This window comes from Homo sapiens, chromosome 12 (assembly GCF_000001405.40).
Source record: "Homo sapiens chromosome 12, GRCh38.p14 Primary Assembly".
Taxonomy (NCBI): Eukaryota; Metazoa; Chordata; class Mammalia; order Primates; family Hominidae; genus Homo; species Homo sapiens.
The window spans coordinates 34140705-34284883 of NC_000012.12; the positions used below are offsets into that span (position 1 = coordinate 34140705).

The window sequence follows — 144179 nt, forward strand, 5'->3', positions numbered from 1 at the left end:
CACTTTGGGAGGCCAGTGTTTGAGGATCACTTCAGGCCAGGAGTTTAAGACTAGCCTGGGCAACATAGAAGACCCTGTCTCTACAATTTCTTTTTAAACTAGCCTGCTGTGGTGACATATGCCTGTAGTCCCAGCCACTAGGGAGGCTGAGGTGAGAGAATTGCTTGAGCTTAGGTGTTTGAATCTGTAGTGATCTATGATTGTACCACTGCACTCCAGCAAGAATGACAGAGCTAGATCCTGTGTACAAATATATACATATTGTATATATTGTCAATGACCAGTCACAGGTCTTACAATGCTGTTTATACAATACGGTAAAAATGGTGTTGACAAAGAAATTATCACAATAATATTAATAATAAAAGCCCAGTGTTATATTATGTAAGTTGTTCATAAATTTAAGTGAGGTAGAGAAATGAAGATCTGTAGACAAGTCATGTCATTTATTTTTAAAATCTCAACATAATTTTTTTTTTTTTTTTTTGAGACAAGAGTCTCACTCTTTCACCCAGGCTGGAGTGCAGTGGCTCGATCTCAGCTCACTGCAACCTCTACCACCCTGGTTCAAGCAATTCCCCTGCCTCAGCCTCCAGAGTAGCTGGGATTACATGTTTCTGCCACCACATCTGGCTAATTTTTGTATTTTTAGTAGAGACGGGGTTTCACCATCTTGGCCAGGCTGGTCTTAAACTCCTGACCTCGTGATCCACTGGCCTTAGGCTCCCAACGTGCTGGGATTACAGGCGTGAGCCACTGCACCCAGCCAACATTTCTTTTTTAAAGTGCGCAAGCTCTTTGGCCAATATGTCCCTGTGGATCACTGTAATAAGATACCCAGAGCAACTGTTTCCACCATGGAGTTGGGAGGAGATTAAGACACACTCTTTGTACTTTGGATGCTCTTATCAGGATCAGGGGAGGTCCCTGCACTCTGATTTTCTCTCTCCTAAATGCGCAAAGAACAGAGATTTTTATCATGAATAATTTTAAGAGAAAGTAAAAATTCCATAATGTTCAGGGACATGCAGGTTTTCTATTGATCATGTTTCTTCTTGATATTTTTAGGCCCTGGCCGGCCGCAAATGAGTAATCTCTATCATCATCATTGTGTTCCTTTGTGTTTTAACCTTTCCTGATTCCATTCTCTCTATCTTTCATTTTGAAGAATAGACACCAGAAAATCCTATCCCTACCAAATGCAAAAAAAAAAAAAAAATTATAAATAGTAACATTTACAAGTCACATTTTTGAATATATGTTTTAATTAGAAAATAACAATTCTAAACTTTCAGAGGAAATGATAGTAATATAAAACAGAGGACATTTTTATAATAAGGAACTCTTATATTCTTAATATTTTGCAAATTATTATTCTCTCATCACCAAATAGTGTTACTTAAAGTAATATATAACCAATACAATAAGTTTAGTTTTAAAAAACACAAAATTACAAAACAATTAATACAATATTTGAAATCATGATGCATATTGCCAGCCTCCCTTCAGGTAAAGTTCTATTAACTCTACAAAAACTTTATAAATGGCAGATGATACCTTTCCAGATAGTTTTGTGGTAATCAAAAAAGAATTGATTAGCAATTTTTATATCACATTGAGACAAAACATTATTTGTGATAAATATCATTATTGTTATGTATTTAAAACAGCTCATGTATTAAGAAATCATACTTTAGATGGGGCCAAGCTGGCCGATCAGAAGCATGGAGAGCAATGAAAACTGTGAGTGAATTCTACACCTTCAATTGAGGTATCCAGGTTCTTGCATTGTGACTGACTAGGCAGACAGCTCAACCCACAGAGAGTGAGGAAAAGCAAGTGGGGTGATGGCCCACCCAGGTGTGGCATGGAGCTAGGGGAGCCCCCACTCGCAGCCAAGTGAGGTGGTGAGTGATTGTGCGACTCTGTCCGGGAAACCATGCTTCTCCCACGGATCTTTGCAACCTGCAGATTAGGAGATCCCCTCGTGGGCCCAGCCACCACGGCCTTGGGTCTGAAGCACAGAGCTGTGTGGAGTCTCGGCGGAGTGCTCGCTGGCTCACTCGGGCATGCACCGAAACCCAGGAGTTTTGCATACTCTGCCCTGAGAATTCCAGCAAAGTGGGAGATACATGCATGCATTCCCCTAGGAAGGGGGCTGAATCCAGGGAGCCAAGTGGCATCATTCTGTGGGCCCCACTCCCACAGCACGTCACAAGTTAAGACCCATTGGCTTAGAATTCCAGCTGGCCAGCAGCAGCAGGCTGAAGACAGCCGGAGATGGACCGAGTTCCCTGAGGGAGGGGCAGCCGCTATATCTGTGGTTTGAGTTGGCCGCTCTAGCCCGTTGGCACCAAGGACCAGGAGGAGTTCCCCATAACACAGCACAGGTGCTGTGCCTGATTGTGGCTAGTCTGCTTCTTTAAGTGAGAACGCAGTCCATCCCTCCTCACTGGACAGGACCTCCCCATCAGAATTTTAGCAGCTCCAGCCAGAGTTCTATGGACATAACTCTGATTTCTCCCTGGGATGAAGTCCCCAGGGAGAGGGGTAGCTGCTGTCTCCCCGGTTCAGCTGACCTAGCCTTTCCAGCCTGCTGGCTCTAGAGACTCCCGGGGGTCAGCACAGCACACCTGTCTGCCAAGGGGCAGCCAGACTGCTTCTTTAAGCAGTCCCTGATCCTGTTCCTCCTGACTGGGTGAGACCTCCCAAAAAGGATCTCCAGACATCTCCTATAGGAGCATTCCAGCTGGCATCAAGTCAGTACCCCCTTGAAATGGTGCTCCCAGAGAAAGGATCAGGCTGCCATCTTTGCTGTTTTGCAGCCTTCACTGGTGATACCTCCAGGTTCAGGAGAGACTGAGGTGACTGAGGTCTAGAGTGGACCCCCAGAAAACCACAGCAGCCCTAGGGAAGAGTGGTCTGACTGTTAAAAACAGAAAGCAACAACATCAACAAAAAAGACCCCACAAAAACCCCATTCAAGAGTCAGCAACATCAAAGATCAAAGGTAGATAAGCCCACAAAGATGAGAAAGCATCAACACAAAAATACTAAAAACTCAAAAAGGCAGAATGCCTCTTCTCCTCTAAATGACAACACAACCTCCCCAGCAAGGGCACAGAACTGGCTGGAGGCTGAGATGGCTGAATTGACGAAAGTAGGCTTTAGAAGGTGGGTAATAACAAACTTCACTGAGCTAAAGGAACATATTCTAACTTAATGCAAAGAAGCTAAGAATCATTTAAAAAAATACATGAGCTGATAACTAGAATATTCAGTTTAGAGAGGAACATAACTGACCTGATGGAGCTGAAAAACACAACATGAGAACTTCACAATGCAACCACAAGTATCATTAGCAGAATAGGCCAAGTGGAGGAAAGAATCTCAGAGCTTGAAAACTATCTGTCTGATATAAGACAGGAATAGAAGAATAGAGAAAAAAGAACAAAAAAGAATGAACAAAACCTTCAAGAAATATGGGATTATGTAAAAAGACTAAACCTAAGACTGATAAGGATACATTGATCCACCATGATCAAGATGGCTTCATCCTTGGGATACGAGGTTGCTTCAACATAGGCAAATCTATAAATGTAATTCATCACATAAACAGAACTAAACACAAAAACAATGTGATTATCTCAATAGATGCAGAAAATGCCTTCAATAAAATTCAACATCCCTTCATGTTAAAAAAAAAACTCTCAATAAACTAGCTATTGAAGGATCATACCTCAAAATAATAAGAGCCATACATGACAAACCCACAGCCAATATCATACTGTATGGGCAAAATCTGAAAGTATTCTTGAAAACAGGCACAAGACAAGGATGGCCTCTCTCACCAGTCCTATTCCACATAGTATTGAAGTTTCTGGCCAGGGCAATCGGGCAGGAGAAAGAAATAAAGGTATTTAAATAGGAAGAAAGGAAGTCAAATTATCTTTGCAGATGACATGATCCTGTGTCTAGAAAACCCCATCATCTCAGCCCCAAAGCTTCTTAAGCTGATAAACCACTTCAGCAAAGTCTCAGGATACAAAATCAATGTGCAAAAGTTACTAGCATTCCAATACACCAACAACAGGCAAGCAAAGAGCCAAATCATGAATGAACTTCATTCACAATTGCTACAAAGAGAATAAAATACCTAGGAATATAGCTAACAAGAGAAATGAAGGACCTCTTCAAGGACTACAAACCACTGCTCAGAGAAATCAGAGAGGACACAAACAAATGGAGAAACATTCCATGCTTATGCATAGGAAGAATTAATTCATAAAAATGGTCATACTGCCCAAAGTAATTTGTAAAATAATTCAGTGCTATTCCCATTAAACTACCATTGACATTCTTCACAGAATTAGAAGAAACTATTTCAAAATTCTTATGGAACTAAAAAAGAGCCCAAATAGCCAAAACAATTCTAAGGAAAAAGAACAAAGCTGGAGGCATCACACTACCCAACTTCAAACTATACTATAAGGCTACAGTAACCAAAACAGCATGGTACTGGTACAAAAACAGGCATATAGACCAATGGAACAGAATAGAGAACTCAGAAATAAGACCATACACATACAATCATCTGATAACAAACCTGACAAACACAAGCAATGGGGAAAGGATCCCTTACTTAATAAATCACGTTGGGAAAACTGGCTAGCCATATGCAGGAAACTGAAACTGTACGTCTTCCTTACACCTTATACAAAAATTAACTGAACATGGATTAAAGATTTAAACATAAGACCTAAAACCATAAAGACTCTAGAAGAAAACCTAGGCAATATCATTTAGGACATAGGCATGGGCAAAGACTTCATGACTAAAACACCAAAAGCAATGGTAACAAAAGCCAAAATTGACAAATGGGATCTAATTAAACTAAAGAGCTTCTGCAAAGCAGAAGAAACTATCATCAGAGTGAACAGACAACCTACAGAACGGGAGAAAATTTTTGCAATCTATCCATCTGACAGAGGGCTAATATCCAGAATCTACAAAGAACTTAAACAAATTTACAAGAAAAAAACAACCCCATCAAAAAGTGGGCGAAGGAAACAAGCAGACACTTCTCAAAAGAAGACATTTATGTGGCCAACAAACATATGAAAAAAAAACTCATCACTGGTCATTAGAGAAATGCAAATCAAAACCACAATGAGATGCCATCTCACACCAGTTAGAATGGTGATTATTAAAAAGTTAGGAAACAACAGATGCTGGAGAGGGTGTGGAAAATAGAAACACTTTTACACTGTTAGTGGGAGTTTAAATTAGTTCAAAAATTGTGGAAGACAGTGTAGCACTTCCTAAAGGATCTAAAACCAGAAATACCATTTGACCCAGCAATCCCATTACTGAGTATATACCCAAAGGATTATAAATCATTTTTCTATAAAGACACATGCACACGTTTATTTCAGCACTGTTCACAATAGCAAAGACTTGAAACCAACCCAAATGCCCATCGATAATAGACTGGATAAAGAAAATGTGGCAAATATACACAGGGAATACTATGCAGCCATAAAACAGGATAAGTTTATATCCTTTCCAGGGACATGGATGAAGCTGGAAACCATCATGCTCAGCAAACTAACACAAGAAAAGAAAATCAGGCCGGGCACCCTGGCTCATGCTTGTAATCCCAGAACTTTGAGAGGCTGAAGTGGGCAGATCACCTGAGGTCGGGAGTTTGAGACCAGCCTGACCAACATGGAGAAACCAGGTCTCTACTAAAAATACAAAAAATTAGCCAGGTGTGGTGGCACATGCCTGTAATCCCATCTACCTGGTAGGCTGGGGCAGGAGGATAGCTTGAACCCAGGAGGCAGAGGTTGCAATGAACTGAGATTATGCCACTGCACCCCAGCCTGGGCAACAAGAGCAAAACTCCACCTCAAAAAAAAAAAAAAAAAAAGAAAGAAAACAAAAGAAAAAAGAAAAGAAAACCAAAAACCACATGTTCTCACTCATAAGTGGGAGTTGAACAATGAGAACACATGGACACAAGCAGGGGAACATCACACAATAGGGCCTGTCTGAGGGTGGGGAGCTGGGGGAGGAATAGCATCAGGAGAAATACCTAATGTAGATGACGGGTTGATGGGTGCAGCAAACCACCATGGCATGTCTATACCTAGGTAACTAACCTGCGCGCCCTGCCCATGTATCCCAGAACTTAAAGTATAATAAAAAAAACTTTACATAAATGCATAAAGTCTAGTATAGCTAATATATCACAATGAAATGTCAACTATAATCCCAGCTCAAAGAGAACACCATAAAATTATGAAGACCTTTCCATAAATCTCTAAATTTATGTCCTCATAAGATTATATTTCTATTTCTTCTTAATTTCCTTATTTTAGCTATGATTTAGTGATAGTAAGATGGTAATTATGAGGAGAAAATTCTAACACTCCATTGAGAATATTCTGCCTCATTTCACCACACACCTGAGTCTTAAGCAGCCACTTCCTTTTTTTTTTTTTTTTTTTTTGAGACAGAGTCTCGCTCTGTCACCCAGGCTGCAGTGCAGTGGCGAAATCTCTGCTCACTGCAAGCTCCACCTCCCGGGTTTATGCCATTCTCCTGCCTCAGCCTCCTGAGTAGCTGGGAGTATAGGCGCCCACCACCATGCCGGCTAATTTTTTGCATTTTTAGTAGAGATGGAGTTTCACTGTGTTAGCCAGGATGGTGTCAATCTCCTGACCTCGTGATCCGCTCGCCTCGACCTCCCAAAGTGCTGGGATTACAGGAGTGAGCCACCGCGCCCGACCTAAGCAGTCACTTCTAATGCAGCTAAATAATATATACTCACCCAGCTGAGTCTATGAATTGAATCCATGTATGTGAGATAAGGCCCCAAGGAGTGGTAATAAGCTGGGAATGCCATCAGCTCATCTTTCTTCAGGCCTGTATTTGTCATTGTCACTTGTAGAAGCAGGACAGCCCTGGCATTGGGATTGTTAGAAACAGAGAGTATCAAAGGGAAAACTGAACTCCCCTAATTTTTGGAAAACAGCAGATTGGAAAGAGATGGGCTCCAACGTTTTCCATGTATGAGGCCGTTGTACCAGGTAGCCTTGCTCAGGACCACATTTCTTGTCAGCAAAACAGAAGTCAAACAGTATTTCTACTTTCCAAGAGAATAGAACATAATGTCAGATTTTCTCATGGATTCCCACCAGTTCAAGAAAGTTTCATGGCTTTCATTTCTTTCTTTTTCAGTGGTCTCAGGGTCACCTAGAAATATAAGCTACTTTGTTGGAATTTGGAAGATACCTCATGACCCAAAATTACTTAAAAGATGTGTTTTTTCTCCCTGGGAACAGAGCCCCAAGTCAAGGCATCTGGCATGGGAAGCAGAATGTAGGCTGCTTTTCACCTCTCACATAGTAGGCCTGGTATATTTATCAAGGGCAGAAAAAAAACACCTCAATTGCAGGCAGCATTGGTGACTGAGATGCACATTGTCCTTCTTTATATACTTTATTTTGACATAAATTTCCAAGAACTTGTGTTTGCCATCCCATCAATTTTTTTTTTTTTTCTTTTTTTGAGATGACTCTCTCTCTGTCACCCAGGCTGGAGTGCAGTGGTGCAATCTCAGCTCACTGCAAGCTCCGCCTCCCGGGTGCACGCCATTCTCCTGCCTCAGCCTCCCGAGTAGCTGGGACTACAGGCGCCCGCCACCACGCCCGGCTAAATTTTTGTATTTTTTAGTAGAGACGGGGTTTCACTGTGTTAGCCAGCATGGTCTCGATCTCCTGACCTCGTGATCTGCCCGCCTCGGCCTCCCAGAGTGCTGGGATTACAGATGTGAGCCAGCACGCCCGGCCCATCCCATCCCTTTTTCTTATCTACTGTCTCTAGTCATGGGGATATTTTATTTCACAAACTAGAATGCCCACTTCTTGGCAACAGACACATTTTTTGCTTTGTGACACCTACCAACCAAACCTGAAATATAACTTCAAACTTAATCCTGATTATAACTGCCACATTTATGATTTTTTTAAATTAAAAAAACACGATGTTATAATGGTAGCTTTTCTTCCCATAAACCTATATATCTTAGCACAGAGCACCAGCTCAGCCTGTTTGGGTTTGGCATGGTATGTTCCCATGCGTTGTCTTTGATTCTATAACAAAAAAGTCTTCCAATTGGCCTCATTTAGGACACCATCACCCTCAGACTTCTACTCTCTGCAAATACAATTCTGCCTGAACTCTCTGACTGGATCCATTCTATCATTAGCTGCCATAACTACAACCTCAATACTCAATCTTTGTTGTTTCTTAGCTCTTTATTTGTTCATTTAATTGCCTTATTTGAAGTTTCTCTATTTCTTCTTTTTAAATGTTCCTTGGTCAGTGCTCACAGAAAAAAAAAATAAAACTGTCGACTAAGAATCCTACACCTAGCACATCTATGTATCAAAAATTGAGGATTGCTTGAGTTCAGGAGTTCAAGACAGACCTGGGCAACATAATGAGGCCTTATCTCTGCTAAAAATAAAAAATATATATATTAGCCAGGTGTGGTGGTGTGCACCTATAGTCTCTCAGCTACTTGGGAGGCTGAGGTGAGAGAATTGCTTGAGCTCAGGAGATCTAGGCTACAGCAAGCTATGATTGTGCCACTGAACTCCAGCCTGAATGAGAGTGAGGTCCTGTCTCAAACAAACAAAACACCACCACCACCACCACCAATACAGAACCTTAGGGAATCTAACAAAAATGTACTTTTGGTCAATTTTTGCTATTTTAAATTCCTGATTTTTCCTTACATTCTAATTCAAAGGGAAATGAAAGCACTGGTGAGACCCAGGCTGGAGGGGCCTTCCCTAGGCTTATGGTATGTTACCTCTGGGCAACCCCTACAAAATCTCCAGATACATCTGGGGTGAAGAATAAGCCAATGTCAGCATCTCAGAAAAGGTTTGCACTTTAGGTCTTCCTGAAGCAAGAGCCTAAGAGCGTTGAGATCTAGCAGGAGCATATTGTGTCCTCTTAGGCATTTCCCACCAAGTGACCTGGATACAAGGCTGTCTCTAGGATGTGGGTGCTTGGTTACCAGAGTTCTATGTTCTGTTGGGGTCTGTCACCAAGGAAGTAAGATCACTTTTTCAAAGTTTCATCCTCTGGACTCCTTGCTTTCTTCCATAAAACCCATCCAAAGGCCCTGCTGGGCTACTGACAGCTCACTATCCCTGCATGTCAACTCTTTACCTGTGAACAATTATGCAAGCACAGCCCTCCTCAGTTCCCTGAAGACCTGAATGAAGCCAGGGTCTCAGGTGTGAGGTCATAGATCGGAGTAAGAACCAACTTTTTCTTATTAGTTTTGTGACACTAGAAAAGTTATTGTGGGTTTTGGGGCCTTTCGACCTGTACAGTGGGTAACATGCCAGCATCTCCTTTTTTAGGGTATCTCCTTCCTCATCAGGTACGTATGAGATAAAACTTGTAAAACTCATGGTGTGGCATCCCATGTAGATAATGCACACACTTAGAGATAAAAGAATTATAAGAAGGAATGGGAGGTAGCATAGAATACAACTCAAACAGGCCTGTGTCCAGCAATGTGATATTGAAAAGTCGCTTCCCCTCTCAGCCTCATTTTTCATTCTGCACCAGTAAGAGTTTGAGGTGAAATGAAATTCAGATGCTGTCATTTTCTGACATTATTCCTTAGAGTGACTTCTCATTATATTCAGAATCAGACCCATGTCCTTCATTTTGGCCTATGTGGTGGGCAGACTACAGGAAGGCTCACAACACTCAGGGGTCTGTGGCTCACGTCTGACAAATGGAATGCAATAAACATGATGGGATAACACTTCTTAGGTCAGACTGTTATAGCAAAGATAGACTGAGCCACTTATCAACAACAGAATGTTCTTTCTCACAATTCTAGAGGACATAAGTTGAAGGTCAGAATGCCAGCATGGTTGAGCTCTGGTGAGAACTCTCTCTTCTGACTTTCAGACTGTAGACTTTACATTGCATTTTTACCTGACAGATAGTGGAGAAGGGAGCTCTCTGGGTTTTTTTGTTTTTTGTTTTAATAGAGCCAGTAATCCCGTTCCTGAGGGTTTCACCTTCAGGACCTAATTACCTCCCACTTCCTAGTACTGTTACAATGGGGGCTAGGATTTCAATGTACAGTTTTTGGTGGGGAAATGTTCAGTCTATTGCAACTCTCATTATGTCATTATCAAACAAGCTTTCATTTTCTCCTAGTCACTTTCTTCTGTGTTTCCTCCCTCAATCTCTCTCTCGATTTCTCTCTTCTCTACTTACTATGTCCAGTGTTTTCTCCCTCAGTTTCTGCCTATGTCTTTCTCTCTCTGTCAATATGTATCTCTCTTCCTGTCTTTCTACTGCATTCCTAAAGTTCAGAAAGCAAGCTCCAGTGTTATGAACTGCCCTATGCAGCAGCCTACACAACAGAGAATGAGGGAGTGCCCAGGCACTGGGAGACACTCAGACTCTCAGTCTACACTGAATCTGGCCAATACCCACAATGAGTGTGCTTGGAAGTCAATCCTCTCACAGCCCAGCTTCAGCTGAGAACACAGCCCCAGCCTCATGGAGCCCCATGTGCAGGGAGCCAGTGAAGCTGATTGCAGATTCAGGGCCACATAAACCATGAGATAGTAAGCATTTGTTGTTAAAGGTGCTAAGTTTGGGGACAATGTTGTCAGAGAGAAGCAGATCACTTTATTCTTCTTCCAGGCCCCAGAGTCCTCCTCCCATCTCCTTTTCTAGCTCCCTCTAGATCCACCAGCCTCTTTCTCACATCCTCTGCCAAAGTCACTTCTGCCTGCATGTCTCTGCACCAGGAGTGGCATCTCCCTGACACACTGTTCCCAGACTTGTGCAGGGCTGGCCCTCTGTTGTCACCCTGTTCAAGGCATAAATGTCACCTCAGTGAGGCATTTGGGTCCCTGGAATGCTATGGCCCTCTGCCCTCCTTCCCAACATCCTACTTTATTTTAATTACAGCATTTACTCTTCTTTTACATGTACTTGCTTTAGTGTTTTCATCCATATATCCTCAGACTGTTGTCTCCTTGAGTGGGGGAAAAGGCCACTCAATCATTTCTCAGCCTCATGCTGGGCCCACCAGGGCACTTGGCATAGGTTTAGTTCTGTGGCAGAGTTGCTGAGTGAATAAATGAGGAAATGTCTATCCTCCTTGTCTGCTTCTGATCACCTCATGATCTTTCTTTTAATAAACAATAATTATAGTTGATATTAAAACATAAATGGCAAAATAATTATAATTTCTGAAGTTTCCTATTTGTGATAGCTTTTATTATATAATCATCCCTATGAAGACTTTACATTTTATAACTTTTACATAATTTGATTTTTAATGAAAAACTGTTTAACTCTGAGTTCTGACAATAAATTTTATAGTCTATTTCCAAATTCTTCTATAGATTAATAATTTGTTTTTATGAATGATTTTGACCTTGATATTTATTTTGGAAAGAGGAATTCTACAAGTTTTCTACCAGGTCAGGCCAATCACATTTTGTCATCCAGGATTTAGTATTTGGTGTTCCAATTAACAGGTGTACAAGATGATATGTCAAGTAACTGTGGGCCATATGTGCCCTAAATAATTCTAAATTATTTGATGAATATTTGATTTTCTTTAGTTTTTAAAAATTGTTAATTATAACTTGTTAGTTCATGTACAACTCTGAACTCATGCAATAAATTTAAATTCTGCAGCTGCTTACATATCTGGCTCATGGTAAAGGTGGATCTTTAGATGAAACAAACAATTTGGGAATTTATGACAGTTGGGAAAATAATTTCAGAACAAGCAGCAAGAAGGAGAAGTCAATGGTGGGGCAAAAGAAGAGAGATCAGAATCATAAGGGGCCGGAGGGAGAGCTGCATGCCAGGAGGCAACCGAAGGACTAGGAGGGGAAGGATTTACTAAAAAATGTCTCTAGTTTTTGTTGCTTCTGATTGTAAATTTTTTCATCTTTAGCCTCTTTAGCCACATAATATTTTAGTGGAGAAATGTTTAATTCAGAATTATATGTAGAGTTTTCTGCCTACCAAGTAAAAATACTGCCCATTGGACCTGAGAAATTTTTGTTTTCCTAAAGTGCCTCTCAAAGGAACAATGTTTCTCCAGTCAACATTCATTAATGTGGCCATTAAAGGCTCAAATAATCCTTGATGAAGAATGCTATTCAGATAAATAAGTGTAAGAATTGTAATTAAAGTGTATAGAAGTACCAATAGTTTTATCCTAAAATGAAGAGTGTTTAGAGTACAGTTTGTGTATAATCCTGTGCACCTAATATCTCAGCCCTAATGCAATGGTTGGCCATATCATAAAGCAGAAAAAAGCCTATGACCCTAGTGGGTATAAAACCAGAGAAAACATGCTCTATGGATTAAAGATGTTTTTTAACATGAAAAAAGTGAAAGGAGAATGTAACCAGTTTCACAGTAACTGACAGCAACGTTTATCCAAATTGATGCTGATCGAGGGAAAACCACTAACTGTCCCCTCTGTGAGGTTGGCTGAAACAATAGGCACAAAAGTCCTATGCCTATGGTCTACCCTGCTTGTTCTTATAAAAATATAACTTTAGGCATTGTAACACATAACAATAACACAAGGATAGCACAATGGGATGAAGATGGCCTGATTCTACCAAGAATGTCAATGAAATGGGGTCTACAAAGTCTAGGTACCAAACTGAGAATAAATAGCTGCAGAACTCCATAGAAAGAGAACAGAGTTCAGCTCCTGTGCTGACTTACCTCATCATCATGCACTTGACAAGTCAGGAAAAGCAAGGTAAAGGCACCTTCATGGGTGGTGCACATAGTCAAGGCTGTCACCTATGGCAGTGAGTAGTGCAGAATATATTTCAGTGGAATCTTCATGTGACCATGAAAATTAGAAGACCACCTGAGGTAAGTGCCCTATTCAACTGTACCATTTTTAAATCTTTTATAACAATTTTACTGTGCCTTTTCTGTTTATGTACACAAATGCTGACCACTGTGTTACAATTGCCTGCAGTATTCAGCATGGTAACATGCAGTACTGGTTTGTAGTTTAGGAGCAATAGGCTGTACCATATAGTCTAGGTCTGTGATAGGCTATACCACCTAGGTTTGTGTGAGTACATTCTATGAAGTTCACACAACAATCATACTACACAATGGTGCATTTCTCAAGATATATCCCCATTATTAAAAATGCATGATTATTTAAAAAATATAATGGATGTTGAGAGAGTAAAATTGCTATCTACTTTTTCATACCATGTAACCCCAAAACTTTGTGGCATGAAATCACAATATTTATTACCTAATCGAGTTTCTGAAAATGAGAAATTCAAGAACAATTTATCATGGTGGTTGTGCCTCAGGACATCTCATGTGGTTACAGTCAGATTTCAATTGGGGCTGTCATCCAAGGCTTGACCAAAACTAGAAGATCCACTTTCAAGTTTGCTAACATTCACGGCCTGCAAATTGGTGGGATTTGTAATTGAAGGCCTTGGTTTTCTCCACATGGATATTTTTGTAGGGCTGCTTGACTGTTCTCACCAAATAGCGGCTGGTTTCTTCCAGAGTGAGTGGCTTAGGAAAAAGCAACGCATTAGTGGCAAAATCTTTTATGATCTAGACTCAGAAGTCACACGTGGTCACTTCCATTACATTCTATTCACCAGAAAGGATTTTTAAGCTTGACATACCTTCAAGAAGAAGAGAATTAGGGTCTATGAAAGGACTTCAGTAAGTTTGTGAAAAAATGAAAGTAAAACACAAAAATAAAATATATAAACTTTATTTCTCAACATAAGCTTCATCAAGTTCAAGACACTTTTATAAGCAATAATACCAGCCTTTAGTCTATCCCTACAAAAAGTAAGGTCCTGGGAATTTAACCATGTCAAGAAAGTCTTTTCTACATTATTAATAGAAGAAAAATGGGTATCCTTTAAAGTTTTTTAAAATCTGAAAAGAAAAAGAAGTTAGAAGGAGCCAAATCAGGGCTAAGAGGTGGATGCTTAATAATTTTCCATGGAAACTCAGGCAAAATTGTCTTTTTTTAAGTGAGAGGAATGATGAGGAACACTGTTGTGGTGAAGAATTCTCTGGTGAAATTTTCTGGAAATTTTTCTTCTAAAGCTTTGGCTAACTTTCTCAAAATACTCCATAATAGCATGCGTTATTGGGGTTTTTGTTGGTTTGTTTTGGCCCTCTAGAAAGCCAGCAGGAAAAACGCCTTGAGCATCCTAAGACACTGTTGCTATGAGCTTTGTTCTAGACCAGTCACCTTTTGCTGAGACTGGACCACTTTTACCTCTTGGTAGCCATTGCTTTAATTGTGTTTTGTCTTGAAAATTTCACTGGAACAGCTGTGTTTGACTTCCTCACACAATTATTTGAAGAAATGCTTCAGGATCCTGATTACACTTACGTACAATTTCAGTTGAAAGCTCTGCTCTTGTCTGCAGCTGATCTAGGAACAAGAGTTTAACAAATTGAGATGGCTGTTGTGTTGACTGTTGTTTATACTGTTGTCATTCCTAAAGCAGGGCATGAACAAGATTAATTTCTTTTCTGGTGAATTAACATGAAATGTCTGCCACTGCAGGCTTTATCTCCAACACCTTATCATCCCTTCTTAAAATGTGTTATTCATTTGTATGCTTGTGAATGTTGGGGGGCATTGTCCTCATAAGTTATTATAAAGAATCAGTGATTTTACCATTCTTTCACCCCAAATTGCGAAAAATTTGACTTTTATTCTTGCTTTAATTTTAGCAGAATTCATTTTGCTCTAATAGGATCTCTTTTCAAAGTGGTGTCTTAGTTTCCTTATTATAATTCCTCAAATTAGATCCTGTTCAGACATGTTATAACAAAGTTAGTACAAATTAATTGCAAAATATTTTTGAAATCTATGCATAGTTTCTTCATAATATGCATTTCCCATGAACTTTTTGAAGATCCTTCATACTTTTTGAAGAGTGTCAAGTAAATTTTGAAGACATTTTTAAACTATTACAAGAAAATTATCTATAGAACTGAATTTCAGATTTATCAAGTTTGTGACAGGTATAATAACCAATGGAAATACCAGATGGGCAGCTTAGCTATTGAAATAGAATTAAATGATTATAGAGGTGTTCAGTAAAGACTTGCAGGCATTGAAAAAAGAATTTAAAAATTTAGAAATAAAATAACAGGATTATATATACCATTTAAGAGGAGAGATATCAGGAAAAAAAGAACAGGGAGAAGGACCAATAATAGCACATGTTATGTAAAATTTAAGGATAGTGAAGCCATTGCTGTTCTAGCACTGACATTTCTTTGTCAATAGTATCACTGAAACTCCTGCTCCCATTTCCAAAATCCTGTCTTTGTGAAGCAGGCTTTTTTTTTTTTTTTTGCAGTGACAGCAATCAGAGCACGATTATGAAGTAGACTGGACATAAGCACCACATTTTGGGTGTCACTGTCTCCCATCACCCCCTAATGGAACTGTCTAGTTGCAGGAAAACAAGCTCAGCGCTCCCACTGATTCTACATTATGGTGAGTTGTATAATTATTTCATTATATATTACAATGCAATACAATAAAGTATGAAATAAATGTAATATACTTGAATCATTCTGAAATCATTCCCCTGCCCAGTCCATGGATAAGTTGTCTTCCATGAAACTAGTCCCTGGTGCTGAAAAGATTGGGGACTGTTGCAATACAGAAAGAAAAATATAAAGAGAAGAAAACACAAAATCTATAACACCTTTAATAATATATGCACCGATGCTGTACAGAATACACTAATTACATTCATTTAAGTATCAACAAATACCTACAAACCAATACAAATGCCTAGAATTGTTTTAGGAGAACAGTGAATGAAAGAGCAAGAGAGAAAGATAGCAAATTAAAAATACACATGTATGATTATTAAAGCAAGACCCCATCTCTATAAAAAAAATCTACACATGCATGTCAAGTTGTAATGAGTACTAAGAACAAAAATGAAGAATGAGAGAAAAAGAGAGAGATAAGTTAATTCATGTAGAATGATCAAGGAAGTTTTTCTGCAATTACAATGGTTACCATCGCAGGTTTTAGAGTCAGTCAGATGCCAGTTTTAATCCTGGCTTTGCGTCTTATAGCTGGGTGTCCCGTGGACAATTTATTCCATTTTTAAATCTCAGTTTTCTAATTTCTAATTTCTAAATGTTTATTATTAGAAATAAAAGCACATGAAGAAACAAACATACATGAAAAATCAAGCACAGAAAAATGATGAGACTGTATAATGAATCAAGAATAATGGTTATAAAAATGGAGACAATAAAACTGACAAACTTATTAGATGATTCTGAATGTTAGGAGATAAATGTACATAAAGAATTTAGCATGTCATGTGGCATATAGTTAGCTCATGGTAACTACAATTATTATCCTCATATTACTAAGGGAAAATATGTATCATACTTGGGCTATGAGACATACTTTTTCAAATTATGCAAACACATAATTAAAGATTCAATTTTATGTTAAATAGTTCTACCTTTAATATTTTTAAAAGAGATTCCTTGAAAACATATGTCAAAAATCTATGTAATGCTTTCTACTTCTTCACCAAAGTTTAGAGAAAATTAACAATCGAACTCTTAAAATGTAGTTATATTAAATAAACTATTTAAAGCAAGTATAAGCACAACAGCTTTAACTTCTTAAAAACTGCTTAAGCATTTCAACTAAAAAATCATTTGTCTTTCAAATACACAGGAATCTGTTTAGAAAATTTTTAACTAGAAAAAGTTGGAATTCTAAAGTAAAAAGTGCTTAAGGCCATAAAACTTTTTTACAACTTTTAACTTAGATGTCAAGTGGGGGAAAAAACCATTCTCTGAAGTTTGCTTTTATACCATTAAAGACTTATTTTTTATTACCAGCAATACAGAGTGACTCATTCAGGTTGAAGCTTGAAGGTAAACTTTAACTTAATTTTGAGTTTTCACTAATTTTTAAGGATTTCTCAGTCACCTACCATAATTTCATCTCAGAAACCAAGACCTCAATTTCATATAGACATTTGCAATATTAAAACAGAAGGTTAAATGCTTCAAAACAATATTCATGTAAAGGCTTGCATATGTGGACCAGGAATCTCCATGTATTACAAATTTATGAGAATATAACAAATGTTGATACACACATTTAATTCTGAAATAAAAATTTACAACAAATAAAATTGTAACAAATCAAGAGAATTCTGTAGGTTACACCTTTTATGTCTAAAAATATAGGTATTAAACACTCAGGGATGGATAAAAGAAGAAATCACAAGAGAAAACAGGAAATATCTAGAGACAAATGAAAAATATGAAATACCAAAAAAGAGATACATCAAAAAAGTACCATAAGAGAAAAATTTATAGCTACAAATGATTATAAAAAGATATCAAATCAACAACTTAACTTTATACCTAATGAACTAAAAACAGAGGTAAAAAGAGGGAACAACTAAAAGCTAGCAAAATAAAAAAATGATAAAGAGAGCAGTGGAAATAAGTGAAATAGAGAATAGAAAAACAATATCAAAAAATCAACAAAACCGAGTTTCTGCTCTGAAAAATTTCAACAAAACTTCCAAACCTTTAACTAGATTGCCTAAGAAAAAAAAAGAATACTCAAATTACAAAACTCAAAAATAAAATGGGTACATTACTACCAAATTTTTGGAGTAAAAAAAGAATGTAAGAGACTACCATAAGAAACTGTACACTTAAAAATTGAATAATCTAAATAAAATGAACAAATTCCTAGAAACAAAAAACCTACTAAGACTGAATCAGAAAAGTTGAATAAACCTATTCAGCAAGGAGATTCAGCAAGAAGATTGCATCGGTAATCAAAAACCCAGCAACAAAGAAAAGCCTGGACCAGATGGTTTCACTGTTGAATTCTACTCAACGTTTAAAGCACAATTAACACCAGTTTTTCTCAAACTTTTTCAAAACGTTGAAGAGGGGGTGACATTTTCTAACTTATTCTATGAGGCTACTTATTACCCTGACACCAAGCCAGACAAAGACAGCATAAGAAAACTACAAACAAACATTCCTTACAAATGCTGATAGAAAAATCCTCAACAAAATATCAGCAATTCAAATTTAGCAGTACATTAAAAGGATTGAATGAGTACACTATGAATGAGTATAATTGACTCCTGAAATAAAAGTGTGTTCCAAAACATGATAATCAGTGTAATATCACATTAACATAAAGAAGGAAAAAACCCTCATGTAATCATTTTAATCAAAGCATTTGTCAAAATTTAACCCACATTCGTAACATAGAATCTGGCAATAATTTCTTGGATATGACAGTGAAGGCACAGACAACAACCACCACAAAAATACGTAAAAAGAACTTCATCAAAGTGAAAAGCTTTTATGTATCTGAAGATACAATCAATAGATTGAAAACACAATTCATGGAGGGGGAGAAAATATTCACGTTATATATTTGATAAGTAATTAATATACAGGCTATATAAAGACCTCAGCAACAACAACAAAACACTCAAATTTAAACATGAGCAAAGGTTTTAAAATACACATTTTTTTAAAGAAGATATACAAATGACCAGTAAGCACAGTATAAGGTGCTCAGCATCACTATCATGAGAAAAATGTAAATCCAAACCACAATGCAATACCAACTGACACATGTAAGTATAGCTACCATCAAAAAAACCACCACCAGCAAACCAAAACAAACAACAAGACCCCAGAAAACAGCAAATGCTGGATGTGGAGAAGTCAGGACTCTTGCACACTGCTGGTGGGAAAGTAAGATGGCACAGCCACTGTGGAAAACAGTAATCACCATATGATCCAGTAAGTCCACATCTGGGTATATACCCAAAAAAACTGAAAGTGGGAATTTGCACACCCATGTTTATAGCAGCATTCACAATAGCCAAAGGGTAGAAGAAGCCCAAAAGTCCATCTACAGATGAATGGATAAGCAAATATGATGTATACACACAATGATATATTATTCAGCCTTAAAAACAAATTCTAATACATGCTACAACATAAACCTCGAAAAGGTTAAAAAAAAATTCATATACTCTATGCTTTCCACTTTTATAACGTACCTAGAGCTGTTAAATTCATAGACATAAAGTAGGATGTGGATCCAGGGGATGGCAGGAAGGGAAATGGGGAGCTATTGTTCCGTGGATACAGAGTTTCACTTTGGGATGATAAAACAGGTTTGGAATTGGATAGTGGTGATAGTTGCACAACAATGTATTTGTACTTAATATACTTAAATTTTCTGTTACACATATTTTACCACAGTAAAAAAATTAGCAAATATTTAAAAATCTATGTGTTTCTTTGAACTATTTACATCCCTTGTCCATTTGTGAATTTGGCTGCTCATCTTTTAATAATTTAGGAGATATATATATATATATATATATATCATTTATAATATAAATGATATATATATATCATTTATAATATAAATGATATATATATATATCATTTATTTATAATATAAATGATATATATATATATAAAACCCAAATTAGCTTTTTGTCTGTCATGTATGTTGCAGATCTATTTCCCCAATCTGTTGACTTTTGACTTTGAGACATTTTTCTCTCATAGAAAGTTTTAATTTTTATGGAGTCAAATTCATTAGTCTTCTATTCAAAGACTTCTTTGTGGGTATAGTGTTTCACTTTAGGATGATAAAGAAGTTGTAGATATGGATAAAGGAGATGATTTTACAAAACTGTGAATATACTGGATGCCACTGAACTGTACATTTAAACACGGTTAAAATGTTAAGTTTTATGTTATATATATTTTACCACCAAAAAAGGGCCAGGCTTAGATGTTTATAGGTTAGGGGTTTGGAGTACCTTTAAAATTTGTTTCCCTCCAGGGCTCTAATTTATAAAACACCCACACAAGAAAAATAGATACTGACTTCACAAATCTCCTTACAAGTCCCACAGCAGAGGCTGTCTGGGAAAGCAGAGGTGGAAAAAGTCACATAAACTTGAGGTCAGTGTGAGACCTCCCATTGCCTACTCTGAAATCAGATGGAGGAAGGCATGCATGCTGGCTGAGCTGGAGAGATGAGCTGGGGTGGGCAGAACAGTGCTCCCATGAGCCTAGACCTTAAGTGCTCTCACATGCTCTCAGGCATGTATCAAATCAAGAAAGCAGCTAGGAGGGCAACACATCTACCTGTATACAGGGAGCTATGAAATATCTGAGCTGAGTAAGTGATGCACAAGGAGACAGAAGCAGTGTGACCTTTACACAGTGACCTGACTCAAATAATTTCAGGTTCTCATTAACCAGGAGAGCTCCTCTTTCTCTCTGAGGTAGGTAAACTTGAGCGGGTAAAGTGGGAGTTGGGGATAATGGAAAAGAAATCCTGGTAGTATTTCCTCTAACTCTGTTATAAATAAAAACATAATTCCCTTTCTCAGGGCCCAAATGTTAGGTGAAAAAATGTCATCTCAGTCATGTGATGTGGACTTTAGCAGAGCAGTACACACATGGTCATTGATTCCTTTCCCTCTGCATGTTGTGTGTTTTTTCAGTTTTATAATGTACCTGATCCACTTGTCTCATCATACTAGCTGAAAACCAGGCCACTGAATGTCACACCAGGTGGCCAGCATGTCTGTGAAGGGCAGAAACTGGGGCAGCCAAACAGCTGGCAAAGGCCAGCTAGTAAGTACCCAATGCCCACTCCATAGAGGACTCCACACTTAAGATAAGCAAGTGTCAGGCTGCCTCACTAGTTATCCCTCCAAATAAAAAAAAGAAGTAACCCCTCCAGGGAACATGTGTGTGTACACACCAAAGTACATGCACACAGCTTCATGCAAAGGGGAAAGGCTGGGAAGGAACCAAACCCACCTCTGAACACCAGTTACTTGTGGTGAAGGGGCAGATGAAATCGACTGTCAGCATTACTCACCTTTTCAACTGATGAGCTATCATCAATTTTGGCAATTTCTCATTAAAAAAAGAGGCAATTTTCACGCCGTGGGTGATCACCCAGGTCCTGCAAAACTGAGCTACCAACAACCACCTGCACCACTTCCCATGAGGCCAAATAATGGCTTCCCTCAAAGCTCAGCCCTCCCACCCACCTCCCAGTCCTGTCCCATGCAGGGGGGTACTAGCCTCCTGGGGTAAAGGGATCCAGGCCAAATCCACCACAGAGATTGTTGGTGAAACCAGCATGTACCCAAGGGCCTTTCCCCAACCTGGGCCATGTGCCCACTGCATCGATATACCTGTGCTTGCTCCCCTAGGACAGAGACTCCCTTTTCTTACAGTTGGAATGAGGGATGAGGAGATTTATTGGTATCCTGTACAGGTTGGATGTTAACCTGATGTGGTGCTCTTGGAGAAGCTTGCCTGAGTTAGGCACTTTCTCAGCACGTGGTGTGTGTGCTGTCCCTTCAAGCTGCAGAAGTCCCAGAAGGTAAGTGCTTCTGCAACCCCCATTTACTGGTGAGCAGGGGTCAGGTGACCTGCATCTGGCCAAGCAGCTGCTAAGTGGCCAAGAGGCTAGACCTGCATCTCACTTGCAGAGGCCCTGCCTGGCTGCTCTGAGAATCATTCTGCCTCCTCCTCCTCCTCCTCCTCCTCCTCCTCTTCCCTCCACAGCTCTCCTGGCTTCTATCCACAGCTGTGCTCCAGGTGGGGAACACCTATGGATGCACCAGGGTGCAGCTACTCAGACTGCAGCATGCAGAAGGGCCCGGGCTCTATGCTATTTCCATATCCAAGCCCAAGCTCATCTAGAGCTTCCACAAATCCAAGCCTCCGTGAATTCCCTGCAAGACCGAACTGAGCCCTACAACCCCCAACTACACTGGTTAGCTGCCAGTCCCAGCCCCTGCTCCCTCCTGGGCCCTTGTCTGTACAGTTCTGAAGTCCTGCAAGAATGTTGAGATCCTAAGCTGACTCTCACCCAAAGAGGTAAACAACCAGGGGCCTCCAGGTGAAGAGAACATACCCAGACAGGTTCTGCTGCCTGTAGGCTGGATGTCCTTCCCCCACAACATGCCATACTTGCCAGGCTGGAAGGGGGGCTCCAGAAACTTTGGAAACCTGGGCCTGTAGCTGGCATATGGAAAAGAGGCCTGGAAAAGCACCACTCCTGTGCCCCAGATGGAACCAGGTAATTAGGAAATACATGGGTACCAAGCCTGACCCCCCCACTCAGACCCAGGTGGGAACTGCAGCCGTGACTTGCCCCCTCTGCCACTCTGGCTGTACCACTACAGGAGGGAGGAACATCTGACCCCACATGTGAGTGGAGACGCTAGGTGTGGGCAGGTTCCAGTGGTTGCTGCAGCTGAACCTTCCCAAACAGATCCATGGGAAGCCATCTCAGATGGGTGCACACCTGGAGTGGGCAAGGACACCCCTCAGAGGGTGAGAGCCATTGAGGAGGGCTATTACAGAGGCCCCTTTGCCTGCTCTGAGAACAGGCTGGGGGAGTATGGTGGACCTCTCCCTCCTCCCAGCTGCTTCCAGGAGCCACTTCTTTCGAGATGAGGCACTCTCCTGCCAGCCTGTTCCCATTTGGCTGCAATAGGCCATTGCCAACATTCAGAGAAAAGAAAGGAGCCTCACCTCTTTTCTCTGACACATGTTAGGCAGGTGTATGTCCGGGGGTCCTGGGGTAGAACCTGTTCATCTGCCCACCCCCAGGCTATGCTGGCTTCATCTTTTCTGTGTGATGGGGGTGGGGTGGGAATTACCAAGAGGTCATCACACAGGCTGTGAACAAGTTCTACAAGAGCCAGGTAAAACAGCACTGTCCTGGCATGCTGCCCAGCACCCAGCTGACACACACATCTCTTATTTGAAGCTTCCCCAAAGCAGGCTTTGAAGTCCAGGCTCCCTGAGAAGCCTGGGAAGGAGACTCTGCCAGGCTAAAGGGCCTATCCCCAAAGGTGCCAGCCTCACCAGTCTCATCCTGACAATCTTATCTTTGCCCTGAAGTTTTGGAGTGGGGGATAGGGAGAGAGCAGACACTGCACATTAGCCACCTTTCCAGAGAGCATCAGCCATCCAGACTGGGGCAGGTCAGACCTCCACTCAGACGTTTTTCTCACTGGTTGCCGGTTGGGGGAAGCAGCACTTGTGAGCACCTGCCTGTCTCCTCAGATCCTGTTCAGAAACCCCATCTGTGCCTTTGGAGAGACTGCCCCCAGCACACAGGCCCAGCAACTGCCATCTATGGCCCCCAGGACCTAATCCCCTTCTACATAGGGTTCGATTCCTACCCACTAGTCCCTGCCAGATATCCCATGCCTATCTCATTAAGAGAATGAGGCCACACAAACACACCCAGGCCTTCATGGTGATGGAGTGGCTGGGGTCCTACTTGCCCACCCCTCATTGCTGGTTCAGAACCAGCTGTCTGACCACATCCCTACCCTGAGGTGGGACTTTGGGGACATTGTCCACCAGGGTCACTGACCACTTTTAAAGTTCCAGGAACAGAGGGCCAGCTGTTCCCCTGGAAGTTTGGTACATGGGATAAGCCAAGGCTTGCCTTCAGGAACAGGTTTTCTGCCACATAGCTGCCCAAGACCTAGGGCATCCCCAAGTTCGTGTGAAGCCTGCCTGCCATGTCCACAGCCCATGCTGACCCCTCCTGGAGCCACTGGAATGCTTGTTCCTGGGCATGTGATAAGCCCAGACAGCTTCAGCCTTGCAGGACAACTATGCACATCTGGCAGCAGTAGCCACAGGGCCTATAGAAAGAAGTTGGAGGTGAAACCAGATGCTATGAGAATACTTTATTAGGCAAAACCGCATACTATAAAAGTGCTTCAAAATGCAGCAGGAGGAGATGGGAAGACAAAAATGAACAAGTGCATAGTGACATATGGCTGTCAGAACACGGTAAAGAATCCACACTGCTTCCCCCCTTTACCCAGGAAAGGAAAGTTCTAGGCCACCTCCTCCTCAGCATACTCCTCAAACTTCTCGTTAGCTGTGGCATCCTGATATTGCTGATATTCCGACACAAGGTCGTTCACATTGCTCTCGGCCTCCGTGAAATCTGTCTCGTATGTGCCCTCACCCGTTTACCAGTGGAGGAAGGCCGTGCACCTGAACATTGCTGTAAACTGCTCTGAGACACGCTTAAAGGGTTCTTGGATGGCTGTGTTGTTTCCAATGAAAGTGGACGATGTTTTTAGCCCCTGGGGTGGGATGTCACAGACGGCTGTTTTTGTTATCGGGGAGCCAGTCAAAGTAGCTGTTCTTATTTTGAATGTTGAACATTTGTTCATCCACCTCCCTCATGGAGATGTGACCCCTGAAAATGGCTGCTGCCATTAGGTAATGGCCATGGCGGGGGTCACAGGTGTCCATCATATTCTTAGCATCAAACATCTGCTGGGTAAGGTAAGCTCAGCCACGGGCAGGGCCCTGTACTGCTGGCTGCCCTGGCTGGTCAGTGGGGCAAAGCCAGTCATGAAGAAATGCAGCTGGGGAAATGGGACCAAGTTCACCACCAGCTTCCACAGGTCAGCATTCAGCTGGCCTGGAAAGCACAGGCATGTGGTGACCCCACTCATGGTAGCAGACGCCAGGTGGTTCAGGTCACCATAGGTGGGTGTGGGCAGTTTTAGGGTAGTGGAACATATGTTGTATAGAGCTTCGTTATCTATGCAAAAGGTCTCATGGGCATTTTCTATGAGCTGGTGGACTGAGAGCACTGTAGGGCTCTACAACGATGTCTGACACCTTGGGCAAGGGTAGGACGCTGAATTTGTTTATGATCCTGTCTGGATACTCCTCCCGGATCTTACTAATGAGAAGGGTACCCATCCCAGACCCAGTCCCCCAACCCAGGAAGTGGGTCAGCTGGAAACCCTACAGGCAGTCACAGCTCTCAGACTCCTTTCTGACAATGTCCATCACTGACTCCATCAGTTCCGCGCCTTCTGTGTAGTGCCCCCTAGCCCAGTTGTTTCTGGCCCCACACTGACCTGTAAGACAGTACAGTCAGTCACTCAATGGCCAGGTATATGGTCATCAGTGGTCACCACAATGCAAAATGCTCCAAGTGTCACGTGTGAGGTGAGAGCACCATTCACCCTGCAGGTGGAGCAAATGAAACCCCCTACCCCAGAGTTACAGGACAGCAGCCTCCCCTGTTAGAAATTAGATCAGGAGCCAAACCTGAGACAGGCTAACAGACCTCACTGCAGGTGGCTCCTGCCCATTTCCAGAGAAGGCAGTAGCCACGGCCCCAGCTCAGCTGCCTACAGGGAGTTTACATCAGTAGCTCCTCACCTTGAGGAGACACCTGGGGGTTCCTCCCAAAGCCCGTTTAGGAGAGGCAGATTGAGCTAGTGGGAGGATAGGAGGGTGTTCAGTGGCCCTGGCTCCACAGTTCCCACAACGATGACCTTGGGGCACTCCTAGATTTTGAGCTACCCTGGCTAAGGAGCTGCACCCCAGTCCTCACCCGCAGCTCACCAAAGATGAAGTTGTCTGGCCTGAAGATCTGCCCCAAGGGCCCCGAGCGCACAGAGTCCATAGTGCCTGGCTCCAGATCCATGAACACAGTGCGGGGCACGTACCTGCCACCTGAGTGGGACCGGAGAGCATTAGCGAGGGGAGGGTCGCCGTTCCCAGGAGAGTGGTTGGGGAAGGACTGGGGTCTCACCGCTGGCCTCATTGTAGTACACGTTGATACGCTCCAGCTGCAGGTCACTGATCCCGTGGTAGGTGCCTGCGGAGTCGATGGCATGTTCATCAGAGTTCACCTCCCAGAACTGCAAGAGATTGGAGGGGCCAGACGAGCCAGGGCTGAGTCAGGAGGCCAGGACGCCGGAGGCGCCCCAGTCCCTCTCCCACCCCCACCCGCACCCCCATCCCTAGGCCGCAGTGTCCCTGAGGTCCACACTGGCCGTCTCGCCAGCCGGCCAGTTCCACCGCGTCCCCAGCAGGGAGCCCAGGGGCCGCAAACGCAGGGGCGCCACCCCTGCCACTGCCACTACCAACATCTTCTCTGGCCACCCGGCAGGCCCGAGCTGGGCCCTCAGAGCCCCGGCTGCCAACCTTGGCGCCGATCTGGTTCCCGCACTGCCCAGTCTGCGTGAACGCTATCTCCCTCATGGCCAAGGCAGGATTAGGGCGGCAGGAGAAACGCGAGGAGGAGCAGACGCGCAGTGACCCAGCCCGCCCTCCGCCAACGCTGAAATAGCCCCACGCCCACCTCCCTCAACCTCGGATTGGGCTCCCAGAATAAGCAACAGCTTTACTTCCTCACAGGTGTACCCACCTCTGAATCCCTTGGAGTTGAACGTCTGTTGGAGAGCTCAGGTGGCCTTGCTGTTGTCCTTTCCACGTTGGGGAAAGCTGGTCAGCTGGAGAACTTCCTCCCATGTCTTTAGTAGGACTAAATCCCTAGCTGAGCTGAAACTGAATGTTCCTCCCATGGGGGAGGGGAAGACTCTTGTTTCCATATTCACAGAGTGCCTTTGCACCTGTCCTAGATTGGTGACATATTTTTGTAATTGATGAGTCTTTTCATCTATTAGGAGATCTGTGGTTAGGAAAGGCCTTCCATATGTTAACTCAACAGGACTTAATTATAAGTTTAACTTTGGAGCAGTTCAAACCCTCAGTAAGCTATGGGGGTCAGAGATAGTCAGGCCTTTGATTTAGCTAGTCTTCTTTACAGTAGGATTAGCCCTTTCACCTTTCCAGAGGACTGCAGTCTCCAGGCAGAGTGAAAGTAATATTGGATTCTTAAAGCTGAGGATAGGTATTGGGATATGCCTACTGTGAAAGATGGGCCATTGCCACTTTGCAGGCTTTTAGATTACCCAAACTGAGGAATTATTTCTTCTGGTAAACATTTTTCAGATGGGTGGCGAATGCCTCGATCTAACCAGTGAAGGTATCAGTAAGCATTAGCAAATATTTGAATCTCCTGCAGAAAGGCATCTGAGTAAATTAGAGTTGCCAGTTCTAACCTGGATAGGTTCCTCAGTGTTAGGTTTAACTGGAGAAGGAGAAAATTGTTGGCCATTTGGGTCATGTCAGCACAGAGCTCACAGGACTGAGTCACCTGTTTTAGTGTCTTGAAAAGATTTACCCCCATAAACAAATGAGACATTAACAGAAACAAAAAATCCCTTCTAGGGTGAAAAGAATCATAAAAGTGCTGAATTATTTTCCTATGATTGGTACTTGGCGTTAGTAATTTATTACCATCATTCAGCCAGCCACAGGGGTCCTGGACTGAACTGCAAACCCTGGCCCATTTTTGTTCTTCTTCAGAGTATTCTGGCCCAGTTCTATGTATGCTGACCAGCACGCCCATAAGCTTCTTTGGCCCTTTCAGTGCAGGGGCCTTGGCTGTGGTGTCTACAAGGGCATTTCCTTTTACATGGTCAGTCTATCTTTTGAGGTCCTCTGCAATTAATTATAGTCATTTTTGGCAGCAAAGCAGCATTCTAACAAGCTCAAAATCTGAATGATGTTGTATGGAAAAGCCCTTGGAGGTCAGGAGTTCCTATCCATTCCAAATTGCAGCGTAAACATGAAGCACTAAAAAAATCATACTTGGAATCAGTGTAAATGTTAACTTTTAAATCCTTTCCCAACTGCAGGGGCCTAGTAAGTTCAATTAACTCAGCTTTTTGAGCTGAGGTAGAGACCAGCAATACTTGTGCCTTGATTCTCTTGTGCTGACTAATAATAGTATATCTAGTCCTTCTGTTTTCCTGATGCATAAAACAACTTGCATCTGTTAACCACTCTTCCTTGGGATGGTCAAGGGGCTCATCTCTCTTAAGTCTGGCCTCCTAGAATAAATTTGTTTTATAACCCGTGACATACTTTGGCTGTGTCCCCAGTCAAATCTTATCTTGAATTGTAGCTCCCATAACTCCCATATATCATGGGAGGGACCCAGTGGGAGGTAATTGAATTGGGGGATGGGTCTTTCCCATGCTGTTCTCATGACAGTGAATAAGCCTCATGAGATCTGATGGTTTTCATTTATTTATTTATTTTTGAGACATAGTCTTTCTCTGTTGCCCAGGCTGGAGTGCAGTAGCATGATCTTGGCTCACTGCAACCTCTGACTCCTGGGTTCAAGTGATTCTCCTGTCTCAGCCTCCCGAGTAGCTGGGATTACAGGCACCCACCACCACGCCTGGCTAATTTTTGTACTTTTAGTATAGACGGGGTTTCACCATGTTGGCCAGGCTGGTCTCAAAATCCTGACTCAGGTGATCCACTGCCTTGGCCTCCCAAAGCGATGGGATTACAGCTGATGGTTTTATAAAGGGGAATTTCCCTACACAAGCTCTTTTGCCTGCTGTCATGTAAGAGATGTGACTTTGCTCCTCATTTGCCTTCTGCCATGAGTGTGAGGCCCCCCAATCATGTGGAACTGTGAGTCAATTAAACCTCTTTTCTTTATAAATTACCCAGCCTCAGATATGTCTTTATTAGCAGCATGAGAATAGACTAATACAACCTGTATGCCAGAAAGGCTGGGAGCACCTGTGGACTCTGGCAGATAAGTAGCTGGGTTTATGGTTTGTCAGGCTTTAAAGGTTATGTCTGGAGTGTCTAGCAATAAGGCCTGATACTTTCATAAATATTCTCCTATTATCCACTGGTGACTTTTATCTTCCAGGACCACCTTCCCTTGGTGTGAGGTCAAAAACCTGTAGGTGCTGTCCTAATGTTAGTTTATTAGCTTTGCCTACTAGAAAAGTTGTATCAGCAATAGCTCTAAGACATCAAGGCCATCCTGAGGCCACCTGGTCTATCTTCTTAGAAAATTAGGCTACTGGCCTTGGAATGTTCCCATTTTGGGACAAGATTACCCAAGGCCTGTGTCTTGCTTTTTGGCTACATAAAGCAAAAATGGTTCATCCAACTTGGGGACTCCCACAGCTGCAGCAAAGCCCAATTTCTCCTTGAGAGTATTGAAGGTTTGCTTGCAGTTCTAATTACATTCTAGGAGCTGTAAATCATTCCCTTTAGTGTATCATATAAAGGGTTGGCTACATGTCCCAATCTGGGCACCCATAAGCAGCAGTACCCAGACATCTCCTAAAAAAGCCCACAGTCATTTGTTGGACTGGGACCCTTGGATGACTAAAACAACTTTTTTATCTTCTAGGGATGTTGATCAGTTCCAGAGGTTAAGACAGATTCCAAATATTTAAGTCTTTTAGTCAAAATCTGAGCCCTGTATGGTGATACCCTATATCTGTAAGTTCCCAGGAAAGTTACCAGTTTAACAGTATTATTTGAGTCTTCTTTAGTTGGGCTAGCAATGAGCAAGTCACCTACATACTGAATAATTGTGTCCCTTTCCAATTGTAGATTTCTTAAGTCCTTAGCTAGAGCATTTTCTAATAAGTGGGGGCTATCCTAGAACCCTTCAGAGATGACAGTCCAGGTTAATTTTGCGGCTGAATGCGTATCTGGATCAGTCCATTCAAAGGCAAACATATTGTGAATCTGGATGCATTGAGATGCAGAAAAATGAGTCTTTCAGGTTTAAGAATGTAAACCAGCTTGCATCCCCTGGGACTTGGGTAAGTATTGGGGACAATGAGGTGTACGGAGACAACTGCATTTATTAATGCTCTAAGGTTTCTGACAAATCTATAATTGCCATTAGGCTTTTCATCTGGTAACATGCGAGTATTGTAAGGAGACTCTCATGGCCTTAATAACTCATATGGCAAGAATTTAGCAATAAGGGTTTGAGGCCGGGCATGGTGGCTCACTCCTGTAATCCCAGCACTTTGGGAGGCCGAGACAGGCAGATCACGAGGTCAGGTGATCAAGACCAACCTGGCTAACATGGTGAAACCCCGTCTCTACTAAAAATACAAAAAAAAAAAAAAATTAGCCTGGCATTGTGGTGGGCACCTGTAGTCTCAGCTACTCGGGAGGCTGAGGCAGGAGAATGGCGTGAACCCGGGAGGCGGAGCTTGCAGTGAGCCGAGATTGTGCCACTGCACTCCACCCTGGGTGACAGAGTGAGACTCCGTCTCAAAAAAAAAAAAAAAAAAAAAAAAAACACAAGGATTTGAATTTCCTCGCATGCTTCTTGCCTTAAAATGTATTGTCTCTTCTGAGGGCGAGGAGCACTAGGCTTAAGTTGGATTTGGATGAGGGAGGTGTTTAGTGCGTTTCCCAGAGCCTGTGTGGCCCAAACCTCAGGATTTACTTGAGACAACACCTCAGGTGGTAAATGTGACAGCTCATTCTTAACTTCTTTTTTCCCCTGAGGGGTCAGGAACAAAAGTAACACTTTCTCTGCTTTATGATCTGTGAAGGTGACCATGACTTGGTCTCCTGAGTCAATAAACCTCTCCCCAGTAAGAGGTCAGGCATTCAGAAAGTACTAAAAAGGCAGGTGAGAAACCCAGAGGCCCTGGAGGACAACTTAGAAGATAAGAAAGGCAGTGTTTTTGGGCTTGTCCATCATGAGAAGACAGGAGCCCTTGTATTGAATCAGAACAGTCATCTGCTCCCACACCTAATAAGAAGTTAATACTCCTACCTGCCACTTCAAGAGTCACCTGAGGCTCCTCCATCTCTGGATAGCTAATAGTCCAATGGGAGCGGAGGCAAGAAGTATCAGGCCCTACCACTTTGGGATCTGCTGGGCTCTGATGATGGCTCCCTTGGAAGCGCAGTGCATTTCCTTCCGCAGTGGCTGACCTTCTTAGAGAAGGCACATTGATTTATATCCAAGGCATAGTGGCCCAGAGGCACAGACTGGGGCTTTTACCTTTTCACTTCCTGTGTGAGGGCCAGGGGTTAAGGGGCTGCCTCTGAAGTGGTGGAGAGCACAAGGCTGCAGCTAGAAGCTGGGCCTCTTGTGAGATTTGCTTTATTTTATGTCTTCTCTGTCCTATTCCTGTGATGGAAAACTGCAAAAGCCAAGTCTAAAAGCTGATCCGTGGGAGTCTGGAAGCCTAAGACTGCTTTTGGCGGCTTCCTGCAGATATCAGAAGCAGCCTGGGCTATAAAATAAACTAGCAATGCTGCAATGCCTGTCCCTTCTTGGAGTCAGGGGCAGTGTTAGTGTATTTCCTCAAGGTCTAAATTATCCACCCTTGTAATAAGGCTAGGATTTCATCTTTTCCCTGAGTAATTTTCCAGACTTTATAAAAATTAAAAAGCTTTATCACACTTTTTTTTATTCCTTCAAGGAGTCAAATAATCATTATTTTTTCTCTATATATCCCACTTTCTTCCTAATTCATTTCTCTTTTCTAGATTCTAGTTGTCTTTTGGGTCCTTGTCAGGCACTGCTGTGCCTCCTACTTGATAGGTGCCATGTACCTGGTTGCAGGCTGCCACCCTATTAGCTCTAGCCACTCCCATAATACACTGCTTTTCTACCATGCAGCAGGTAAACATAAATATATGCAAATCTTGCCTGCTTAAATTTGTCTATGAATTTTCCTAGAACCTCTGAAAACTATTTTAGTCTTTCCTTGCATATGGCTAATTCAGACATAGTAAAGGGTACATATACCTATAGAGTGTCCCTATTATCACCTGTCACTTCCCAGAGAGGGCAAAAATTCAACTTTGTCAGCTGATAAGAGGGCCCACTGCAGGTTGTTCTTGTGAAGCTCGGGTGTTTCGAGAGCGGGGTATGTATGTAAGACACGACTCGAAGGGCAGGGAGAAGATGATGACTGGACACTAGATAACCCTGGAATACTAGAAGGAATTAATAACATGTTGCACACCTCAACAGAACTGGAAGGAGTCTGACTGTGTTCTTATTGGGTGCTTGGACTGGCAGGGGAGAGTTCAGCCCCAGCTAAGAAAAGCCTAATATTAAGAGGCACTTGCATTAAAAGGGTAATCAATTATGAGCCATCCCTATTTTGTCTTTTCCTCCATCGAACATATAGAAGCCCATTTTAATTTTTTATCCTGACCAAGCATTAGAGAAGCCTGTATATAATATATTTCCTCCCACTTAGTTTCTCTTCTGTAAAACTAATTAAGCTTCAAAAAAAGGAGTCAGACCAAACAGGGGAAATGAGAAGGCTGTAACTTGTGTATTGTAATGTATGAGTCCATTTTCGCACTGCCATGACAAAACTGACAAAAATCTTTCAGGGAAAAAGTGACATGCTGGGTGGGTTTAGAAAGTAGGGTCCAGCTGCGCTACACCAGCTCATCAAAGATGACCTTATGGTTAAGAAATGAGAGAAAACTGTTAAGAAAAAGTTTCATGTTCTCCATCTTGAGGCTAATCATTTGCAGAGGATTGTCATAAAAGAGGCTGTCACTAAACAGGCATATATGAACTTATCATGTAGGGCTGTTAAATATCACATTCCAACTTCTAGTCATAATGATGGAGAGGTTATTGCTGATTTTTTCTGATAATTAAGGTACAAAAATACTAGGTTCCAAGACATCTCTTTTTTTCAGTGTCACTTGGATCAGTGGCAAATTAAATAAGCAATCAGCTAAAAGTCAGAGGGTCATTGAGGAAAGTAAAAGCTAAACTGTTTGGGGCCTCTTTCCTGGGGCAGCCTATAGGCTACCACAAAACACAGGCAGTGAGCAGAAAGGTGACAAGATGCAGAGCACTCAGGTGAGGGACAGAGAGCACAAGGTGGACAGTCCAAAAAGAGAAAGTGGCAAACATCTTGTTTAGCCAAATCCATTCTTCTCAATATACCCCAGGGACTCTAACCTTGTAAGCTTGGCCTCTAATCTGAGTATGACACCCCCAACTCTCTAACTTTTTGGACTGAGTCTCTCACCTGAACATTATACCCTAGGGTCTCTCACTTAACGTAATGGTGGATAATCATTCTTGCCCACCTGAATGGCTTCACGACTCTAAAAGATGGCCCACTTGCCAGCTGATTGATTCTGTGTGGAATGTTTTCCTTGGAGTAGGGGTCTTGTCTTGGTGTCCCTTCATGGTGTTGCTGAAAAATGTTGCTGGAAGAGCGTCCTGATACAGAGCACAAAGTAGGATTCTTAGATCATGTGCAGGAAAAAATTTGAGGTGAGTCAGAGAGCACAGTGAAAGAAGCAAGTTTATTAGAAATGACTCCATTACAGAGTTGGACACCCTCAGAAAACAAGAGCAGGAATGTGTTGTCTTTTGTTAGTGTCTCTACTTATAAGTAACTATAAAGAGAAAGAATTCTAATTAAACTTGGAAGGTGCAGATGTACTCACTAAAGTCAGGGGCTATTGGTTTTAACAATGACCATTAACCTGTTGACCTAAGCTAGCTCATTTATATTATCTTTAAGAAAAAATGCTGCACTCCTAGGACATTTACACATTTTTCAGGCTTGGTGGAAGATGTCTTATATGGCCATAAATGTTCTGCAATTGTAATTTATGGCCAGCTAAAAAATGTGGCTATTTTCAGACCATAAGTATTAACCTTCTAGATGCCTTGTGAGTACCTAGGTACTCATATTAACATTGAATATTCTAGTCATGTTTATTAAACTAGAAGCTTGGTAACCATGAGTTCCTCTAACACAGCAAGTCTACTTCTCAAGGACAAAGTGTATTTCTCAGGAATTTTGTGCATTTTGTTTGTTGGAATTTGGTATGTTTACCAAAATGGCAGAAAAGGGTGAAATTAGTCCTCAAAGATTTCTCAGGATTGGATGTAAAGTAAACAAAGTGATTATAGTTAATATGCAAGTTGATACAGTTGATATTCAAAAGAAATTTTGTTTGAAACACAATGAGAGTTTAATTAATTAATTATTATTATTACTATTTTGTGACAGAGTCTTTCTCTGTTGCCCTGGCTGGAGTGCAGTGCACCATCTTGGCTCACTGAAACCTCTGCCTCCCAGGTTCAATCGATTCTCCTGCCTCAGCCTCCCAAGTAGCTGCGATTACAGGCATGCATCACCACACCCAGCTAATTTTTGTATCTTTAGAAGAGACGGGGTTTCACTCTGTTGGCCAGGTTGGTCTCAAACCCCTGACAAAAAGTGATCTGCCCACCTTGGCCTCCCAAATTGCTGGGATTACAGGCATGAGCCACCACTCCCAGCCACAATGAAGTTTTTAAATAATTCTAACTGATTTCCTGCTGTTGAGCAGGGAGCTGAGCAAATTCAACAGATCATGGGCCTAAAGTAGAAGACTGAGGAGAAACTCTGGAACACATGTGATTAAATTAATTACAATTGAAATCAAATCAAATTTAATAAGGTTGTACCTCTTAGTTTCAAGATGTTTCCCATCATTTTGAAATGTGGTGTCATTCAGTGGAAAAGAAAAATAGTGTTTATGTCCAGAGTAAAGAAAGGGGTTCCCTGCAGGGATTGATTGACTGAGAGCTATGGCTCAGGATTAAAAATTCTTCTTTTTTCCACTTATAAACTAAAAATTAATCTCTAAGCCCCTACTGACTAAATGGACCCCTCTTCTTGGATAAGGACATTTTAAAGTTAACCTGAAAACTAGTTCAAGCCATGGGTCACACATGCCTCATTATACTCTCGTCCTCTCTTTGGTTTTAATTTTAATTTTTAATTTATTTTTGTGGGTACATAGCCAGTGTATATATATATGGGGGTACATGGCATACTTTGATACAGGCATGCAATGAGTAATACATAATAAAAAATGGGGTATCCATCCCCTCAAGAATTTATAGCTTGTGTTATAAACAATCCAATTATACTCTTTTAGTTTTTATAAAATGTAAATATTATTTTTGACTATAATCACCCTGTTGTGCTATCAAATACTGTCTTATTCATTCTTTCTAACAATTTTTTGCACACATTTAGCATCCCCACTATTCCCCTCTACCCCCACTGCCCTTCCCAGCCTCTGGTAACCACCTTTATACTCTCTATCTCTATGACACCAATTGTTTTGAATTTTAGCACCCACAAATAAGTGAGAACATGTGACATTTGTCTTTCTGTACCTGACTTATTTAACTTAACACAAAGACTTTCAGTTCCATTTATGTTATTGCAAATGACAGACTCTCATTCTTTCTTATAGCTGAATAGTACTCCATTGTGTATATGTACCACATTTTCTCTATCCAGTCATCTGTTTATGGAAATTTAGGTTTCTTCCAAATCTTGGCTATTTCTAGCATTTGTTTTTGACTGACTTCTGGATAAAAGCCACCTTAACTGGGGTGAAATGATATCTCATTTTGGGTTTGATTTGCATTTCTATGATGATCAGTAATGTGGAGCACCTTTTCATTTGCCTGTTTACCATTTGTCTGTCTTGTTTCCATAAATGTCTACTTAAATTTTTTGTCCACTCTTTAATTAGATTACTACATTTTTTCTGTAGAATTTTTTGAACTCAATATATTGCAGTATATTAGTCTGTTTCTACACTGCTATAAAAAAACAGACACTGGGTTATTTATTTATCTATTTATTTATTGAGATGAAGACTTGCTCTGTCGCCTAGGCTAGAGTGCAGTGGTATGATCTTGGCTCACCGCAACCTCTGCCTCCCGGGTTCAAGCAATTCTGTGCCTCAGCCTCCTGAGTAGCTGGGATTACATTACAGGCACCGCCCACCATGCCCAGCTAGTTTTTGTACTTTTAGTAGAGACAGGGTTTCACCATCTTGGCCAGGCTGGTCTTGAACTCCTGACCTTATGATCCACCTGCCTCGGCCTCCCAAAGTGCTGGGATTATAGGTGTGAGCCACTGCACCTGGTGAAAAATTTTTAAGGAAATAGGTTTAATTGACTCATAGTTCCACATGGCTGGGGAGACCTCAGGAAACTTACAGTCACGGCAGGAGGGGAAGCAGGCACCTCTTATATGAAAGCAGGCGAGACAGCATGTATGTGAAGCAAAGGGGTAAGAGCCCCTTATAAAACCATCAGATCTCAGGAGAACTCACTAATTATCAGAAGAACAGCATGGGGGAAACTACTTCCATGATCCAATCATCTTCTACCAGGTCTCTCCCTCAACATCTGGAGATTACAATTCAATATGAGATTCGGATGGGGACGCAAAGCCTAATCATATCATGTAGCTATTAATTGCTTTTCAGATGGGTAATTTAAAAATATTTTCTCCCTTTCTGTGGATTTTCTCTTCACTTTGTTTATTGTTTCCTTCACTTTGAAAAAGCTTTCTGACTTGCTGTAACTCCATCTGTCCATGTTTGCTTTGGTTGTCTGTGCTTACGGGGCATTATTTAAGAATTTTTTTGCCCAAACCAATGCCCTAGAGAGTTTCTCCAATGTTTTCTTGTAGAAGTTTGATAGTATGAGGTGTTAGGTTTAAGTCTTTAATTCACTTTAATTTGATTTTTGTATGTGGCAAGAAATAGGGTTCTAGTTTCATTCTTCTGCCTATGGCTTGCCAGTTTTCCCAGCCCTATTTATTACAGAAACTGTCTTATTTTTTATTGTATGTTCTTGTTGAAAATAAGTTTAGTTTAGCTGTATGAGTTTGTTTTGTTGAAAATAAGTTTAGTTTAGCTGTATGAGTTTGTTTCTAAGTTTTCTATTTCATTCCATTTGTCTTTATGTCTGTTTTTATTCTAGTGTCATGCTGTTTTAATTACTATAGCTTGATAGTATAGCTTGATAGTATAATTACTATAGCTTGATAGTATAATTTAAAACCAGGTAATGGGATTCCTCCAGTTTTATTTTACGTACTCAGCATAGCTTTGACTATTATGGTGTTTTGTGGTTCCATATATATTTCAGAATTTTTTTTCTATTTCTGTGAGGAATGTCATTGTTATTTTGATAGAGATGGCATGAAATGTATAGGTTGCTATGGATTGTATGGACATTTTTAAAAATACTGATTCTTCCAATCTGTGAACAAAGAAATATCTTTCCATTTTTTTGTGTGTCCTCTTTCATTTCTTTTATCAGTGTTTTACAGTTTTAATTGTTGAGAACTTTTATTTCTTTGGTAAATTCCCATACATTATGTTTTATTTGTGGCTATTGCAAATAGGAATATTTTTTAAATTCTCTTTCAGCTTGTTGACTGTTGGCATATAGAAATCCTACTGATTTTTATATGTTGATTTTGTATTCTGCAAATTTACTCGTTATTTCTTCTAATAGTTTTTTGGTGGATATATTAGACCATTCTCACATTGCTACAAAAATAATTGGTGACTGGTTAATTTATAAAGAAAATAGGTTTAATTAGCTCATGTTCTACAGGCTGTACGGAAAGCATAGCACTGGCTTCTGCTTCTGGGGAAGCCTCTGACAACTGACAATCAAGGTGAAAAATAAATCTGGTGCTTGCACATCACATGGTAAGTGTGAGGGCAGGGGAAAAATGCTACACACACTTGTAGATGACCAGCTCTCCTGAAAACTTACTATTGTGGGAATGGTACCAAAGGAAATGATGCCAAACTATTCATGGAAATCCTGCCCTCATGATTCAATCACCTCCCCACTAGGCCCACTTCCAACATTGAGGATTACATTTCAATATAAGATTTTGGTGGGAACACATAACCAAACTATATCATTTTGCCACTGGCCATTCCAAATCTCATATCCTTCTCATATTTCAAAATACAATCATGACTTCTCAATAATCCCCAAAGTCTTAACTCATTTCAGCCTTAACTCAAAAGTCAAAAGTCTCACCTAAGACAAAGCTAGTTTCTTACTCCTATAAGCCTATAAAATAAAAAAAAAGTTAGGTACTTCCAAGATAAAAATGGGACATAGGCATTGGGTAAATACTCCTATTCTAAAAGGAAGAAATCAGCTAAAAGGAAGGGTCCACAGCACCCATGCAAGTCTGAAACCCAGAATGGGAGTTATTGAATTGTTAGGCTCCAAAATAATTATTTTTGACTCTATGTCCCATTTCCAGGGCACACTAATGTCTTGGGAAGTTTTGACCTTTTGGCTTTGCATGGTTCAGCCTGCACAGCTGCTCTCATGGGCTGGTATTGTGTGCCTCTGGCTGGTTTTGTGTTCCTCTGGCTTTTCCAGGTGCAAGGTGTAAGCTGTAGCTAGATCTACCATTCTGGGGTCTGGAGGACAGTGATCCTCTCCTCACAGAATCCTCTCCTCACTAGGCCATGCCCCAGTGGGGGACCTACATGGGGACTGTAACCCCACATTTCTTCTCTGCATTGTTTCAGTAGAAGTTCTCAATGAGGGCTCCACCCCTGCAGCATGCTTCTGCCTGCACACTCTGGCTTTTTCATACATCCTTTGAAATAAACGTGGAGGCTCCCAAATCTCAACTCTTGCATTTTGTACACCCTCAGGCCTAACATCACATGAAAGCTACCAAGGCTTATGGCTTGCACCCTCTGAAGCAGTGACTATAGTTGTAACTGGGCCAATTTGCACTACACCTGGAGCTGGAGCAGTGACCAGGATGCAGGGAGCCATGTTCCAAGGCTACCCAAGGCAGCAGGTCCTGGGCCTGGTCCCAGAAACTATTCTTTTCTTTTAGGCCCCAGGGCCTGTGATGGGGGGCTGCCTCTTAGGTAGATAAAATGCTTTCAATTCCTCTTTCCCATTGCCTTGGCCATCAACACTTGCTTTCTTTTTTTTTTTTTTAGGTTATACAAATATCTCTAATAAGTGGTTCTTCCACAGCCTGCTTGATTTCCTCTCTTATAAAAGCTTTTTATTTTTCTGCCACTTGACTAGGCTGCAAAGTTTTCAAGATTTTACACTATGCTTCCCTTGTAAGTATAAGTTACAACTTTTTTTTTTCTCCAACATCTGAGCATAGGTGGTTAGAAGCAGCCAGGCCACATCTTGAATGCTTTGCTGCTTAGACATTTTTCCAACAGAAACCCTAAATCATCACTTTCAAATTCAAACTTTTATATATCCCTAGGGCATGACAGAAATTCAGCCAACCAGTTTGCTAAGATGACATGCATGACCTTTGCTTTGGTCCTAATAAGTTTCTAATTTTCATCTGAGACCTCCTCAGCCCAGGCTTCACTGTCCAGATCACTATCAGCATTTTGGTCACAGCCATACAACCAGTCTCTAAGAAAATCTCAACTTTCTGTCATTTTTCTGTCTTCTTCTGGGTCCTACAAACTCTTCCAACCTCTGCCTGTTTACTCAATTACAAAGCTGATTCCACATTTTCAGTTATTCTTATAACAATTTTCCACTCCTTGGTGCGAATTTTCTGTATTAATCTATTTTTGCATCACTATAAATACCTGAGACTGTGTAATTTATCTTTTAAAAAGGAGGTTTAAGTGGCCCATGATTCTACAGGCTGTAGAGAAGATGTAGCACTGGTATACACTTCTGGGGAGGCCTCTGGGAGTTTACAGTCATGGCAGAAGTTGAAGCAGAATCTTGCACATCACAGGGCAAAAAGCAAGAACAAAAAACAGAGAGGCACGTTGTTACACACTTTTAAATAACCAGATCTTATGGGAACTCACTCACTATCATTGAAGGTGTGGCCTGCCCCTCCACACCTGTGGGTATTTCTAGTTGGGTGGGACAAGAGACTGAGAAAAGAAATAAGACACAGAGACAAAGTATAGAGAAACAACAGTGGGCCCAGGGGACCAGCACTCAGGACACCAAGGACCTGCACTGGCACTGGCCTCTGAGTTCCCTCAGTTTTTACTGATTATTGTTTTCATTATTTCAGCAAAAAGGAATGTAGTAGGAGAGCAGGGTGATAATAAGGAGAAGGTCAACAAAAAACATGTGAGCAAAAGAATTTATATCATAATTAAGTTCAAGGGAAGGTACTATGCCTGGACATGCACGTAGGCCAGATTTATGCTTCTGTCCACCCAAACATCTCAGCGGAGTAAAGAATAACAAGGCAGCATTACTGCAAACATGTCTCGCCTCCCACCACAGGGCAGCTTTTCTCCTATCTCAGAGGTGAACAAATGTACAATCGGGTTTTACACCGAGACATTCAGTTCCCAGGGGCAAGCAGGAGACAATGGCCTTCCTTCATCTCAACTGCAAGAGGCTTTCCTCTTTTACTAATCCACCTCAGCACAGACCCCTTACTGGTGTTGGGCTGGTGGACAGTCAGGTCTTTTTCATCCCATGAGGCCATATTTCAGACTATCATATGGGGAGAAACCTTGGACAATATCCCGCTTCCAAGGGCAGAGGTCCCTGCGGCTTTCCACAGTGCATTGTGCCCCTGGTTTATTGAGACTAGAGAATGGCAATGACTTTTACCAAGTATACTGCTTGTAAACATTTTGTTAACAAGGCACATCCTGCACAGCCCTGGATCCCTTAAACCTTGATTTTATACAACACATGTTTTTGTGAACTCCAGGTTGGGTCAAAGTGGCTGGGGCAAAGTGGCTGGGTCAAAGCTACAAATTAACAACATCTCAGCAAAGCAATTGTTTAAAGTACAGGTCTTTTTCAAAATGGAGTCTCTTATGTCTTCCCTTTCTACATAGACACAGTGACAGTCTGATCTCTCTTTCTTTTCCCTACAATCATGAGGATAGTACCAAATGGGATGGTGCTAAGCCATTTATGAGTATTCCACCCCGTTGGTTATATCACCTTTCACCAGGCCCACCTCCAACATTGAGAATTACATTTAAATATGAAATGTGGGAGGGGACACACATTCAAACCCTATCAGGGGAGTCTTTATGTTTTTTTTCAAATAGAAGATTGTATCATTGGCAAAAAAGATAATTTGACTTCTTTTCCAATTGGGATGGTTTTATTGCTTTCTCTTATCTGATTGCTCCAGATAGGACTTTCAGAATTATGTTGAATAACAGTGGTAAAAGTGGATATTCTTGTCATCTTCCAGATTTTAGAGAAAAGGATTTTAGTTTTTCCCCACTTAGTATGATACTAGCTATGGGTCTGCCATATATGACTTTTATTATGTTGAGGTATGTTCATTCCATACCCAGTTTTCAAAGGTTTTTATTATTAAAGAGTATTAAGTTTTATCAAATTTTTAGTATAATTGAAATGATTATATGGATTTTGTCCTTCATTCTGTTTTATTTATTATTTATTTATTTATTTATTTATTTTTTTGAGATGAAGTCTCCTTCTGTCACCCAGGCTGGAGTGCAATGGCATGATCTTGGCTCACTGTAACCTCCATCTCCAGGGTTCAAGTGATTCTCCTGTCTCAGCCTCCCAAGAAGCTGGTATTACATTTGCCCACCATAGCACCTGTCTAATTTTTGTATTTTTAGTAGAGATGGGGTTTCACCATGTTGGCCAGGACGGTTTTGAACTCCTGACCTCAGATGACCCGCCCACCTCAGCTTCCCAAAGCACTGGGATTGCAGGCATGAGCCACTGCACCCAACCCCTTCATTCTGTTTATATGATATATCACATTGATTGATTTGCATGTTGAACCATCCTTGCATCTCTGGGATAAATCCCACTTGGTCATTATGACTTACCTATTTATGTGTTGTTTAATGCAGTTTGCTAGGATTTTTGCAAATTTTTGCATCAATATTCTCAGATATGGGCCCGTAGTTTGCTTTTTTAATGTGCCTTTGTCTGGTTTTGATATCAGTGTATTACTAGCCTCAAAGAATGAGTTTGGAAATTTTCTTTCCTTATCTATTTTTCAGTCTGGTCCTACAGACTTTTTATTATGGGTTTAGTTTTGTTACTTGTTATGGGTCTGTTAGGGTTTTGGATTTTTTCCTAGTTCAATCTTGGTAAGTTGTGTGTGTCAAAGAAGTAATTTCCTCTAGGTTTTCTAATTTGTTGGCATACGATTGCTCATAGTAGCCACTAATGATCCTTTGATTTTTTGAAGCGTTACTTGCATTGTCTCCATTTTCACCTCTGATTTTATTAATTTGTATCTTCTCTGTCTAAATATTTGTCAATTGTTTTACTTTTCAAAAAAATCAACTTTTTGTTTCATTGATCGTTGGCATTGTTGTCTTCATTTTAACTTTATTTCTGCTCTAATCTCTATTATTTCTTTTCTTCTAATTTTGAGTTTGGTTTGGCCTTTTTATTCTAGTTAATTAAGGTGTATTGTTAGGTTATTTATTTGAGGCTTTTCTGTTTTTTATGTAGGCACTTACAGTTATAAATTTTCCTTTCATAATAGTAGCTCTTTTACTATATTCCATAGGTTTTACTATGCTATGTTTTAATTATTATTTGTTTCAAGAAATTTTTCTATTTTCTTTTTAACTTTTTTATTGACATACTGATTATTCAGGAACATATTATTTAATGTCCAAGTGTTTGTATAGTTTCTGAAATTCATTGTTTAATTTGTTTCTAGTTTTATTCCATTGTGTTCAGAGAAAATGCTTGATATTACTTCAATGTTTTTTGAATGTTTTTAGACTTGTTACTTAACATATGGTCTATCCTTGAGAATAACCCATGTGCTGAGGAGAAGAATGTGTATTCTGCAACTGTCAGATGAAATTTGCTGTAAATATATATTAGGTTCATTTGTTCTATAGGGCAGATTAAGTCTGATGTTTCTTTGTTGATTTTCTGTCTGGAAGGTCTATAAAATGACTAAAGTGGGGTGTTGATGTGACCAGCCATTATTGTATTGAGGTCTCTTTCTTTAGCTCTTATAATATTTGCTTCATTTATCTAAGTGCTTTAATGTTGGGTGTGTATATGTTTCCAGTTATTATGTCCTCTTGATGAACTGATCTCTTTATTATTATAGAATGACCTTCTTAATCTCTTCCTACAATCTTTTGTTGAAATCTATTTTTGTCTGCTATAAGTATAGCTATTTCTGCTCTTTTTTGGTTTCTATTGGATAGAATAACTTTTTCCAGCCTTTTATTTTCAGTCTAAATGTATCTTTACAGGTAAAGTATATTTTATTTTTTTGGGTCACAAATTGTTGTCTTGCTCCTCTATCCGTTCATCCACTATTTGTCTTTTGATTGGAGTATTTAGTTCATTTACATTCAATGTTATTATTGATAAGCACTTACTCCTGCCATTTTGTTATTTGTTTTCTGATTGATTTTTGTCCTCTTATCCTTCTTTTCTTTCTTCCTGTCTTCCTTTTATTGAAGGTTATTTCTCTTATAATATAATCTAATTTCTTGCTTTTTACTTTATGTACATCTGTGGCATGCTTTTTGATTTGAAATTATCATAAGGCTTGAAAATAATGTAACACATCATTTTAAACTGTGGACAATTTAACACTGATTGCATAAATGAAGAAACAAGAAAAGCAACTGATAAAAACTCTACACTTTAATTTCATTGTCATTCTTTTAAACTTTTTATTGTTTTTCTCATTCCCTGTTTTGCTGTCTATGTCTTGGAAATATGTTGTAGTTTTTTTTATTGATTTATTGTTTACTCTTTCTATTTGAGATTTTTGCACACCATAATTACCATGTTATAATATTCTGTGTTTTTCCGTGTGCTATGACTAGTGAGTTTTGTACCTTCAGATGATTTCTTATTGCTCACTCACTTTTTTTCTTTGAGATTAAGAACTCCCTTTAGCATTTCTTGTAGGACAGGTCTGGTGTTAATGAAATCCCTCAGTTTTTGTTCATCGGGGAAAGTTCTTATTTCTCCATCAAGTTTAAAGGACGTTTTTGCAAGATACATTATTCTAAAGTAAAAGTCTTTTTTTTTCTTCAGTTGTTTAAATATATCATGCCACTCTCTCAGCCTGTAAATTTTCCCCTGAAAAGTCTGCTGTCAAAGGTATTGGAGTTCCACTGAATTTTATTTGTTTCTCTTTTCTCACTGCTTTTAGAATCGTTTCTTTATCCTTAACCTTTGGGAGTTCAGTTAAGTACCTTGAAGTGGTCTTCTCTGGGTTAAATCTGCTTGATGTTCTGTAACTTTCTTGTACTCGAATGTTGATATTGAATGTTGGGGAATTGTTTAATATTATTTAACACTATTTCTTTAAATAAATGTTTAACTCTTACCTCTTTGTCTACCTCCTTTTTAAGGCCAATAACTCTTAGATTTGCTATTTTGAGGCTATTTTTTAAATTTTGTAGGCATGCCTTATATTTTATTCTTTTTTGTCTCCTCTGACTTTGTATTTTCAAATAATCTGACTTCAAGTTTACTAAATCTATCTTCTTCTTGATCAATGCTTTTAAGTAATTCTGATGCATTCTTCACTATGACAATTGCATTTTAACCTCAAAATTTCTGGTTTATTCTTTTTATTTCAATCTCATTGTTAAATTTATCTGATAGAATTTTGAATTTTTTCTCTGTATTATATTGCATTTCTTTGAATTACCTCAACCAGCTATTTTGGATATCCTGTATGAAAGGTCACATATCTCTGTTTTTCCAGGATTTGTCCCTGGTGCCTTATTTAGCTTGTTTGGTGAGGTCATGTTTTCCTGGATGGTCTTGATACTTGTAGATGTTCATCTATATCTGAGCATTGAAGACTTCAGTCTTTATTGTAGTCTTCAGAGTCTGGGCTTGTTTGTGCCCATTATTTTTGGGAACACTTTCCAGATATTCAAAGAGACTTGGGTCCCAACCCAATAACACAGTAGTTTATGCAAACACATAGAGGTACTGACTTGGTGGCCTTGGATTAACATGAAGACAAATTCTCTTGATTTATCAAGTAGAGACTCTTGTTCTCTTCCCTTAATTTCTCTCAAACCAGCAGAGTCTCTCTTCCTGTGCTGAGGCATGTGGAGCTGGAGTTGGGTAACATAAGCACCCCTGTGGCCACTACCACTGAGACTGTGCTGATTCACACCTGAAGTAGGCACAGAACTTGGTCTCACCCAAGGCCCACTGTAACCACTGCTTGGCTACTGTATAAGTTTACTCAAAGCCCTAGGACTCTATGATTAATAGATGGCAAAGCCAGCCAAGTTTGTGTCTCTGCCTATAAGGTGGCAAGTTCCCCTAGCCATGAGTGGGTCCATAGATGCTATCTGGGAGCCAGAGATTAAAGTATAGAATCTTCACAATTTACCTGCTCTTCTATTTTACTGTAGCTAACCTGGCACTTAAGGCATAAGACAAAGCATTTTCTAATCTTCTTTCCCCTGTCTGCAGGCAAAGGAGCCTCTTCTATGACTGCCAACACCACCAGCCCATGGGGGAGTTCTGACAAATCATCAATTTCTCACTTAAAGCCCAAGGACATTTTAGTTATCTTATGATAAATTCTGCAATGCCTGGGACTCGACCTTTGCCCAAGGGCAAGTGCAGAAATGCTAACCGAGACCCTAGGCCTGGACTCAGGGACTCTAAGAATCTGCTTGGTGCTCTATCTTGTGGCTGAGCTGGTATATGAGGTGCAAAACAGAGTTCCTTTTACTTCCCCCCCTGCTTTTCTCAAACAGAAGTCTTTCACCATAGCTACCATAGCTGGAAATGTGCTGGGTCACACCTGAAGTTAGCACTTCTCAGAGCCCAATACCCATGGTATATTACCTGGGTATCACTGTTTTTTTATTCTGGGTATAGGGGTTCTTTAGTCAGCAGCTGATGAATTCTGCCAGGTCTTTACTGACATGGCAGCACTGAGTTTATGTAAAGGTCTCCAGTAACTATGCTCTCCCTCTCCCAAATTCACAGGTTTCTCTGTGTTGTGTGGCTGCTGCTGGGTGGGGGGTGGGGGAGTGGGGTTGTGAGCACTCCCTTAGCTGCTCTGGCTGGTGTCTCAGTAGGCCACATTCTCCCCACCTTCCACATTCGACTGGCTCAGAGCTCAGCTCAGCAGTATGACTTGCCTAATAATTGAAGTCCTTGTGGCCTAGACTGCCCCTTAAGTTCTCTTAGGGTCCAATAGCACTTCAACTCATGATGGCAAGGCTTGTAAAGACTCAAACTCCCAACACTGAGATGGGAGATTTTCCTCTTGCTAGGGCCAATCCAAATGCTCCCTCTATTGGCAGATGTCAGCTGAGTATTATTTGGTTCTGCTTTTTACTGTGACATGGTAGTACTGAGTTTATTGCAAAGCCTCACAAGTTGTGCTCTCCCTCTCCCAAACATACAATCTCTGCACCTTGTGGCCACTACTGGTGGTTGAAAAAGAGGTGGCATCGGTGTTTCTAGACTGTCATTTTTTTATCTTCTCCAATGTCTTTTTCAGTGATATGAAGTTAATACCAGGTACTGTGAGTGCTCACCTAATTTTTGGTCCCTTTGACAGTGCTTCTTGAATGTAGTGAGTTGTGAAAATTTTGTGTTTTTGTATGGGGATGAGTGGTGTAGGCTTCTATTCTGCCTTGTTACTCGGTCTCTGCCTTAAAATTTTAGATTCAAGGAGTACATTTGCAGGTTTTCTACGTGGATATATTGTGTGATGCTGAGCTATGTGGGATATTATTGATCCCATCACCACAGTAGTGAGCATATATTGTGGGATATAATTGATCCCATCACCAAGGTAGTGAGCATAGCACCAATAGTTTCTCACCCTCTGCCCTCCTCCTTCCCTCCTTCATCTAGTAGTTCTCAGTGTCTTCTGTTGATATCTTTATATTCATGAGTACCCCATGTTTAGATCCCACTTATAGGCAAGAGCCCGTGGTATTTGGTTTTCTGTTCCTGTATTAATTTCCTTAGGATAATGGCCTCCAGATGCATCCATGTTGCTGCACAGAACATGATTGTATCCTTTTTAATGTGTGCATAGTATCTTACGGTGTTTATGTGGCACATATTTCTATCCATTTTATTGATTCACACATAAGTTAATTCCATGCCTTCTCTAATGTGAATAGCAATATGATGAATATACAAGGTTTTGTTTTGTAGAATTTGTAATTTCCTTTTGGGTATATACTCAGTAATGGAATTGCTGGTTGAATGGCCCTTCTGTTTTAAATTCTTTGAAAAATCTCCAACCTGCTTTTCACAGTGGCTGAACTAACTTACGTTCTCACCACAGAATATAAGCATTTTATTTTCTCTGAAGTCTAACCAGAACTTGTTATTTTTTTACTTTTTAATAGTAGCCATACTGAATAATGAGATGGTGTCTTACATTGATTTGCATTTCTCTGATAATTAGTGATGTTGAACATTAAGAAAACCATGCCATTAAAACATTGACAAGGGACATAAGCAGACACTTCTCAAAAGAAGACATACAAGTGGGATTCTTATTCTGTCACAATAAGCTGCCTTTCCTTTGAAAAAATACAAAATCAAACCATTTGAAAAGTCACTTTAATTTTAGTGATTGACAGTATGTTTCCCCTTCTCTATCTCCTTTTCTCATTTGTGAATGTTTTTCTGATCATTATGAATCCACTCAGCAGAGTAACCTCCATTCTTAATATGTGTGAATTGTGCTGATGAGCTAGTCAGCTCTCTTAAAATCACCAACAAAAGAGTTTAAATTTCCTAATTAGTAATATATTTTTAGCATGCCACAGGATGCTCTTAGAACAATGACTTCTGGTCCAGGCATTATGGATTATGATGATTTGTTCTCTGGATTTCTATAAGCTTTGAAATTAAGAGGGATAAATCTAAACTAAATTTGACTTCATACTCTTTACACATTTATTGGTTTTGTTAATTATTCCATAGGAAAACAGACAAAAGGCTTTTGTAGAATTCAATTCTGTTTTAACATATTTAGGGTTACTAGAAGGGAATTATATTGATGTAATTGAGAGACTGAATTAACCTCAGTCATCACATGTGATTTTTCTAGAGTTTTTTTTAATGGTACTGACATTCTTTTCAGTATGTTAATGCCTAGCTTGGGTTTCTGGGAGAGACATGAGTAGCTAGTACAACCCATCTAAAACATGATGTTCATTAGTTGGAATAATGGTGTGATATGATAGTCTTCAAGATGATGCCCTCAATTTCTTTCCTCCCTGCATGCACATGCTGCTCTTTACATTGACAGGTAGAGTCTACTCTCCCATTTCTTGAACCTGTGCTGGTCACAATGACTTGCTTTACCAATAGGATGCAGCAGAAGTCATATTCTAGAACCTCCAAGGGTAGGTCATAAGAAGCTTTATAGTATTTGCCTGTGTGTCTTGGGACTAACTACCACATTGTGAGGACTCCAGGTAATATAGAGAGGTCAGATAGGCATCACACACAGTAGCCAATATGCACTGCCAGTCATCTGAGTAACCCATCTAGGCTCTTTAGCTTAGTTGAGTTTTCAGGTGACTTCAGCAGCAGCCAACCAACTTCAACTGCAAGAAAGACTCCAAAAGAGAACTTTTGTAGCGCCCACAAAACCATGAGAAATAATGTTAGTTAAAATTACTAAACAAATAATAACAATAAACAATATTAAACAATAAATAATTCCTTAAGTTTTGGGATGGCTTACTATTCATCAAGAGATAGCTAGAATAAGTACTAAATGTTGCACAATACTAAATAAGTGTAAGTTTAGTTGTGTAATATACTTCTATATTTTAAAGCCATTGACATTTTTGGACAGAGTGTAAAAGTGAGCACTGATTAAATAGCTCCCAAGAGAAATTGCCTGTTGTATCTCAACACCATCATTTACCAATGGGTATTTTGCTATTGGAAAATATATCCTGTAATGTTCATTTTAAAAAATACACTAACAATTTTTTAGAAAGGCATATGCTATTTTGAAAAAAAAATTGAAAGAACCAGAAAAATGTAAATTTTAAGCCTCTAATCATATTTATATGCTATTTAACCAATAAATCCAAAGTCTGATGGCAAATATGTTTATGTTACACTGATATTTGGATAAATAAGTTAAACAAACAGTTTTCTTTTTAAATGATAGGCCTTATAATTGGTACGATGTTGAGATGGCTGCAGTGAATAAGCTTATCATCATAATATTTTCTCTTTAATACTTTTTTAGAACATTAAGTGACAACCAGAGTCTAAAACTGGGTTGCATAGCAGGAATAAAATCAGAGTGACACTTATTTTGCAGCAGCAGTATTGGAATTCTTGCTGTTGGGGTTGGTAGTAGCAAGCTCAATTATAGGTGGATTCTGTTTCATGCTTAGATGGTGTGTTGGAACATTTCCTGTTTAGAACTTTCTATTTTAACACTTCCTGACTAGAGCTGTTTAAAATAGAAACAAACCCCTCAGATTTTGAATTTAGCCAATTTATTGTTATAATTTGTTCATATGTTTCTACTTTTTAGACTGTGGCTTTCATGTAGACAGAAATTGTATCTTATACCTCTTTTTCTTCAGCAGCAGTGTGCCTGGCACCTAGCTGAATTGTCAGGTTTGTTGAATAATTAAAGTAAAATTATACCAGAAGTAAACTATTAAATTTATCAATTTTACTCAGAAAACTTATAACTAAGTAAGATGTATGAATCAATGCACTCACTTATTCAACAAACATTTATTAAGTGACTACAGTAAGCTAGGAATATGGCAGTAAACAAATCTCACCTTTTCTCAAACTTCAGTGGATCCAGGAGTTTCTAGGTTTAATTCTTGCTCAATCAGCAATTCCTTTTCACTGAAGACTTGACAAGGTTTGAGAAGAGTGTGTGAACTCAGCAGATGTTTGTGATGCACCTATTGTGTGCCAGAAACTGTAGTGTCACAGGATCGGCCTGTCTCCTAGGAAAGGTGAACACTAAAAACATTATTTTAAGCAAAAAAAAAAAAAAAAATGCCAAGTATGCCAAGTGTTGGAGAGGGAAGCACTGGGTCCCAACAGTACAATGGGCACTGAGCCTAGCATGGGGTCCAGGCGTCTCTGGCATGGTGCCCTCCTAGGTCATGGTTGTCCCTCCTTGTTGCTCCTGCTGTCTCCTTCAGTTACATCTGCTTCTCTGCATTTCCTCATTTTACAGTGTGTGGGATGCAGTTATCTCTGAACAGGAATAGGCAACTATAACACCTGTTATGCTGTGCTTGATGCTCTGCATTGATGTACACTGGGCCCAGGTTTCCCTGGTGGACTGCTTTGGCTATTCTTGTCATCTAGCTCTGAAGTCTTTGTTCACTGAAGTGTACTTGTCAGATGGGGAAGCCAGAGATCTGGAGTCCTCTGTTGGGGTCACTCTCGCCCTGCTTATCTTCCCTGACATACCTAACAGATGAAGCTCAGGTGAGCAGTGCACGTCAGGCCACACTGTGGACCATGTACAATTCTTCAAGCTCCAGCTTTAACTCTCTTTCTTATTGCTCTCTTAGGACAGTATATTTAGATGGAAGTAAATGAAAATAATGTTATTAGGGGATAAGATTAAAGTCGATCTCATTTGTAAAAAAGGAAGTACATTGCTTGCGAACTGTAATGCTTTATTTTTAGTGAGAAATCACCTTAAAACTTGGAACCTGGATACAAGATAATTACTTCATTCTGCAAATGTTTAGTAGCAAACTATATGGCAGGACTGTACTAGGTACTAGGGATACATGGTTGAATATATAGTATAAGATGCCTTGGAGTTTCATATAATGGCTCATGCAGTATATAGACAGTGTGGTAAAGAGAGACTTCTGAGATGCACAGAGCACAGACTATAAAGGGTCTTTGATTGGTGGATAAATGTGTTTGGACGTTTCGTTCAGGGATGTTGAAGTTTTCGAAGGTCAGTTGTTTCAGGGTTTTGGCATTTTCAGGCCCTGCTGATCATCAATTGGCTCTGTCTGATCTAGCAATCCCACGGCTGGGTATCTACACAAAGGAAAAGAAATCAATGTATCAGAAAGATACCTGTACTCATATGTTTGTTGCAATACTATTCACAGTATCACAGATATAAAACCAACCAAAATGTCTATCAACAGATGATTGGAGAAAGAAAATGTAGAAAATATACACAATGAAATAATATTCAAGCATAAAAAAGAATAAAATCATAACTATTGCAGACACATGGATGGAACTGGACGCCATTATTGTAAGTGAAACAAGCCAGACACAGAGTAAACATGTTTTATCACTCATAAGTGGGTGCTAAAAGATGTGTAGGTATTGATATAGAGAGTGGAATGATAATGGAGACTCAGCAGGGTGAGGGGATGGAAGGGGCGAATAGTGAGAAATTACTTAATAGGTACAATGTGCACTATCCAGGTGATGGATACCCTAAAAGCCCTGACTTCACCACTATGCAATCCACGCTTACAGCAAAATTGGACTTGTAACCTATAAATTTATACACGAAAAGTCTCAGAACTCTCTCTCTTCTCTCATAAGCGTCAGAGCTCAGTGATCCCCTTGGATCTCCTCGGCCTTCTAAGTTTTGACTTTCCTACCTAGGTGATTTTGAGCACAGATAAGGGAGTGTTTCAGGAAGATGCTCTCAGGCACACTGCTTCTGAAGAAACATTAGAGGCTCTTCTAGTGGCCTTTATCTAGTCACTGCTTTAAGCAAGGAATAAAACATCTGTGGCTAAAATTTTAAAAACTGTGTTTCCTACCCACCCTTCAAACCTGACAGAAGAGATTTTAGAATTTTAAGGGAACAGCTTTTTCCTGACCCAAAAGGGCATAGTAGTGCAAAGGCCAATGTCACGGAAGTACCTTTTCCCCACCTGTAACATAACTCTCAACTACTATTCCCACAGCTGCAATCAGTACAATGTTTTGACTGAGGTATTGGAAAAGCCTATGAGCTCATTATCATTTGAACATATGAGTAATGTAAAATTTAGACAGAATTTTATTTGAAAGGATTATTTATGCAATTTTTATTTAACTGATTTATAATGTGGTTATTTTGAACAATAAAAATCAGGTTGTTATGTTGTAAGCTAGAAATATTTACAACACCACATGGTCTTGATTATCTCACATGATGAATTGAAGATTAAAGCAAAATAATTTATCTTAGGGAACTTCGTGACAATTTCTCAACTTTGCCTAATAATGACTTATAACTGTTATGCATATATAGAGAACTCCTGACTAAAGGGAATTTTTTTGACTATAGTGCTATGTTTTTTATTGTAACTTTTTTTTCTTTCTTTCTTTCTTTCTTTATTTATTTTTATTATTATACTTTAAGTTTTAGGGTACATGTGCACATTGTGCAGGTTAGTTACATATGTATACATGTGCCATGCTGGTGCGCTGCACCCACTATCTTGTCATCTAGCATTAGGTATATCTCCCAATGCTATCCCTCCCCCCTCCCCCCACCCCACAACAGTCCCCAGAGTGTGATGTTCCCCTTCCTGTGTCCATGTGATCTCATTGTTCAATTCCCACCTATGAGTGAGAATATTGTAACTTTTTAAGATCTGGAGGAACATATATTTAGTCTCAGTTGGCCAACTAAATGTTATGGAGTCGGCTTCTGTGTTATATGCAGAGTATTGAAGGAACAGTGGAGACAAGCCTGCTGCCCTTGCAGAGTCTGGGGGAGAAAACCTGATGGAGTGCAGCAGGGAACATGCTGGGAGCATCCCGGGATGCCAAAAGTGCACACAGATGGAACAACTGTCTTAGAACGGTGGAGGTTCAAACAAGGAGAGGTGTCAGGAAAAACAAGGAAAGTTTAATCTGCAGGAATAGAAACACACTTAAGAAATCCATGGGGAATGAAAAGAGAATGGCTGAGCAGCAGCAGATTGTCAAGAAGGAAACCAAGAAGAAGCAGCCAAAGAGGTTGATGGAGAATGAGGAGAAAGAAGGTGATACTGAAGCCAAGGAAAGGAAAGTGTTTCAATATTTCTGGAAAAAAAATCACATGCTCTGTCTTAAACTTGCTGTTTTGTGAGTCACATAGCCACGTTCTAGGTTCTGAGAAGTCCAGCACTAAAGATGTTTCTTTCAGTTTGCTTAACCCAGCATTTGCCAGAATAATCTGGGCTCAGTGTGAGTGTGTGCATGTGTGTGTGTGTGTGCCTGTGTGTTTCACTAATATCTCACTGGGGCTAGTGTTCTACACAACATAACTTTTAAAATACTAGTTTTACCCATCCTATGTTGAGCTGCAGCAATACTTACAAAGGTAAACTTTGATCATGTGTCTTAGTTACTAAAGAAAAGAAAACAAACTAATGAATAAAGCCCACCCTGCAGTGGCTCCTCACTACCTGTAGAGTGGAGCCCGCCTGGCTTGGCCTAGGTGCCCTGTGCTGACCTGGCCATGTTGCCATCTGCCTGCTTCTTTGCCTCCCCCTTTCCGCCTGGAGAAGGTAGGGATGCTCTGAGCTTTGGCCAGCATGGAACATGTGTCCTTCTCCTAAAGCGGACCATGTTTTCCTGAGTCCACTTTAATCTTTTTTTAAGGGTATAGATCAAACAATTTATATTTTCTGGCCTCTCCTTGTCTCCCTTTCCAGTCTCCAAACAGAGATCTGACCTTTCCTTAAAGCTTTATGGTCAGGTCTCACTCTGCATGCAGTTTTCCTGCCACTTCTGCAATGTACATACTTTACTGGTACATTAATTATGCTATACCAGCCGAGGTTTTTCATTTATGTATCATTTTGTATCACCTTCTTTTTTTTTCTTAGAGCTTAGTACACTTATTTATTCAGTCTTTCCACGATATAATTGTATGTCATATAATTTTATATTTATTTTCATTGGTATTTATATATCTTTTCTGTAAAAATGGAGACTTTCTAAATAGATCTTCATTAATGTTGAAAGAACAAAGTTTTAAGTCTTGGTCTCAGCCAAAAGGAGTTCCCCACATATCCAGAAGGGAATGAAACACTTGCATTGTTGCATTAGATATTCTTACAGAGAAAGAGAACCATGTGTAATGGAAAATTGCTAACTTTGCCTCAGGGAGACCAGGTTGATTCACTGAGAAAGTTTGAATTGCTTTAGAAAGCATGGTTCTGAGTTTTCTAGGAGAAGGAGAAAAGTTAGAATAGGGCATAAGAAGTAATGCCCACATCAAAGTTAGAAAGATCTCAAATTGACAACCTAGCATCACAACTGAAAGAATTAGAAAAGCAAGAAGAAATCAACCACAAAGCTTGCAGAAGACAAGAAATAACTAAAATCAGAGCTGAACTGAAAGAACTTGAGCCTAAAAAACTGTTCAAAAGATCACTTAAGGTTTTTTGAAAAAAATTAATAAGATAGATAGGCACTAGCTAGACTAATAAAGAAGAAAAGAAAGAAGATTCAAATAAACACAATTAGAAATGATGAAGGGAATGTTACCACTGACCCCACAGAAATAAAAATAATAATCAGGAACTACTATGAACACCTCTACACACACAAACTAGAAACCCTAGAAGAGATGATTAAATTCCTGGACACATACACCCCTCAAGACTGAACCAGGAAGAAATTCAGTATCTTAACAGACCAATAATGAGCTCAAAAAATTGAATCAGTAATAAATAGCCTACCAAACAAAAAAAAAAAAAAAAAAAAGCCCAGGACCTGACAGATTAACAGTCAAATTTTAACAGATGTACAAAGAAGAGCCAGTACCATTCCTACTAAAACTATTTCAAGAAATAGAGGAGGAGGGACTCCTCCCAACTTGTTCTACGAGGCCAGCATCATCCTGATACCAAAGCCTGGCAGTGACACAACAAAAAAAGAAAGCTTCAGGCCAGTATCCTTGATGAACATTCATTCAATAATCCACAACAAAATCCTTGCAAACCAAATCCAGCAGCACATCAAAAGGGTAATTCGCCACAGCGAAGTAGGCTTCTTCCCTGGAATGGAAGATTGGTCCATCATGGACAAATCAATAAAATGTGATTCATAACATAAATAAAACTAAAGACAAGAACCACATGATTGACTCAGTAGATGCAGAAAAGGTTTTCAGTAAAATTCAACAATGCTTCATGTTAAAAACTCTCAATAAATGAGCTATTGAAGGAACATACCTCAAAATAATAAAAGCCATCTATGACAAACTCACAGCCAACATTATACTAAATGGGCAAAATCTGGAAGAATTCTCCTTGAAACCCACACAAGACAAGGATGCCCTCTCTCACCACTCCTACTCAACATAGTATTAGAAGTTCTTACTGGAGCAATCAGATAAGAGAAAGAAATAAAGGGTATTTAAATAGAAAGCGAAGTCCAACTGCCTCTGTTTGGAGACAACATAATTCTCTAGCTAAACCGTACAGTTGTGACCCAAAAGGCTCCTTAAGCTGATAAACAACTTCCACATGGTTTCAGTATACAAAATCAATGTACAAAATTTGCTAGCATCCCTATATACCAAGAAGAGCCAAACTGAGAGACAAATCAGAAAGGCAATTTTATTCACAATTTCCACAAAAAGAATAAAATACCTAGGAATACAGCTAACCAGGGAGGTGAAAGATCTCTACAATAAAAATTACAAAACACTGCTCAAACATGTGAGAGAAGACACAAACAAATGAAAAATCATTTCATGCTAATGGAGAGAAAGAACGAATATCATTTAAATGGCCATACTGCCCAAAGCTATTCCTATTAAACTACCAATGACTTGCTTCACGGAACTAGAAAAAGCTATTTAAAAATTCATATAGCACCAAGAAAAAACCTAACTAGCTAAGGCAATCCTAAGCAAAAGGAACAAAGCTTGAGGCATCACATTGCCCGACTTCAAACCATAGTACAGCACTACAGTAACCAAAACAGCATGGTATTTGTACGGAAAGACACACACACCAATGGAACAGAATAAAGATCCCAGAAATAAGACCACACACCTACAACTATATAATCTTTGACAAATCTGGCAAAAACAAGCAATGGGAAAAAGACTCCCTATTCAATAAATGGTGCTGGGATAACTGGCTAGCCATATGCAGAAGATCGAAGCTGGACTTCTTCCTTACACCGTATACAAAGATCAACTCAAGATGGATTAAAGACTTCAATGTAAAACCCAAAACTATAAAAGCCCTGGAAGACAACCTAGACAATACCATCCTAGACATAGAAACAGGCAAAGATTCCATGATAAAGACACCAAAAACAATTACAACCAATGCAAATATTGACAAGTGGGATCTAATTTAACTTAAAAGCTTCTGCTCAGCAAAAGAAATTATCGATAGAGTGAAGAGACAACCTACAAACTGAGAAAACATATTTACAAACTAGGTATCTGTCAATGGTCTAATATTCAACACAAGGAACTTAAATAAATTCACAAGAGAAAAAACAAAGAGCCCTATTAAAACGTGGCCAAAGAACTGTCTATTCATGTCCTTAGCCTACTTTTTGATGGGATTGTTTGTTTTTTTTTCTTGCTAATTTGTTTGAGCTCGTTGTAGATGCTGGGTATTAGTCCTTTGTCAGATATACAGATTGTGAAGATTTTCTCCCATTCTGTGGATTGTCTGTTTACTCTGCTGACTGCGCAGAGTAAAGAGTGAAAAAGCTTTTGCAGTGAAAAAGCTCTTTAGTTTAATTAAATCCCACCTATTAATCTTTGTTTTTCTTGCATTTGCTTTTGGGTTGTTGGTCATGAAATCCTTGCCTAAGCCAATGTCTAGAAGGGTTTTTTCGATGTCATCTTCTAGAATTTTTATAGTTTCAGGTCTTAGATTTAAGTCCTTGATCCATCTCGTGTTGATTTTTGTATAAGGTGAGAGATGAAGATCCAGTTTCATTCTCCTACATGTGGCTTGCCAATTATCCCAGCACCATTTGTTGAGTAGGGTGTTCTTTCCCCACTTTGTTTTTGTTTGCTTTGTCAAAGATCAGATGGCTGTAAATATTTGGGTTAATTTCTGAGTTCTCTATTATGTGCCATTTGTCTATGTGCCTATTTTTATACCAGAACCATGCTGTTTTGGTGACTATGGTCTTATGATATAGCTTGAAATCAGGTAATGTGATGCCTTCTGATTTGTTCTTTTTGCTTAGTATTGCTTTGGCTATGTGGGCAATGTTTTGGTTCCGTATGAATTTTAGAATTTTTTTTTCTAGTTCTGTGAAGAATGATGGTGGTATTTTGATGGCAATTGCATTGAATTTATAGATTGCTTTTGGCACCATGGTCACAGACAATCTTAGAAGATACACAAATGGCCAAAAAACATATGGAAAAATGCTCAACATCACTAATAATCAGAGAAATGCAAATTACAACCATGATGCGATACCATCTTACTCCCACAAGAATGGTTATAATCAAAAAATAAAAACATAATAGATGTTGGTGTGAATGTGGTGAAAAAGGAACACTTCTACACTGCTGGTGGGAATGTAAACTAATACAATCACTATTGACAACAGTGTGGAGATTCCTTAAAGAACTAAAAGTAGAAGTACCATTTGATCCCGCAATCCCACTACTGGCTATGTACACAGTGGGAAAAAAAAGTCATTATACAAAAAAGATACTTGCACACACATATTTATAGCAGCACAATTTGCAATTGTAAAAATGTAGAACCAATCCAAATGCCCATCAATCAATGAGTGGATAAAGAAACTGTGGTGTATATGTACGATGGAATACTACTCAGCCATAAAAATGAATGAATTAATATTCTCACTTATAAGCGGGGGCTAAGCTATAAGGATGCAAAGACACAATGGACTTCGGGGACTCAGGGGAAAGGGGTGAAGGGGGTGAGGGATACAATGCTACAAATTGGGTTCAGTGTATACTGATGAGGTGATGGATGTACCAAAATTTTACAAATCACCAATAAAGAACTTATTTATGTAACCAAACACCACCTGTGGCCCCAAAACCTATGGAAATAAAAAAAAAAAGTGAGCAAAAGACATGAACACTTTTCAAAAGAATACATACATGTGACCAACCACCATATAATACAAAGCTCAATATGACTGATCATTAGAGGAATGCAAATCAAAGGCACAGTGAGACACCATCTCATACCAGTCAGAATGGCTATTACTAAAAAGTCAAAAAATAACAGATGCTGGCAAGGTTGTGGAGAAAGACAACACATACACTGTTGCTGAGAGTGTACATTGGTCCCACTGTTGTGGAAAGCAGTATGGTAATTCCTCGAAAGGGCTAAAAGCAGAACCATCACTTGACCCAGCAATATCATTGCTGGGTATATACCCAGAGGTATATAAATTATTCTATCATAAAGACACAAGCACATAAATGTTTATTGCAGCACTATTCACAATAGTAAAGACATGGAATCAACCTAAATGCCCATCGATGACAGATGGGATAAAGGTAATGTGGCAAATTTTAGAGGAAAAGTTAAATATTAAATTTGAACGCAATTGAACATGGACACAAACAATGGTCACTAAGTCCCGGAACGAGTTGTGTGAGCCCCTGGAGGCATTCATTCAGCACTGTTTCAGAGAAATAGTTATTGAAAAACGACAATTGCAAAAACAAGTTGACCTTTTTGTGTTCCTTGAGCCCAGTCAAGAAGGGCCCTCATAACTGGGCCTCATGTCAAACAACATGTTACAAAAAGAGCTAGGTTCCCGGATGGCACCGAAGCTTCATGGGACCTCTCCTTGTCTGTGCATGGACTATTGGTCAACTCTGGAGCACAGGCTGTTGCTTCCCGGTCTGGTGATGAATCCTCCATCGTCTGGTGAGTGTAAATATATATGTATGTATATATGTATATGTATATATATTATATATATGTCTTTTCCCTTCTCCCCTTCCCATTACAATTTATTATATCATTTGCTTATTAGATAATTTGCTTATTATATCTGTATTGCCATATAATTCGGATAAAGTCTGTTTACCCTTAAAAGTATTGTGTGTTTCTTTCCTTCTCTCCTCACACATTTCTCTCGCAGAACACACATATGCACCATGGAATACTATGCAGCTACATGTTCTCACTTATAAGTGAGAGCTAAATAATGAGAACTTATGAACACAAAGAAGGAAATAACAGACACTGGGGTCTACTTGAAGGCGGAGGGTGGGAGGAGGGAGAGGAGCAGAAAAGATAACTATGGGGTACTGGGCTTAATACCTGGGTTACAAAATAATCTGTATAACAAGCCCCTGTGATATGAGTTTATCTAAGTAAGAAACCTTCACATGTACCCCTGAACCTAAAATAAAAAAATTTTTAAATACTTTATGAAAGCTATAAGATCTGCTCCTTGTGTGTTTGTATGTCTATATGTGTCACATGTATGTGATAATATTTTGTAAATAAAACTCGTTCTTAAATTGTTACTAAAATAAAAATGGCTTTATAATTATCCGTTAAATATAATTAGATACTTGCTGGATTTAGCTGTGAGCTTATGTCTTTTGTTGAGAATTTCTGGATTCAGGGGGTCTTGATAAGTGTCCATGATGAAGTCTGGAGACATGTTCTCAGTGTCTAGACCAGCAGCTACAAGCCAGAATCAAGCCCAATTGGCACCTTCTTTCTTTGCTTTTCCTATTTTGCCTCCTTGCTGTTTTAGGAGGGGTTGGATCCTACAGGTATAGACTTCACAGCTCTGTCTTTAGTCCTAATGGACTCAGGCAGGCCCTGATCTTCATAGTTTGCCTGGGTGCCATGTGGCTACTTGGGATCTAGAATTACTGAGGGAAGACATTAGGGATGCTACCTGTGTCATAGTTTCAAAATTCTGTTCAGTAATTTAAAACCTTAAAGTCATGTTAAATTAAGTAACAGGTAATTATAAAATGTCTTGAGTCATTTGTAAGCTAAAATAATGAAATATTCACCATAAAAAATTAGGTCTATATACCATGACATGTTACTTGTATATGGTATAGAAAACCTAAATATCTTTAGTTCTGTTAATAAAAAATAATTTGAAGAATTATATTTCTTAAAAATTATAAAATGGTTTTTTATCTAAAAACACAAATATAAGACAGTTGAAAATTACTCTTTAGGGTTTTCACTGAAATTGGGGTTACTAAGACTTAATTAATTAACAATTCTGCATACAGGGTGTATAAAAAGCAAGATATGCTTTTCTTCTTTTTTTCTTTCTTTTTTTTTTTTTTTTTTTTTTTTTTTTTTTTTTGAGATGGAGTCTCGCTCTGTCGCCCAGGCTGGAGTGCAGTGGTGCAATCTCGGCTCACGGCAAGCTGCGCCTCCTGGGTTCATGCCATTCTCCTGCCTCAGCCTCCCGAGTAGCTGGGACTACAGGCGCCCACCACCATGCCCGGCTAATTTTTTGTATTTTTAGTAGAGATAGGGTTTCACCGTGTTAGCCAGGATGGTCTTGATCTACTGACCTTGTGATCCTCCCACCTCGGCCTCCCAAAGTGCTGGGATTACAGGCGTGAGCCACCGCACCCGGCCTTTTTTTTTTTTTGACTGAGTCTTGTTCTGTTGCCCAGGCTGGCATGCAGTAGCATGATCTCAGCTCACTGCAACCTCCGCCTCCCAGGTTCAAGTGATTCACCTGCCTTAGCCCCCCAAGTAGCTGGGATAACAGGTGCTCACCACCACACCGGGCGTATTTTTGTATTTTTAGTAGAGACAGGGTTTCACCATGTTGGCGAGGCTTGTCTCGAACCCCTGACCTCAAGTGATGCACCTGCCTTGGCCTTCCAAAGTGCTGGGATTACTGGCTTGTGAAGATATGCTTTTAATGAGAAAACTTATAAAGGTATAAAAATGTGTTTTGCTGGGTGCAGTGGCTCACGCCTGTAATCCCAGCACTTTAGGAGGCCGAGGCGGGTGGATCACCAGGTCAGGAGATGGAGACCATCCTGGCTAACACGGTGAAACCCCGTCTCTACTAAAAATACAAAAAAATTAGCCAGGCTTAGTGGCGGGCTCCTGTAGTCCCAGCTACTGGGGAGGCTGAGACAGGAGAATGGCGTCAACCCAGGAGGCGGAGCTTGCAGTGAGCCGAGATCACCCCATTGCACTCCAGCGTGGGCAACAGAGCCAGACTCCGTCTCAAAAAAAATTGTTTTAATTTTTTTTGTTTGAAGTTACTTAAAGGTTTCAAATTGAAGAAGTAAAAAATAGATAAAACTAGATAAATATAGAAAGTTGGGGGAAAATGCAAGGCATAGATTCACAAAAATCTGGGATGAAAAGATGACACATTTGATACATTTATTTATGAAGTTTTATTAAATTAACTTCAGAGGCCAGTCGCAGTGGCTCACGCCTGTAAATAAAATTTTCTTGTCAATTGTGTCTAACTATGACAATTTAAAGTCATGTCCAGTGTAAATTGCTTAATTCTGAGTTAATTTCTAAAAATTTACAAGCTTGCAAAATCCTAGAATATTGTATCTTTAAGGAGTTTCATGAAAGGATGGAAAATGTCCTGAGAAGCACTCTTGAATACAGATTTTTGAGAACTTTAGAATCATTATCATTCGAACTAGGTAAGAATTCCCAGAACTTTAATGCAGAGACTGACTGTTTTATAAAACTGCTAACCCAAGCAGAATAAAAATCAATTGAATACCAAGAAAATACTTTGCCAGATTTTCCTGCCAAGTCAGCCAGCACTAAAATTGTCTAAAGTATTTGAATGAACTCCATAGTCCAAGTCAAATTATCTATGATAATCCCTGATTAGTCAGTGCTATGCACCTAAGTTGAAGAAACAGTCCAATGTTAAGCATGGAGAACCAGAATATCTTCCTGGTCCTTCCTGAGTTCTGAAAGCTTTTCTTATTAAAAGTTCTGCATTCTGATTCTTGGGTGTGAGGGTAAAGCAAGGTGGCAGAAAGAAGGCGCCAACAATCATCCATCCTGCAAGGGCACCAGATGAACAACTATTAATATCTACATAGAAAATACATTCATAAGAACCAAAAATCAGGTGAGTACTCAAAGTACCTGGTTTTAACTTCATATCACTGAAAGAGGCACTGAAGAGAGAGAAAAAAACAGTGCTGAATCACTGGTGCCAGAATTTCCTCACCCCTGGCAGTGATGGCGTGGTGTAGAGATCAACTCTGGGTTCTGCAGGAGGGAGAACACAGCAATTGTGAGGCAAAGAACCCAGTGCTGTCCTGTTAGAGCAGAAAGGAAAACCAGACCAAAAGCTGTTAATGCCCATCCACAGAGAGATCATTTAAAGCAGCACTAGCCAGAGGGGAATCAGACTCCAGTGGTTGGAACTTGAGTGTTTGGAAACCTGGCAACTGAGGGTTCCAGCACTCTTTGTATCTAAGAAACCTTGAAAGACAGCCTAGGCCATCAGGACTGCAACTCTCAGGTGAGGCCTAGGGCTGAACTAGGCCCAGGAACAGTGGGCTGGGGTGGAGAGGGCATGCAACATACTGAGACACCAGCTGGGGCAGCCAAAGGAGTTCTGGCATTATCACTCCCCTAATACCAGGCTGCACATCTCATGGCTCCAAAAGGGACCCCATCCTTCTGCTTGAGGAGAGGAAGGAAAAGAGTAGAGAGGACTGGATACCAGCTCAGCCACAGCAAGATAGCACACTAGTCAGAGTTCTGAGGCCTCCTTTCCAGGCTCTGGCTCCTGTCTAGACATTCCTAGACATACCCTGGCCAAAAAGAAACCTGCTGCCTTGAAGGAAAGAACCCAGTGCTGGCAGCATTTACCACCTGCAAACTTAACAACCTTTGGGCCCTGAATAACCAGGAGCCATAGCCAGATACTACATCAAGGGCTTTGGGTGAGCCTCATAGTCTTGCTAGATTTAGGTGAGACTCAGCACATTACAAGCTGTGATGGCTAAAGGGCAAAACTCCTTTTGCTTGGGAAAAGCAGAGGGAAAAAGTAAAGGGGACTTTGTCTTGCCACTTAGGTACCAGCAAGGCCAGAGGTGGGTAGAACACCAAGCAAGCTTTTGGAATCCCTGATTCTAGGACTTGATTCTTGGTTGGCATGTATGGACCTGCCCAGGGCCAGTGAGGAGCCCATTGCCCTGAAAACTGCAAGTCCCAGGCCAGGCAGCATTCATCACAAGCTGACAAGAGGCTTTGGGCCTTAAGGGAACATTGGTGGTAGCCTGGCAGTACTCCTTGTGTCCTGGAGTCCTGGTGGCTACTGTGCCTTTGGAAAAGGAAAGAAGGAATAGGAAGGACTGTGTCTTGTGATTTCAATGCCAACTCAGCTGCAATGCAATAGAATGTCTGGTTTACTTCTAAAATGTTTGACTCTACTCCCTGACTTCTGAATGGCACTTCTGGACCCAGCCAGGGACTGAGAGAACTCACTGCCCTGAAGGAAAGAACATAGACATGGCTGGCTAATTGTAGAGACCAAAGGCCTTGAGTGGTTAGTACTTGAATGGGAGGATCTCTGGGAATGCCGGGTGCTGTAGGCTTTTGCCTTCCCCCTCCCTCCCTCTTTCCCCCTTTTGTCGTGCTTCACAACCTTCCCCTGACTCTGCTCCCACTTTTCCCCTCGCCTGCGGCCCCACAGCAGCCTGGGACCTCCTCGTGGGGGTGCACCACTGCAGCACCGCCAGGCAACAGCATCCCACCTCTTCCGCCTTGCTGCAGCCCCACCAGGAGCCTGGCTCCAGCTGGGGCGGGGTGGTATATGTTCCCTGAGGTGCCTGGTGTCTTCACGCTCCCGGGATGCCCAGGCAATTCAGTTTACTCATCCGGCGCCACACAACAGTTCAAGCCCAGGACAAGTGGCGGCCAGGGGCAGAGGGTCCCACAAATGCCAGCCAAAACCTCTGCTCCAGGACCTATGGGCTTCTTTCCCCAGGGGAAGGACATTGCCATTGCCAGTCACGAGGAAATCCGTCCCTGTGCACCCGGATTCCCATTGCCACCGACTTCGAGTAAACTCCAGTCCCGAGGACACGAGAGACACCCAGGCCTCAGGCCCCATGGGCACGCTCCACGCCACGGCTCCTACCAGAGGGACAGATACACTCTACAAATCTCGGGGCCCACCACACCAAGAAGACACGGAGGAGCCAACAAAAGAAGGACCATACGAAATGCACCCCCAAAGCAACCAACCAATCCAAGAAAAAATACGTCTCAGGGTTCTGTTGGCCCTCTTGCATGGGCTGCCCTGCCCCCCTGTTCTGGCCTGGCTCAAGCACCTTACCCCAGCCTGCTCGAAAGAGCCCTGTCTACCAGAGCAGAGCACTGGCCTTTCTCAGGCTCTATTGCTCTGGCTCTCTAGCTCTCTCACCCCTGTATTTCTCTTCTTCCCCCTCCATCTCGTGCTCTTTCTGTCTCTGTCTCTGTCTCTCTCTCTATTGCTGTTTGTCTCTCTCCATCCCTCTTTCCCTTGCTCTCCTTCAAGCTGTCTGTATCTTTGTGTGTGTGGTGTCTGTGTGCCCGCACGCGTGCACCCATGTGTGTCTGTGGGGGTGGGGTGGTTTTGCACGTGGTAGTGGTGGGGTGTGTCTGGCTGACAGTCAGCCTCTCTCTCCTGGGATTAGGCTGCCGGTTCTAGTGGCAGGGCGGGGCAAAGCAACACCCCCCTGCCCCCCGCCCCACTCACTTGGCCACGGGCCATGTCCTTGTCGGGACAAGCTACCCTTTAGGGACATTGTGAGAGAAAAGGCCCGCAGGCGTAGGCCGGCTGTTCCCCCCTGGGCAGCCCTGGCAGCTCTGGGTGGGTGGGGCAAGAGGGGGCCTTGCAGGAGGGGCAGCTAGGAACCAAAACAATCCCTCCAAGGCCAGGAGGAGGACAGGAGGGGATCCCAGGACCATGGGCCCAGGACCCTCACGCCTGGGAGCACAACCCGTCCTGAGTGGGTCCGATGTGGTGGAGGCTTGGGAGCTCAGGAGACTGGGGAAGGACTGGAGCGTCGGAGGAAAGGGGGCCTCCCGGAAAGCTCAAAGTCTGAGCAGGGGATGGAAAACTCTGGCGTCCCCACTCAACAGCAGGGCGGTGCTGCGGCGATCCAGTGCACGCCCTTGCCGCCGGCGATGGCGGGAGGCTCTTGGAGGCCGGAAAGCGCAGCGCAGCGGCCCACAGTGCTCCGGCGTGGAGGGGGAGAGCAGCCCGGCAGGGGGCGAGTGGCTGAGGGGTCCCTGATCCGAGCCCCGCGGCCTCCGAGTGGGGATGAAGCCTGGAGTCAGGCAGGCGTGGCTGGGCCAGGCTCTTGTGTCATCCAGGCATCACTGCCGGTGTCTATGGCCATACCACCCTGAAGGCGCCTGATCTTCTCTGGTCTGTGAAACTAAGCAGGGTGGGGCCTGGTTAGTACTTGGAAGGGAGACTGACTGGGAATACCGGGTGCTGTAGGCTTTTGGCTTCCCGCTCCCTACCTCTTTCCCTTTTTTGTCGCCCTGCTTCCCAACCACCCCCTGACTCTGCTACCCCTTTTCCACCTGCCTGCGCCCCCACCACAGCTGGAGACTTCCTCCTGGGGCTCCGCCACTGCAGCACCGCCAGGCAGCAGCATCCTACCTCTTCTACCTCACTGCAGCTCCACCAGATCCCCCACTCTAGCCAGAGCAGGGCGGGCCAGGACCAGACCCAGAAGGCGCAGGCCCAGGTTCCCTGCCATCCTGGTTGCCTTCCTGCTCCACGAACGCCCAGGCAATTCAATTCACTCATCTGGTGCCACCACAAACATCCAAGCCTGGGGAAGGGGCGGGCAGGGGCAGAGGGTCCCACAGACACCAGCCAAGACCTCCTCCAGAATGCATGGGCTGCATTTTCCAGGGAAGGACATTGCCTTCACCAGCTGTGAGGAAAACGTCCCTGTGCACCCGGATTCCCATTGCCATGGACTTCATGTAAACTCCAATCCCGAGGACATGAGAGAGACCCAGGCCTCAGGCACCATTGGCACGCTTGGCGCCATGGCTCCCGCCAGAAGGACTGGTGCATTCTACAACTCTCGGGGCCCACTGCACCAAGAGGACAGAGAGGAGCCAACAAACGAGGACCCTACGAAAACACCCCCAAAGCAACCAACAAATCCAAGAAAAAACATGTCTCAGGGCTCCGTTGATCCTCCCACATGGGCGGCCTTGAACCCCTGTTCTGGCCCGGCCCAAGAAAACTCCACACTACCTTGGTCTGCCCAAAGGGGCCCTGTCTACCAGAGCAGAGCGCTCCCACTCAAAGGCTCTCTCGCTCTCTAGCTCCCTGACCAGCTCTCTCTTATTCTCCTTCCACCTTGTGCTCTTTCTGTTGCCTTCTCTCTCTCTCCCCTCCCTGCTCTCTATTGCTGTTTCTTTCTCTCCCTACGTTTCTATGTCTCCATCCCTCTCTCCTTTGCTCTCCTTCAAGATGTCTGTGTCTTTGTGTGTCTCTCTCTGTGTGTGTGTGTGTGCCTGCACCCGTCGGCCCATGTGTGTCTGTGTGTAGGGGGTGGGTTTGCTCGTGGTGATGGTGGGATGTGTCTGGATGTCCATCAGTCTATTTTTCCTGGGGTCAGGCTGCCCACTCTATTGCCAGAGAGTGGGTGTTGCAGTTGCCATGATAGCCTCCACATGCAGTTGTGTGGATCTCGTTAATTTTCATGTAGAAAATGAGAGCGAAGCCACACAGAAAACAAACTACCGTGCATCATGGCCTGACAATGGATTCTTTCCTGCAACATGGGGAGCCTCCAATCAGTATGGCCTGTTTGGAGACTGGAAAACACTGCATCTAGACGACACTGGTTTTCCATGCTTCCCTGGAAGTGTCTAAATCCCCACAGAGCTCAGGAAACAAAGAGTCAGCATGATGACGATTTCAGAGGCCAGAGAGAAGTGAGCAACAGACACATTTGCAGAGGGCAAAGAAATGTGTAATCCAAAAATCACACTTCAGTCTCCCTGTGACTCTGTGTGCATGGGGGCATCCACGTCCCACTCTGTTGCATGGCTCAATGTGGGGATATGTCATCTGTGAACCATGGGGTTGAATAACGGACTACCACCCGAGTCTCAGCTCATTGCTCTTTGGGTAAGTAGCTCATTCCTTGGAAGACGGAATTCCTCTGAATTGCTCCAGGATGAAGAAACCCAGGCTGGCTATCTGGAGGGCCTCACTGGCGGACGTGGCTGTGGTCCCAGCCATCAGCCCACAGTGGGCGCCAAACATATTCGCAAAGTGTGGGATCCTGTTGGTCCTGGAGGCAGAAGAACGCTTTTCTCTCTGCCTTCCTTTCTCTGTTTCTTGGTCCTTTTCTCCCTTTGTCCCTCCTTCCCTCTATCCATCCCTCCCTCCCTCTGTTCTTCCCACCCTCCCTCCAAGTTGCTCTGGTTCATCCGTTTTTTCCTCCGTCCATCCGTTCTATCTTCCTTCCGTCCATCCGTTCCATCTTCCCTCGGTCTCTCCCTCCCTCTCTGTCTCCCTTCCTTTCCCCATTCATGCCTGCCAACACTCCTGCCTGGAAAGAACAGCAACCTGGTTTGTGAAAGATCTCAGGGTCTACATTTAGTTGGAGTTGCCCAATGGTGAAGTCTAGGAGGCTGGTGGGGCAACGGTGGACGAAAGACGGTGGAGCCGGGAGGCAGAGGAGGCAAGACGCAGAAAAGAGAGCAGGTCTCGCCGCAGCCACGGCTGGTGTTTCATGGGTAGAAGGTCTCCACCCACACCACTAAAGAACGCCTGGACAAATAGGAATGTGACCTCTGCCTGGTCTAGTCCCAAAGCCTGGCCTGCGGACCCTCACATATGAAGGAGACCGCCCACCACCTGGTACCTGGGAGGACTCTGAAATCCTTGGAATACTCAGGAAAGAATGACACCCCTCATCTGTATGTAGTCTCTCGAGGAACCAAGAACTCAGGGATCCTAGACAAGCCAGCCTGAAAAGAAGACACGCCTCTCCATACCAAGCCAGATATTCACTGCGAAAGTGAGGACACCAACCTGACCCCAATCCACCCAAACCCCGGGTCATAAATGCCTCCAGCAGAGCCCGGCATACTTTCTCCATAAAAAGTGGCTCCAGCGACACGGGCTTTTCCAAGTCCTTCAACTCCCGCAGCGGCTCCGTTTCTAGCAAAGGTTGTGCCTTTTGTTGAAACTCTGGGGTCGACAGAAGCTCATCTAACAGGCTAGAGGTGACTGCAGACAAGCACTCCGGCTCCTGGAGCGGTTGGGAGGGCGCCTGGATGGCTTGCATCTGCTTCTGTGACGCGGAGGCTTCCGGAGGCGTGGGCTCTGGAGGTGGAGGTGCCCCAGCTTCAGGTTCCCACGTGGCCCTGGCGACATGGGGCCCCTGGCCCCAGCTCCACCACGGACTCGGGTAGGATGTGTGTGGCGCAAGCACACCTCACCCTTTGGACTCAGCTTGAGCAGGTTTAAGCTGTCCCACTGAGCAAGCACCCAGCAGGCCGCCGTTCTGTGGGTCCTGGTCCTCCTGGCATTTGTTGGGGTGCGAAGGCCACCGAGGAACCTGAGGGTTGGAGGGCGCCGCTTCTGGATGAGCCAGGGCAGCGTAGGCAAAATCCCAGAGTGCCAGGACCAGTTGGGAGATTCCTTCTGCCTGCGCAGCCTGGCTGGGCTGGAGCAGGGCAATGGTCCTTGCTGCCTGGCTCACGAGAGCACCCTGTGGGGGAGCCCCAGGAGCCCAGGACATGCGGGGTGCGGGAAGTGCTGTTGTCCAAGCCCCGGTGGGGGTGAAGGCGACCGACGAGGAAGGAGGGTGACACCCGCCTGGGGCCACGTTGCACAGGCCGCCAGTGTGCGTGGGTGCCCTGCCACCCTGGCCTGGATGCCTGGCCCTGATGCTAAAACCAAATCTGATTCCTGGACTCTGGGAGGCCTGTCTCTCTGGCCAGTTCTTCCTGGGTGGTGATGCCTGGAAAGCAATCTTTCTCAAAGTCTCGGAGGAGCAGGGTGGTCTGGGATCGGGTGACTGCGATCTGCTTTCACCTGCCTTCTTGCGGGCTGCGTTTCCTAGGCCAGGGCCAAGATTCCTGTCGGTGCTGCCTCAGCTGGTGTGATCTCTCATTCTGAAACCAAATCTGGCCCCTGGGCTCCGGAATGCCAATGGCTTGGGCCAGCTGTTCTCTGGTGGCGATGCCTGGGTACAGGTTCCACTAAAAGCACGCTCACAGGGCCTCCCTTTCACTCGGGGTCCAAACGAGTCTCCTTCGCCGTCCTCGTCCTCGGGCTTCCGCAGGGAGACAACTGTCGGAAGGTTTTGGGAGAGACATCGTGGTGAGACCTGGCCAGAATTTCCTGGACAGACACCAGCAGAGAGAGGCCGGCAGGCTCCCGTGCACCTCAGTCGGCCTCTGCACTGCATGCAGGTCCAGCCAAGAGGCCAGCCCTGCCAGCGGCTCTTATAAAGACTCACAGGCTGTTGCTCCCTCTCTCACAATGTGACACACTGGCTCCTCTTTGCCTTCTGTCATGAGTGGAAGCAGCCTGAGGCTTCTGTCCACAGCAGATGCTGGCACCATGCTTCTTGTACAGCCTGTAGAACTGTGAGTCAAATAAACCTCTTTTCTTTATAAGTTTAAAAAAAAAAAGACCCACAGGTTCCACCCCTTCATGAATGCGAGTGAGCTCCAGGGTAGCAGGAGCTTCGGGGTAGCAGCCCTTCCGAAGCTGGAAACCACAGGGACCAGGGCACTGTGGTGTGGGTGGGTGTGGGGCCAGAGCCGAGAAAGAAGTGGGACTTCGGGGGCTGGCTCTCTGGGGTTCTCCAGGAATTCTATGGAAACTGGAAGCCGCTCTCTGGGCTTGCATGTGTCTTCAGGGAGAAACATCCCTGGAAGGGTGGAGTGTGGAACAGAACCTCCACGACAGTCTTGAGTTTTTCAGGTCCTCTCTCTGTGAAGGGGGCAATGCCTGTGGGTGTCGCCGTTGCTGTGATACCCTCACAGATGCAGGTATGTGGATCTTGTTCATTTTCATGTAGAAAACGAGAGCGAAACCACAGAGAAAAGAAACGTCCCCAGCATGACGGCCCCACGAAGGATTCCTGTTTCCTGCAACATGGGGAGTCTCCAATATGGCCGTTTTGGAAACTGGAAAGCAGAGCACCAACACGATGCTGGTCTTCCACGCTTCTCTGGAAGTTTTTGTGTCCTCGCAGAGCTCGGGAAGCAAACAGACAACATGATCACGCTTTCGGGGGCCGGAGAAAGGTGAGCAACCGTCCCCCTTGCAGAGGGCAAAGAAACGTGGAATCCGAAATCACGCTTCAGTCGTCCTGAGTGACTCCTGTGTGGATGGGACTATCCTCCTCGTGCTCCGTTGCAGTACTCAGTGTGGGGATGTGTAGTCTGTAAAACATGTGGGTGAAAAACGGGCTGCTACCTGAGTCTTGGCTCTTTGGTCTTGGAAGAAATCGCCCATTCCTTGGGCGATGGAATTCATACGAATCGCTCCGCGATGAAGTAACCCAGTCTGGCGATCCGGAGAGCCAGTGAGTGCCCCGCCGGCCCAGCCCTTAACTCCCACTGGGCGCTTAACATTTTCCAGGAGCCCGGGGGTCCTGTTGCTCCTGGAGGCAGAAGACTGCTTTTTCTCTCTGCTTTCCTCCCTCTGTCCCTTGCTCCCTCCCTCTCTCTCAGTGTTCCTCCGTCTCCCTGTCTGTCCCTCACTTCCTGTCTCTGTCCCTCCCTACCACCCTAACAACGTCTATCACTCCGTCCCTGCGTGTCTCCATTCCTCTCTCCATCTCTGCCTGTCCTCCCCCGTGGGCGAGACATGCACCCTGGGTGCAAGCCAGGGACTCCACGACCCACCTGGGTCCGGGGCAGAGGCTGCTGGGAAGGCACTGTTCTCCGTGGGAATTTTTTCCCCTGATTGCCTCAACGTCCCCTTTGGAGTCTGGCGTCCTGTTCCCTTCCACTGGGGGACTTCTTGCCGCTTTGGGGTGTCCCCCATGGGCTAGACATGCACCCTGGGTGCAAGCCAGGGACTCCACGACACCCCCGGGCCCAGCGCAGGGGCTGCTGGAAGGCACTGTCCTCCATGGAAGGACCCCAGCCTCGCTGCTTTTATCCGGTGCTGCTCACCCCCCCAGTCTCGGCGCAGAGGCTGCCGGGAAGGCACTGTGGTCCGTGGGAGTACCCCGGCCCACCGCTTTTTCCCCTTGCAGCCTCAACGTCCCCTTTCAAGCCTGGCGTCATGTTTCCTTCCCCCGGAGGCCTTCTTGACGCTTTGGGGTGCCCCCCGTGGGCGTGACACGCACCCTGGGAGGAAGCCAGGGACTGCACGACACTCCCAGGCCCAGCGCAGGCGCTGCCGGGAAGGCACTGTCGTCCGTGGGAGGACTCCGGCCGGCCGCGTTTTGCCCCATGCCGCCTCAAGGTCTTCTTTCAAACCTGGCATCCTGTTCCCTTCTCACAAAGGCCTTCTTGCCGCTTTGGGGTGCCCCGCGTGGGCGCGACACGCACCCTGGGAGGAAGCCAGCGACTCCACGACCCTCTTGGGCCCGGCGGAGATGCTGCCGGGAAGGCACTGTCGTCTGTGGGAGGACTCCGGCCGGCCACGTTTTTCCCCGAGATCTCACCACTGCACTCCAGCCTGGGCAACAGAGGAAGACTGTCTCAAAAAAAAAAAAAAAAAAAAAAAAAAAAAAAAAAAAGTCAATCGCTTCCATCTTTAGATGTCTTTTACACTTTAGAAGGTATATAAGCTCTATAAACCTTTGTAATTTTGAGTCAGTCTGGCGACATTTTTAGGCCTTCTCTCTGTAAGTGATCACAGAAATAAAAACTGCCTCCTTTTTTAGTTCATCTGCATCTCGTTATCAGGCCGCGAGAATAAGCAGCCCGACCTTCAGTTTGGTCCGGGAACAATTACACTCCAGCCCGGGTGACAGAGGGAGACCTTGTCTCAGAAAAGAAACAAGAAAACAATAAAAAAGAAGGAAGATAATTAACCCGGTATTGTGCTGTGTTGTGGTTCACCCCCGTGCCTGTATGCCCAGCTACTCGGGAGGCTGAGGCAGAGGAAGATCGCTTTAAGCCCAGCAATTCAAGGTCGCAGTGAGCTATGATCCTATCACTCCACTCCAGCCTGGGTGACACAGGGAGAACCCCTCTCTAAAAAATACATGAATGAATGAATAAATGAATGTAAAAAAAATGTAAGAAGGTGGTGGAGCCTGGGAAGGCTCCACTCGTTCCTAAAGACTAGAGCAGAAAAACAGGACCATCCGTTTGAGATACAGGCTATTCCGAATAACAGTGAAGGCCCTGAGGATTTCAGAGCAAGGCCCTGCCATTATCTGCAGATAACCATTCTTCTTTGGAGCAATAGGCTCTCTCAGCTAGCCTCTGACTGTTAGTAGAAACCAAATGCCCAACTGTGGGGCCACGAAGTTACCGTGTGAGCTGAGCCGCTCATCACACACTGGATGTTAAGTGGGTGTGCACAGCAACACTCTAGCATGTCATGGAAGTGCTGTGGACCTGATTGGGTCCTAACAGATCGTGAAGCACAAGTAAGTTCCATGAGAAAGTGGCCCAAATGCCCATGGTCCCCAGTCAAGAAATGAGGTGAGTTAAGAAATTACATATAGCTGGGCGCAGTGGCTCATGCCTGTAATCTCAGCACTTTGGGAGGCTGAGACGGGTGGATCACTTGAGGTCAGGAGTTGGAGACCAGCCTGGCAACCATGGCGAAACCCTGTCTCTACTAAAAATACAAAAATTAGCCAGGTGCGGTGGCGTGTGCCAATAGTCTCAGCTATTCAGGAGGCTAAGGCAGGAAAATCGCTTGAACCTGGGAAGTGGAGGTTGCAGTGAGCTGTAAGCGCGCCACTGTGCTCCAGCCTGGTTGACACAGTGACAGTCTGTCTCAAAACATACAAAAATTAAATTAAAATTTAAAAAGTACACATAGATATGACACATAGCCAGGCACAGTGGCTCACGCCTGTAATCTCAGCACCTTGGGAGGCTGAGATGGGTGGATCACTTCGTAGCATCATTACTGCCTCAAAAGGACAGAGGCGTATGTTTATGTCACTGTGGGTTTTTTGATTCTCTTTTTCCTGGAAACTCATTTATTTGTATTATTATTATTTATTTATTTTTTTTTGGATACGGAGTTTTGCTCTTGTTGCCCAGGCTGGAGTGCAATGGTGCAATCTTGGCTCACCGCAACCTCTGTCTCCTGAGTTCGAATAATTCTCCTTCCTTGGTCTCCCGAGTAGCTGGGATTACAGGCAAGTGCCACCACACCCAGCTAACTTGGTATTTTTAGTAGAGACAGGGTTTCTCCATGTTGGTCAGGCTGGTCTCAAACTCCCAACCTCAGGTGATTCACCTGCATTGGCCTCCGTAAGTGCTAGGATTACAGGCTTACAGCCATGAGCCACGGCACCTGGCCTTTTTTTTTTTTTTTTTTTGAGACGGAGTCTCACTCTGTTGTCCAGGCTGGAGTGCAATGTCGCGATCTCAGCTCACTGCAACTTTCACCTCCCGGGTTCAAGCAATTCTCCTGCCTCAGCCTCCCGAGTAGCTGGACTTACAGGTGCATACCACCATGCCTGGCTAATTTTTTGTATTTTTATTAGAGATGAGTTTTCACCATACTGGCCAGGCTGGACTTGAACTCCTGACCTCATGATCCGCCCGCCTCTGCCTCCCAAAGTGCTGGGATTACAGGTGTAAACCATCGTGTCCGGCATATTTATTTTTTGTTTAAGTGATCAAAGAACAACCAGACCCAGTCATCAGGGTGGCAATTCCTCAGGCAACAAGGGAGGGAGGAACTTGGAGGTGTGGGCGGGTGGTGGGCGTGGTGGAGAAGACACAGTTGCCCTGGGCTGTGCGCAGGCACCATGAGCTTCCTTCCCCTTGAGGCCTCAGTTTTCAGAGTAACAGTTGCTGCTAGGTGATGCCCGATGTCTGCCAATGAGAGTGTCATCCCGGAATTAATTGGGATCACCTGGAGGGGGAGTGGGAAGGGGAAGGATAGTGGCCCCCAAATCACAGTGGGTGGCTGCACCCTCCCAGGTGGTCCCCACAACTAATTGACCATGGTCCCTGGAAGACACAGCCTAAGTCCTCACCCATCGGATCATCTGGAAATTCCATCCAGAGACCGACTGGAAATTCTCTCAGTCAAGCTCCAAACCTAAAAGAATCACTGGCACACCCACCAGGACTAAGATAACTTTTTAAAAAATCGTTTCTGTGTTTTGAGTGCATCTGTTTATTTCTGTACAACAAAATTATTTATTTTAAACGTTACGACTTTTTTACTTCTTACATATACAGTCCCGTGATAGACAGACCAGGGGACTCGTCAGCTCAGAGTCCATGAGGCCAGAAGTTGACACCTTCAATTTCTATTCAGAATGAATTTAAACAAGCCAGCCAAACACTCTGCCGTGAAACTCCTGGAAAGACAAGCGATTAAAAAATGAAGAAAAAAACAACACTGTCAGGAGCAGTGGCTCATGCCTGTCATCCTCGCACTTTGGGAGCCCGAGGATGGGTGGATCCCTCGATCCCAGGCAATTGAGACCAGGCTTGGCAACATGGTGAAACTTTGTCTCTACGAAAATACAAAAATTAGCTGATTTCATAATCTGGACTCAAAATTAATAAATAAGTAGATTGAAATTTAAAATTAAAAAAAAAATCTTAAATGCTGTATTCTGTTATTTTTGCTTCCTACCCTGAGAAGGACATAATATAGCTGTTGTCTGTCTGTCCATCTGTTTGTGACAGTGTCTCACTCTGTCTGTCACCCAGGCTGGAGTGCAGTGACACCATCACAGCTCACTGCAGCCTCAACCACCCCAGGGTTAGGTGATTCTCCCACTTCAGCCTCCTGAGTAGCTGAGACCACAGGCAAGCAACTCGGGTTTTGGCCATGTTGTCCAAGGCTGGTCTGAGCTCCTGGGCTCAAGCGATCCTACCACCTCAGCCTCCCTAAGGGTTGGGGTTGCAGGCATGAGCCATCGCACCCGGCCTGACCTAATACATCTGGTCTCACTAGGTCCTGACCACACGCCCTTGAAGAACTCGAGTCAAGAGAGAATTAGCAAGAGATTTTCAGCATTCTCTCCCGAAAGCAGTGAGGTGGATGGCAGCTGAGTGTCGTGCGCTCCAGTGGTTTTAGGTGGCCACACGTAGAGGATAGATTTCAAATGTTTCTGGAGAGGCGTGGGCCACAGTCATTCGGGGCATTCGAGCTCGGGATGGGGTTTCTGACAGCACCTTAATGGCCAGGAAGGGCCAGGATCTGCCAAGGCCCGTGTTCTCGAGTGGGGACAATAGAACCCAAGGTAGAGGGAGCCATCGATCCTCAGTGAGCTCCAGTCCTAGGCCCCACCATGCAGACCAAATCAGAAGGAACAGTCCCTCATCCTACATGCCACATCCCTCCACTGAACTTGGGAGCAGATCTGTTTTCCAAACATGAGGTGACTCTCGGTTTGAAATGAATCACAAGGGGCCCGGCTTTCCTGAGACGGCAGGATAAAGAAGACATTCTGTGGCATAGAATGAGGTGTGCCTCAAATCTAGAATCTCCAGTTAAAACCAATGACGGTGGCCTGGCGCGGTGGCTCACCACTGTCATCCCAGCACTTTGGGAGGCTGAGGCTGGTGGATCACGAAGTCAGGGGTTTGAGATCAGCCTGGCCGCCAACATGGTGAAGCCCTGTCTCTACTAATAAAACAAAAGTTAGCTGGGTAGGGTGGCACGCGCCTGTAATTTCAGCTACTCAGGAGGCTGAGGCAGGAGAATCGCTGGAACCAGAGAGGCGGAGATTGCAGCCAGCCAAGACCATGCCACAGCCTGGGAGACAGAACGAGACACCATTTACCCAGGGGGTAAAAGAACAACAGTTGCCCCACCAGGGTGGAAGTTCCCTAGGCAGTGAGGGAGAGACGGAGGGGCCTCCAGAAGGGAAGGAGAGAGAGCAGTTGCCCCAGGCTCTGTGAAGTTGGCCAGACCTCCCTCAGTGCCACCTCGACTTTCAATAACACTGGCCACTAGGTGATGTCCTATTTATTTTTTAAAAACTTATTTATTTTGAAAGATTGCAATTTAGGCTGGGCGCGGTGACTCACACCTGTTATCCCAGCACTTTGGGAGGCCGGGGGTGGAAGGGGCAGATCCCTGAAGGTCAGGAGTTCAAGACCAGCCTGGGCAACATGGTGAAACACTGTCTTTACTGAAAAAACAAAAGTTAGCTGAGTAGGGTGGCATGTGCCTGTAATCCCAGCTACTCGGGAGGCTGAGGCAGAAGAATCGCTGGAACGAGGGCGGCGGAGATTGCAGCCAGCTGATACCACCCCAAAGCCTGGGCTACAGAACGAGACTCTATTTAAAATAAATTAATTAATAAATAAGTGAATGAATGTATGTGAAAAGAAAAATGCAAGAAAATGGCAGAGCACGGGAAGGCTCCACTCATTCCTAAAGACCAGAGCAGAAAAACAGGACCTTCAACTTGAGACATAGGCCATTTTTAATCTGTTGTCACCATGCTCAATTGGCACCAAAGAAGGGCAGATTTCTGTGCCGCCTGTCTGTCATCACCGCTCTCGTCAAGTATAATTACAGGGTCACGACTACATAGAGATCTCTCAACCCACCAAATGTGTCCGTACTTTTATGAGCCCGGTTGGGAGAATAAACAGGGCATTTAGCAAAGTACTCATCGTATGTTCTTTGGTCTGCCATGTCTCTTGTGAAACCAATCAAATTCATGTTTCTGTTTTTTTTCCAGCCCTCGACTGTCCACAGAATACTGAAATAAAAGAAGAGTGAATACATTTTATGCAACAAGGAGGAAAAACAACAAAGCGAAAGTCTTAGAGGCTTGTGATACATACACAGGGGATACAGAATAAGGAGATTCTTCCAGAATCCACACAAAGACGGACAGACAGAGGGATGGGAGGAAACAAATTGAGAAAAGAGAGAGAGCAGAAAAGATCAAGAGAGACAGAGATGTAAAGGGAAGAAAGATGAAAAAGAAAATAGAAAGGCAGAGAAACAGAAGAAGAGAATGAGAAATGAGAAAAAAGGGAGGAAGAAAAAGAGAGAGAAGAAAAAGAAAAGAAAGAAAAGGAAAGAAAGTGAAAGAAAAAAAGAAAGATGAAGGAAATAAAAAACAAGGCAGCACAACATGGCTTATGCCTATACTCCCAACACTTTGGGAGGCTGAGGTGGAAGAATCGCTTGAGTCCAGCAGTTTGAGACCAGCCCTGGCAACACAGTGAGACCACGTCTCTACTTAAAAAAAAAAAAAAAAATTAAAAAGTTAGCTGGGTGTGATGGCAGGCGCCTGTAGCCCCAGTTCCTTTGGAGCCTGAGGTGGGAGCATCTCTTGGGCTCGGGAGGTGGAGGCTGCGGTGGGCCTTGGTCAGGCAAATGTACTGCAGCCTGTTGCCCAGGCTCGTCTCGAACTCCCGAACTCTAGCGAACTGCCTGCCTCAGCCTCCGAACTTGCACCTGCCATATCCAACGGCCCTGGGGGTATACAGTGACAGATTTTAGTAGACATGGCGTTTTGCCATATTGCCCAGGTTGGTCTCGAACTTGAATCCGGGAATTTGAGGCTACAGTCAGCCATGGTCGTGCCACTGCACTGCAGTCTGGGTGATGGAGCAAGACTCCATCTCTAAATAACTAAATAATAAAAACAATAACAATAATAACAAACAATAATACAAAGAAATACTAACAACAACAATAATAATAAACTAGTAGGAGTGAAAAATATAAAAATATAAAAGATAATTTAGATCACAATTAATAGCAATAATTTCAAGGAGTTATTTCTTTAACCTGTCTCTCTTACTTTCTGAAACAGGGTCTTTCTCTGTCACTCAGGCTTGAGGCCAATGGCGTGATCATGGCTCACTGCAGCTTCGACATCCCAGAATCAAGCAATTCCTGCAGTCTCAGCCACTTGGAAGGTTGAGATAGCAAGATCACCTGAGGGAGCCCAGGAAGGTCGAGGCTGCGGTGAGCCGAGATTACATTCTCATACTCCAACCTTTCTCAAAAAAGAAAAATAAAGGTAAAACAACAGCAGCTTCAGTGTGTAAAAAGAGGAATAAGAAACATAAAAGAAAAAAGAAAAACAAAATGAAGGACAACTGAAAGTACTGTGGAAACAATTGGAGAGGAAGAAACGACGTAGTGAGAGAACGACATCTAGTGGATGCAGGTGGTAGTGCTGCTGACCAGAGAGATCTGTTCTACCTTAGAAATCCCAAGTTAACCATCAAAGCCAGCGCTCGCCGCCGACATTTGGTGGACCCGGCGCTCGCGGACGGAAGCGATCAGACCCAGTTGGAACCTTATCACACCGAGCCTGCCCACCTTTGCGGCCATCTAACTCCGCCGACCTGCCCGCCGTTCCGCCACCGTCGGCTGGTTGACCCGGGCTGCGGAGAGAGGAGGAAAGACAGAAAGGCAGTGACTGGCTCCTGTCCCATTCCCGCGCGCCTGGGGCGGGTAGAGGGGCCGTGACCCCAGTGGCCACCACTGGGCATGCGTGAACACTACTCGGACAGGAACCACAGGGGCACACCCTCTGACACCCACGCCTCAGCCATTCTCACCAGGCCCGATAAATCCGATCCCAGCCCCTGAAGGAGGTCAAAGCGGGGTGCAGGAAGGAGGCGGAATTGGAGAGGGAACGACGAGCATGGGCGACACCCCTACCTCGGCAAACCCCAGCACAGCACCTTGGAAAGCCCGCAGATGGGGACGGGCGCCTCCCGAAGACACAGCGGGCACCAGTGGTCTCTCGGGAGGGACACCTGCTGCGTGCTTCGGGGCTCCGGGTCCGGTGGGCATGAGCGGGCGAGGAAACTAGGTTCCGGGTATAACAGGAGAAAGGAAGGAAGGTAGACGTCAAGGGCTGAATTACACAGGACACGCCACATCACCAGGTCCCCCGCGCACGGGTGCAGGGAACCTTGTGTGGAGGTTTGACTTTCAATAGATCGCAGCGAGGGAGCTGCTCTGCTCCATAGAAAACCCTGACCCAGAAGCAGGATGTCTACAAATAGTTTAGCATCCGGTTCCCCAAAAACACGTTATGTGATGGGTCAGGGGGTGACCGCCCTTCTGGCAGCAGCCCATTTCCTACGATGAGGGGCTCTCTGCACCGGATCCTGGTTCCCGGCGCATGGCGGGACATGCCCCTCCTGAGGCAGAGCGGCCCGCCGGAGGGGACGGCAGAGGACCGCCTATCCAAGGCCAACAAAGCCAAGCACATACACAAAATGTCTGAACCTGCGGTTCCTCTCGTACTGAGCAGGATTACCATGGTAGCAACACATGGGCAACAACACAAGGGGAACGCAAACAGTAAAACTAACCTGTCTGACATGGATCTAACCATAATGCTTTTAGGGCATGCGCACCGCTGTTGGGTGAATCCATTCTAGTCCGCCTTGCCCTTCGCAAAGAAAAGAGAACTCTCCAGACGCGGTGGATCACGCCTGTAATCCCAGCACTTTGGGAGGCTGAGGAGGGAGGATCACCTGAGATCAGGAGTTCAAGATCAGCTTGGCCAACATGGTGAAATCCTGTCTCTACAAAAATACAAAAATTAGCCAGGCATGATGGCGGGTGCCTGTAATCCCAGCTACCCAGGAGGCTGAGGTGGGAGAATCGCTTGAATCCGAGAGGCGGAGGTTGCAGCCAGCCGAGATCGCGCCATTGCACTCCAGCCTGGACAACAAGAGTGAAAGTACCTCTCAAAAAAAAAAAAAAAAGATACAAATAATTATATGGGCTCTGTTGCCCAGGCTGGAGTGCAGTGGCTTGATATCAGCTCTCTGCGGCAGCCTCCATCTCCCGGGTTCAAGTGATTCTCCTGCTTCTGCCCCTCGAGTACCTGGGACTAAAGGCAAGCGTGCCACCAAGCCCAGCTAATTTTTGTATTTTTAGTAGAACTGGGGTTTCACCATGTTGGCCAGGCTGGTCTTGATCTCCTGACCTCAAGGGATCCACCCGCCTTAGCCTCCCAAAGTGCTGGGATTACAGGTGTGAGCCGCCACACCTGCGCTATGTGTTTTTTAAATCTCTCTTTCTAGGGTCATGAGAATTCTCATTAATTTCACTTAGAGCTCCTGGAGAGAAAAGCCTCTATTATTGTCATTGTAACAGTAAAAAAAAGAGAGATTTTTTTCTTTTGAGACAGAGTTTTGCTCTTGTTGCCTAGGCTGGAGTGCAATGGCCCAATCTCAGCTCACTGCAACCTCCACCTCCCAGGTTCAAGTGATTCTCCTGCCTGGGCCTCCCAAGTAGCTGGGATTACAGGCATGTGCCACCATGCCTGGCTAATTTTGTATTTTTACTAGAGACAGGGTTTCACCATGTTGGTCAGGCTGTTCTCGAACTCCTGACCTCAGGTGATCCACCTGCCTTGGCTTCCTAAAGTGCTGGGATCACAGACGTGAGCCAGTGTGTCCAGCCTTTTTTTCTTTTTTTTTTTTTTGAAACAGGGTCTCCTTCTATTGCCCAGGCTGGAACACAGTGGCACAATCATAGCTCACTGCAGCATCAAACTCCTGGAGCTCAAGCAACCCTCCAGGCTCAGCCTCCCAAGTAGCTAGGATTACAGGTGCACACCACTACGCCCAGGAAATTTTTTCTATTTTTACACAAAATGCCTCAACATGGATTTTTTTTCTTTTTTGGCAGAGATGATGTCTCACTATGTTGCCCAGGCTGGTCTCAAACTCCCCACCTCAAACCATCCTTCCACCTTAGCCTCCCAAAGTGCTAGGATTACAGGCGTGAGCCACTGCACCCAGCCCCAATAACTTTTTTTTTTTTTGGCAGTCTCGCTCTGTCAACCAGGCTGCTGGAGTGCAGTGGCGTGATCTCAGCTCACTGCAACCTCTGCCTCCCAGAGTCAAACAATCCTCCCGCCTCAGCCTCCTGAGTAACTAGAATTACAGGCTGATGGCAGCACGCCCTGCTAATTTTTGCATTTTTAGTAGAGACGGGGTTTCACCATGTTGGCCAGGCTGGTCTTGAACTCCTGACCTCAAGTGATCCACCTGCTGTGCATGGCCTCCCAAAGTGCTGGGATTATGGGCGTGAGCCACCCCACGTGGCTCCCAAGAACTCTTTAAATGAACCTAGTGTCACAAGAACAGATAGCTAAACTGTATCTGAAAAGGTGGCTCATACGGGGAAATTTTTGGTGGATTTGGGGAAGCTTAGGGCAAATTTTAAACATGAGGCCTTTTGTCAGATCACCTACATTCCTTGGATTCTACGTGGGTTTGTTGCAGATGCTTAATATGACAAATTACATGACTTCTATCACTTCATTTGATCAGCCTCCCATTGACTTTCAGCCAAGTCCTGCAGAATCGCTTCTCAGATTGTATGTTTCCTCAAGACTAAGATGTTTTCATAGTCTCTCTCTAACTTCCCCTTTTTGTGGCTATTTATTTATATTTATATGTTTTTCAACTCCTTATTTTTTTTTCTCTTTATAAAAGCTTTAACCTGTGCTATTCTTGAGGGAAATACTGATGCATATCTAAACTTTAAGGGTGTTTTTCATCCTGGCTACAGACACTCGGTGAATAATTTTTCAGGTTATGGGAAAACCCATCATTATGAGAATGTAGCAACTTTTATTTTGCAGTAACTGTTAAAATTGTAGCCATGGTGCTCAGTAAAAGGGGACCTTCCCCCTGTAGGTGTTTGGAGAGGAGTTTTTTGTTAGTAACCTGCTTATGGATGGGGCATTATCACCTAGAAAGGAAAGAGGTACCGTGGTATGCAGTTAAAGGGAGCTGGGGCAAGAGCAAGGCAAAGAAATTCCCTCATGTCTTCAATGCAGAGCCAGCATTTAGACTTCTACTCCAGGCAGGGCCCACAAATCTCTGGCAGCCATGAGCACCTGTTTTGCTTCTGCCTTCTTCCTGTTGGCAATTTTGGGTTTGGGGGGTTTTTTTTAGACAGAGTCTCACTCCATCACCGGGCTGGAGTGCAGTGGTGCAATCTCGGCTCACTGCAGCCTCTGCCTCACAGGTTCAAGTCATCCTCTTGTCTCAGCCTCCCAATTAGCTGGGACTACAGGTGCGCACCACCAAGCACAGCTAATTTTTGTATTTTCAGTAGAGATGGGGTTTCGCCATCTGCCCAGGCTGATCTCGAACTCCTGATCTCAAGTGATCCATCCACCTCAGCCTTTCAATGTGCTGGGATTACAGGTGTCATTCACCGTGCCTGGCCTGTTGACAATTTGAGGGGCATGTAAAATATCTGCAGCCCTTTCAGCCAGTAAAACACCGAAGAATGTGTTACGTGGCTTCTCCATTCTCCTTCTTTCTCTGCCCTACTAAATATTAAAGGGTTCTCCTTTTCCCAAGCCCAGTGGAAAAGCTTCAGGAAGCACGGAGGTATCAGAAGCATCCAAAGAGATCACACCAAGTAATTCCAAGTCACTCTCATTCACCCCATTGGAAGTTCCTGCCATCCTGTGTACCCTGGGGGCTCCTAATGCAGGCAGATAATATCCTTGGTGTGCTGTTAGGCTGGAAGACTCCCTCATCTTTGCTCTTCTGTTTGAGAAAAGAAATGGCTGGACACGGTGGCTCACCCCTGTAATCCCAACATTTTGGGAGGCAAAGGCAGGTGGATCACTTGAGGTCAAGAGTTCAAGACCAGCCTGGCCAACATGGTGAAATCCCATCTCTACTAAAAACACAAAGGTTAGCCGGGTGTGGTGGTGGATGACTGTAATCACAGCTACTCAAGGAGCTGAGGCAGAAGAATCGCTCGAACCCAGGAGGCGGAAGTTGCCGTGAGCCGAGATCACACCACTGCACTCCAGCCTAGGCAACAGAGCAAGACTCTGCCTAAAAAAAAAATATATATATATATATATATATATATAAAACATATACATTTATATATATATATATAACATATACATTTATATATATATATATTATATTTATATTTTAATAAATGAATAGAATTCATCACCTAACTTCTAAAGCTACTTCTCTAGATGAAATTCTGGGCACTTAGGAGTCAGCAGTGGTATACTGAGTGCATTGCTCTTGCTCACAGGTGCTTCTTTTCTGTCCCATGGCAGGCGGCACCAACATAAGGCTTCTGCAAAGCTGAGAGCTCCTTTTACCCATGGATCAGGAGCAAAGTTTGCAGCTACACTGTCAGGCTGTGTTTGGATGTTAGCAGTTAGTTTAGCTTTGCGTCTTCAGAGCAATTGTTCTTAGCTACTTAAGAAAAAAAAAAAACCCGATAAAGCATTTGCTGCTCCATAGGATGGGAGCACCCTCTGTTTTCAGGGCATTTGAGGCCCTCTGGCATGTGTTTTTGATGTTTATTATTGTCAGGGCTGTCCCTGTAATTTCCCAGAAATAGAACTCCTGAAAGCTGTTTCCCAGAAAGGACAGCAATAGAGATAATGGATGCCAGAGACAGAGAACACTCTGGTGCCAGATCCTTGGGCTGCTATGTCAGACATTTGCTTATTTATTATTATTATTATTGTTTTTTGAGATGGGGTCTCATTGTGTTGCCTAGGCAGTTCTTCAACTCCCGAGCTCAAGCAATCCTCCCACTTTGGTCTCCTAAAGTGCTGGAATTACAGGCATGAGCCACTGTGTCCAGCTGTTGTTGTTATTATTATTATTATTGTTATTATTATTTTGAGATGGAGTTTTGCTCTTGTTGCCTAGGCTGGAGTGCAATGGCACAACCTCAGCTCACTGCAACCTCCTCCTCCTAGGTTCAAGCAATTCTACTGCCTTAGCATCCCGAGTAGCTGGGATTACAGATGCCTGCCACGATGCCCAGCTAATTTTTGTATTTTTAGTAGAGACGGGGTTTTACCATGTTGGCCAGGCTGGTTTCGAACTTCTGACTTTAGGTGATCCACCCACTTTGGCCTCCTAAAGTGCTGGGATTACAAGCATGAGCCACTGTACCTGGCCTCAGCTGTTATTATTTTTAATTGATGCCTAATACTTGATACCTAATACATATTTAATTGATACCTAATACATATTTACAGGGTACATTTTGATATTTTGATACATGTTTACAATGTATAAGGATCAAATAAGGGTGATTAGTATATCCATCACCTCAAACATTTATTATTTCTTTGTGTTGGGAGGTTCAAAATCTGCTGTTCTAGCTATTTGAAAATATACAATAAATTATTGTTAATTACAGTCACCCTATAGTGCTTTAGAGCACTAGAACTTATTTTCCATATCTAGCTGTACTTTGGTATCCATTAAACAACCGTTAGACTGTGTGCAGCGGCTCATGTCTGTAATCCCAGCACTTTGGGAGGTCGAGGCAGGAGGATCACCTGAGATCAGGAATTCAAGACCAGCCTGGGCAACATGGCAAGATCCTTCTTGGAAAAAAAAAAGAGAGAAATAAAATAAAAGAAAAGGAAAGAAAATAAAATTTAAAATTTTCTTCATTGATTATTCAGGAGCATATTGTTTTATTTCCATGTATTTGTAAAATTTCAAAAGTTCACCTTGTTGTTCACTTCTAGTTTTATTCCATTTTGGTCAGGAAGGATACTCGATATAATTTCAATTATTTTAAATTTGTTGAGACTTCTTTTGTGGCCTAACATATGGTCTATTCTGGAGAATGTTTCTTGTGCTGAAGAAAGAAGGTGTTTTCTGCATCTGTTGGATGAAATGTTCTGTAAATGTCTCTTTGTTAGTCTAAAATGCAGTTGGTTTTTTGTTTTTTTGAGATAGAGTCTCACTCTGTTGCCCAGGCTGGAGTGCAGTAGCATGATCTTGACTCACTGCAACCTCCACCTCCCAGGTTTAAGCAATTCTCATGCCTCAGCCTCCCAAGTAGCTGGGATTACAGATGCCTGCCACCACACTCAGCTAATTTTTGTATTTTTAGTAGAAACAGGGTTTTACCATGTTGGCCAGGCTGGTCTCAAACTCCTGGCCTCAAGGGATCTGCCTGCCTCAGCCTCCCAAGGTACTGGGACTACAAGTGTGTGCCACTGCATCCAGCCTAAAGTGCAGTATAAATCTCGTGTTTTGTTGTTGATTTTCTATCTAGACAATCTCTTCAGTGCTGAGAATGGGGTGTTGAATTCCCCAGCTATTGTATTGGAGTCTATGTCTCCCTTTAGATCTAATAATATTTGGTTTATATTATATATCTCGGTGGTCCAGTGTTGGGTGCATAGATATTTAGAATTGTTACGTACTCTTGCTGAATTGATACCTTTATCATTATATAACCACCTTTGTCTCTTTTTAATCATTTCTGACTTAAAGTCTGTTTCATCTGATACGAGTATAGCTACCCTGCTTGCTTTTGGTTTCTGTTTGCATGGAATATCTTTTTCCACTCTTTCAGACTATGTGTGTCTTTACAGATCAAGTGAGTTTCTTGTAGGCAACCTATAGTTGGGCCATGTTTTTTAATCCATTCAACCAGTCTATATATTTTAAAGGGGGAAATTTAATCAGTTTACATTCAAGATTATTATCGATAGGTGAGGACTTGTCATGTTGTTAATTTTTTAAAAATATATCCTTTGTTCCTTTCTTCCCCTCTTATTGTTCATCCTTGTAATTTGGTGGTTTTCTATAGTGATAAAGTTTGATTCTTTTCTCTTTCTCCTTTGTGTATGTGCTCTACCAGTGAGTTTTATACTTTTTTGTGTTTTCATGAGAGTAATTATCATTTCACTTCCAGATGTGGGACTCCCTTTAGCATTTCTTGTAAGGCTGGTCTAGTGGTGATGAATTCTATCAGTCTTTGCTTGTCTGAGACATGTCAGGCATTTAGCTTCAGGACCTGATTCTAGTTCCCTGCCCTGTAGAAACAGTAGAAACAGATCCCTGGTACCCTGCTTAGGTACTAAGCCAGCTAGATGTGAGCAGATGAGAAAATCAAATCCTTCTATTTTGCCAGGGATTAATTCATTCCCAGGATTGTAAATATTACATTTCACTTTTCATGTCACAGAACTGTGAGATTAGAAGGTGAGATGGGCAGCCTGCCCAGCAAGACATTATGATGTATACAACACAGTGAACTACTAAGAAGGTGTCTTTAAAGGCATTTACAATGCATAGCTTTTTTTTCTCCTTTTAATTTTGCTGCTCTTTATTTGTAGTAGTAGATAAGGAATTAAGAAAGCAAAAATAGGTGCTTTGACTAGGTCTTTTGCCTTTGAAAGTAGCATTAGTAAAATCCCCTCTTCTTTTTTCTTGTAAACTTTACCCAATTCACTCTGCCCCCAGCCCATCTGTGTTCACTTGCTGTTCTTGCTGCTCTCAGTTTTTAAAAGCTTATTCTAAAATTACATGAAAGCAACGCCATTTTGACAAAATTAGAATTCTGGTAGGAATGGCTTACCATGAGGCCCTTGAGAGAGGCCCAGCAAGACTTTTGTACTTTTTATTTCAACCTCTCTTGGTTAAACCTACAATTTGGTAGATGATATAATTACCTCCCTTGGGCAGGTCAGTATCTCTGCCTTGGAGAAATAACAAAGTCCAAAGTAGTCTCTTCGTTCAAAGATGTTGGAAATGAAGGCTTTTTGATCTTTATGTATTAACATTTGGGTTTTAATCTTTCTGGGCCTCCTGACAGAAAATTCCTTTAAATTTATTATATAATTCTAAAATATTGGACATATTTGTTTCAAGTATCTGTCAATATCCTTACTCTTTTCATTCCACTCCCCATTGCCCTCATTAGTCATCAGGTCCTACTGATTTTTAACTCCTAAGTATTTCTCAAATCTGTCTCCTCAGCATGTACTGTTGGTTATATAACTCCCACTCCATTGTCACTGTGCTGCTTTAGACTATTTTTTCTTCTCTAGATCAGTGCCTGGCTTATATTATGAGCTTCATAAAGTTGGATCAATGAATGAATGAATGATTCATAATCTGGACAACTGCACTCTAACACTTAACTGAAAAAAAGTCTAAAGATCTGTATTCCATGTAAAAGCATCTATCTGAAATGCAAATCTTACTTTGATAATTTCCAGATTACTAAACCTCTTAGATGGCTCCCAGGCATCCCCAAAACCATCTCTCATTTCACTGATCAAAAAAGTAAAATTTAAAAATTTTAAAACTAAAAAAAAATTGAGCATTTCTTTGGTCAAAAAACAAAAACAAAAATGATCTCTGAGCATGCCTCACTGACACCCCGCTCTGCTGTGCACCCCTCTCCCACCCCCAGCCTACAGGGAACACCCAATAACCTCTTCTTTGCTGCATAACCCTTACCTTCCTTTTTCAAGACTCATACTTTCTCCTTAGAAACTTTTCGCCCCACTTCCTGGAAACAGTAGATTCTTTCTTGCTTATGGTTTTTGTAATGACATCAGCCATTTAGAACTCATGATGTGCCCAAGCCCCACTATCTGCCTCTCCACAGATCTCACTCAGACAATCCATCAGGAGTTAGTCACAGATCTAAAGTAAGGAGCTAGAAGAGAGCTTCAGGCTTGGTCTCTTTGGGTTGAAGCTAGAAAACCAATCTATGCTGAACACAAAAAAGAAGCTGAGTAATAGCCAACCTATACATCCTAGGAATAACTATTGCTTTTTTTGCCCTCAGCCAGTCTCTCTGTTGGGAGCAAGCCCCCCAAAATCTGGCCATAAACTGGCCCCAAAACTGGCCATAAAATCTCTGCAGCACTGTGACATGTTCATAATGGTCCTAACGCCCAAGCTGGAGGGTTGTGGGTTCACAGGAATGAGGGCAAAGAACACCTGGCCTGCCCAGGGTGGAAAACCACTTGAAGGCATTCTTAAGCCACAAACAATAGCATGAGCGATTTATGCCTTAAGGGCATGTTCCTGCTTCAGTTAACTAGCCCAACATATTTCTTTAATTTGGCCCATCCCTTCGTTTCCCATAAGGGATACTTTTAGTTAATTTAATATCTATAGGAACAGTGCTAATGACTGGTTTGCTGTTAATTAATATGTGGGTAAATCTCTGTTCAGGGATCTCAGCTCTGAAGGCTGTGAGACCCCTGATTTCCCACTTCAGACCTCTATATTTCTGTGTGTGTTTCTTTAATTCCTCTAGCGCCGCTGGGTTAGGGTCTCCCTGACTGAGCTGGTCTCGGCATCTCTCCACAGTTCCTCTCTCCTTCTTTACATTTCTTTTAAACACAGTATATTAACACAACACTGTGTGAGAACTGGGATTCAGAAAACCAAGATATAGGTCTCCAAGAGCTATGCTATGAGTCAGCCATGAAAACTGTCTGGGCCTCATTGACTGAGTCTGTAAAATCTGACTTGATGAGGATTATATTCATTGAACTCTGAGGTCCTGTCCATTTCTTACACCCTGATTCAAGGACCACACAGAACCTCTAACCCAGATGTTCTTAAATAGCCTTCTTGTATGTCTGGGAAGATGATGAAAGAACTTCAAGGGGATCATGAGCTCTTTAAATTCTATGTAAAATCCAAGGCCGGGCGCGGTGTCTCACGCCTGTAATGCTAGCACTTTGGGAGGCCAAGACAGGCAGATTGCCTGAGCTCAGGAGTTCGAGACCAGCCTGGGCAACATGGTAAAACCCCATCTCTATTAAAATACAAAATAATCAGCCTGGTGTGGTGGTGCGTGCCTGTAGTCCCAGCTACTCAGGAGGTTGAGACACAAGAATTGCTTGAACCCTGCAGGAAGAGGTTGCAGTGAGCTGAAATCATGCCACTGCACTCCAGCCTGGGAGACAAAGAGAAACTCTGTCCCAAAAAATAAATAAATAAATAAATAAATAAATAAATAAATAAATAAATAAATAAATAAAATTCTATGTAAAATCCTGTGTCAGCTGGCTGCATCACCTTGGCCCACATAGGGGGTTTTCTTATCTTTTTTCTCTTTCAAGGTAATGGCAGTCTATCGTTGCCCTACTATGTACTCTCTTTTTATTATTTTATTTATTGATTTTTTTAGAGACATGGTCTCACTCCTCAGGTCATCCCACCTCAGCCTCCTGAGTAGCTAGGATCACAGGCATGCCCCAGCATGCCTAAAAAAAATTTTGATGCTGGGCACAGTGGTTCACGCCTTGAATCCCAGAGCTTTGAGAGGCTAAGGCAGGAGGATTGATTAAGTCCAGGAGTTCAAGAACCTGAGAAATGTAGAGAGACCCCATTTCTATTACAAAAAAATAAAAAATAAAAACATTAGTTGGGCCCAGTGGCATTCACCTATAGTGCCAGCCACTTATGAGGCTGAGGCAGAGGATTGCTTGAACCCAGTTCAAGGCTGTATTGAGCTATGATTGTGCCTCTGCACTCAGCCTGGGTGACACAGCAAGACCCTATCAAAAAAAAAAAAAAAGTAAGGCTACAGGGAAGAAAGTATTTGGATAACAGTAAAAAAGTTAAACTCATGACGTTGGACTTTATGAAATGTGTTTACCCCAGAGCTGTTTACTGTATGATAAGTCCCTCCTAGATAGTATTCAAGGTTTAATGCAAAATCTCCAAGGACTTCTCTTGGTAGCAATGGTATTCTTTAGGAGGGCACGTTACTGAATCCTTCCTATAAAATGGCTCAAGATCCACTTCATGAGCTTCCAGAATAACTCCTGAAGCTACTCATGTTCCCCACTGGAAAACACATTACCACTACAAGACTGGCAAACATGAACCAGCATGGTAGAAACTTGGCAGGAAGAAAGCTCAAAATTTAGCACTTGGCCAGGCAATGTGTAATTTCTGTGAAAATTGCAGGCTAACAGTCAGTGAATTTGTCAGAAGGGGAGTTATTTGCTAGAGTTCTAGCCACCATTCTTGGAGAGCTGATGGTTCAATCTACCCTTCCTCCAGCCTGGGTCTGGACAGGGGTTGGCTCTTGTTCATTCCTGATGCATAGCCATCCTTAGTGGTCACTGCATTCTGAAGGGGTTTAGTGGGAATGTGGGCCTTGGGCAATGAACCCGAAGTTAACTCATGTGAGTTCCCAGAGCAGATTTGTGTTCAGTTCAGCTAACATTTATAGAGCACCTAATGACTGCTACATGCTGCCTGAGAGAGAGAGAGGATGGAACAGTGTCTGCCCTTGAGAAGTTCAGAGGGATGGGGAGAACCTAATGTGGTCAGAGCAGTTGTAGAGATAATGCCCATGGGACTGAAGGAGCATAGAGGCCAGGGTAGAACGAGGCTTCCAAAGAGAGTCCTGAGCTGTGAGAAGCTTCTCAGTGTCTGTGAGGAACTAGCCACAAGGAGAGTGAGAGTACCAAAGCACAGAATGCAGGAGTTGGGATGACTGTTAAGCCAAGAAGCAGATGGGCAGGGTGAGGACTAGGGTGCAAAATTTAAGGCAACACTCAGTCTCAGGGTCGTGCACATGCAGGGTCAGCAACTGAGAGTGTGTGTCTCCTTAATTTTGCATCCTAGGCACCTCATCTGCCCAGCCCTGCAGTTGGGTACAGTCGTGATTGGCTTTCTGGGCCATGATGAAGAGCTGGGATTTTTTTATTTTTTATTTTTGATGAAGTCTCGCTCTGTTGCCCAAGCTGGAGTACAGTGGGGCGATCTCGTGATCTCGGCTCACTGCAACCTCCCTCTCCCGGGTTCAAACTATTCTCCTGCCTCAGCCTCCTGAGTAGCTGGAATTACAGGCACATGCCACCATGCCTGGCTAATTTTTGTATTTTTAGTAGATTCAGGGTTTCACTATGTTGGCCAGGCTGGTCTTGAACTCCTGACCTCAGATGATCCACCCGCCTCGGCCTCCCAAAGTGCTTGGATTACAGATGTGAGCCACCGTCTCTGGCTGGAATTTTAACTTTAGATCATGGAGGGCCTTCAAGCATTTGAAGCTGGGGACTGACGTGGCAAGATTGGCATTTTAGAAATATTGCCCCAGATTGGGCGTGGTGGCTCACACCTGTAATCCCAGAACTTTGGGAGGTCGAGGCAGGCAGACTGCTTGAGCCCAGGAGTTCAAGGCCAGCCTGGGCAACATACCAAGACCTCATCTCTACAAAAAAAAAAAAAAAAAATTACCCAGGTGTGGTGGCCTGCACCTGTAGTCTCAGCTACTCTGGAGGAGTCTGAGGTGGGAGGATCCCTTGACCAGGGAGGTGGAGTTTATAGTGAACTTTGATCCAGCCTGGGTGACAGAGGGAGATCGTGTTTCAAAAACAAATATCACCCAAACAATTGTTGTGGTGAGACTTGAATGGAGACAGAGACCATTTTGGAAGCTGTTGTTGGAGCCAGGCACAATGGTGTGTACCTGTAGCCCAGCTACTCGGGAGACAGAGGCGGGAGGATCACTTTAATCTAGGAATTCAAGTCCAGTCTGGGCAACATAGTGAGACTCCATCTCTTTAAAAAAAAAAAGTAGGGGGGGTGGGGGGTTGCTATTTTAATAGTCCAAGCAAGAGATGAGACCCAAACTAAGGGTCAGGTGGAAGAAGGCAGTTTAATCATATTTAGGAGGTAAAAAACAGGGGGCCTGAACTGAATGCATTGATGAAGAAGCAGAAGGCTGTGCGATGACCCCGGGACTCTAGGGCAGCTGCTGGGCAGTAGAGATGGGGATGTTCAGCGAGTCGTGAGTAGGGGAGGAGGGGGAGTTGGCATGGGGCTGGGGGCTGGGAGAACTGTGGATTTGATCTTGAAATATTTGAGGTTAGGGTGCCTGTGGGGTGAACAGAGGAGATGTATACCCCACAGGCACCTTACATCTCCAGCAGTTGGACCCATGAATGTGACGTTAGAGAAATGAGAGCTGGGAGACATACTTCAGCGTGTACTTTGTAGATTAAGCCACATGGATTTTCCAGGGAGGAATTGTAGTTTCAGGAGAAAAGTGGTCTGAGGATTCAACCCTGGGAAACTGTAGTAACCAATTACCAACATTTAAGGTCCAAGAAGGGTCTACCTTAACGTGCCAAGGGAGATGGCCAGGGGTAGAAGGCAAAGAAAGAGAAGAGGTGTCTGGAAGTCTTGGAGTGACCAACAGTGTCAATACTCCAGGGAGGTCAAGTGGCAGGAGACCTGGGAACCTGCATGGGTGTGGTGGTTGTTGTCCTGAACCTGATGAAGTATTTAACAGAGTGGTCAAGGCAGAAGCCAGACTGTAACCGTTTGAGAAGACAAAAAGCGAGGAAAAACTCAGGGATATAGACCAATAACTGGTTCCTAACTATGCAGCTTTTTTGAATATGAAACCCTGCCAGGCACAGTGCCTTGCGCCTAGAATCCCAGTCCTTTGGGAATCTGAGTCAGAAGGATCTCTTGAGGCCGGGAGTTCAGGACACAGCAAGACCCCATGTCTACAAAAAATATATAAAATAAAAAATTAGCGGCCGGGTGCAGTGGCTCATGCCTATAATCCCAGCAATTTGGGAGGCCAAGGTGGGTGGATCACTTGAAGTCAGGAGTTCGAGACCAGCCTGGCCAAAACGGTGAAACCCTGTTTCTACTAAAAATAAAAAAAATAGCCGGCTGTAGTAGCACACGCCTCCCAGCTGCTCAGTAGGCTAAGGCAGGGTAATCCCTTGAACCTGGGAGGTGGAGGTTGCAGTGAGCCGAGATCGTATCACTGCACTCCAGCATAGGCAACAGAGCAAGACTCTGTATCAAAAATAAAATAAAATAAAATAAAATAGCCCGGCATGGTGGCTTGCACCTGTAGTGCCAGCTGCTCAGGAGGCTGAGGCAGCAGGATCTCTTGAGCCCAGAGAGTGAGGGGCTACAGTGAGCTATGATCATGCCACTGAACTCCAGCCTGGGTGATAGAGCAAGACCCTGTCTCTAAAAAAAATAATAAAAGTAAATAAAAAAGAACGCTGGGCTCCACCTGACAGATTCAAATTCATTTGCTTTAGCACAGGGCCATGGAATCTGTTCTAGCATCCTAAAAGCTGCCTCAGTGAGTTAACAAAACGGACTGGTATTGAAAGAGCTGTCAACAAGTTGTGGCAAAGAGAAGGCTCCTCTGTGAGGCAGGGAAGTAGGGTCAAATAAAAGGTGTTTTTTTGTTTTTTTTTTTTTGAGGAGAGGTGCTGATTTAGGATAAGTAAAATTGTTGTCAGACAGCACAAGAATCTAGGAAAGGCTTGAGACCTTGAAACTGTGGTGGCCTCAGCAGGTGCTTCTGTGAACTTTCTCCTCTCTCAGCAGGGTGGAGTCAGGAGCAGAGAAGGCAGATGGTGGGATGACCCCAAGTTAGGGTTTTATCAGAGAGGAAGAGCAGGAGGACAGGGTGTAAGGTAGATCAAGGAGTGTTACTAAGGGGCTCAGGTCCTAGACAGTGGGTCTTGCAGGTAGGCAATGAGGATTGTGAGGGACAGGAAAGATGCATGGCAAGGGGCCCTGAAAACCAGGGGAATATGGCAACACCAGTCCCAGGAGGGGAGCAGGTCTAACAGGAATGCCCTTGCGCATGTGCAGGAGAGCAGCAAGGCTAGGAGGCTGCAGACAGGCAGTGGGTAACTGAAAGGTGAACTTTCTACTAGACAGCAAATCCCCGGATGCCATCCCGATGGAGATCTAAGATGAAAAATACCGCGCCATAAAAATGCCTTACATGGTTCTAACCATGAAGCATAAAATTGCCTTTTCAACTGAAAACGATCTTCAGCTTCGTTTACCATTTTATGCTTTGGATGTCATGTAACATCCAGAAGCAATACCCTCCCCTGTTGAAAGTCAAAGTAAAATCAGAAAATGCTTAGTGCAAAGGAAAAAAAACAAACAACAACAACAACAACAACAACAAAAAAACAGAAGACAAAAAACCAGCAATAGAATAAAGCTGCAAACCCAAATCACCAGCACAGGAAAGAGAAAACAACCTGCAGCATAGACAAGTTTGATGTTGTGTTATCTGTGAAAATGTATGGAAACATTAATTTACCCAAAAATTCCCAAGGTGCTTTACTTGCCAACCACTGGAAGGAAGTAGAAATTCCCACTCAGGGTACTTTTAATTATCATCCTCTTTATGTTGTTTCCTAAAATAACAACAGGCATTCTAGAGATGATTTACCAAGATGGCCTAATGAGGTGTCAGATGAATACCTGTGCCCATGAGCCCCTTTACCTCAGGCCTCCTTATGCAAATTTGAATGACTCTTCTGAACCTGACTAGATAAAAAAACAGACATAATTCGAGCAGCTGGGCTGGAAGCACAGCTGGGCCATCCCCATAGAGACCAGACTCTAGCACCACCTGCTCTTCCTTGCCCCAGCGTTTCTCCCCACTCTTGCTTTTCAGAGCAGCAGCCCACCTGAACCTGGGTCTTCCTCAGATGATCTCCACATCAGTGCTTGTCAGCATTCATGTACACACAGATCAGCTGGGCAACTTGTGAAAATGCAGATTCAGACTCAGTTGTTGGGGTGGAGTCTCTGGATGTATGTATCTAACAAGCCCCCAGGTGATGCATGTGGTCATCAGATGGTCCTAGTTCCACACTTGGAAGAGCTATTTAGAGCCTCTAAAATAGCTACTCCCCTATGCAGTGTTTGAGTCCCAGACTTCTCGATTCTGCCAGCACCCGGATGCTTCTGGGACAGGATGCTTCCTGTTCATCTTGGATCAACACATCACAAAGGCCTTCCTGTATTGAGCTGAGATCTGTCTACCTAGGGCCTACCTTCACCTGATCTACTTCTGGGCCTTGGATCCTATGAAGCAGGTTTAAGGCCTTAGAAAGTGGCTGGCATGTCCCCCAAGTATTTTCTTCAGGCAAAACATGCCAGGTCCTCTGGCTATTATTTTTTAAGTTTTTTTAGACACAGGGTCTCACCATGTTGCCAGGCTGGTCTCAAACTCCTGGGCTTAAGTGAACCTCCTGCCTCAGGCTCCCAACATGCTGAGATTACAGGCGTAAGCCACAATATCTGGTCTTGGCTATTCTTCTTATGCTATGGTTTGGTCATTCTGGTCATTTCCTTCTTTTTTATTTTTATTTTTATTTTTTTTTTGAGACGGAGTTTCACTCTTGTCACTCAGGCTGGAGTGCAATGGTGTGATCTCGGCTTACTGCAACCTCCGCCTCCCAGGTTCAAGTAACTCCCCTGCCTCAGCCTCCCAAGTAGCTGGGATTACAGGTGCACACCACCACACCCAGATAATTTTTGTATTTTTGGTAGAGATGGGGATTCACCATGTTCATCAGGCTGGGCTCGAACTTTTGACTTCAGATGATCCACCTGCCTCAGCCTCCCAAAGTGCTGGGATTACAAGCATGAGCCACTGCACCCAGCCGTAGTCATTTCCTTCTGATCCTGCTCTGTGTGTCTTTAGGCCTCTCCTTTTGTGATACCCATGCTGCAAAAAGTAGCTTGGGACTGTCACCACCTCATTACAGAGAGCCTTTATGTGACTCGTGTTGAACTTGCTGTCAGCCATCATCCTTAAAGTCATTTTTACACATGCTGTGGATCAGCTACATTTCTTCCTAGTCAGTAATGATTATAATAATTATACTTAACAATTATGAGAATTAGTATAGCAAGATGGCTAAGAACATAGGCTCTGGAATGAGACTGCCTAGTGGGAAGCACTATGATTGGCACCATGTGTTATCTATCACCATCATCACCACCATCACCATCACCATCATCGCCATCGCTATCATCAACATCATCATCACCATCACTATCACCGCCATCATCACCATCGCTATCACCATCATCATCACTATCACCATCATCACTACAACCATTATTACCATCACCATCACTACCATCACTATCAACATCATACCACCATCACCATCATCACCATCACTATCACCACCATCATCACCATCACCAGTCATCACCATCACTATCACCACCATCATCACCATCACCATCACCACCATCATCATCACTATCATCATCACCATCATTACCATCACTGTCACCACATCATCATACCAACACCATCATCAACATAACCACCATCATCACCATCACCGTAATCATCAGCACCATCACCATCATCCATCACCATCACCACCATCACTATCACCACCACCACCATCATCACCATCACCATCATCATCATCATCACCATGTTAAGTAAGTACTTTGCCTACATTAACTGATTTATTTCTCACAACAACTTTATAATGTAGGGGCTATTATTATCCTAGTTTTACAAGTGAGGAAGTGGGACCTCACAAGATTATGTTTTGTGCTGAGGGTAACAGTGACAAGAGTCTAAACCTGTGGAGGGTCCTTTGGTTGGTTTTATTTGTTATGTTATTGACCAAAGTGCAAGACCATATCTGTTCCTGCTATTCATAAATTTCATCTTTTAGTCAGCACTTTACCCTTATTTTACACTATCTTTTGGATTCCTGATTCTGTCATCCCAAGTGTATCTGCCTCCTAGCTTCATGCCATCTGTCATATTGTGAGAAAAATATGTATCTTCACCTAGATCATATGCAAGGTCAGAGGCCATGTGGCAATTCCCTACAGATTCTGTTCACTGAAGCCTGATGGTGCATATCTCCTGAAGCTCCCCGAGCCTATAGTCTTGTAACCCACTCAGAGGAGCCTAGGGAGTGGTCAGACATGATTTGTATTTGAACATATTTGTATTTGGTTCCTGGGAAACGTGTTTCCTCCTTGCTTTCAGGTCTCCATTCCAGAATCTTTTCCAAGACTGACAGCTCCCTCCAAATTTATAGTTGCTGAAATCAATCCTCTGGGCAGGGCCAAATAGAAAGCAGGGTCTGCAGAACACACATCCCAGAGGTGATAATGACAGTTAATCCCTGCAGATAGTTAGATCTAGGAGACTGTCCCTGGGCTTCAGGGCTCCCTGCCTCTGAATCAGTGCATTTGCAGTGCAAATGCAAGCCTCTATGTTCCCCCTAAACTATAGGTGGCTGAGCAGCCATGGTGTTGCCAGCATTTCTATAAAGGAGGAGCTCAAGGCAGCAATCTCATCAGATGTGAGGCTGGGGCTGGCCTTGAATTTAGATTGTTTATTTGGGGCAGTTTGCAAGGAGGGGGTGCCATGATGAGATTATGTGAGCTAAATCCCCCACATAAAACCATTTTGTGCCACTGCTCCTGTGCCAACTGACCAGAAAGACTAGAGTGATTTCTTCCCTCTCTCCTTTCCTGGTTCTGTTCTCTGACCCTGGGTGATTAATGTAACCTAGCTATGTTCAATTACCCATCCTTTTCACGATGTTGGCATGTCTGCCACCTGTCCCTGGTGCTCTTCTTGGTTTCCTGTGAGCCGTGACAATGGGAGCCTTGCGACTTTTGGAGGAGAGCAGGAGGCCCTGGGTCTTCCATTAGTCTGGGCTCCCTAATCACACCATTGTCACTGGAGCCTGCACGAGCTGGGAAGTTGCAAAACAAGCCTGCAAAGAACATTCTTCCACTCCAATAAGTTCCCCTCATGAAATCAAGCAAACCCTGAATGTTTTCTCTTGGTGTGGTCAGGCAGAAGGGCTGTCTCTCTCATATTAGAGCAGTCAGTGATCATTGGCTAACTGAGACTAACGGCACATCTAGAAGAATTTGGAGAAGGCTGTCTTGGTTCTCTTAGAACAGCATGTGGCCCTAGCAGTGCACCTGTTTTTGGATAGCGGTGCCTCCGCAAGCCATGAAAGCTGATGGGGCAGGGAGGGGAGCTCCAGCCAGAAATGGGAAGTCTCTCAAACCTTAGTGAAGTGATCTTGAATCTCTGATTTACAGTGCTGATTTTGACACATTATTCTCAGCAAAACAGTGGTTTAGGGCACGGTCTCAAGCTCTATCTAGGTTGAAATTTTGTCAGGCATGTTGGCTCACATTTGTAATCCCAGCACTTTAGGAGGCCAAGGTGGGAGGATCACTCGAGCTCAGAAGTTTGAGACCAGTCTGAGCAACATAGCAAGACACAATCTCACAAAAAAAAAATCTAAAAATTAGCTGGGCATGGTGGCACACACCTGTAGTACCAGCTACTGAGGAGGCTGAGGCAGAAGGATCACTTGATCCCAGGAGGTTGAGGTTGTGATGAGCTGTGATCATGCCACTGCACTCCAGCCTGGGCAACAGAGCAAGACCCTACCAAAAAAAATCTTTACCAGCTCTGTGATCTGGGACAATTTATTTGAGTTTTGCAGGCCTCATCCAAAGATTATAATTGGACTTACCGTATTGGTTATGACAACTAAATAAAAAAAATACATGTAAAGTGCTTAGAACAGTTCCTGACATTTAGTAAGAACTTTGTAAGTATTAACTATTATTAGCATCATCATCTTCTTTATTGTCACTATTTTCTGAGTGTTTAATATGTACCAGGCATGTCTAAGCACATATATTACATGCATTATTAGCTCATTGAACTTCACTTTGGTTATTGGGGAAGTGTTTTTAGAGATGGAGTCTCACTGTGTCACCTGGACGGGAGTGCAGCAGTGCTGTCTTAGCTCACTGCAACCTCTGCCTCCCAGGTTCAAGCAATTCTCCTGCTTCAGCCTCCCAAGTAGCTGGGACTACAGGCATGCACCACCACACCCGGCTAATTTTTGTAATTTTAGTAGAGACAGGGTTTCACCATGTTGGCCAGGCTGGTCTTGAACTCCTGACCTCAAGTGATCCACCCACCTTGGCCTCCAAAAGCGCTGGGATTACGGGAAGGAGCCACTGCGCCTGGCTGAACTACACTTTGAAGTAAGGATTAACCCTGTGCTTCAGTTGAGGAAACTAAAAATGGGAGAGTTCAGTAACCTGCACAAAGTTAAACCGGCAAGTAATTGGTGAAGTCAAAATCTAGAATCAAGGGTTTTTTGTTGTTTATTTTTTGTTTTGGGGACAGGGCCTTGCCACATCGCCCAGGCTGGAGCGCAATGGTGCAATCACAGCTCACTTTAGCTTCAACCTCTTCGGCTCAAGCGATCCTCCCACCTCAGCCTCCTGAGTAGCTGGAACCACAGGCCTGCACCACCACACCTGGCTAATTTTTGTATTTTTTGTAGACACAGGGTTTCACTATGTTGTCCTAGCTGGTCTTGAACTCCTGGGTTCAAGTGATCCGCCTGCCTTGGCCTCCCAAAGTGCTGGGATTACAGGCGTGAGTCACCACGTCTGACCTGGAATCGAGTTTTCCTAACTCCGGAGTTATGCTGTTATTGCCCTCTGCTACTGTCAATAGTAACAGCCATATTACTGAGTACTTCCCCCTTGCTGAGTAGGGTGCTGAGCACTTTACATGCCCTATTTCATTTAATGTTCACAATAATCCTATGAGGTAGATTCTCTTGTTATTCCCATTTTACAGATGAGGTAACCAAGGTTCAGAGAAGCTAAGCAGCCTCAGCAAATTTATACAGCAAAGAAAGCCAGCACTTAAATCCAGGCCTGCCTCACTCTAAAGTCTGTTCTATTGAGTTTGACTGCCAAACAGGTGAGCAGGATGCTCCTAGGAGGTTGGTAACAGTGATTGGTGATCCATGACAACTGGGATCCACTGAAACTCAGGGATACACAGTTTGCCTAATCAGCCCTATTTTTTGAGCTATCATTAGGGACAATTTTTCACTTTCTCTGATGCTTCATTTCTCTGCAGCTTCTGAAAGCTGTTGATTTGCTCAGATTAAGACCAGCTTCTGTGCCTTTAGCTTCTCAGATTGTTGTGTACGTGCTCAAGAGTATGGAGAAATCATAAACAGTCCAGAAGGAAGCCCTGGCATACTATCCAAAGTTTTTGCCACATTGCTGTGGGAGGAGTCTGTGTTTCTTGACCAAACCCTTGAGGTTATGTGACTGCAAGATTTCAAATGTGCATTTCAACATCAGGTCATGATGGGGCAACTTGTTTTGTGATGAATAGCACTATAAGAAGAACATATTCTATAGACCAGGGATTCTCAGCCAGGGATGCATGGTGGGGCTTCAGAGGCTCTGGGAACATTCTGTATGTGTGTGTGCATTTTACTCAAGAGAGAGCTCCTAACTTCTATAATATTCTCAGGGAGTTCATGACTCAAAAAAATCATTTAAAAATCATTGTTCTCTGGCCAGGCGCGGTGGCTCATGCCTGTAATCCCAGCACTTTGGGAGGCCGAGATGGGTGGATCACCTGAAACCAGCCTGGCCAAAATGGTGAAACCCTGTCTCTACTAAAAATACAACAATTGGCTGAGTGTCATGGCACATTCCTGTAATCCCAGATACTCGGTGGACTGAGGCAGGAGAATAGCTGGAACCTGGGAGGAGGAGGCTGCAGTGAGCAGAGATCATGCCATTGCACTCCAGCCTGGGTGACCGAGCAAGACCCCATCTCAAAAAAAGAAAGAAAGAAAAAGAAAAAGAAAAAAATAACTATCTTCAGGGCTTCCACCTGCTTTTGCAGAATCAGAGAATGTGATCCATGTAAGGGTTGAGTGGAGGCACAGGGGACAGAAGTGGGAGGGCCAAAGTCTGGAGGGACAATAGCTCACTCTGGAATGTTTTCAAGTTTAGTGGGGACGATTCAGGAAACAAGCTGACTCTGGAAATGACACAGAATTCACAGTGTTATTGTTTCTTTGAAAGGTGGGCGGTTAGTGGTTTTTCCTTAACATTCATTCATATACTTCTAGTAAGTACCATTAAGTTTCATACAGTTTACATATACCTGGTTTCACTGCATCTGGAGAGATTCCGGATAGTTCTTGTTAATGAGAAGTCCTGGGGTGGAGCTACAATGCACCATCCATTGTGAACCCTGATAACTTGGGACAGGTCTCAGTGAATTTAGAAAATTTATTTGGCCAAGGTTGAGGACACACACCCATGACACAGCCTCAGGAGGTTCTGAGGACGTGTGCCTAAGGTCATCAGAGCACAGTTTGGTTTCATACATTCTAGGAACACCGGAGACATCAATCAATGTGTGCAAGATGAACATTGGTTCAGTCTGCAAAGGCGGGACAACTTGAAGCAAAGGCGGGAATTCTCAAAGCAAGGAGGGGACTTTCGGCTCATAGGTAGTTGAGAGACAAATGGGTGCATTCTTTTGAGTTTCTGATTAGCCTCTCCAAAGGAGAAAATTAAATATGCATTTATCTCGGTGAGCAGAGGAGTGACTTTGAATAGAATGGGAGGCAGAATGGCCCTAAGCAGTTCCCATCTTGAGTTTTCCCTTTAGCTTAGTGTTTTGGAAGCCCCAAAATTTATTTTTCTTTTACACAATTTTTAAAACCCAGGTAGAAGTGTCCATTCTTGTTAAAGAAACAAAGGAAGCAAGAAAAGCAAACAATAGGCTGGCTGCGGTGGCTCACGCCTGTAATCTCAGCACTTTGGGAGGCTGAGATGGGTGGATCACCAGAGGTCAGGAGTTTGAAAACAGCCTGGTCAACATGATGAAACCCCATCTCTATTACAAACACAAAATTAGGCAAGTGTGGTGGAGGGCGCCTGTAATCCCAGCTACTCTGGAGGATGAGGCAGGAGAATTACTGGAAGTCGTGAGGAGGAGGTTGCAGTGAGCTGAGATCGTGCCACTGAACTCCAGCCTGGGCAAAAAGAATGAAACTCTGTCTAAATAAATAAAGAGGTAAATAAATAAATACAACTATTTTAATCTGCTTGTTAAAGGTATCTGATAGAATTTTGAATTTCTTTTTGTTATTTTGAATTTCTTTGTTTCCCTAATACAGCTATTTAGAATTCTCTTTCAGAAAAATGACACGTTTCTGTTTCTCCAGGATTGGTCCCTGGTTCCTTTTTTGGTTCATTTGGTTAAGTATTTCTTTTAATGATTTGCTGATGCCAGTAGATCTTTGTGGGTGTCTCGCCATTGAAGATTTTGATATTTATTGTAGTCAACACTGCCTGGACTTGTTTGTAGCCATTGTTCCTGAGAAGGCTTTAGAGATATTTGAAAGGACTTGGGTGTTGTGATCTAAGCTCTTTCTACTTTAGGGGACATCTCAAGCCCAGTAACACTGTGGTTCTTGCAGGCTCACAGAGGTACTACCTTGATGGTCTTGGACAACATGGTCTTGGAGAATTTTCTGAATTATCTAGCAGAGACTCTTCTTTTCTTCTTTTACCTTCTCCCAAACAAATGGAGTCTGTGTGTGTGTGTGCATGTGTGTGTGTGTCCTGAGACACATGAAAATGAAGTGGAGTGACACAAACATCTCTGTGGCCATGACCACTATGACTGCACTGGGTCAGACCTGAATCCAACAGAGTGCTTGATCTCACCCAAGGCCTGACATCACAGCTTCCTGGTTATTGTCTATGTTCACTCAAGATGCTATGGATCTATAATCAGCAGGTGAAAAAGTCAGCCAGGCCTCAATTACTCATGTCAGTTTAGCAAGTTTCTTTAGGCCCTAGGTTGGTTCAGAGGTACTATTCAGGAGTCAGGGCTAAAATAAAAAACTTCACAAAGCTAAGGTTTTGGCAGTGAGAGTTTGGGTGAACAGTGTGGAACAGATCTTTAAAAAGGCAAAAGTTTCTAAATAAAGATTTAAACCTGATGGGAAAAACAATAGAGAAATATACAAAAAATAAATTATGTTTATGGTAATTTTACTTATTTATTTATTTATTTATTTTTTGATATAGGATCTTGCTCTATCACCCTGGCTGGAGCGCAGTGGCATGAGCTCAGCTCACTGCAAGCTCTGCCTCCCAGGTTCAAACGATTCTCCAACCACAGCCTCCCTAGTAGTTGGGACTACAGGTACGTGCCACTATGCCAGGCTAATTCTTTGTATTTTTAGTAGAGATGGGGTTTTGCCATGTTGGCCAGGCTGGTCTTGAACTCTTGACCTCAAGTGGTCCGCCCACCTCGGCCGGCCTCCCAAAGTGCTTGGATGACAGGCATGAGCCACCATGCCCGGACCAATCTTACTTGTTATTTAATTATACCAGCCCTCATTCTGAATAAAGACTAGATGCAGGGATTAATAACTAGTGCTTTGATTTTACCTGTAAAATGTATTTTATTTCTTTCTTGTGGACACCAGTAAATTAAACACTAATAAAAATAGAATACAAGCTGGGCGCGGTGGCTCACACTTTTAATCCCAGCACTTTGGGAGGCCAAGGCAGCTGGATCACAAGGTCATGTGTTTGAGACCAGCTTGGCCAACATACTGAAACTCCGTCTCCACTAAAAATACAAACAAAAATTAGCCAGACATGGTGGTGGGTGCTGGTAATCCCAGCTACTTGGGAGGCTGAGGCAGGAGAATCGCTTCAACCTGGGAGGCAGAGGTAGCAGTGAGCTGAGATCATGCCACTGCACTCCAGCCTGGGCCACAGTGCGAGACTCCTCTCGAAAAAAAAAAATTAATTTAAAAATATATATATACACATAAAATACATGTTGTCAGTCATGTAGTGTGTGTGTATTATCTTTATATATGCCATATATTATATGTATATTATTTATAATATATAGATAAAATATACATTGTATATAGAAACAGACAAAATATACATTACACACTCACACACACACTCACTCACACACGTGTTATGTGGTCTAAGGTGTATTCAACCAGTTCTTAGTGATCACTGAAGAGTAATGATTGAACTTATTTATAAATTTATTAAAATTGTATCAATTTATAAATAAATATAACATTTATTAAACACATAATTAGCAATTTCATTATTAGCTGAAACACCTAATTTGTGTAATAATTATATATTTGATAGACATAGAGTTACTAGGAGCTGAACACATGTTTCTTAAGGTAAATGTATATTCTATGTAAATCCCTCCCAAACGTTGATCCCCAAAGCATGTGCAACTTTTGTAAACACTTTTATGCGCTGCATTAAGTTAAAAATGGATGTCAAGTGTTGTGATAATCGAATACCTTTTTTCTGAATATCAACACCAGGTTTTTACCTGTTTTTCAAATGCACAATTGCCACCCTCTCTTTCCCTGGTATTTTTTAGACCACTGGCAAGGGGTTGCTCAGCTAGCCAAATTGATAGGATTAAATGACTGCTTTTGAGATTCCAGTTTACCACTTACCAGCCATGTGGCTTTGGTTATTTATTTATTCTTTCTAGGCAGCTGCTCACAATGAGACAACACTTTATCCTCCTGTGTAAAACTGGAATAATGAGTCCCTTGATCCTTGAGCTTTCCTAAAGATTAAGTCAACTCACACCTGTAAGCTTCTGCTTAGCACAGTGCTTGGCAGAGAATGTGCCCTTAAGTAGCTGCATGTATTTTCTTCTGTAGATAACAGATAGTAAAGTATTCCAAAGGCATAGCTCAGCTGGAACCTAATAACATTTATGGATACTTCAGACACAGCCTATAAGAAATCACAACTTGTTGAACTTTGTGGAGAGACAGAATAGTGCCAGTCACAGGAGAAATAGGTCAGTGAACTACAGTCCAATCTTTTTTCTCTGCTCCCCGCAGCCTGGTGACTCATACTGTCTGTCCCTTTTTATCATCAGATGAAGCTGAAGGAATTGACTTGCCTAATTCACAGAAGAAATCAGAGAATTTTTAAAAAGAGCCTTGGGGTTGTACTTAGTATCAATTACATATTTATTTCTGTAAATCTAAGAACATCTATTGCCACATAATGCTCATTAAATGTATATTTACAGAACTCTGCCAGGCGCGGTGGCTCACTCCTGTAATCCTAGAACTTTTGGAGGATGAGGAGGGAGATCATTTGTGCTCAGGAGTTCAAGACTAGCCAGGGCAGCATGGGGAAACCCCATCTCTACACAAAATAAAAAATTAGGCGAGTGTGGTGGTGCGCATCCGTAGTCACAGCTACTTCGGAAGATCACTTGATCCCAGGAGATGGAAGTTGCAATAAGCTAAGATGACACCACTGCCCTTCAACCTGGGTGTTAGTGAGATCCTATCTCAAAAATAAAATCAAATCTGTATTTACAGAACTCTTATTGTTATTATGTTCACCCTACAGTTTGTAATTTATGAGTCATGAAGCACATGTAGAATTTGCCCAAATTTTTTTCTCTACTCAGCTTCTTCTGTTTAAACACAGACCATTGTGTTAAGTATTTGTTTGAGGCAAGGGCTAAAGTAGGATGACACTATCCCCTAGGCAGGAGTATGAGGGCACGAGGGGCCAGAAGTGATTCACATGAAAAAGAGGATTTGAGTGGTTGGGAGAATTTTTCTCTCTTGGCTTGTTATACTAAGGTCTGTGATGCCTTACATTTCAAGAGTACCCAGGATTAAGAACTTTTTCCTTTCTACCACTTTGTAATCACTCTTAACCCTACATTTGTCAGCACTTCCAGCCACCCTTACACATGTATCTCCCCGTGCACCCTAGGAGACTACACTGAATAGTGAATTAGATACCTCTATCCAACAGAACTATAAAAGCTTGACTTCCCCCCTCCAAATCTCCAATCTTATGTAGTTTAATACTTAAAATTGCTGAAGTTGGCTATAGATGAAGGAAAAAATTTTGGAGTGCAGCGGGAGTGGGCACCTTCATGTGGGTAAAGAAGAGACTAACAAGACCCATTTAATGTAGCTTTCAGCAGCCTTTTGGCTACTCACAGTTCAACCACATGAACTTCTAGTGGTTTGGACTCACCCAAGCCTCAACATTAGCTTTAAGGACTCCTTGATCCTTTCAGCAGGAGAAAAATGAACATGTGAAGCACTCAGGCTCTTGGTTTTAATCCTCTCATGGATCAGCCTTGTTAGCAGACTGCAAGTGTAGAGCCCTTGTTTCACCACACTAACCACTTGGCTGAGAGAATTTGCTGTTGGTCCTAGGGGAAATTCACATATCCCTTGCAAGCTCTTCAAGTATTTGTATCTTTCCCCCTTTCAGAAAGTTGTGTTTATCGCAGCATCCCACTCTCATCACCAAAACTAAATCACTGTGAAGGATCTTAGATTTTATCCTATTTGTAAACTAACCTATTAATCTTCCAGTGTCATGGATGCTGGTAGAAGGCGTAAGACACCGAAGTATGACAAAAATACTTACGATTGACTGCAGAACTGGAGGCAAAAGCTTTATGTTTGTATTAGTTCTCCTTGTCCACACTACATTTTTTAGAGGGATTTCAAAAGGCTCAGATGGACATTGCACATGGGGAAGATCGGTGTCACAGCTGAGCAACTTCAAGATTAGGAAACCTCAGTCTTTTTAAAGTAGGCTACATGCAAACCTGTAGAGCATTTGCCTCACAGAGAAAAATTGTCTTTTTTATATTGGTTGAGTAATTTATCTGCCATTCATCTGAAGAGAAAAATTACTGCCCTTCCCCCAGGATATTTCTGTACAAAAATCTTTGAAAAATCCTTATGCAGAGTAGGGGGAGATGGAAGAACTAAGGGAGAGAAAATGGCAGCTTTGCCTCCTCCCTTGCCCAGTGCTAAGGTCCCCAGGGCAAGCAGCTTTTGCCTTCAACTTCAAGTTAACAGCATACAAAATATATTCATTTTTACTTCCCCCACTTTCTTATTAACGTTACAAATTATATCTCTCTATATTGTGTGTATTTTCACAGAGATTTAAGAATTTTATGCACCGTTATTATTACAATAGCAAATTTTATATCTGTGTATATATTTACATTTAACAGAGAGCTTTATATTTTCATACGGTTTTATGATGCTTTCCAGCATCATTTAATGTTTCAACATAGTTGACTCACTTTAGCATTTTTTTCTAATGTTATTCTAGTAGTAAACAACCTTAGATTTTTTATTTTAATCTTTGAAAGTCTTTATTTTTTCTAATTTTTGAAGTACGTTTTTTCCCAGATCAATTATTCTTGGTTGCTAGTATGTTTTGTTTCATCACTGAAGTGTGTAAAGTTCTCAGCATCCCCTCTTTTTCCCCCAAATAACATTTATGCCATTTTCTTCGTATATTCTTTTTATAAGACTCTTTCTCTGAATATATTGATCTACTTGATGGTGTCCAGTAAGTCTCATATTTTGCCCTTATTTTTCTCATTCTTTTCAAAAATTAGTTTCCAGGCCTAAATATTTGTGAATAATATATGCTTAATTTGCTGACTCTTTTTTTGCTCCATTGTTTGCTGTTGTGGCTCCATAGTGAATTTTTAAACCTCAATTATTGTATCCTTCAACTCCACAATTTCTGTTGGGTTTTTAGAAAAAGGTTTCATCTCTTTGTTGATATCACATTTTGGTCATTTATTATTTTAAATGTTATTCAATTGTCTATTTTTGTTTTATTTTTGTTCACTGAGAACGCTTAAGTTAATTATTTTGAATTCTTCATCAGATATGCAAAAATCTTCATTTCTTAAGATTCAACTTCTGGATATTTATTCTGTTTCTTCCAGTGAAGCATATTTTCCACCTTCTCCGTATGCCTTGTAATTTTTTTATAAGATCTGGAAATTTATACAACATCCATCAAATCTAGCATTTAAAGACTGGCACGGCTGGGCGCAGTAGCTCATGCCTGTAATTCCAGCATTTTGGGAGGCCAAGATGGGCAGATTACTGGAGGCCAGGTGTTTGAGACCAGCCTGGCTAACATGGCGAAACCCCGTCTCTACTGAAAATACAAAAAATTAGCCTGGCGTTGTGGTGCGCGCCTGTCGTCCCAGCCACTCAGGAGACTGAGGCGAGAGAATCGCTTGAACCCAGGAGATGGAGGTTGCAGTGAGCTGAGATTGTGCTACTGCACTCCAGCATGGGTGACAGAGCAAAACTCTGTCTCAAAACAAACAAACAAACAAACAAACAAACAAAAAAAAACAAAACCAAAAACTGGCTTAGTAAAGGGGGATACTGAAAGCAATCAGAAAGGCTATAGATTCTAGGTGCTTCACAGACCCATTCTCAGATATGTCTTCTCTGGATTTGTGTGTATTTCTAAGATAAAGAGATTTAGTTTCATTGTTTTTAGATTGATTACCTATTTTCTTCCTCAGTTGACTGTCTGTGGTGTTGCAGTTTCTCTAGTGCTGTAACTAGCATTCATCTTTTTTCTCATCAGACACAATTGTCATCCGTATGACCCCATCATGTCCTTCAGCACTCCATGTCAGGAGAGAGAGAATCTAGTCATAAGGCAATCTCTCAAAAAGACAAACATTCCAACACATACTCTACAGTTTTAATTCTTTCCTGAGGAAGATGCTGGGAGTTGGGCATTTTCTGGTGAGCCCAATTACTGTTGGGGGGAAGGAAAAAAAAACTGTGGTGGACAGTCTGTAGCAAAGACAAAATTCCTGGAGTGTGAAAAGAGGAGACAACTGCCATATACAAAGCAAAGTGAAAATAAATGAGCAGGTAACACATGGGAGAGGTCCAAAGTCACAGAGAAGGCCAGAGTTTAAATGTGGTTTGGTCATCTCTGCTCCAATGGAAATTGTTTTGGAAAAGACTAGTTTTATTTTTCTTGCTGTCACAGAGAAACATTTTCCTGTCCCATGCTTACTATGCTCTTCAATCTTCTACGGCTTCTTTTCTCCATCCCAGAATCTTCCAGTGCATTCACACTGAAAACCAAAGTCCTACCAGAATCTTTAAGAACGTACATGATCTGACTAGTTTTCATTACTTTTGGGAATATACTGAAATCTGTGCACATTTCTGGAGAACTCTGTGTTATGCCATTTCTATTTTTTTCTGTTTTTTTTTTTTTTTTTTTGAGATGGAGTCTCACACTGTCGCCCAGGCTGGAGTGCAGTGGCACGATGTCGGCTCACTGCAAGTTCTGCCTCCCGGGTTCACGCCATTCTCCTACCTCAGCCTCCCAAGTAGCTGGGACTACAGGCGCCCACCACCACCCCCGGCTAATTTCTTTTTTTGTATTTTTGGTAGAGACGGTGTTTCACTGAGTTAGCCAGGATGGTCTTGATCTCCTGACCTCGTGATCCACCCACCTCAGCCTCCCAAAGTGCTGGGATTACAGGGGTGAGCCACCGTGCCTGGCCTATTATGCCATTTTTAAAAATAAATCTACGGTGCTTCAAGTCAGAAGTGTGTGAGGGGAGTTGTGGAGGGATTGGGAGGCATTGGGATTTGGTTTAGAAATTCCAGGCAGAGTAGTGCAAAGGGCTTGTGAGCAAGGCACTCGGAGACGTCGCGGCAAGCCATCGTTGCTTCCGAACATCCTGCTCACCGGTACACCAGGGGTTGGAAAAACCACACTAGACAAAGAACCTGCATCAATATCAGGACTGGAATACATGAATGTGGGTGATTTATCTTGAGAAGAGAAATTGTATGATGGCTATGATGAAGAGTATGATTGCCCCATTTTAGAAGAAGACAGAGTAGTTGATGAGTTAGATAACAAACGGGAGAAGATGGAGTTATTGTTGATTACCACGGTTGTGATTTCTTCCCTAAATACTTTTTTCATATAGTTTTTATGCTGAGAACAGATACCACTGTATTGTACAAAAGACTTGAAACAAGGGGTTATAATTGGAAGACTCTAACAGACAATATTCAGCGTGAGATTTTTCAAGTTCTCTATGAAGAAGCCACAACATCCCACAAGGAAGAAATCGTGCATCAGCTGCCCAGCAATAAACCAGAAGAGCTAGAAAATAATGTAGATCAGACTGGCTGGGCGCGATGGCTCACGCCTGTAATCCCAGCACTTTGGGAGGCCGAGGCGGGTGGATCACCAGGTCAAGGGATCAAGACCATCCTGGCTAACACGGTGAAACCCCGTCTCTACTAAAAATACAAAAAACCAGGAGGCGGAGCTTGCAGTGAGCCGAGATCAAGCCACTGCACTCCAGCCTGGGCCACAGAGTGAGACTCCTTCTCAAAAAAAAAAAAAAAAAAAAAAAAAAAGAAAGAAAGAAAAGAATGTAGATCAGATCTTGAAATGGATTGAGCAGTGGATCAAAGATCATAACTCTTGACCTATAAGGCCAGCTACTTTATAATCACTCTTGTTGATATCACTCTGCCGACATCATAGAAATTGTTCAAGTATATCAGTAACACTTTATTAAAATCATGTTGCAGGACTAGCAGGTGGATAGTATATAGGTTTATGCCTGTGTTTCTTTTTCTCCATGAGAAACCTAAACATCTGAAATATAATGAATATAATATTATTAAGGATTGAGACAAAAACTGTAATTTTAATACTTAAATTGCTAAAGAATAAATAAATCTGACAAAATGGGTGGGTATCTTTTAAGTTTATTACAGAAAAAAATGCAGATGATCTCTTAAAATAAAACTAAAGACTAAAGAGAAAGCATCAGAGTATTCTTTTTTCTTTCTTTAAATTAGGAAATACGAGAAGTGTTGTACTCTATACAAAATTCAAAAGGTACAAAAGAGCATGTTGAAAAGTTAGATCTCCCTTCCATACCACCATATCCCCAGGCACTCCAGGATCCTTCACTTTAGGAAATAATGGAATTTGTTTCCCATATGTCTTTTCAGCGGTTTTATGCCTGGACAGTGTATATGTATGTGTGTACATTTTTTAAAGAATATAGTAGTATATTGCACACAATATTCTGTACCTTTCTTTTTTTACTTAATATATTTGGAGATTATATCATCTCAGTACAGACCTCCCTGTTCTTTTATTTTTTAGGTGAGATATACATACCACACAATAAAAGTTACAATTTTGAAGTGTATAGTCATCAGAACTGGGTATGGTGGCTTATGCCTGTAATCCCAGGAGCTGAGGAGACTGAGGTGGAGAATTGCTTGAGGCAGGAATTCAAGAACAGCCTGGGCAACATTGTGAGATCTTAGACTCTAAAAATAAACATAAATAAAATTTATAATCCATTGGTTTTTAGCTTATTAACAAGGTATGACTGTCACCACTGTGGGGGAAGCAGTGATGATAAAGGGAAATCCTATACCTTTTAGCAGTCACTCTTTATTCTTTCCTCCTCCTCCCTTTGCAGTCACTAGTCTACTTTCTGTCTCTATGGATTTGCATATTCTGGATATTTCATATAAATGGGATTATACAATAAAAAAGAAAAAAATTCCAGGAACACCAGAGACAGATGACACATGTTTTCTGCTTAATAATTTCACATCCTATGAAGGATAATTCTACAACATAATTCTACAAAAAAATTTGACTGAAAAACTTTATGCCTAATCTTAAACATTTAAACTCTATATGCCAACAGTCTCTACTGTAGGGTGATTTATTGTATGTACTCATTTTATGGATTCCTTAAAAAGCTTTTCCAATAAGGGAAATTAGAATATTGCTGAACATATATTGAATTCCCAATTATTAACTTATTTCTCAATTATTTTGTGATTCTGTCTTCTTTAACATGAAGATTACCATGACTGTGTTTTCATTTTCTGAATTGTCATATGTCTGTAATTTGTCTGTAATCTTAGTTTCAGAAGTTCTACAATAACATGCTCAAGGCCTGGCACGGTGGCTCACGCATGAAATCCCAGCACTTTGGGAGGCATAGGCGGGTGGACCACGAGGTCAGGAGTTTGAGACCAGCCTGGCCAACATAATGAAACCCCAACTCTACTAAAAGTAAAAAAAAAATTAGCCGGGCGTGGTGGCATGTGCCTGTAATCAGAGCTACTCGGGAGGCTGAGGAAAGAGAATTGCTTGAACCTGTGAGGCGGAGGTTGCAGTGAGCCAAGATCATGCCACTGCACACCAACCAGCCTGGGCAAAAGAGCAAGACTCCATCTCAAAATAAATAAATAAATAAATAAATAAATTAATTAATTAATTAAATAAAATAACATGCTCAAATGTATGTGTTATATATAAATTATATCATTTATTAAAATATTTGTTTTGTATGTTTCATCTACTTTAGGCACAATGTTATTATTAGCATTTCCTTCCAGTTTCCTCAACTTTTACCTGAATAATAGTACAACTTATAACCAATTTTATTTTATATATCAATGTTTTATACTGTATTTACAATATATATATAGTTATTGTATTTAGAAATGGAAGACTTTTCTTCTAAAGGCTAGATTACAGCCTTACCATTTTGTAAGAAAAGCAGCAATGGGCTGGGCATGAAGGCTCAAGCCTGTAATCCCAGCTCTTTGAGAGGCCGAGGTGGGCGCATCACCTGAGGTTGGAAGTCTGAGCCCAGCCTGACCAACATGAAGAAACCCTATCTCTACTAAAAATACAAAATTAGCTGGGCATGGTGGCTCATGCCTGTAATCCCAGCTACTCAGGAGGCTGAGACAGGAGAATAGCTTGAACCCAGGAGGCAGAAGTTGCGGTGAACCGAGATTGCACCATTGCACTCCAGCCTGGGCAACAAGAGTGAAACTCTGTCTGAAAAAAAAAATAGAAAAAAAAAAAAAGAAAGAAAAGAAAAAAAGAAAAGCAGAAATGTTTCAATGTATCAGTAGCATAATTTAAAAGTTTCTCTAGTATTACTGAAATGCTTTTTTTAAAAACTTTCTCATCAAAGCTGTTTATGAATAATTATAATGTGTTTTCTTTGAAATGTTGCCGTAATTGTATCCAAATGATTCAAAATTCATGCTTTTCGTGGATGCACAGTTACAGTTCAAAATTGTAGTTATCTAGAATTCTTTTCTATGTTTATTCAGGATTTTATGGGTTAAAGTTTCTCTTCCTTATGTTTTGTATTTTATATTTCTGTATTTTTTTAGAGTAGGCTGCCTCACATCAGTTGTGTTTCTAGTTTCTACCTATTTATTATGGTTTTGAATTACATTATTCAAATCAGAATTTTGGGAGTTAATGTTAATTTTAACTTTGCAATTTTGCATTTCTGTGTTTCATTATTTTAGGGTAGGCCACCTTACGTTAGTTTACTGTTTTTAGTTTTAATTTATATATTATAATTTTGTATGACAGTATTCAACTCTGTACACCTTAAGACAGTGTGGGGCAAAAGTCAACTGTGAATCAGCCCTACATCCTTTGTCAATATAATTATCTAAGTGTTTGTTTGCTTGTATAAATATTACCACTATTTTGTTTATTATTTGTATATTTTTCTTCTTGGTTCGAGGCCAGTAATTTATTCTGTCTAGGTGAGTAGTCATGGAAATTGTCCTGATTTCAACATCTTTATCTTATATTATCTTAGTGTGAAAGAAAGCATTTTGTGGTTTGAAGGTAATTTTTCAGAAAGTTTATAACTCTATCTCTGTTGGGTGTCTTATTTTATTATTATTATTTTTTAAGACAGAGTCTTGCTCTGTCGCCCAAAGGGCAGTGGCATAATCTCAACTCACTGCAACCTCCACCTCCCAGGTTAAAGCAATTCTCCTGCTTCAGCCTCCTGAGTAGCTGGGATTAAAGACATGTACCACCAGGCCTGGCTAATTTGTATGTTTTTAGTAGCGATGGGGCCAGGCTGGTCTTGAATTCTTAACCTCAAGTGATCTGCACGCCTCGGCCTCCCAGAGTACCGGGATTACAGGCCTGAGCCACTGCACCCTGCCCTCAGATGTCATTTTTAATTTTAATTGTGGTAAAAGTACATAACATAGAGTGAGAATCTTAAATATTTTTTCTTGTACAGTTTAGTCATGTTAAGTGTATTTACATTGTTATGCAACATATCTGTAAAACTTTTTTCTGTTGCAAAACTAAAACTCAGTACACATGAAATAAATTAATAATACCCATGTTTTATTGTGGCTAAGTTTACTTAGCATCATGTGCTCAGGGTTTATCTTTATTGTGGATGTTACAAGATTTTCTGCTTTTAAAAGCTGAGTAGTTTTCCACTACTTTAATATTACAAATTGTATTTATTCATTCATTCAGTGAGGAAAGTTGGTTTTGCTTTCAAATATTGGCCTTTGTGAATAATGCTTCAGTGAATATAGGTGTTCCAATAACTATTTGCCCATATGTGCAAGGTTTGCGTCTGTGCTACATTGTGTTTTATTGGAAAACTTGTCTGTCTTTATGCCAGAACCAAATGTTTTTATTACTGTGGCTTTGTAATGTGCTTTGAAATCAGAAAAGGTGAGGTCACTAACATTATTTCTTTTGTTAAACATTTTTTGGCTCTTTATTGCCCCTTGAGATTCCATATAATTTGTTGGTTGCTTTTTCTATTTCTAAAAAAAAAAAAAAAAAATTGTTAATTGAAAAGCGATTGCATTGAATCTGTAGCTCACTAGGAAGTATGAACATCTTCACAATATTAAGTCTTACAACCCTTGAACATGAGCATGCTCAAAAGTGTGTTGTTTAATTTCCATATATGTTGACATTTTTGTTTTCTTCTGTTATTGATTTCTAGTTTTATTCCATTTTGATCAGAAATAATAGTCTTTAAGATTTCTATTTTTAAAAAATTGTTAAGTCTTGTTTTGTGGCCTAATAGGTGGTGTATCTAGGAGAATGTTTTATGAGCTGTTGAGAAAATTGTGTGTTTTGCTGTTGCTGTGTATTCTGTATATTCCCATTAGGTCTAATTTTTCTCTAGTGTTTTCAAAACTTCTGTTTTCTTATTAACATTTAGGCTAGCTTTATTAATTATTATTAAAAGTTTGAATTAAAGTATTCTATTATTATTTGTCTGTCTATTGTAATAATTATTTCAATGTTTGCTTTATACATTTGGAAACACTGGTGTGAGAATTATATATATATATACACACACACACATATATAAAATAAAATTATATAAGTTCTCAGTGAATGAGCCCTTTTATTATTATGTAATATCCTTCTTTGTCTCCTGTGACAGTTTAGACCTAAAGTTTATTTTTATTTATTTATTTATTTATTTATTTATTTATTTATTTATTTATTTATTTTTTGAGAAGGAGTCTCACTCTGTCTCCCAGGCTGGAGTGCAGTGGCGCGATCTCGGCTCACAGCAAGCTCCACCTCCCGGGTTCACGCCATTCTCCTGCCTCAGCCTCCTGAGTAGCTGGGACTATAGGCGCCTGCCACCACGCCCGACTAACTTTTTGTATTTTTAGTAGAGACAGGGTTTCACCATGTTAGCCAGGATGTTCTCCATCTCCTGACCTCGTGATCCGCCTGACTCAGCCTCCCAAGTGCTGGGATTACAGGCGTAAGCCACCGTGCCCGGCAGACTTAAAGTTTATTTTATGAACCATGACTAAAATGTATTTTCCCTAACAAAGTTGTGACCAGCACTGCTCCATTCGATTTCCATTTACATCAAAAGTCTATTTTCGTCTTGCTACTTTCAGTCTATTTTTGACATTAGATCTAAAGTGAGTCACTTATGGAGAGGATAAAGTTGGGTTTTGTTTTATTAATCCCTGAATTCAATTTACATGTTTTGATTGAAAAGTTTAGTCCATACACATTAAAATATGTTTTTGAAAGTGAAGAGCTTACTTTTGTCATTGTTTTCTCTGATTTTTATAGCTATGTTTTCCCCTTTACCCACTCCTTTTACTCTTCCCTTTTGTCTTGAATTTTTTTTTTTTTTTTTTTTGTGAGACGGAGTCTTGCTCTGTCGCCCAGGCTGGAGTACAGTGGCGTGACCTTGGCTCACTGCAAGCTCCACCTCCCAGGTTCATGCCATTCTCCTGTCTCACCCTCCCGAGTAGCTGGGACTACGGGCACTCGCCACCATGCCCGGATAATTTTTTTGTATTTTTAGTAGAGACGAAGTTTCACCGTGTTAGCCAGGATGGTCTTGATCTCCTGACCTTGTGATCCACCCACCTCGGCCTCCCAAAGTGTTGGGATTACAGGCGTGAGCCACGGCGCCCGGCCTTGATTTTTGTAGTGACATACTTTAATGTATTTGTGTGTGTGTGTGTCTCTAAATATTTTCCTTGTGGTTACCATAGGGATTACATAAAACCTTTTTTTTTTTTTTTTTGAGACAGAGTCTGACATTGTCGCTCAGGCTGGAGTGCAGTGGTGCGATCTCAGCTCACTGCAACTTCTGCCTCCTGAGTTCAAATGATTCTTCTGCCTCAGCCTCCCCAGGAGCTGGGATTACAAGTGCCCACCACGCCCGTCTGATTTTTGGTATTTTTAGTAGAGATGGGCAAGGTGTTCACCATGTTGGCCAGGCTGGTCTCAAACTCCTGATGTCGTGATTCGCCCACCTCGGATTCCCAAAGTGCTGGAATTATAGGCGTGAGCCACCGCACCTGGCCCATAAAACCTCTTAAAGTTACAATATATTTTAAATTGGTAACAACTTAACTTTTTTTTTTTTTTAATCGGAGTCTCTGTTCCCAGGCTGAGTGCAATGGTGTGATCTCGGCTCACTGCAACCTCCGCCTCCCGGGTTCAAGTGATTCCCCTCTCTCAGTTTCCTGAGTAGCTGGGATTACAGTCACCTGCCACCACTCCCAGCTATTTTTTTGTATTTTTAATAGAGAAGGGGTTTCAATATGTTGGCCAGGTTGGTCTCAAACTCCTGACCTCAGGTGATCCACCTGCCTCCACCTCTCAAAGTGCTGTGATTACAGGTGTGAGCTACCATGCCCAGCCAGTAAAACTTCACTTTAGTTGCATACAAACATTCTTTCTCTTTCCATCTGCCTCAACTTTATATTATTGATGTCACTAATATCTTTTTATATTATATATCATTAACAAATGTTTTTGAATATTTTTCAGTTTTTGTTTTTTAATTATATAACATAATTACATGTTTTATGAACCATCATTTGAATTTATCAGAATTTTATTTTTGTGCCTGTATATGTCTTTTCCAGAGAGTTACATACTTTCATGTAATTTTGCGATACTGTTTAGCATCACTTTATTTTTCATGAAAAAAACTCTCTTTAGCATTTCTTGTAGTGCAGGCCTAGCGGTGATAAGCTATTGTAGTATGTGGTCATCATGAAAGAACTTTAGTTTTTCTTCCTCTTGATAAATAGTTTATCTGGATATAGTATTCTTGCTTAAAAGTTTCTGTTCTTTCAGCATATTGACTATATTACCCATGTCCCTTGTGGCCGGCAAGATTCCTGCAGCTAGATGCACTGGTTATCTCATAGAAGCACCCTTATAAATGATACATAGCTTTTCTTTTTTGGCTTTCAAGATTATCTACTAGTCGGTGACTTTCAAAACTTTGCTTATAATTTTTCTTATTATGAATCTTTTTCTGTTTATCCTGGTTAAAATTTGTTGAACATTTTAATTTTTATGGTTTTTTCTTAAGCTTCATAATTTCTCAGGCATTGTTTCTTTTTATATTCTTCAACTCCATAATTTGCTTTTCAATATTTTTTATCTTATTGTGTATGTTCTCATTTTCCTGATTTTATTTAGTTGTCTGTGCTCACATTTTGCTCATGGAGCACCATTTAGATAATGATTTTTAAAATTTTTAGGTAATTTATACATCTCTATTTCTTTAGGTTAGATTTCTGGATATTTATCTTGTTTTTCTTATTGGGCTACATTACCCTCATACTTTGTATATATTGTATTTTTTGGCTGATTATATTATATTACATTATATATGTCCATTAAACTTGAGCATTTAAAAAAATCACTGGTCACAGTTTTCACATAGTGGCTTTGTCCAGAGAGAGTCTGATGCAAACTGGTTGGCCTACAAATTCTGAATGTTTCTCAAACCTTTTCTCAGGATTCATTTTCTTTTATTACCTTTGGTATCAGCCAAACCAATCTGTCATTCAAAGTACACCACCATGTCTTTGAGCATTCTGAAGCCAGGAGTTGGGAGTCCTCTCCCAGATGCACCATGCTGTATTGGGAAGGAGAAAGAACTGTGGTGTGTAAATGTAACAAACATTCCTTTTTTTTTTTTTTTGAGATGCAGTTTCATTCTTGTTGCCCAGGCTGGAGTGCAATGGCGTGATCTCGGCTCACTGCAACCTCTGCTTCCAAGGTTCAAGCGATTCTCCTGCCTTGGCCTCCTGAGTAGCTGGGATTGCAGGCATGTGCCACCACGCCCAACTAATTTTGCATTTTTAGTAGAAACGGGGTTTCTCCGTGTTGTTCAGGCTGGGCTCAAACTCCCGACCTCAAGTGATCTGCCCGCCTTGGCCTCCCAAAATGCTGGGATGAGAAGCATGAGCTACTGCACCCGGCCACAAACATTCCTTCCTGTGAATGTGGAGGACATGCATGTCCCTGAAAAAAAAAGTTTTAGACTTAAAAAAAAATTCGATATGGGGTTGAGGGTAATCTAACCACTAATACCTACAAGAAATCCTCATGGAATTTTGTCATCTGTGAAGCAACAGCACCCGCCCATATTAGTAGCCTGTATAAAGTATATTTTCCCACTGAGTTCTCCAAAAAAGTCCTCAGTGTAGAGATGAGTAAACACAGGCTTCACAATTTCAAATGGCTGCTGAACAGCACGTGGGTCAGAACTAAGAAACTTTCACAGAGAGGGCTGCATGAAATTCCCTCTAAATTACCTGAAACACAGCGGCTTCTGACATTGAGTGCAAAAACCTGGAGAAGCCTTATTTCCTCTCCATTTTGGAGACAGTGAACAGGGCAAGACAGCTTAGAAGAACCCTTTTGAATTAAAGCAATATACTGTTTTTCTTTCTTTAATATTAAGGAAAGTCTTAAGAAACTGACACAACATTTTCAGACCTGGTAAGAAGACAAATGCTGGGAGACTCCAGGATTAATGACAGAGCCAAAGATCTAAGGAGGTAACTTGAGGAACAGAAAACCCAAATCCATATTTAAAATAACAACTAAAAAGTGACTCAAACATATCAGTTGGAAAACGGGAAATAAAAGGACCAGTGTGTTTTTATTGGCCCCACAGACATGAGATTGTCAAAAAATTAAAAGAATGTTAACATCCAGGAGAGGCTGGGTCTAGAGAAGCAGCTATATTCAGGGACTGTTCTTGCAACAGACCTTGTGGAAAGTCACCTGGCTGTAGCTATAAAAATTTTACATATGTATATCCTTTCACCCAGTAATCACTTTCCTGGCAATCTACATTAATGCATATTATGTTCTAAATTGTGTCACTTCTCTCAAATTTATATGTTGATATTCTAATATTTATATGTTGACATTCTAAGGCATATATAATGTAATCAGCCTCAAAGTGTGAGTGAGTGTTTGGACATATGGTTTTTAAAGAGGTGACTGTGATTAAGTAAGTTCAGTAAAGTGGACCCTAATCTAATATGACTGGAGTCCTTTTAAAAAGAGTAAAGACACAGAAGCTGTGAAAACAGAAATAGAAGGTGGTCAACTAATCTCAAGTAGTAAGAGGCATTAGAGAAACAGCTTCAGCCAATAGCTTGATGTTCAACTTCTAGCCTCCAGAATTATGAGAAACTCAGTTTCCATTGAGATCTTCAGTCCACAGAACTGGGTTACGGAAGCCCAAGCAAACTGTTACAGCCAATCATGACACACAGATAATGTTCTCTGCATTAGAGCTAAAATGAAAATAGAATGTTATCATGGCAGCATTGAAAGGCTCCACCAGCATTGAAAGGCTAAACCACTCTGGGAAATGATCTCCTTTTGTAGAACATTACAAAGACGTTTGAAGGCACAGCTTCTGCCCTGATGGGCTACAGGGATGAGTTCTCTGAGATGACGCATTGCAGACAAATGCAGGGAACAATGTAATCTTTTTTATGTAACCTCTTTCCTATTTTTGTGTAAAAACCTCCCTAGTAATAGTGGTGGCTTTTAAGTCTCAGAGAAGGTCTGGCAGTACAGTGAAGCTTCCTACTACAGAAGATATCTTGGGTAAATAGTTAAAACAATACAAACTGTAGCAACATGAATAAATACAGCCTACTGTAAAGTAAAAACAACACAAAGGCCTTCCCTGGTATTTCTACAGGTACGTAAACAGGGACTTTACACCTAACCAAGTTGCCATTGGGATTAATGAAGGCCAGATTTTTGGCGGCAGAACTTTGGGTCACTCAGAGACAAAGGCTCTAAGAGAGAGCCCAGAGAGAGTCCATATTTGGGTCTGGGTTTTGGGCCCATCCTGGCCTTGTCAGGCCCCTGTCTGCAGAGACTCACATGTGTCTGCTGTCACCATAGCTCACTGTGGGCCATGCTTGGTGGTATAGTTATCCTACCCCTTGTCCAAGGAGATGGGGAGTTGAACCCATCAAACAGCTGCTCATTGATTTTAATGCAGCTCTGTAAAGAGAATGCTCAGCACCCAAGCCAAGCCCCCCGCAAAAAAAAAATAGTTAATCGTCTCCCTTGTTTTCGCCACAAGGTGACATCCCCATTAGAAATTCTGCTCCCCAGATCAGACACGTAGGAGCATCTGCATAGACCCCCAGCCCGTGAGGAAAGCAGAGGACAGCCTTGGGATTTACATCTGAATAGACACACTTTGTCCCCAACACTCAACTTTTTATTCAACCAGCCATGACCTGGGTGTGAACATGACAGGCCCACCAGAGTTCCAGCACCTGACAACCTGCCCCTGTCAGGGATAGCCCCCTTCTTTCCTGCTCCCCCTGCAACAAATGGTTATGGTGGGCCAGGTGGGGTTTCCCAGATTAGATGACAAGAGAGACCTGGCATGGTCAGACCTGCCCTGGGCTACACTGTGTTACCTGTGGGTGCCTCTTGCCAAACGGACAGAGGCATCAGTGATGAGGGCTGAGCCAATGTCTATATTATTAGGCCACTTTGGACCTTTCTAAGGCAAAAGCTTAGGAATGTCACCATAAGAACATAGTGTTCTCTTAAGCATCTCCCATGAAATGAGCCAGGTACAAGGCTGTCTCTAGAATGTGGGTGTCTGGTTTTCAAAGCTCTAAATTTTGTCAGGTACTGTCACAAGAGAAGTGTGTTAATTCTTCAAGGTTCCATCATCCTCTGATCCCTTTTCTTCCATAAATGTATGCAAAGGCCCGGCACAGCTGCTGATTACTCATCCTCCTCTCCCATGTCAACTCTTCACCTGTAAACAATTATACAAACGCAAGCCCCTTGCCCCCTGAAAACATCTAAATGCAGCCAGGGCTCCAGGTTTGAGGGAACAGAGCTGGGTTAGAACATTCTTTTTCTTCTCATTTCTGTGATGATATAAAAGTCATTGTGTGTTTCAGGTCTCCCCAGCCCTGAAATATGCACAATGGGGATTATGCTAGCATTGACTTCCAAAAAAATTCTTTGAGTATATATGAGATAGAGTGAATAAAATTCAGTTAGGTGCAGTGGCTCATGCCTGTAATCCCAGCACATTAGGAGGCCAAGGTGGGTGGATTCACTTAAGGTCAGGAGTTCGAGACCAGCCATGGCCAACATGGCAAAAACTCAGGTGGCTGGGGGTGGTGAGTTGCTTGAACTTAGGAGGTGGAGGTTGCAGTGAGCTGAGATTGTGTCATGGCACTCCAGCCTAGGTGACAGAATGAGACCCTGTCTCAAAATAATAATAATGAAAATAATTAAAAGATTAGCTAGGCATGGTGGTGCATGCCAGTAGTCCCAGCTACTCGGGAGGCTGAGATAAGGAGATCACTTGAGGCCTGAATGGTTGAAGCTGCAGTCAGCCGTGACCCACTGTAACCTGGGCAATCCTGTGAGAAAGAAAGAAAAGAAAGAAAGAAAAAAGGAAGAAAGAAAGAGAGAGAAAAAAGAAAAGAAAGGAAAAGAAGAGAAAAGAAAAGAAGAGAACCAAAGGCGAGCAGATCACGAGGTCAGGAGATCAAGACCATCCTGGCCAACATGGTGAAACTCTGTCTTTACTAAAAATACAAAAATTAGCCAGGAGTGGTGGCTCATGCCTGTAATCCCAGCACTTTGGGAGGCTGAGGTGGGCAGATCACGAGGTCAGGAGTTCGAGACCAGCCTGGCCAACATAGTGAAACCCCGTCTCTACTAAAAATACAAAAATTACCCAGGTGTGGTGGCATGCGCCTGTAGTCCAAGCTAATAGAGAAGCTGAAGACGGAGAATCGCTTGAACCTGGGAGGTGGAGGTTGCGGTGAGCTGAGACTGTGCCATTTGCACTCCACCCTGGGTGACAGAGTGAGACTCTTAAAATAAATAAATAAATAAATAAATAAATAAATAAATAAATAAAAATACAAAAATTAGCTGGGCGTGGTGGCGAGTGCCTGTAATTTCATCTACTCGGGGGGCTGAGGCAGGAGAATCGCTTGAACCAGGCAGCCAAAGATTGCAGTGAGCTGGGATCCCGCCACAGCACTCCAGCCTGGCGACAGAGCTAAAAAGGAAAAGAAAAGAAAAGAAACTGCAATTCAAGCTTGGCCACCACCCATGTGCATCTCACACTGGATGTACCCATTTACCAACTCTGATATATATATTTTCCATCATTCTTTTTTCTTTTTTGAGACGCAGTCTCCCTCTGTCACCCAGGCTGGAGTGCAGTGGCCTGAACTCGGCTAAATGCAACCTCTGCCTCCCAGATTCAAGCAAATCTCCTGCCTCAGACACCCGAGCAGCTGGGACTATAGGAGTGCACCAACAAGCCTAGCTACTTTTTGTATTTTTGGAAGAGACAAGATTTCGCCATATTGCTCAGGGCAGTCTCGAACTCCTGACCTTGAGATCCACCTGCCTCAGCCTCTGAAAGTGCTAGGACTACAGGCGTGAGCCACCGTGCCCGGCCTCATCTTTCTTTTTTTGAGACGGGGTCTCACTCTGTCACCCAGGCTAGAGTGCCGTGGCTCCATTTAGGCTCGCTGCTACCTCCGCCTCCCAGACTCAAGTGATTCTCATGCCTCAGCTTCCATAAGTGTCCTTCACAGGTGCGTGCCACCACGCGTGGCTGATATTTGTTTGCATTTTTAGTAGAGACGAAGGGGGTTTTGCCATGTTGTCCAGGCTGGTCCACTCCTCCTTTTTTTTTTTTTTTTTTTTTTAAATAACAAATTCATTTTTTTTGGAGACGGAGTCTTGTTCTTTCGTCCAGGCTAGAGGGCAGTGTCATGATCTTGGCACACTGCAACCTCCACCTTCCTGGTTCAAGTGAGTCTCCTGCCTCAGCCTCTCCAGTAGCAGGGATTACAGGCTCCCACCTCTGTGCCTGGCTAATTTTTGTATTTTTAGTAGAGACTTGGTTTCACCATCTTGGCCAGGCTGGTCTTGAACTCTTGGCCTCAGGATCCACCGGCTTCAGCCTCCCAAAGTTCTGGGATTACAGGCGTGAGCCACCTCCCCCCGCCCCAGCCCCACTCATCTTTAACATGACAATTCTGTACGGTAATTTAAGAAAACAGGATGCGTTTACTGAATCTTACACACGTTCCTTCCTTGTTGGGTTTGTGTACTTTTAGTCACCAGTGAAGGAGATACACCTCCCCCCACCTTTTTCTTTCTTTTTTAATCCTCCGGCCTTGGCCTCCCAACGTGCTAGGATTACTGGGGTGAGCCACCATGCCCACCTGGCCTAAAGAGACATCCGTTGAAAGTAAGAAAAAGAGAGTTCTTTTCAGTGATTTGATTGATTGATTGATTGATTGATTGATTTAGAGACAGCATCTCACTCTGTCATCCTGGCTGGAGTGCAGCGATGCCATCATAGATCACTCACTGCAGCCTGGATACACCTTAGCTCAAGCGATCATTCCTCCTCAGCCTCCAGAGTAGAGTACCTGGGACCACAGGCACGTGCCACTGTGCCCAGATCATTTTTAAATTTTTTCTACAGACAGAGTCTCATCACTTCGTTCACACACCCAGGCCCCCAGTGGTCCTCTTTTCTCTCTGGGGGAATGGAAGTTCCAGACGATCCCACGGGCAGAAACGTAGGCTGTGTCCCCTGGGGGCTCTTGTCAACTAGTCGGGGGCATCACCTGAGAGGACTTCCTGGGCCCAGAAATGGCCCAGGTCTGAGAGGGATCCGGAAGAGGCCCCAACGCGGTGGGCCTCCGCCACCCCCCGTCCCCAAACTCCACCCCAACCCAGAGTGACGCAGGTCGTTTGCTTCTTTTCCTTGCTGACTGACACTTGCAAGCATCGGTTGTCTTCGGGCATCATCTGGCGGCCACTGTTATTGAAAGTCAAGGTGGCACGGAGGGAGGTCTGGCCGACTTCACCTAGCCTGGGGCAACTGGTTTCTCTCCTTCCCTTCTGGAGGTCCCTCCCTCTTTCCCTCGTTGCCTAGGGAACCTCTGCCCTGGCGGGGGGGCCCCCATTGTTTTTTTTTTTTTTATCAGCACTTTATTTTTCTTTTCTTCCTGTGTTAGTTTCTTTAATGCAAATAGGCTCTTCCACTTTGGCTTTATGAGGGGTCACTTTAATTTTTAAGTCATCCCTCGGCCCCCCATGCTCCTTTACCTTAATTTAGTGTTAGATGGGTTTCCCCCAACCACCCTGCCTCCCGGCACCCTGCTTGGAAAGTTCCGGAGCCACCCGGGTGTGCCTCCATCTTCTCTCCCCTTCACCCACCCCTCACCAGTGATCTCAGTCTCTCCAGGCTGACAATTGCATTGGTGGTCGTTAGGCCTCACTCATTGGCCACCGTTTTTGAAGTTGGAGGTGGCATGGTCCCACTTCCCCAGAGGCAGCTTGGGCCGATGGCCTAGACCTTGACCTGCCTAGGCAAGCGGGCAGGCTGGCCGGACTGCAGTTTGGGTCTTTTCCCCTTTCGCTCCTCAGGCCTCCCTCCCTAGGAAAGCATCATCCTGGCTGGGTCTCAATCACCTTTTATCAAGTTGTTTTATTTTCTTCTCCCACAGGCCAGGATATTTTCAAAATGGAAAGGGCGTCACAGCTCTACCCTGGGCCTTATTAGTATTTGCCCAAAATAGAAACGCTTTCTAAAAAGCGTTTTGCTCATTTAAGATTTTCAGAGACGATGCTTTGGCCCGTGTTTATTTGCTTGTTTTATTTTGCTTTGTTTGTGTCTTTCTTTTTTCTTATTTATGTATTTTCAGGAGAAGTAAAAATCACCAATTTTTAGGAAGACATATATTTTCCCCAGGACATGTTAGCTGCTGTTTTCTTCTGTTGTTAACTAGTGCTTTTGTGAATCCCTGAAAGTTTAGTGAGAACCGGTTGATTTACACCATAGCTGATAACATCTTATTTTCTAGAAATCCGTGAGTGCTGCTGCTGCCACTGTTGTTTTTGATGTTGTTGTTTTCAAAGCATACTCTGGCCACCATTTATGGCATCAAAGCATTATAAAATATGTGTAATTATTTTTTGAGTATCCCCTTCCTCTTCCTCTTCCTCTCTCTGTCTCTGTCTCTCTCTCTGTGTCTCTATCTCTCTCTGTCTCTCTCACTCTGTTTCTTTCTGTCAGGCCTCTGAGCCCATGCCAAGCCATCACATCCCCTGTGACTTGCATGTATATGCCCAGATGGCCTGAAGTAACTGAAGAATCACAAAAGTGAATATGCCCTGCCCCGCCTTAACTGATGACATTCCACCACAAAAGAAATGCAAATGGCTAGTCCTTGCCTTAACTGATGATATTCCACCACAAAAGAAGTGAAAATGGCCCGTCCTTGCTTTAAGTGATGACATTACCTTGTGAAAGTCCTTTTCCTGGCTCATCCTGGCTCAAAAATCTCCCCCACTGAGCACCTTGTGACCCCCACTCTGCCCGCCAGAGAACAACTCCCCTTTGACTGTAATTTTCCTTTACCTACCCAAATCTTATAAAATGGCCCCACCCCTATCTCCCTTCGCTGACTCTCTTTTTGGACTCAGCCCACCTGTACCCAGGTGAAATAAACAGCCATGTTGCTCACACAAAGCCTGTTTGGTGGTCTCGTCACATGGATGCACATGAAATTTGGTGCCTTGACTCGGATTGGGGGACCTCCCTTGGGAGATCAATCCCCTGTCCTCCTGCTCTTTGCTCCGTGAAAAGGATCCACCTATGACCTCTAGTCCTCAGACCCACCAGCCCAAGGAACATCTCACCAATTTCAAATCTGGTAAGCGGCCTCTTTTTACTCTCTTCTCCAACCTCCCTCACTATCCTTTAACCTCTTTCTCCTTTCAATCTTGGCGCCACACTTCAATCTCTCCCTTCTCTTAATTTCAATTCCTTTCATTTTCTGGTAGAGACAAAGGAGACACATCTTATCCATGGACCCCAAACTCCGGCGCCAGTCACTGATTAGGGAAGCAGCCTTCCCTTGGTGTTTAATCATTGCAGGGATGCCTCTCTGATTATTCACCCAGGTTTCAGAGGTGTCAGACCACGCAGGGACATCTGCCTTGGTCCTTCACCCTTAGCGGCAAGTCCCGCTTTTCTGGGAGAGGGGCAAGTACCCCAACCCCTTCTCTCCATGTCTCTACCCCTTCTCTGCTTTTCTGGGGCAGGGGCAAGAACCCTTCAACCCCTTCTCCTTCACCCTTAGCATCAAGTCCCGCTTTTCTAGGGGGGCAAGAACCTCCAATCCCTTATTTGCATGCCCTGACCTCTTATCTCTGCACCCTAATCCCTTATTTCCGTGCCCCAACCTCTTATCTCTGCACCCCAATCCCTTATTTCTGTGCCCCAACCTCTTATCTCTGCACCCCAACCCCTTATTTCTGTGCCCCGACCTCTTTCCCGCTTTTCTGGAGGGTAAGAACCCCCGAAACCCCTCCCTCTGTGTCTCTACTCTCTCTTTTCTCTGGGCTTGCTTCCTTCACTATGGACAACTTTCCACCCTCCATTCCTCCTTCTCCCTTAGCCTGTGTTCTCAAAAACTTAAAACCTCTTCAACTCACACCTGACCTAAAACCTAAATGCCTTATTTTCTTCTGCAATGCTGCTTAACCCCAATACAAACTCGACAGTAGTTCCAAAGAGCCAGAAAATGGGACTTTCAATTTTTCCATCCTGCAAGATCTAAATAATTCTTGTCGTAAAATAGGCAAACGGTCTGAGGTGTCTGACATCCAGGCATTCGTTTACATATCACTCCCTTCCTAGTCTCTGTGCCCAATGCAACTCATCCCAAATCTTCCTTCTTTCCCTCCCACCTGCCCTCTGAGTCCCAACCCCAAGCATTGCTGAGTCTTTCTAATCTTCCTTTTCTACAGACCCATCTGACCTCTCCCCTCCTCACCAGGCTGAGCTAGGTCCCAATTCTTCCTCAGCCTCCACTCCTCCACCCTATAATCCTTTTATCACCTCCCCTCCTCACACTCAGTCTGGCTTACAGTTTCATTCCGTGACTAGCCCTCCCCCACCTGCCCAGCAATTTCCTCTTAAAAAGTTGGCTGGAGCTAAAGACATAGTCAAGGTTAATGCTCCTTTTTCTTTATCTGACCTCTCCCAAATCAGTTAGCATTTAGACTCTTTTTCATCAAATACAAAAAACCCAGCCCAGTTCATGGCTCATTCGGCAGCAACCCTGAGACGCTTTACAGCCTTAGACCCTAAAAGGTCAAAAGGCCGTCTTATCCTCAATATACATTTTATTACCCAATCTGCTCCAAACATTAAATAAAACTCCAAAAATTAAATTCTGGCCCTCAAACCCCACAACAGGATTTAATTAACCTCACCTTCAAGGTGTACAATAATAGAAAAAAGTTGCAATTCATTGCCTCCACTGTGAGACAAACCCCAGACACATCTCCAGCACACAAGAACTTCGAAATGCCTCAACCTCAGGTGCCAGGGGTTCCTCCAGAACCTTCTCCCCCAGGAGCTTGCTACAAGTGCCAGAAATCTGGCCACTGGGCCAAGGAATGCCCACAGACCAGGATTCCTCCTAAGCTGTATCCCATCTCTGTGGGACCCCACTAAAAATCAGACTGTTCAACTCACCTGGCAGCCACTTCCAGAGCCCCTGGAACTCTAGCCCAAGGCTCTCTGACTGACCCCTTCTGAGATCTTCTTGGCTTAGCAGCTGAAGACTGACACTGCCAGATCGCCTCGGAAGCCTACAGGACCATCACAGATGCTCCAGGTAACTCTCACAGTGGAGGGTAAGTCTGTCCCCTTCTTAATCAATATGGAGGCTACCCACTGCACATTACCTTCTTTTCAAGGGCCTGTTTCCTTTGCCTCCATAACTGTTGTGGGTATTGACGGCCAGGCTTCTAAACCTCTTAAAACTCCCCAACTCTAGTACCAACTTAGACAATACTCTTTTAAGCACTCCTTTTTAGTTATCCCCACTTGCCCAGTTCCCTTATGAGGCCGAGACACTTCAACTAAATTATCTGCTTCCCTGACTATTCCTGGACTACAGCTACATCTCATTGCTGCCCTTCTTCCCAATCCAAAGCCTCCTTTGCATCTTCTTGTATCCCCCAACCTTAACCCACAAGTATAAGATACCTCTATTCCCTCCTTGGTGACCAATCATGCACCCCTTACCATCTCATTAAAACCTAATCACTCTTACCCGGCTCAATGCCAAGATCCCATCCCACAGCATGCTTTAAAAGGATTAAAACCTGTTATCACTCGCCTGCTAGAGCATGGCCTTTTAAAGCCTATAAACTCTCCTTACAATTCCCCCATTTTACCTGTCCTAGAACCAGACAAGCCTTACAGGTTCAGGATCTGTGTCTTATCAATGAAATTGTTTTCCCTATCCACCCTGTGGTGCTGAACCCATATACTCTCCTATCCTCAATACCTCCCTCTACAACCCATTATTCTGTTCTAGATCTCAAACATGCTTTCTTTACTATCCCTTTACACCCTTCAACCCAGCCTCTCTTCGTTTTCACCTGGACTGACCCTGACACCCATCAGTCCCAGCAGCTTACCTGGGCTGTAATGCTGCAAGGTTTCAGGGGCAGCCCTTATTATTTCAGCCAAGCTCTTTCTCATGATTTACTTTCTTTCCACCCCTCCACTTCTCACCTTATTCAATATATTGGTGATGTTCTTCTTTGTAGCCCCTCCTTTGAATCTTCTCAACAAGACACACTTCTGCTCCTTCAGCATTTATTCTCCAAAGGATATCCCCCTCCAAAGCTCAAATTTCTTCTCCATCCGTTACCTACCTTGGCATAATTCTTCATAAAAACACACGTGCCCTCCCTGCTGATAGTGTCTGACTGATCTCTCAAACCCCAACCCCTTCTACAAAACAACAACTCTTTTCCATCCTAGGCATGGTTGGATACTTTCGTGTTAGGATACCTGGTTTTGCCATCCTAACAAAACCATTATATAAACTCACAAAAGGAAACCTAGTTGACCCCATAGATCCTAAATCGTTTCCCCACTCCTCTTTCCATTCCTTGAAGACAGCTTTAGAGACTGTCTCCACTCTAGCTCTCCCTGACTCATCCCAACACTTTTCATTACACACAGCTGAAGTGCAGGGCTGTGCAGTCAGAATTCTTACACAAGGACCGGGATCGCATCCTGTAGCCTTTTTGTCCAAACAACTTGACCTTACTGTTTTAGGCTGGCCATCATGTCTCCATGCAGCGTCTGCTGCCACCCTAATACTTTTAGAGGCCCTCAAAATCACAAACTATGCTCAACTTATTCTCTACAGCTCTCATAATTTCCAAAATCTATTTTCTTCCTCACACCTGACACATATACTTTCTGCTCCCCGGCTCCTTCAGATATACTCACTCCATTTATTCTCCCACAATTACCATTATTCCTGGCCTGGACTTCAATCCGGCCTCCCACATTATTCTGGATACCATACCTGACCCTCATGACTGCATCTCTCTGATCCACCTGACGTTCACCCCATTTCCCCACATTTCCTTCTGCCCTGTTTCTCACCCTGATCACACTTGGTTTATTGATGGCAGTTCCACCAGGCCTAATCGCCACTCACCAGCAAAGGCAGGATATGCTATGAACTAGTTGCCTTAATTCAAGCCCTCACTCTTGCAAAAGGACTACGTGTCAATATCTATACTGATTCTAAATATGCCTTTCATATTCTGCACCACCATGCGGTCATATGGGCTGAAAGAGGTTTCCTCACTACACAAGTGTCCTCCATCATTAATGCCTCTTTAAGAAAACTCTGCTCAAGGCTGCTTTACTTCCAAAGGAAGCTGGGGTCATTCACTGCAAGGGGCATCAAAAGACTTCAGATCCCATTGCTCTAGGCAATGCTTATGCTGATAAGGTGGCTAGACAAGCAGCTAGCTCTCCAACTTTTGTCCCTCATGGCCAGTTTTTCTCCTTCACATCCGTCACTCCCACCTACTCCACAGCTGAAACTTCCACCTATCAAGCTCTTCCCCCGCAAGGTAAATGGTTCTTAGACCAAGGAAAATATCTCCTTCCAGCCTCACAGGCCCATTCTATTCTGTCGTCATTTCATAACCTTTTCCATGTAGGTTACAAGCCACTAGCCTGTCTCTTAGGACCTCTCATTTCCTTTCCATCATGGAAATCTATCCTCAAGGAGATCACTTCTCAGTGTTCCATCTGCTATTCTGCTACCCCTCAGGGATTGTTCAGGCCTCCTCCCTTTCCTACACATAAAGCTTGGGGATTTGCCCCTGCCCAGGACTGGCAAATTGACTTTACTCACATGCCTCGGGTCAGAAAACTAAAATATCTCTTAGTCTGGGTAGACACTTTCACTGGGTGGGTAGAGGCCTTTCCCATAGAGTCTGAGAAGGCCACCGCGGTCATTTCTTCCCTTCTGTCAGACATAATTCCTTGGTTTGGCCTTCCCTTCTCTATACAGTCTGATAACGGACCAGCCTTTACTAGTTAAATCACCCAAGCAGTTTCTCAGGCTCTTGGTATTCAGTGGAACCTTCATATCCCTTAACATCCTCAATCTTCAGGAAAGGTAAAACCGACTAATGGTCTTTTAAAGACACACCTCACCAAGCTCAGCCTCCAACTTAAAAAGGATTGGACAGTACTTTTACCTCTCGCCCTTCTCAGAATTAGAACCTGTCCTCGAGATGCTACAGGGTACAGTCCATTTGAACTTTTATATGGACGCACTTTCTTGCTTGGTCCCAACCTCATCCCAGACACCAGCCCTCTAGGCGACTATCTTCCAGTCCTCCAACAGGCTAGGCAGGAAAGTCACCAGGCTGCTAATCTTCTCTTGCCTACTCCAGATCCCCAGCCATATGAAGACACTCTAGCTGGACGATCAGTTCTTGTTAAGAATCTGACCCCTCAAACTCTACAACCTCGATGGACTGGACCCTACTTAGTCATCTATAGTACCCTGACTGCCGTCCGCCTGCAGGATCCTCCCCACTGGGTTCACCATTCCAGAATAAAGCTGTGTCCATTGGACAGCCAGCCTAATCCCTCCTCTTCCTCCTGGAAGTCGCAATTACTCTCCCCTACTTCCCTTAAACTCACTCGTATTTCTGAAGAACAGTAATAACCCTTATGAGCCTAATACATCCCTTCATTCTATTAGGTCTGTTTGTCCTTGCCCTACTTTTTGCAACAGGGCTTTATGAACTCACCCCCACCACTTAGGCTGAGCCCAAAAAATCTTGTCATCCCTACTATTTTCTGTCCAGTCATACTCCTATTCTCTGCTCTCAACTACTTATAAATGCCGTACTCTTGTTTACACTGCTGGTTTACACTGTTTCTTCAAGCCATCACAGCTGATATCTCTTGGTGCTATCCCCAAACCGCCACTCTTAATTCCCTCTTAGAGTGGGTAGATGATCTTTGCTGGCAGGGCACCCTCCAATACTTCCACCCTGATGAAGTTCTATTCTTTACTTTTATACTCTCTCTTATTCTCATTCCCATTCTTATGCCACCTTTTGCCTCTCCCCAGCTATCTCCACCACACTATCAACCTTACCCATTCTCTCCTAGCTGCTTCTAATCCCTCCTTAGTGAACAACTGCTGGCTTTGCATTTCCCTTTCTTCCAGTGCCTACATAGCTGTCCCTGCCTTACAGACAGACTGGGCTACATCTCCTGTCTCCTTACACCTCTGAACTTCCTTTAACAGCCCTCACCTTTACCCTCCTAAGGAACTCATTTACTTTCTAGACAGGTCCAGCAAGACTTTCCCAGACATTTCACATCAGCAAGCTGCCGCCCTCCTCCGCACTTATTTAAAAAACCTTTCTCCTTATATTAACTCTACTCCCCCCATATTTGGACCTCTCACAACACAAACTATTATTCCTGTTGCTGCTCCTTTATGTATCTCTTGGCAAAGACCCACTGGAATTCCCCTAGGTAATATTTCACCTTCTTGATGTTCCTTTACTCTTTATCTCCAAAGCCCAACTACACACATCACTGAAACAATTGGAGCCTTCCAGCTCCATATTACAGACAAGCCCTCTGTCAATACTGACAAACTCAAAAACATTAGCAGTAATTGTTGCTTAGGAAGACACTTACCCTGTATTTCACTCCATCCTTGGCTACCTTCCCCTTGCTCATCAGACTCTCCTCCCAGGCCCTCTTCTTGTTTACTTATACCCAGCCCCCAAAATAACAGTGAAAGGTTGCTCATAGATAATCAACGTTTTCTCGTACATCATGAAAATTGAACATCCTCCTCTATGCAGTTACCCCATCAGTCCCCATTACAACCTCTGACAGCTGCCGCCCTAGCTGGATCCCTAGGAGTCTGGGTACAAGACACCCCTTTCAGCACTCCTTTTCACTTTTTTACTTTACATCTCCAGTTTTGCCTCACACAAGGTCTCTTCTTCCTCTGTGGATCCTCTACCTACATGTGTCTACCTGCTAATTGGACAGGCACATGCACACTAGTTTTCCTTACCCCCAAAATTCAATTTGCCAGTGGGACTGAAGAGCTCCCTGTTCCCCTCATGACACCGACATGACAAAAAAGGGTTATTCCACTAATTTCCTTGATGGTTGGTTTAGGACTTTCTGCCTCCACTGTTGCTCTCGGTACTGGAATAGCAGTCATTTCAACCTCTGTCACGACCTTCCGTAGCCTGTCTAATGACTTCTCTGCTAGCATCACAGATGTGCCACAAACTTTATCAGTCCTCCAGGCTAAAGTTGACTCTTTAGCTGCAGTTGTCCTCCAAAACCGCTGAGGCCTTGACTTACTCACTGCTGAAAAAGGAGGACTGTGTATATTCTTAAATGAAGACTGTTGTTTTTACCTAAAACAACCTGGCCTGGTGTATGACAACATAAAAAAACTCAAGGAAAGAGACCAAAAACTTGCCAACCAAGCAAGTAATTACGCTGAATCCCCTTGGGCACTCTCTAATTGCATGTCCTGGGTCCTCCCAATTCTTAGTCCTTTAATACCCATTTTTCTCCTTCTTTTATTCGGACCTTGTATCTTCCATTTAGTTTCTCAATTCATCCAAAACTGTATCCAGGCCATCACCAATCATTTTATACGACAAATGTTTCTTCTAACAACCCCACAATATCACCCCTTACCACAAGATCTCCCTTCAGCTTAATCTCTCCCACTCTAGGTTCCCATGCCACCCCTAATACCGCTTGAAGCAGCCCTGAGAAACATCACCCATTCTCTCTCTCCATACCACCCCCCAAAAATTTTCACTGCCCCAACACTTCAACACTATTTTATTTTTCTTATTAATATAAGAAGGCAGGAATGTCAGGCCTTTGAGCCCAAATCAAGCCATCGCATCCCCTGTGACTTGCATGTATACGCCCAGATGGCCTGAAGTAACTGAAGAATCACAAAAGAAGTGAATATGCCCTGCCCTGCCTTAAATGATGACATTCCACAACAAAAGAAGTGTAAATGGCCGGTCCTTGCCTTAACTGATGATATTCCACCACAAAAGAAGTGAAAATGGCCCGTCCTTGCCTTAAGTGATGACATCACCTTGTGAAAGTCCTTTTCCTGGCTCATTCTGGCTCAAAAACTCCCCCACTGAGCACCTTGTGACCCCCACTCTGCCCACCAGAGAACAACTCCACTTTGACTGTAATTTTCCTTTACCTACTCAAATCTTATAAAATGGCCCCACCCCTATCTCCCTTTGCTGACTCTCTTTTTGGACTCTGCCGGCCTGCACCCAGGTGAAATAAACAGGCATGTTGCTCACACAAAGCCTGTTTGGTGGTCTCTTCACACAGACGTCTATGAAACTTTCTTTGTCTATCTCTTTGTCCATCTGTCTATCTCTCTCTTTGTCTGTCTCTCTCCCTCTGTCTGTTTCTCTCTCTCTCTCTCTCTTCCTGTCTCTGTTTCTCTCAGTCTGTGTCTCACTGTCTTCTGTCATTCTCTCTCTCTTTATCCGTGTGTCTCTCTCTCTGTCTCTCTTTCTGTCTCTGTCTCTCTCTGTCAGTCTCTTTGTCTGTCCATCTGTCTCTCTGTCTCTTTATTTTTCTGTGTCTCTCTCTTTTTCTTTCTTTTTTGTGTCTTTGTCTCTCTCTGCCTGTCTCTCTCTGTATCTTTCTCTCTCTGTCTTATTCTCTCCCTCCCTGTCCTTTTTCTAAAATAGACTCAGGTAGATCTAATTTAACCTAATCTATTACCAAGGCTGAATTCTTAACTTTAGAAACCCCAGATTTGATTTCCATGCAGAATCCTGTACAGAACTGGTGTGTTATTTCTGGGCTCAGATACCTCATAGATATTGCATATTAATAAAGATCCAACCCTAAAATCTGGATTTGCTTCTCCATTGCCTCAGCTGTGACCTACACTTACTGTCTCGATAAATCGTACGTCTGTTCACCTATGATGCTAGGAGGGTTCTCTCTATCTGTAACTCCCCGTGTCCTAAATGACTCGTGACTGAGCCCTGTCCATTCTGTCTTAAATATGGATCTCCAAACACTTCTCTCCATTTCCAAAACTACCCACAGCCCCTTGAGGAACCACTGGCTCTTTGAAAAACCTCCTAGTAGTGGTTTCAGCTGTTCAGCTAGGAGGCTGAAGCCTGCTGAGAACTTTCCATCCCAGGATTCTGTGAGAACAAAAGTGCCTCTGCTGGGAACTGTGATCCTGGAGACAGTACTTGCTAGCTTCTTCTGAAGAACGCAAGGGACTCTACAAAGCTGACCACTCCCAACAAGGTCAAATGCATACCTCTGCATTGGCCTGCGGCCTCCACCGTACATCATTGTCACTGTCACCATCAGCATCCTTGTGAGCCTGCCCAAGGCACCCACTCCAGGGACACCCTTGGGAGGGTGGCCTTCCTCTGCTTAAGTCCAGCGCTATGACAACCTCCACCCCCATGGTCTCCACTGCACTGTGAAGATGTGGAGAGTAGGGCACATAGGAGAGCAGGAGCGGAGGACGTCCTGAAAGGTGATGATTTCCCTAGACTCTGAGCAACCCAACCACGTCCCCTGTCACCAGCACCCGCCGGACACCACCACTCTCTCCCCTCCTCTGTCCACAGTGCCCCCCACCAGCACACACGCTGGAGGTTACAAAACCACACTGTGTGAGTAGAGCCTGATGCTCTCTTTCTGCGAGCGTATGGAGCACATAGACTGGAGGTTTCTTTGATCTTGGCATCATCGTTCATCTGCGGCTGCATGCCAGGAAACAGATTATCGCATTTTCATTGAATGGAGCAGTGAGCCCATTTCACGACAGGTTCTGTAGAGAGCCTGATTCTCCTGCATGGGTGACATGGCTAGAAGTGAATATCGCTTCTTGAGCGGAGGGGATTCCTTAGGCCATCACGTTTGTGGGACTACTTCTTAAACCTTCCCTTAAGACCACAAAATAGTTTCCACCCCATCCCCCCAACATTTCCCCGGGTGCTGGATGTATCCTATCAAGAGATCCGAACATGACACTTTGAGTTAAACACCTTCGTTGGCTTTGTTTGTTTGTTTGTTTCTGAGACGGAGTCTCACTCTGTCCCCCAGGTTGGAGTTATAGTGGCTCCGCCTTTCAGGTTCAAGAGAATCTCCTGCCTCAGCCTCCTGAGTAGGTAGGATTACAGGCATGTACCACCACACCTGGCTAATTTTTGTATTTTTAGTAGAGATGGGGTTTCACCATGTTGGCCAGGATGGTCTCACAATCCTGACCTCGTGATCTGCCTGCCTCATCCTCACAAAGTACTGGGATGACAGGCATGAGCCACCACGCCCGGCCACCTTCATTAGTTTTAACTGGAGATTCTAGATTCAAGGCACACCTCATTCTATGCCACAGAATGACTTCTTCATCCTGCCCACTCAGGAAAGACCAGCCCCTTGTTATCCATTTCAAACCAATAGTCACCTCATGTTTGGAAAACGGATCCACTGTCAAGTTCAGTGGAGGAATGTGGCATGAAGGACGAGGGACTGTTCCTTCTAACTTGGTCTGAAGAGTGGGGCCTAGGGCTAGAACTCACTGAGGACTGATGGCCCCCTCTATGCTGGATTCCATCAACTCCACCCAGGAACACGGGCCTTGGCAGATCCTGGCCCTTCCTGGCCCTTGAGACATTATCAGAATCCCCATCCTTTGCTAGGATGCCCCGAATGACTGTGGCTTGCACCTCTACAGAAACATTTGAAATCTATCCTCTACACGTGGCCACCTAAAACCACAGGAGTACAGGACACTTGGCCACCATCCATCTCCCCACTTTCAGGAGAGAATGCTGAAAGTCTCTCCCTTGACTTGAGTTCTTCATGGGCACGTGGTCATGATGTAATGAGACCAGATGTATTAAGTCAGGCTGGGTGCAGTGGCTCACACCTGCAACTGCAACACTTAGGGAGGCTGAGGCTGTAGGAATGCTTGAGCCCAGGAGCTCGAGTCAAGTCTTGGACAACACAGCCAAAACCCGAGGTATATACCTGTGGTCCCAGCTACTCAGGAGGCCGAAGTGGGAGAATCACCTAACCATGGGGAGGTTGATGCTGCAGTCAGCCATAATGGTGTCAATGCACCATAGCCTGGTGACAGACAGGGTGAGACCCTGTCACAAACAGATGGTCAGACAGACAGACAGACAGACAGACAGACAACAGCTATATTATGTTCTTCTCAGGGTAGGAGGCGAAAATAACAGAAAACAGCATTTAAGATATTTATTTTAAATTTTAATTTATTTATTAATTTTGAGTCCAGGCCATGAAACCAGCTAATTTTTGTATTTTTGTAGAGAGGAGTTTTCACCATGTTGCCAAGGTTATTCTGGATTGCCTGGGATCAAGGTATCCACGTGCCCTCAGGCCTCCAAAGTGTGGGGATGACAGACATGAGCCACTGCCCCTGACAGCATTGTTTTATTTTGTTTGTTTTTTGTTTTTCCTTTTGCAATAGCTTGTCTTTATGAGAGTTTCACTGCAGGTGTTTGGCTGGCTTGTTTAAATTCAATCTAAATAGAAATTGAGGATGTCAGCTTCTGGCCTTATGGACTCTGAGCTGCCGAGTCCCCTGGTCTATCACAGAACCATACACGTAATGAGTAAAAAAAAAGTAACATTTACAATAAGTAATTTTGTTATACAGAAATACACAGATGCACCCAAAACACAGAAAGGATTCTTTTAAAAATTGTCTTACTTCTAGTGGGTGTGCCAGTGACTCTTTTAAGCTTGGACATTGACTGAGAGAATTTCCAGTCCGTCTCTCATCTCTGAATGGAAGTTCCAGATGATCTGATGGGTGGGGACTTAGGCTATGTTTTTCAGGGAGCCTGGTCGATTCGTTGTGGGGACCACCTGGGAGAGTACGGCTATTCACTGTGCTGTGGGGGCCTCCATCCTTCTCCTCCTCCCTCACTCTGGGTGATCTCAATTCACTCCAGGTTGACACTCTCATTGGCAGACATTGGGCATCACCTAGCGGACACTGCTACTCTGAAAATTGAGGCCTCAAGGAGCAAGGCAGCTCAGGCCACCTGCACACAGCCCAGAGCAACTGTGTCTTCTCCACTGCCACTGCCACAACCTCCAAGTTCCTCCCTCCCTTGTTGCCTAGAAAATTGCCACACTGATGACTGGGTCTGATTGTTCTTTGCTCATATATAAAAAATATAGGCCAGGGGCGGTGGTCCAGGCCTGTGATCCCAGCACTTTGGGAGGCTAATGTGAGTGGAACATGAGGTCAGGTGTTTGAGACCAGCCTGGCCAGTATGGAGAAACCCAGTTTCTACTAAAAATACAATAAATTACATGGGCATGGTGGCATGCACCTGTAATCCCAGCTACTTAGGAAGCTGAGGTAGGAGAATTGCTTGAATCTGGGCAGCGGAGGTTGCAGTGAGCCAAGATCACACCACTGCACTACAGCCTATGTGACACAGAGAGACTCCATTTCAGAAAAAAAAATCACAACTCACCAGGAAGGGAACAAAACTGGATGGAGAAGGAGTTTGATGAATTGACAGAAGTAGGCTTCAGAAGGTGGGTAATAACAAACTCCTTTGAGCTAAAAAAGCATATTCTAACCCAATGCAAGGAATCTAAGAACCATGAAAAAAGATTAGACAAATTGATAACTAGAATAACCAGTTTAGATAAGAACATAAATGACCTGATGGAGCTGGAAAATCAAAGCACAAGAATTTTGTGAAGCATACACAAGTATCAATAGCTGAATAAATCAAGTGGAAAAAAATCAGAGATTGAAAATCAACTTAATGAATAAAGCAAGAAGATAAGATTATAGCAAGAAGACTTAAAAGGAAAGAACAAAGCCACCAGGAAATATGGGACTATGTGAAAACACAAAATCTACATTTGATTGGTCACCTAAAAGTGACAGGGAGAATGGAACCAAGCTGGAAAACACTGTTCAATATATTACCCAGGAGAACTTCCCCAACCTAGGAAGACAGGCCAACCTTCAAATTCAGGAAATACAGAGAACACCACAGAGATACTCCTCGAGAAGAGCAATCCTGAGAAATATACATAATCGTCAGAGTCACCAAGGTTAAAATTAAGAAAAAAAATGTTAAAGACAGCCAGAGAGAAAAGTCGGGTCACCCACAAAGGGAAGCCCATCAGACTAATATGTGGGTATTTGGTTTTTCACTACAGGCCTCGATGGGTTCCGAAATGTCCCTTCATAGATTCTACAAAAAGAGTGTTTCCAAGCCACTGAATCAAAAGAAAGGTTTAACTCTGTGAGATGAATCCACACATAACAAAAACAAAGTGGTTTCACAGATCCTTTGTTTATATTTTTTATCATGGGAAATTCTGTTTTTCTCTATAGGCCTTAATGGGCTCTGAAATGTCCCTTTGTAGATTCTACAAAAATAATTTTTCCAACCTACTGAATCAAAGGAAAGGTTTACTTCTGTGACATGAATCCACACATCATTAGGTGGTCTCACAGATACCTTGTTTCTTGTTTTTATTGCGGGATACTGGGTTTTTCCCTATCAGCCTCAATGGGCTCCATAATGTCCCTTCGTGGATTCTACATAAATAGTGTTTCCAACCTGCTGAATCAAAAGAAAGGTTTACCTCTGTGAGATGAATGAACACACCACAAAGTGATTTCACAGATAGCTTGTTTCTAGTTACTGTCATGGAATATTCGGTTTTTCACTACAGGCCTCAATGGGTTCCAAAACGTCCGTTCGTAGATTTTAAAAAATCGGGTTTCTAAACTGCTGAATCAAAAAAAAAGTTCAACTCTGTGAAATGAATCCACATATCCCAAAGCGGCTTCATAGATAGTTTGTTACTGTTTTTTTTTTTTTTTTTTTTTAATCTCCAGATATTCGGTATTTCACAATAAGCTTTAATGGGCTCTGGAATGTCCCTTTGTATATTCTACAAAAAGAGTTTCTAACCTGCTAAATCAGAAGAAAGGTTTATCTCTGTGGATTCAATGTGTGAATCTACACATTGCAATGAGGTTTCACAGGTAGATTGTTTCTCATTATTATCGTGGGATATTCATTTTTTTTCCAATAGACTTCATGGGCTCTGAAATGTCCCTTCTTAGGCTCTACTAAAAGAGGTTTCCAACCTGCTGAATCAAAAGAAAGGTCCACCTCTGTGAGATGAATCCACACATCGCATAAAGGTTTCACAGACAGTTTGCTTCTAGATTTTTTTTTTTTTTTGAGATGGAGTTTTGCCCTTGTTGACCAGGTTGGAATGCAATGGTGCAATCTCTGCTCACCGAAAGCTCTGCCTCCTGGGTTTAAGCAATTCTCCTGCCTCAGCCTCCTGAATAGCTGGGATTAGAAACATGCACCACAATGCCCAGAGAAATTTGTATTTTTAGTAGAGATAGGGTTTCTCCATGTTGGTCAGGCTGGTCTCAAACTCCCGACCTCAGGTGATCGGCCTGCCTTATCCTTGTAAAGTGCTGGGATTACAGGTGTGAGCCACAGTGCCTGCCCTTGTTTCTAGTTTTTATTGTGGGATATTCAGTTTTTCAAAATAGGCCTCAATGGGCTTTGATATGTCCCTTCAGAGATTCTACTTAAAGAGTGTTTTCAACCTGCCAAATCAAAAAAGAGCTTTAACTCTGTGAAATAAATCCAAATATGACATAGTGGTTTCACAGATAGCTTGTTCTAGTTTGTATAGTGGGATATTCGGTTTTTCACTATAGGCCTCAATTGGCTCCGAAATGTCCCTTCACAGATTCTACAAAAAGAGTGTTTTGAACTGGCTGAATCAAAAAAAGGCTTAACTCTGTGAGATGAATCCACACATCACAAAGCGGTTTCACAGATAGCTGCTTACTAGTCCTTATTGCGGGATATTCAATTTTTCACTAAAGACTTCAATGGGCCCCAAAATGTCCCTTAGTGCTTTTTTTTTTTTTTTGAGATGGAGTCTCACTCTGTCACCCAGGTTGGAGTACAGTGGGTGATCTTGGCTCACTGCACATTCCGCCACCTGGGTTCATGCCATTCTCCTGCCTCAGCCTCCAGAGTAGCTGGAAGTACAGGGGCCTGCCACCAAGTCTGGCTATTTTTTTTTTTAATTTTTCATAAAGACGGTGTTTCACCATGTTAGCCAGGGTGGTCTCAATCTCCTGACCTCGTGAACTGCCCAACTCAGCTCCCAAAGTGCTGGAATTACAGGGGTGAACCACTGCACCCAGCCATCCCTTAGTAGATTCTAAAAAAAGAGGATTTCCAACCTGCTGAATCAAAGAAAGGTTTAACTCTGTTAGATGAGTGCACTCATTGCCAAGCGGTTTCCCAGAGAGCTTGTTTCTAGTTTTTATCATGTGATATTCTGTTTTTCACTATAGTTCTTGATGGGCTCAGAAATATCCTTTGTACATTCCACAAGAAGAGTGTTTGCAGAATCAAAAGAATTTTTTTAACTCTGTAAGGTAAATCCACACATAGCAAAGCAGTTTTACAGATATCTTGTTTCTAGTTTTTATCCTGGAATATTCAGTTTTTCACTATAGGCCTCAATGGGCTCCAAATACCCCACTGTAGATTCTAAAAAGAGAATGTTTCCAACCTATTGAATCAAAAGTAAGTTTTAACTCTGTTCAATAACTACACACATCATAAGACAATTCAATGGAAACTTTTTTCTAGTTTTTGTCACGGAATATTCGGTTTTTCACTATAGGCCTCACTGGGCCTTGTAATGTCCCTTCACTGATTCTGCAAAATGAGGGTTTCCAACCAGCTGAATTGAAAGACAGGTTTAACTCTATGAGCTGAATCCACACACCACATAGCAGTTTCACAGATAGCTTCTTTCTAGTTTTTATCGTGGGATATTCAGTTTTTCACTATAGGCCTCAGGGGACTCCAATGTATTCTTCCGCTGATCCTACAAAAAGAGTGTATCCACCCTGCTGAATCAAAAGAAAGGTTCAACTCTGTGAGCTAAATCCACACATGCAAAGCAGTTTCACAAATAGCTTCTTTATGGGTTTTATAATGGGATATTCCGTATTTCACTATAGGCCTCATAAAGCTCTGAAATGTCCATTTGTAAATTCTATACATAGAGTGGTTTCAATCTGCTGGAAAGAAAGAAATGTTTATCTCGATGAAACAAATCCGCACATCCCAAAGCGGTTTTACAGTTAGATTCTTTCTAGTTTTTTTCACAGGATATTCCATTTTTCACTATAGGCCTCAATGGGATCTGAACTGTCCCTTCATAGATTCTTCACAAAGAGGGTTTCCAACATGTTGAATCAAAGGAAAGGTTTAGCTCTTTAAGATGAATTCACACACTGCAAAGTGGTTTCTCAGATAGCTTCTTTCTAGTTTTTATCATGGGATATTCTGTATTTCGATATAGGCATCAGTGGGCTCTGAAATGTTCCTTCAGAGATTCTAGAAAAAGAGTGTTTTAAACATGCTGAATCAAAAGAAAAGTTCAACTTTTTGAATCCACACCTTGCAAAGTGGTTTAACAGATAACAACTTTCTAGTTTTCATTATGGCATATTCATTTTTTTAATATAGGCCTCAATGGGCTGCAAAATGGCTCCTCACAAACTACAAAAAGAGTGTTACTGAGCTGCTGAATCAAAAGCAAGGTTTCACTCTTGGAGATGAACTTATACATTGCAAAGCAGTTTCACAACTTCTTTCTAGTTTGTATTGTGGGGTATTCAGTTTTTCATTATAGGACTTACTGCTCCTTGAAATATCTCTTTGCAGATTCTACAGAAAGAGTGTTTACAAACTGCTGATTCAAAAGAAAGGTTTAACTCTCTGAACTGAAACCACACATTACAAAGCCATTTCACAGATAGCTTTTTTCTAGTTTTTATTGCATGATATTCAGTTTTTCACTATAAGTCTCAAGGCCTACCAAAATGTCCCTTTGCAGTTTGTACAAAAAGAGTGTTTCAAAACCGCTGAACTAAAAGTAAGGTTTAAGTCTGTGAGCAGAATACACACATCACAAAGCAGTGTCACAGATAGCTTCTTTCTAGGTTTTACGGTGGGATATTCGACATTTTACTATAGGCCTCAGTGAGGTGTGAAATGTCACTTCATGGATTCTACAAAAAAAGTGTTTCTAACCTGCTGAATCAAAAGATAGGTTTAACTTTGTCAGCTGAAGCCACACCTCACAAAGTGGATTAACAGATAGCACCTTTCCTGTTATTATGGCTGGACATTTGATATTTTACTGTAAGTCTCAGTGGAATGAAAAATGTCCCTTTGCAGATTCTACAAAAATAGTGTTTCCAACCTGCTGAATCAAAAGAAAGGTTTAATTCTGTGAGATGAATCCACAAATTACAAAGCCATTTCACATATAGCTTCTTTCTAGTTTTTGTGACGGAATATTCAGTTTTCCACTATAAGCCTCAGTGGGCTTCAAAATTTCCCTTCACAGATTCTACAAACCAAGTGTTTCCAACATGCTTAATAAAAAGTAAGTTTTAACTCTGAGCTGAATTGACTAATAGGAAAGCAGTTTGACAGAGAGCTTCTTTCTAGTTTTTATTGCTGGATATTTGGTTTTTCACTGTAAGCCTTACTGTGCTCAAAGTATCCCTTCACAGATTCTACAAAAAGAGTGTTTCCAAACTGCTGATTAAAAAGTAAAGTTTAACTCTGTGAGCTGTTTTCACATATCACAAAGCAGTTTTACAGATAGCTTCTTTCTAGTTTTTATCTAGGAATATTCAGTGTTTCAGTATAGGCCTTACTGTGCTAGGAAATATCTCTTCACAGACTCTACATAAAGAGTGTTTCCAAACTGGTTAATCAAAAGAAATGTTTAATCTGTGAGGTGAATCCACACATCACAAAGCAGTTTCAGATATACCTTATTTCCAGTTGGTATCAAGAAATATTCAGTTTTTCACTATAGGTCAAAATGACCTCCAAAATGTAGCTTCGTGGATCCTACAAAAAGAGTGTTTTCAAACTCCCAAATCAAAAGAAAAGTTTAACCCTGTGAGCTGAATGCACACATCACAAGGCAGTTTCACAGATGCTTCTTGCTAGTTTTTATCCAGGGATATTCAGATTTTCACTATGAGTCTCAATGACTTTTGAAATGTTGCTTTGCCAATTCTATAAAAAGAATGTTTCCAATCTTCTTAATCAAAAGAAAGGTTTCATTCCATGAGGTGAATTGACACATAACAAAGCAGTTTTACAGATACCTTTCTTCCAGTTTTTACTGTGGAATATTCGGGTTTTCCCTATAGGCCTCAGTGGGCTTTGTAATGCCCCTTTACAGATTTTACAAAAAGACTGTTTCCAACTTGTGGAATCAAAAGAAAGGTTCAACTCTGTGAGCTGAATGCAGCCAACACAAAGCAATTTCACAGATAGATTTTTCTAGTTTTTATCACGGGATATTCATTTTTTCACTATAGGCCTCACTACACTCCTAAATTTCCCTTTTCTGATTGTACAAAAAGAGTGTTTCCAAACTGCTTAATCAAAAGAAAAGTTTAATTGTGTGAGCTGACTGTACACATCATAAAGCAGTTTCTCAGATAGCTTTTTTCTAGTTTTTATCATGGGATATTCAGTTATTCACTAAAGGCCTCAGGGGGCTCTGAAATGTTTCTTCATAGATTCTACAAAAAGAGTGCTTTGAAACTACTGAATCAAATAAAAGGGTTAACTGTGTGAGGTGGATCCACAAATCACAAAGCAGTTTCACAGATAGCTTCTTTCTAAATTTTCTGGTGAGATATTTGATATTTTACTATAGGTCTCAGTGAGGTATGAAATGTCCCTTGGTTGATTCCACAAAAAATTGTTTCTAACCTGCTGAATCAAAGGTAGGTTTAACTTTCTCAGCTGAATTCACACCTCAAAAAGCAGATTCACAAATAGCATACTTTCTGTTTTTATGGCTTGATATTCAGTGT

General features: G+C 42.7%; 1 long non-coding RNA gene and 4 pseudogenes across 1 annotated transcript, besides 9 other annotated features; 2 read left to right on the forward strand and 3 right to left on the reverse strand.

Annotated features, from left to right (window-relative positions):
• Positions 1527–2027: an enhancer, noted in NCBI's record as "H3K4me1 hESC enhancer chr12:34295166-34295666 (GRCh37/hg19 assembly coordinates)". NCBI's record gives its function as "activates a minimal SCP1, AML or CMV promoter by ChIP-STARR-seq in naive H9 embryonic stem cells {active_cell/tissue: H9 hESC(naive)}" and the evidence as "EXISTENCE:reporter gene assay evidence [ECO:0000049][PMID:30033119]".
• Positions 2028–2528: an enhancer, noted in NCBI's record as "H3K4me1 hESC enhancer chr12:34295667-34296167 (GRCh37/hg19 assembly coordinates)". NCBI's record gives its function as "activates a minimal SCP1, AML or CMV promoter by ChIP-STARR-seq in naive H9 embryonic stem cells {active_cell/tissue: H9 hESC(naive)}" and the evidence as "EXISTENCE:reporter gene assay evidence [ECO:0000049][PMID:30033119]".
• TUBB8P4 (tubulin beta 8 class VIII pseudogene 4) lies at positions 24069–26250 on the reverse strand (annotated as a pseudogene).
• Positions 24453–24646: a silencer, noted in NCBI's record as "fragment chr12:34318092-34318285 (GRCh37/hg19 assembly coordinates)". NCBI's record gives its function as "represses an EF-1alpha promoter that drives an FKBP-Casp9 reporter gene in an ReSE screen in HepG2 liver carcinoma cells {active_cell/tissue: HepG2}" and the evidence as "EXISTENCE:reporter gene assay evidence [ECO:0000049][PMID:32094911]".
• On the reverse strand, positions 50333–78507 carry LINC02963 (long intergenic non-protein coding RNA 2963). Its single transcript, NR_185896.1, has 5 exons — positions 78422–78507; positions 78077–78141; positions 71170–71317; positions 61753–61878; positions 50333–50728 (listed from the first exon to the last, which is right to left on the reverse strand). It is a non-coding gene; the product is annotated as a long intergenic non-protein coding RNA 2963 (long non-coding RNA).
• Positions 64995–65113, forward strand: RNA5SP357 (RNA, 5S ribosomal pseudogene 357; annotated as a pseudogene).
• DUX4L27 (double homeobox 4 like 27 (pseudogene)) lies at positions 67719–69097 on the reverse strand (annotated as a pseudogene).
• Positions 75052–75221: an enhancer, noted in NCBI's record as "experimental_28337 CRE fragment used in MPRA reporter constructs". NCBI's record gives its function as "activates a minimal promoter by MPRAs in K562 erythroleukemia cells, with activity observed for both the introgressed and non-introgressed 12:34368776 variant alleles {active_cell/tissue: K562}" and the evidence as "EXISTENCE:reporter gene assay evidence [ECO:0000049][PMID:34662402]".
• Positions 77683–78183: an enhancer, noted in NCBI's record as "H3K4me1 hESC enhancer chr12:34371322-34371822 (GRCh37/hg19 assembly coordinates)". NCBI's record gives its function as "activates a minimal SCP1, AML or CMV promoter by ChIP-STARR-seq in primed H9 embryonic stem cells {active_cell/tissue: H9 hESC(primed)}" and the evidence as "EXISTENCE:reporter gene assay evidence [ECO:0000049][PMID:30033119]".
• Positions 77961–78110: an enhancer, noted in NCBI's record as "active region_6194". NCBI's record gives its function as "activates an Ori minimal core promoter by ATAC-STARR-seq in GM12878 lymphoblastoid cells {active_cell/tissue: GM12878}" and the evidence as "EXISTENCE:reporter gene assay evidence [ECO:0000049][PMID:35858748]".
• Positions 78184–78684: an enhancer, noted in NCBI's record as "H3K4me1 hESC enhancer chr12:34371823-34372323 (GRCh37/hg19 assembly coordinates)". NCBI's record gives its function as "activates a minimal SCP1, AML or CMV promoter by ChIP-STARR-seq in primed H9 embryonic stem cells {active_cell/tissue: H9 hESC(primed)}" and the evidence as "EXISTENCE:reporter gene assay evidence [ECO:0000049][PMID:30033119]".
• On the forward strand, positions 89675–109561 carry AK6P1 (adenylate kinase 6 pseudogene 1; annotated as a pseudogene).
• Positions 104016–104216: a silencer, noted in NCBI's record as "peak1675 fragment used in MPRA reporter construct". NCBI's record gives its function as "represses an SCP1 promoter by STARR-seq MPRAs in K562 erythroleukemia cells {active_cell/tissue: K562}" and the evidence as "EXISTENCE:reporter gene assay evidence [ECO:0000049][PMID:32103011]".
• Positions 132952–133583: an enhancer, noted in NCBI's record as "OCT4-NANOG hESC enhancer chr12:34426591-34427222 (GRCh37/hg19 assembly coordinates)". NCBI's record gives its function as "activates a minimal SCP1, AML or CMV promoter by ChIP-STARR-seq in naive H9 embryonic stem cells {active_cell/tissue: H9 hESC(naive)}" and the evidence as "EXISTENCE:reporter gene assay evidence [ECO:0000049][PMID:30033119]".